Raw genomic sequence first — 121192 nt, 5'->3', positions numbered from 1 at the left:
ACACTTTTTATCCCTCAGAGTGCAAAGGTCAAGATGCAGACTGTCGCACTGAACCAGAGTCTGATGAGAGAGAGAGAGAGAGAGAGAGAGAGAGAGAGAGAGAGAGAGAGAGAGAGAGAGAGAGAGAGAGAGAGAGAGAGAGAGAGAGAGAGAGAGAGAGAGAGAGAGGAAATTGTTTACTGGGCCTATGCTACATTGCCCCTTTGTGCTGTTGTTACATTTGTGTACGTCAAATTCATTCAATCTAAGACTAATATAATTGTCTCTGCTATTTGACAAAATTTACATTTGCATAATTTATTAAATGGGTAATATTTTCGAATTTGAATTCGCATATGAAATGTTAAAAAAATATAAATACACTACGTGAAAGTATTACCGTATTGTAATCATTGAATAAAATAGTTTGGAGTATGGAAATTCACTTCGTCAACTTCAAACCTGACTCACTGTTCTCTCTCTCTCTCTCTCTCTCTCTCTCTCTCTCTCTCTCTCTCTCTCTCTCTCTCTCTCTCTCTCTCTCTCTCTCTCTCTCTCTCTCTCTCTCTCTCTCTCTCTCTCCTCTCTCTCTCTCTCTCTCTCTCTCTCTCCTCTCTTCTCTCTCTCCCTCTCCCTCTCTCTCCTCTCTCTCTCTCTCTCTCTCTCTCTCTCTCTCTCTCTCTCTCTCTCTCTCTCTCTCTCTCTCTCTCTCTCTCTCTTCTATATGCGTTGTCATTTATATCGCTTTCGATTGATTAAATGTCTCATTCACTATACCATATTTATAATGTATTCACTATCACAAAAAACACCATGTTCATTGATAAAATATATACTTCCACATAAACATTTTCAGACCAGTGATTTATTCATGCCTCTATGATTTCAGTTCATGAATAAAATATGTAATACGTCACGTAATGAAAAGATCACGGCGTAGTTAACACCCACATAGTTGGAATATATGGTTGCGTATTGTCATGTAATGCTATGAATGAAATTACAATATGCTATCCTATTCATTGGCTGGGACGAATAGGAATGTATGGCATTTGAGTCTGATTGATTTTACGTAAGAGGTGTGTATCTTTGTTCTTTGTACTCATCATCCAGAGTTATATTTACACTCATTGTGATGTGTGCCACAGCAGATATGTACTGTTCTTGACAGTCATTATGTCCTTTGATTTCCGTTTTCAAGTGGATTGGTATTAAATGTGACACACATATTACGTCATATTCAAGCACATGGAGTACATTTCAAAGATATAAAAATTGTATTTTTTAATATCCTAAGTTGTCTATGTGAGCTTGAAAAATACTTTTTACTGAAAGAAAGTGATGGAATAGTCTAGGGTCGATCGGACTTCTTGAAAAAGCCCAACGAGACTGAGCACGGTGTGAAACTACTGGAATTTTCAAGTCGTTTTCTTGCTAATTTACTGTGGAATCGATTTTTAAAAATTCGTAACTATTATTATAAGGAAAATTATGAAGAGGTTTTATTGAAGCTATTTCTACTGCTCCAGTGATCCATTCGTTGAAAATATCTATGTCGGCTTCCAAAATATACCTTTCCTTTTTTTTCAACTGCGAATAATTACGTACATTTTAAATGTTCAGGGTTAGGTAGTAAGGCTAACACGAAGCTATAGTATCATGTTTATTTTAACATTTGCATGGAATCCACGTTTATAATGGATGAATATTGCATGAACTTTTTTATGCCCTGTAACATTGTGTGTAAGCTTATTGTGTTAACGTTGTCACGGTGTATGACCATGTCAACTTGAACTTCAACATAACTGGGAAACCAATTCCTTTTCAAATTTGCAATGAATTCTGTTGAATAGCTAGTCTAGAGATCTAAACTGGTACAGTATTACGTATTGAAAAAATTATTACTAATATTCTAGACTATCGAATAACTAGTCTAGCTCTAAACTGCCACGGTACATGTATTACGTATTAAAAATATAATTACACTTTTAGTCTAGCTGTAAATTGGTACAGTGTATTACGTATTAAAAACTTTACACTTTTGATATTTTGACACAGTACCAGTTTAGAGCTAGACTATTGAATAACTGAAAAATCGTTTTATCCATCTCGACAAATATCATGTATCCCGATTATTTTTAGTATTGCGTTTGGTCGAAGCGTTTGGAAATTTCTCTACCCAATCGTATGTGGCGTAAGTCCCTTTCTCTTTTCACTCGTCATGTTTATATAGTTCGACTGTAACCGCTACAATTTTTTAATCCAAGGGAGCCTCCAGTAATTGCAAGGATAGCCGACCTGTACGGACTTGAGAACGGCTATCGCTACATTATCCCGCTATCCTAACCACATGGGACTCAGGCTTAGTTAGTTATGTTTACGAAAATAAACAAACAAAATAAATAAACAAACAATAAATAAATAAATGAATAAATAAATAAATACATACATACATAAATAAATAAATAAATAAATAAATAAATAAATAAATAAATAAATAAATAAATAAATAAATAAATAAATAAATACTGACAAACATCATGGATCTCAATAATAGATCCTTGCAAGCATCAACAAGCTAAAGATAGTAATTACGAATCATTATCAACAACAAGAATTGCTATATGTTTTCCTATATGCGAAATGGCCACAAGGGGGTATGTACAGTTGTGACCATTTCGCATATAGGAAAGCATATAGTAATTCTTAGTTGATAATGATTTGTAATTACTCTGTTGTTGAGGATGCTTGCCAGTATTTATTTCATTATTTAATGTGTGTTTATGTGTGTTTGTCTGTCTGTCTGTCTGTCTGTCTGTCTGTTTGTTTGTTTGTTTGTTTGTTTGTTTTCGTAAACATGACTAACTAAGCCTGAGTGCCCTGTGTCCTAAAAGTAATTAAAAAACATGGGTTTAAAATGCAGTCAGAAATGTAAAAGGACACGAGTCCCAGAATTAATGGTAAGGATTTAATCCCACGGCTGCCACATGTTGAAAGTCTAAAAGCCATTAATTGGTTACTTCCCACTACTACCGCCATGTGGATTGTCTGCGAAGGCACTGCATTAAATACCTGTGTTTGGATCTCATTGACTGAGCTCAGCAGGACACAGCTCCCAACGATTAGATTAGCACACCTGTACTCCCGACATTGTTGGGACTGATCTCTGGTCATGATCTCCACAACATATATTGTGTCTTACTCAAATATTGCCATTTTATATACACATATGTGACCCACTCCTCTCCTCACCTCAACTGACAATTAAATCATTACATTGGTTGTCAGCAGCAATTTATATGATTGATATAGGTTGATATCATGGTACCTAAATCTAACTCTAACCGTAATCCTAACTCTAACCCTAACCCGAATGGCAGCGACAGGATTTTTGGGCCGGTGGCAGCGATGGGATGGCAGAAGACAATAATAATGCAATGTTAGACGATACAATGAACCAAAGTAAATGTGACTCTCCCCTAATAACCCCAATTTTCTAAAATATGCCCCCGAGCCGATATGTAACAACCCCCCCCCCCCCCACCTTGTAAATACTGAAGGCTTCCTGAGCTGGCTAGCTAGCTCATTTAGTACAATATATCGAAATGATCAAAATGGAACCAAAAGCCCCAACGAGCGACGTGATTCTAGATCTTGTACATTACGTAGTGTATGTGAAACAACGCACGGACTGTGCTCTCCCTGGATAATACATGTAAGCTTATGAATGCAAAAGCCATTATCTTTTGTTTGAAAATCGAAACTCAACACAATATCGACTTTTCGATTTTTTAACATAAGCATCCATAATGAATTTCAAAGGTCTTTCTGTCAACGTAATTAACCGGTTTTCGTAGTTTTATGTTAATAAACTCTTCAAGTTCCTAAAATAAATTGCAATAACAGGTGGAGCTTTTGACAACAAGGAGACAGTCACACATGTACATATGTACATTGACTACCAAGAAATGGCAATGTCCTATACTGGAACATGTACAGTAAATGAACAAACGGTTCAACATATATCAATATACGTGTACATGAATATCGAAACGTTCTCTTTCATTATGTACCCTATCACAGTTCGCTATATGCTGTAACTGCCTTTTGCCTTAAAATGGACCAGGGTTGTGTTGGAATGTGTTATCACGGTTATCATATTTAAATAATTATGGGAAATTCTAGTTTGATATTCTCTTGCAACTGACGTGGAACGGTCAGTTTTGTTCTCTTACAACCAACCTGGAACCAGGGACGTATAAACATACGTCCATGGTGGAACATTCACATGATCTAGTTTTGTTCTCTTACAACCAACATGGAACCAGGGACGTATGTTTGTAACATTCACATGATCTAGTTTTGCTCTCTTACAACCAACCTGGAACCAGGGACGTATAAACATACGTCCATATCCATGGTGGAACATTCACATGATCTAGTTTTGCTCTCTTACAACCAACTTGGAACATTCAGTTTTAACGTAAACTGATCCATGGACATAGTAATATCATATTGTCTTAGAATAATCCAGGAACATTCAATTTTAACATAACACATATAGGGACCTCGTCTTCCAGCAGTGAATAAGTTGCAATAATATGTACGTAAATGATGTAGAATAAATAATAAAATAAGATAAGATAAGATGACTTAATACCTAGTCTGGGCTCTTTTTTAAGAGATCGAGAATGTGCAACTTTACTAGCTAGATGCATGAAGAAACGTGTGTTCAAATGATTACGCATGTAAATAAGTGCAAAATGGGCTAGCAATTTAATGGATATGATCACATATGATCACATGGAAAGTAAAGTTTCCTTTGGTGATACAATTAAGGATGTGTGCTAGCGTAAATACTTTTTTTTGTAAACTGCTAAATGAATAACACCTAGGGGTTAATCTAAATGGTGAAATCATGAAAGGCTTGTTTGTTGCTGATGATGTTGTAGCCCTAGCTTGTAGCACCAAATGAAAACAAACTGCAAAACATGTTAGCTGTCACAAATAAACATTGGAAACTTTGGAAAATAAATATTAATGGGAAAAAATCAAATGTTCTGGTAATCAATAAGAAAGTAGACTGACACAAGAACTGGTTAATTGGTAATCTAAATGTAAAAGAGACAAATGAATACAAGTATCCAGGGTATTGGATCACTCACAACCTTTCAGATCATACTCATTTTATGAAAGTGTCAAAAAAATTGACAACTTATTCCTCACCATAAAATCTATTCTTCGTAGCCATAGTAACGTCAATAGGGTTGATGTTGGTCTGTCTTTATGGAACCACACACTGCGTCCTACACTTGAATATGCAGGTGAATTACTCATATTGAGTCAAACTCAGATATGGACTGTTTTGAAAACAAAAATGCAACGAACAGTGGGAAAATTCATATTGAAAGCATGTAGATACTATATATACTGCAAATGAAGCAGTTCAGCCTCTGGGTGACTTGTGGTGTTTGGCTGGAACACAATGTCAAGTAGATTTAATCTGTTGAGATTAAAATAAAAGACTTTGCAATTTAGATGAATCACGATGGAAAATGTGTCTTTAACCATTCAATTCCATTACTGACAAATCTGAAAGAAATATGACAAAACTGTCCTGGAATTGGCCGAAAACTGTAAATAATGTATTAATAGACCTTAATATTGATAAAGACCAAATTCAAAATCTTTCAGAAAATAAAATCAAACATGACAAAAAATCTAGTCTTACCCATTACTGTAAATTTAGATTTAAAACAACTTTAGAATCTGGAGTATTTTAAATCATTTACTAATTTTAAAGAGGCACGATCGTAATTTAAGGCGAGATCATATTCCTTCCGTCTTGCATATGAAAAGAGAAATCAAAATGGGAAAATTATAATGATGGTTGTATGTCTTTGTTGTGGAAAAGCTGATGATGAGACACTTGAACATTTTCTTTAAAATTTTCACATGTGAAAGCCATTCTACACAACGACAGATCTTAATGAAAGGAACAGAAGAACTATCACTCAACAGTGGAGAATGGAACTTATATCAAGATTTTAAACAAAGGAAAAAACAACTATTTATAGCACAGGGTCCAGCGAGTATGTAATTGATTTATTATTTGGTTGAACGATTGATCGATTGACTGATTAATTGTTGTGGTTAAATGGTGGTGAAAACATAGTTTGGGTGTGATATTGATCAATTGACTCATTGATTTTTGTGGTGATATAAAACTTTTGTCTTCTTTTCCTGGCTATTTTTCTCTCTTTCAGCGGTATATAATTCTCTCTTTATTAACTAAATAAAGACATCTTGTCCATTCTTCTCCTCTTATTTAAATTAAAACACCCCTAATCTTATAATTGGCAAGAGATCAATTAGTGAAACATTGTTATAAAGTAACAATATTCGTTATCCCTAAATTCACCACAACCATCCTGTCAACTTTTCCGACCTTTTTCGTTAATAGTGCGATTGGAAGTCGCATATCGGTAAATTGATATGTATTCTTATTGATACGTGCATGTATTATTCGCTTTGATATATGTACTTGTCTTTTACATATTACGCCTAGGCTTTTTTTATATATTCGAGAGAAAAATAATAAAATCACGAACACTATGAGGTCTCGCTAGAAATGGTGGATGCGCAAACTGGCAACAACTTAAAAAAGAAAATATCAAACTGTTCTTTCAATCTGTAATGTCATAATGGCTAGTACATACATATATCTGATCAGAAGAAACTAATAACACGGGGACCATATGGAAAACACTGTAAAATACAAATACCTGGACTAGACATATGAAAAATATATATTCATCTATAAAAATAAAATAACAAATCTACCTACCTCACCTTTTCTAAAATTGAGCGTAATCGGAACCACGCTTTTTTGCCTTATCGGCATTATCATCTACGTTTGGACCATAAAGGATATAATGCAGCGTCTTTCCCAATCTAAAATCCGATGTGGTGAAAGCGGCTAGATGTCCTTATTTACCTCTATTCATCGTGTTGTGACGTTTGTTGTGGGAAGGCTGCGACCACTCCGAACAAAACAAACGTGACAACACGATGAATAGAGGTAAGTAAGGACATCTAGCCGCTTTCACCACATCGGATTTTAATCAGATTGCGTCTTTCCTTGCACTCTGTAGTGGTGTTGTCAACATTTTATATTACACTCTTTACTGTTAACTGTGCTGAATAAAACAAAACAAATAAAAAATCACAAAACTAGTATTAAATAAATCCCGGGCAATACTTACGATGATTGTCTGAAACTGCACGGTTGAATATCTTCAAGAATGGTTCATACCCTGGGCTCTCGTAGGATGGTCGGTTAACTTCAGTTCTCACGAAATGGAAGGACACTTCACAGTTTGAACTGTGTATTCATGTTGTTAACTAGACATGCGAACGGGTGACACCTACAGGGCATCGAGTTTTGAAAATATTGTTTCATGTTCACTCTATCATTGCTTACAGTTTATAATAGTCGATTTTCCGGTTCCAAGATGCATTGCGCGAGAACAAGGACGGCTTTTACGTTGCTGCATTTTAATCTTGTTTTGTCTTTATTAAGTTTGAAATAACATTTTATCAGGAAATGATGGAAGGACAAGGACATGTTGACCTCTTGGATTATGAGTGATTTTATAGAACAAAGACTAAATGCCATCAATGATAGAGGGATTTTACGGATGAACCCAGGGTACGGTCAGGCGACAACCATCCTCCTGAGTAGCGCGCGCAAACCCCTCAGCGCGTACACAATATACATGGCGTTGTAAGGAGAGACGCGCAGTGTATCTTGGAACCACCAACAGGTCGCTGTACATGTACGTACGTAGCTCCGCCATTCGAATGGGGGAATAAGTTTATAGAATTATGCGAAATCGTCGTTGGTGGCGTTCTTTATGATAATGTTCATGCTTACACGACGAGGTTTCCCCGAGTCAATGTACCAAGTACGTTTGTAAACAATTATACTCACAAACTAGCAACAGTCAAAGGCTGATCCTACTTGAAATAGTATATAAATCACAAATGTATGAACTAAAAATGTACGCACTTATTTTGCCTGGTCTTAACAGTGACGTTGACAAGAGTTTCATTCCTTGGAGATTTATGTTAGCAGTCGAAATGAATGACTGGAAAATTTGTCAGGGAATGAATACATCACAAATGATAAATATTTCAATTAGTAGCTTTTATTAATTTTGTATTCCATACAGTAGATAAGCTGTGTTACAAAATTAAAACACACCCAGAATCAAGAGAAATCATCAGAGACTCAGCAAAGTTTTCAGAATACAATGTATATACATTATATCTTTGTAAATACAGGACCAATCACGGGGGGGGGGGGGGGGGGGGGGGGGGATGACCTATTCACATGATATTACCATCTTCAACAAAACTTGACTGGTACAAAATGTTACAATACATGAAGGCACCGATATATGAATATATCCGTATGTTATTGATGTGCATTACAAATTTGTCATTGGTGGTGCTATTTGCATTACAAAATTGTTGTTGGTGGTGCTATTTGCATTATGACTATAATAGCCAACAGTTCAACATAATACATATATGAATAACTACATAACAAAAACGTGTATACAATATAGAACATGTACCATTTCAATCATTTAAATATTAGTACTTTGTGATCATTTTCTTACAACAGTTTAGAAGGTTTCATAGGGTGAAACAATATTAGTGATTTTCATAGATAAATAATTTCTTTTTTCTATGTTCTGAACAGTATCTCTTTCATGTGCTAAGGTGACTGTTTTTGTAAAATTATCAGAAATCTAAAAGAAAATCATATAATTATGTAATTATGTATTAATTTGGGAATTATTCTGTGGATTTACTTGTCTAAGTTTAAAATTATTTATTCATTTTTATTAATTACTTTAATTAATAACAAGAAGTGTGAACTATACAGTAGGGTATTGCTATGAATTTGCATAAATTTGGAAGCACGCGACATGACTTGGGTGATTCAATATCAAATCTTTTGATTGTCACAAATGTAGGAAAACAGACATGTGGCAATACTAATTATCTGAAGCAGTGAAATATGGTGGCTGGCCTTTCAGCTCTACATGTATGAAAGTCAGTGTCACCTGAAAATCACATCTCAACTTACACTTTGGAAAAATATTACCATGGAAATGAATACAATAACTTGTTGGGGTATCTGATATCACTTGTAATTGTATTTTTCATGTTGAGAGAATATTATGGAAATAAAAATGACAAAAGAAAGTTTCCTATTGGATAATAGGATAAGACAAAATATAAGAAGTAAAACCAGAATACAAAAGCTATTTGTACTTGTAGACAATCTACATCACAATTCATCAATTCCTGCCTTTGAGTGGACCAATAGTTCTGCTGCTTTCTTCATTGAATCCAAAACTGTAAAAATATAAGAAATTGACTCTATGAGTAGAAATGTTCATTTGATACTAACAACCCCAGTCCATGAACATTCATTCCTGTAATTTTTTTTAGTTGTACATAACGTGACTGCCACTTGTGATACAGAAATATATACATTGTAAACTTCACTCCAGGGATTGATACATTGATAAAATTATCACATAGATGTGAATAAAATAAAACAAATAAATAACAAAGACAGAAAACTATACAAATAAGCACAGAGACAGCATAGATGAACACACAGATAGACAGACACAAACACGGCCAGAGAAACATGTGTACACACACACACACACACATGCATGCACACATATATGAACACACACACACATACATACACAAGCACACAGAGAAGAATGACTATTGATTTACATATACATGTCAAACTGCAAGAAAGAATTTCTTGATAGGGACTGATGGCCATTACTCATGAATGAATAAATTCAGTGTTTGAAAAATAAAAATAAAAATTTTTAAATTTAAAATTTATCCTATCTTAGTAGTACAATTTTCCTAAATTTACATTAATAGACAATTCAAAGACACACCATTGTTTGTCAAAATACTCGCCTCCATAGCAAACAAAACTGATTGTGTATGGGTACATAAACATGGAAATGGAAAAAAAAAAATAATCGTTTACATTTAAATACATTACTTGTCAGGAAACATTACGAAGTGATCTTTCCAAAAATGAATGAAGAAAGAAAGACATAAGAGAAATATTGCGATATATGGAAATAAAAAAAATCGCAGGGGGCACCCGGGATCGAACCGGGGACCTCTCGATCTGCAGTCGAATGCTCTACCACTGAGCTATACCCCCACGAATACTGACACTGTCGTTTTTACCAAATTTCAAAGGGTCACTACATTAAATTCAACCAATGGTATTCAATCCTTGCGGTTTCATCATTTTTACTTCGCTGACGAAAGCGGTTACTTTAACAATCACTGTGCGATGCCTTTTGAAGTTGATAAATAGAGAGAAAGCACCCTGTTTTGCATCACACCGACGTCCTACGATATCACTTCCGGTCTCAGACATTTATTTTCAAACGTGGTTTCGTAGAACCAGTCAGATTTTTTTTTCGAAATATTTCAATACCATCATATCTTTCTAAAATTAACGGCATAACATTGCAACCAAATGGAAAACAACTACTGTACTACAAAATCAATTGATAATATTATATCAATCCATCGCCATTAGTTCCCTTCGGAAAAGTTGAGAAAATGCCTGTGACGCGTATAAGGTATAACATTAACAGCTCATCGAATTGCTCGATATAGCTAAACTCTCGACAGGTCTGTCTCGTCAAGTCTTGGTTTATGCAGAATTGTCGGATAAAATGCAAGTCTGCGCCACCGTAACTGCCACATCATCAGTAGTTGGTGACAACGCCTTTCATTTTTGTTTACCACATAGCAAGGTCGGAGGTTGAAGGTTACTGATTAACATATGAATTGTTTCCATGACCACGGCGCTTACGTCTGACACTTTCAGCATGAGCATATCCATGGCAGCGGCAGACAGTTCATGAACACGTGAATATGAGTCACGTCGAACTCTGTACGCGGTAGTAACTGATACATATAATGTACATTGAACGGGGTTTAAAAAGTGAAGAGATCTGTCGCCAAGATCATTTTACTTGAGAAATTGAAAATTTCCTGTGGTGATATTTTGATTTGAACATTTTCTGTTGCAAGAACAACTCGTCTGTGCTTGCAATTTTTTTGCATGATTTCTGATTTCCGCATAAAATTAAAAACAAGACTTGACGAGATGGATTTAACGAGAGTTTACAATCTCTCATACCTATACGAAGCAAATCCGAACAATGACTGATGTGAACTTAGAGTAACCATACTTCCATGGAGTAACCAAAAAAAATTCTATGCTTTTTTTTAATGCATAAAACTTGGCTTGTATGATGTGGTACAAAACTTGGGTTTGTAAGCCTAATGTCTAACTACATATGATACAGACAAGAATAGAGTGTGAACTACATAATGAATCCAGGTTGATACCCAAATGATCTTTTCTCTAAAGATCTGTCATGAATACTTTCACATAAACCTATTTGTGCTAAATAAGTGTTTGGGTTTTATCACCAAAATGTTACAATAACATAACTAAATTTACAACATTAGCTTGGAGGACATTTCATTCATTTTTAATTACAGACAACTAACAAGTTTTAGTTGTCTGTGTTTTAATTAACCAGTTTCAAGAGCTCTTCCATATTTAGACAACAGATACAAAATGAAAGATGGGTGGGTGGACAAATACACACACACACAAACTAATAGAAATAAACATTAAGCGTGAATCAGTCAGAATATTATACTTCATGCCTTTCACACATGCATACAAACACACAAATACACACACACACACACACACGCACACAATGATACAGTAAATTTCACAATACTGTGCCTCTTTTCTGTTTGATACAATGCCACAGATACCAATAAGAAATTGGACATGCTACACTTTAAGATAGCAAGATTGAATGAGTACAGTTTCTTGCTACATTTTCTCTAAGCTCATTTTTAGTGGTCTGAGGTCTAAGTGAAATGAACTACACATGCTACCATACAGACATCAAATGAACACCCCAAAGGACATTTTACATGCCCTTCATCAGGTGTTTGATACTAAGAAAAAACATCGGCCCCCGAATGTCTCCATGAAGTTGCAATACATTTAAATGGTTTATTTCATTGACACTAAATGTAGCAAAAAATGTGATCTTGCTATTGAAGTGTGGCATATACAGTTTCGTAATGGTTTCTGTGTGGTTAACGGTTGTATCAAACAGAAAAGTTGCATGGTATTGTGAAATTCACTGTAGATAGCTATCTTCCAGCTTCAAGTCACACACATACCTTATTGTATTTATTACACTTTCTTGTATGTAATCTCTCTTGGTGTGTGTGTGTGTGTGTGTGTGTGTGTGTGTGTGTGTGTGTGTGTGTGTGTGTGTGTGTGTGTGTGTGTGTGCGTGTGTGTGACAAATAATCACATGCAAATGCACAAAAATAAAGGTAAATTTATGAAATACCTCCATATCAAACCCGTCTTATTTGGAAACAAAACTTATTTTTGGAATGTCACAAATGCCAATAATATAAGTATGCTATATGTAAGTAATACAGTAACCATACATGCAATAGTGGTACACCACACTAAGTACTTTACAACTGTCATGACAACTACAGTTTACATGCTGATAAGCTAAATTTCTCTACATGCTCGAGAACACTTAATGTTATTTCTCTGAAACAGCTCGCTGGCTGTTTTACTAGTCTGTAAGGTACAACGTGACAGGATGCCCTCACCCATTGGTCAACCCCTTTCACATTTGGTGAAGGCAGAGAGACTGTTTAGCTGTTTTGCTTGTATACCTTATTTTACTGATCTACAAATCAGCATTTTCAACTTCCTGTGTACAACCACAGGGGCTTGGAATTGGCCATATTTATTTACAAATATCTATATTTTGTTTATTGTTTACTTTTACATTTTTATTTTTGTTCTTTAAAAATATCTTCAATAGAAGGTGCCATGTAATAAAGTATTATGATTTGAAAAGCTGGTGTTGTGTCTTTTTCTAAATCAATTTTAACTGTTCTTTCCTTAGTTTTGATAAACCACCTTTTTTGTACAGAAATTGTACAAAAAAAATGTTACAAAAGGGTACATAACATACAGGTAAAAAAAAGAGAGAGAGAGAGATAGAAAACGCAAATAAGTCAATAAGTTGTCATTTCTGACATAATTACTTCCAACAAATAATTACACTAATACTAAAAGAAAGAAAGAAAAAAAGAACAAAGTATTCCTGGTGAGGACCATGGATATAGTCCGCTAGGGACTAATCTAGTCCATAGTCCCGACTTTACCATGACTACCTTATTAATTATTAATGAGATAGTTGTACTGAGCACCTTCAACCAGTGACCCTTCCTGGTCCCCTTTTACCATGAAAAAAGTCTTTTAGCTCTCACCTGATGTAGCCTCTGGGTAGTAATATTTGAACTTTGGGTTTCCCTTTTCATTGATAATTTCATTATGCACTGCAGCAGTATTGTCTAAAAACAGAATTCTTGGAATATATCCACCATCTGGAGAGTACTTGCTATCTGATGGTTCTTCATTGTCCTGAAATGCACAATGCAGGTTTCGGTTCTTTGATATTAAACTACAAAATAACACATCTTTGTTCTACTTTGCATAAAAAAATATATTCTTCACTGTCAGTAACTTTACCTCGAAAAATTTTTATTTTGGAAAGATTTCTAAAATTTTAAAGTGAGTGGTCTTAACGAAATCTTAACATTTATTTAATCTTGTCTTATATATTAAGAATTTATTTTATAATTCTGATTTTAAAATAACTGCATGATGAGACATTTCAATGTAATAATTTACAAAGTTTTTGATAAACAGTGTAAGAGTTCATCAGTACGGTACAACGTATCAAGTCGGCTAACTTCAAAATGGAAACTAACTGAATCATATTACTGAGTATCACAAAATCACAGCCAACCTTAGAAGTACCTATCATCCCTACAGCCCATTCAGTATCATGAACTACTCACCCCTACATTCACCATGACAGCTACTCACTTCTACAACCACCATGACAACTACTCACCCCTACATTCACCATGACAACCACTCACCTCTACATTCACCATGACAAACTTTTCACTCATGTCTTTAATTTCTGTTGACTCGGCAAACTTGGGCTTCAAAGCTGCAAAGGAAATAGATTTGTATAAACATACATGTACGTGGGATAGTCTGGTTATTAATTAGTCTAGAATTACTATACATGTGGCCATGTTTTCTAAGATTTCTCTTCACTGTATAGTGAAATGGCTTTCACTAGCACAATGTTCCATTCAAACAAATTCCAGCAGTAGTTTAATGCTATTGGAGTTTCAATATAAATGTGACGACGTTATCACATTCTCAAGTGAACTTACTTTAAGACTGAAGGTAAAGATTGTATTTTGGTTACCCAAAGAATACTGCCACAATGTGATTTTGTGTCAATTATGAATTGCTCATAAGAACTGTATGCAGTTAGATTCAGCATTTAAGTAGTTGGGATAAGTAACCACTGAAGACCATAAAGTTAGACTGCATTCATTCCAATGATGATAAAATAATTTGAAAATCGAAAAGTATCAAAAGTAGTCATAATAATGAGTATATAGTATTTATGTCATTAGGTAATGTTCAAATGTAATGTCCAGTAGGAACTACTACATAAATATGTTGAAAACATAAAAAGTTCTTTCATAACAAGCATAGATATCCATATAACCATATGAGTTAACTTTTATTATACAATGAACTGGCTCACAGTAATAAATGCATTTTCACAAGTCAGAGGGGGTGTCATAAAGATTTATGATGTAGTAAATGTTGTACCAACCAAAATTGCATAGTTTGACCCCTCCAATATCTGGTAAAGTTCTAATTTAGAGTGGATTTCATATTTCTGATTTACACACAACTGAAAAGGTGCTGGTACTATAACATCATTTTTCTCTATCTGTACAATTGTACAATTCATACCCCTGGCATACATCTGCTAAGCCTTACTTTCTGATTTCCCTATGCAACATAATTTTCTCTAAAAACAATTCCTTTTCTGACAGTGTATTCAAAATCCCTGTAGGGTAAGTTACTGTATTTCCATCTGACATTACACAAGCACACACACTAGCCTGTACATATAATACATGTAGGTTAGGGCTGAACAACATCATGTACAGTACTATAAACCTAGTCATTTTCACCACTAAAATTTTTTGTGATTTTACAATCGTCAACTAGTTCCCAAAGACTAATGTTTACAAATTTCTAAGCCTGGTGCACTTGTGTATATATACAAGAAGGCATTTCACCCACTACTTATTTTCAATTTTTTAAAATGTTTTCCAACAAAATTAGCAAAAATAAGTCTTTAGCGAAAGTTTCAAGGTTTACAGTATTTTACAGTTCACACAAAAAGTACCTACCTTTACATGCTCCACACCAGGACTTATGAATAATAAGCATCAGTGGTTTACCCCTACAAAATGACAGACAGACAGACAGACAGACAGACAGACAGACACATATATCAGCTGTCATCATAGAAAATATGTCAGGAAAAAAGTATGTCTTTGTTGATGTCCACAATAATTTAAATGTAGGTTATAATCAGAATACCTTCACAGATACTTTAATAGCTAACTTAATGTATTCATATAACACATTTTTATGATGCATACTTTCTTTGAACTAATCATTGAAATCCCTGTACATTGTACAAATTCTTAACCCTGACACTGATCCATGATGGCATACAATCCTTGCTACAAGGCAAATTGGAAAAATTTTGATACATATCGATTTGGGGGTTATTTGTTTGTACACACAAAAAAATACGTTCAGAAAAACACATATTTGAGATACAACAATGGTTGGTTCAAATCTACTTCAGACTTCACAAAGAGGCAGCTCGGCCCAAACCAATCATGTGTTAATTATGAGTCAGCCAAATCTGGCTCTTTGACTACCTTCAAGCTCTATGCTAGTTATGACATGTATGACTCATAATAACTTGAGTTACACTAGTTGCAAGTTATGCATTCATGGTGTGTTCTTACAGTAACTGATGTTTTAATCAATCAATATACCCAGGTTACGCTACAAGGTTTATGAACCATGGCAACAGAATGGAGAAAGCTGAAAACAATGGATACATTTCAATTGCTACTAATACAATCATTTTGTTGGAGAACTTCTGTAAAATACATAAGAAACCACACATAGATTTTACTGACTTTAACTGCCCTTAAAAAAGGAAATCTTAACGTCTGCATTATCATCTGAATATAAAGTTAACATACCCTCCATTAGTCATAGGATGATGTGTTCCAAGTAAAGAAAATTGAATTATCACATACTACCTGAGTATTGGGCAGACATCAGTGATTGTCAGGTGTTCATCAGCTACCACTACTTTACAACTAATCAATCTCTCACAACAATATACACATTAACTCATAAAGAAATATGTAATAATATGCTCATAATTTTAAGACAATAAAACTAGATGAATTATTGTGTTCATTTGCACACACATTCTAAGAAAATAACTTAAAACATTTCTGCCACAGCAAAGAATATGTTTTTAAAAGAATACTGGGACAACGTAGTTGGTGGAGCCTAGGGACCAATATGCTACTATGGTTCTAGTTTCACCATTATGTATCATACATGATTGTAAAATCTAAACTAAACTCTGCACTAAAAACAAACCAGTTGAATGCTAACATTGTTTGACAAGGCATTGTGACTCACAACTATGACCCAAATTAATCTTCAGTAAAATTATGAGTCAATACTTTTTCTAAATTTCAAATTTTGCATGCGTATATACCAATATACTCTTTGAACTCTGAAACATGAGGCTTGGAATAGTCATGTCAGTTTTGTAGTACAGGTCTCTATTGCATTTATGAAAATGTTGCTGGTAGAGAGATTTAAACACACGACACAAATGAAAATATGTTACTATTTGTATAAACTATTTTCAGTAAATTACATATCAATTCATACTGCAATATGGTTTTGAAGATTACATATTTTGACAAAAACGTTGAAAACTATATATTTAAATTACTGACTATCCTCATTTGACTTCTGACCTCTGACCTTTTGGAGCTGAGGGTCTATGAATGAACATATAGGTTTTTAGCCAAACAATAATTCAAAGAAATTAATTTTGCTCAGTTAATTATCTTTCTTGACAAAACAATGGCATTGTTTCGTGCAATAATGCAAGATATTCTTTGGAGATATTTGTAATAGTAATAAATGCATATATCTCTATCCAAACCTTTTACTTTAGTTTTTATGGAAATTTTCAATTTAGCAATAACATGATTATATTATCCAAATAAAATTTTAAACAATTTAGAAAAATGTGACATTTCAATATAATTTGCATCCATTGTATTGTATTGTATTGTATTGTATTGTATTGTTATTGTATTGTATTGTATTGTATTATACTGTATTGTACAGAAATAACATATGTTTCTAACTATTTTCTATATGACTAATTCTTTGTTGACTTATTAATTCATAACTAATAACATCTGTTCATCAAGTGTATTCAAAGTACTTCACATCTGGGTCATTTTGATATGTACTTTTGTGATTCAACATACGATCAAAATGAGTTGAATATCATGTTTGTACAAACATGGCCATTTTTTGTATAAACATTATAATAATACTTCATCCTGGTTTTGTTCAACTTGTAGTTGTTTGTATAAAAGCAAATAATTCCACTAACGGGACAGTGTTCAAGAGATGATGTAGTAAACCAGATGGGAAGCCATAATATGGGGAGGGGAGGGGGAAGAGGGGGCAGTGTTCAAGAGAGGGGACACAGTAGACTAGATGTGAGCCATAAGATCAGTGGTCAATGTCATACTTACGTTTCTTTGGATTCCTTTAGCCCATCATCAAGAGTCTTCCAGTTTATGTGGTCACCAAATCCTGTGGTAAATATCAACTTATGTAAATAATTTTATCACTTTGTACATTTGTATCTACCATTTTGACATTGACATTTTGAAGTTTGAAACCAAAACATACCTGTTTTAACACTTAGACAAAGTCTCTCGGACCACATTTTATCATGTGAGCCATGCATACAAATTGAGCTTTATGAGATTATTAACAACACCATTGAAGATTAGGTGATACAAGCCACCTGAGCATTGAAAAAAACAAAATGGACAATGTAAACCAAGTTTGTGTATGATGGGTAAGGGTGACGGGTGTGATGGGTAAGGGTGACGGGTGTGATGGGTAAGGGTGACGGGTGTGATGGGTAAGGGTGAAGGGTGTGATGGGTAAGGGTTACGGGTGTGATGGGTAAGGGTGACGGGTGTGATGGGTAAGGGTGACGGGTGTGATGGGTAAGGGTGACGGGTGTGATGGGTAAGGGTGATGGGTGTGATGGATAAGGGTGACGGGTGTGATGGGTAAGGACGATGGGTGTGATGGGTAAGGGTGATGGGTGTGATGGATAAGGGCTACGGGTGTGATGGGTAAGGGTGACGGGTGTGATGGGTAAGGGTGAAGGGTGTGATGGGTAAGGTTGACGGGTGTGATGGATGAGAGTGACTGACTATGTGTGTGTGTTCTCTTAGCTTGACTTGTCCCACATTAACAAATTACAATCATAATCTCACCTTTTCCTGGACACGTTATTTTCAACCAGTGACACAATTATTATTCACTATTTGAGTCAAGGCATAAGAAATCTTAATAAACTAAATCCACTTGAAAAAGATCGAAATTCATGGTACTCATTAGCTGCAATAATTGTAGCGTCTTGTTGCGGTTTTGTGGGTTTTTTCGTCTGTTTTGGTGACTTTTTAAGTTTTAGTGTTTAACCCGCACCTAACGGGTGCGGGTTAAACACTAAAACTTAAAAAGTCACCAAAACAGACGAAAAAACCCACAAAACCGCAACAAGACGCTACAATTATTGCAGCTAGGTATTCATAGGTGTCATTGTTATTGTATTACATTGTAATGTTATAATTATTATAACAATAATATTTCATGAAAATTGAAAGAAAATACATCATCAGTAAAAAAAAATTAAAAAACGACCGACTCTTATAAGAACTTTGTAGTCAAGTATTTCCATCAAAGGTTGGCAGATATAGATCGATCAATTGTCTTCTCTATATATTAGTCAAGAATGCATGTGTGCAAAGTTGCCCTGACTGGAGTTCAGTTAGTCCTGCTTGCATACGGAGGAATTCGGGACTCGATTCTGACTGTTTAGAGTCAAGTCAGTAATACAGACTCGTGCACCGTCATGTAAGCAGGACTAGAGTTCAGTGTGTGTTTGGACACGTATGTGTAAGAATCCATTCCATTGTTATTGTAATTTGTATCTCGTAGTCCGATAGTTACACTCCGTGCTAGCCGGCCAGACCAGTGTTCATGGTGAGACACCACATTGAGAATCTGTTTCGGTTTGCAAACATTCAAATCACTCACCTCGACCAAGATCCCCATCGCTGAGTACAGCTGGAATGATTGCTGCTACGAAGAATAAAAGTAGTACTGCTTGCTGTGCTGCCATGTTGTTCATTGCTTAGAAATAAAAGAAGAATAAGTTAGGGATTATTAGACTCCCCAACCACCTAAAAATTCACTATCAACATATTTAACAGGAGGAGATTCTGACTTTAAAAGGTGGAAGTAAAACACAGAATATCCAAAACAAAAGTTAAAAATAGTAAATTGCTTTCACCATATTCGAGTTTCGAAAAAATGAATAAAACTCTATAATTATCAGATTTTATTATAAAAACAAATTTACAAGTGGTTAAATAAAGGAAGTAATACTACTTATTAGCCTGTAGAGGTCGCGAGTAGCATGTCATGTGTCCATGTCTAGTATGGCACGTGAAAATCGAAAGGTGAATATGTATTTTGTTTTACCGGCTAGCTTCAAGCCCAACTTTTTAAATATTTTAAATAATAAATGTTAAATTTGAACTTTTTAGTGTTCCGACATCATCTTTCATTGGAAATCTGCATTTACTTTACCCACGAGTTTAAACATGTGTATACCAGTATATTCTAATTTTCGGCGTGTCAGATTTGCATGTTCCACACGTACCGGTACGGTGAAAGCGAAACATGCGAAAGCAAAGGCAATGTATAATTTGCATAACAATAAAGTGACTTACACAACCGTATTAATATTCATGATATTGCATTGTTCGGTCTCACGGTCACATTTATTTTACGAGTCTCGCGACTGGACTAGTGATAAATTTAAAAGCCGTTAACATAGACTTCGCTTCTCTGGGACCAAAAATCAAGCAAGTGCATCTCTCCGCGAGTAACATTATGATCTAATGCATTAGTTTTTCGGGAAACGTCGCGTAACTTACTGAAAACGTCATAGAATAGAAATAAGGATAGGATAGGTGCATCCGCGTTTTAATTTACGTTCACTGAATGACACCCGGTGCTACCACATTGATATTTTATTGTTTAAGCTTAAACTTACTTATAAGTACTTGAGTCTATTTGCTTTTTAATCATGGCTACATCGTCAGAAAAGGAAAGCCTGAACCAGAAGCCGGGTTGTCTGAAGTCGTGTAGTAATGCAATCGTATCGGTTTTAGAAGGAGCGTTTCACAGGTAAGAACGAGATACGTTCATGTTGTACCTATTGAGTATTGTTAAATACAATCTGTCTAAGTAACTGTTTGTTTGTTTGTTTGTTTAAATGACAATTTTTCTGACAGAAACAGGGAGGACATGTAACTCATAAAATGCATGATGTTTTAGACGGTGTTATAATATTTGCATGTCATGGTTTTAACTGTCAATGACATGTCGTTGTTTTTCTATGATGAACTGGGGTCACATTTTAAAAAACCTCAGTGTTATTGGGGGAGGGTCATATTTTGCATTATAATGTTTTGGGGAGGGTCACATTTTACAATCCGTAGGTTTTTTTTTAAATTCAAATTGAAGATTCAGTGATTGTCATTTGTTTTGTGTGTTTTGAGATGTTAAAGTGAGATGAGCACTCAACATTTATTTTTACGAGTACTTTACATGCCAAAGTACAAATACATATATATTGTAGGAAAATTGTTTAATAAAACGATGCATTTTATTGAGTGTACCATCTCACCTTATCACTCACGCTGTCCATGAATGTTGTTGTTAAAATATCTACATATAATAAACAGTTATAGTAACCGGTGCCAAGTTTATCACTCTTTTAATGAAGAAATACATGTATACATATAGTGGGAAGATTGATTAACGTTCAGTATATGCAATTGTCATGGAGCGGGTCATGTTTTACAAAATGGGACAAAGGGGAGGGTCACTTTTTAGAAATGGAGAATGGGGGAGGGTCATGTTTTACTCTACAGACCATGGGTGATTTCCTCTGGCCCTCCCCCTGTAAATACTGAAGGCTCCCTTAGTTATTTCTAAGTCATTCAGACTGTCAATATATGAATTGAAAGTATCAGCAGAATATACACATGTATACACATACTGTTTTGTAATTTCTATTTTGAACCAACTGACCCATCATTTTTAAGTTAATGATGATAAACTTGGAATTAAGTACGACAACCCTAAGTAACTAATTACTTTACCATAGGCAATATAAGATAACGTCATACACAACACATATATTGAAGTTCAAGACAATATATGATAACTAATCATACAAAACACATATATAGACTGAAGTTTGGACACCATGTATTTCACCTAATAACAATCAATTAATTTATTAATTAGTTACTTTATTTATAATTTATAGACACAAAGTAATTACATGGCTACTGAAACTTAATGAATTATTTACAATAATGATCTCTTACTGAAGAAAATAATGACATTTTGTACTTCTAGGGTTTCTTGGAAATATTCCCTCCTTTAGTGTTTTCAGTTTCATTTCATATATGAACATTTTTGTGTGAAAATTAAGGAATGCAACCTAAATGTGTTATTGTGTAATTTAGGTCAGACCAATGTGTAGCTAGGTCAAACCAAGGTGTAGCTAAGGAAGGTCCCTTTTGTATAGTCTATTTTATGACATTCAATCACCTCAGCTGTGACCTTGTCTCTTTTGTAACAAACAATTCCAGAAATGTAAGTACTCAATTTCATTTGCTTCCAGACTTGGTAGACTTGTTGGAAGATATCCATGGAGTACAATTCTACTATCCTTAGTAGTTGCCGGCTGCTTTGGGATTGGAATGCTGAGTTTTACGGAAGAGAATAGAAGAGAAAAGCTATGGATACCCATCGGCGCCAAGTCACTTGAGCATCTCAGTTGGATTGAGGAGAACTTTTCCAGTGATGTGAGGATAGCAGCATTGATTATTGAAGATGGTAATGTTCTAACGCCAAGTGTACTGCAAGGGGTAAGTTCTAATGCCTAGTGTACTGCAAGGGGTATATGTTCTAATGCCAAGGGTACTGCAAGGGGTATATGTTCTAATGCCAAGGGTACTGCAAGGGGTATATGTTCTAATGCCAAGGGCACTGCAAGGGGTAATGTTCTAACACTAAGGATACTGCAAGGGGTAATGTTCTAACGCCAAGGATACTGCAAGGGGTAATGTTCTAACGCCAAGTGTATTGCAAGGGGTAAGTTCTAACGCCAAGTGTACTGCATGGTATAAGTTTGTTATCGACTGCATGATAACACTGGAAAAATAAATAAAAACAGGATCAACATGGCAGTGCAATCAAATTCTTTAATATTGATGTCATTTTGATATTGATCTTTTTCTACAATTAAAGTTGTACATTGACCCAGTACTTTTTCTTTTGATTTTGACTGCGTATAAACAAAGTAACATATATTTTTGAATTGAAGGTGTAAGATTCAGTAGGGAAGATTCTCCTCTTGTAAGTGTTGATAGCTCAATGTGTGAAATAACCTTTGTATTGGTGTGAATTGAGAGTTTTGCCAATAGTACTGGGAGGCGATAATAACCCTTGTATTGGTGTGAATTGAGAGTTTTGCCAATAGTACTGGGAGGCGATAATAACCCTTGTATTGGTGTGAATTGAGAGTTTTGCCAATAGTACTGACTGGGAGGCGATAATAATATCTGAATGTCATTATTTTTTTTATGTTTTGTAAACACATTCCAATTACATTGGAATTACGCATTGTAAAACAGAATTAACTACATGGTCAATTTCTTAGTACCAAAGTAGGCTTTAGAGTTTCAATTAGGTGACATGATATTGTTTATGTCTCACACAACTATTTTTGTACACAGTCAATGTTCAAACAAAATAAATTTTATCTCACTGTGAAGGTGAATCGACAGCAATCAACAGCACTGTCGCTTGAAACACGGAAGATTCAAACACAAAACTGTTTATTTGTGTTCTAAGTGAAATGAAATGTAACATTTTATGTGTGTGCACTATCACTATCAGTGTCTGTATTTTGTTTACATGAATTGTAGCCAAAATGTTTGTCTAAGACATAATTGGGTCATGGTGCCATATAGTCCATTGACTGCAGCGACCTAATTGAAAGTGTGAAGTCTCTCTAGTTTGGTAGTAAATAAATTTAAGGCACAATTTCGTCGTTATGTTTCTTAGTCAAAGAAACTGTGTCTTGTGTACCATTTGTACAGAAATCATGGTGGATTGTAAGGGAAACTATGCAACTCTTATCCCTTTCCCCTTTGTGTTACTGGGGTTCCCCAACCTTAGCAAAAACATGGCTAGGTCAGCAGCTTGACATATTATTTGACATGAAATGTGCTCATTTTCATACGCTAATGTGACATATTTTTTGTCTTTGTATCACATGTTTTTGTATTTACTATACCGTGCTTTCCATAGCCATGATAAAATCTTGAAAACATTCAATTTGCACATTATGTCCTCAAAGGTTAATAATCATAAGTGGGGGGGGGGGGGGGGTTCTCATACATATTTTTAAGAGTATCGGTATACATATGTACTGCGGTTTTGATTACCCTCTTTTTTGACTAATGTAGACTTTTGACTCTTGATTTTTTAATCACTCTGTATCAATGTTCGATCCCTACTTTTAATGCATGTATGATCTGAGAATTGATCATAATGTTTTGACAACAGAGTTTCCAAGTTGCCTATTTGCCCAATTTTATCTGAGATTTTTCAATAACATAGTTTCCATGTTGCCAATTTCCAAATGGATTCCGAGACATTTAACTTCTATGTTCTGGCAGAATGTAGACATTTTACCCTTAGTTTCTAGCTCGAATGTAGACTGTTGACCCCTGGCTTTTTAATTATATAGCATTTGTGCTTGTGATTCATTGCAGTCACCTGTACCCATTACCATGTTACCATGTTACCCAGCCAAGTAATACCCCCCCCCCCCTCCTAGGTGTAAAGCTGATCCAGTCAGAATTGCTACAGAAGATTGCTGAATGTACCTAAGATATTTGTATCTTTTTATTAATATTCAATTTTATGAATTCATGACTGCTGTGATTTCAATTGATTAGTTATGATTATAATCAATATATGCCTGCTATGAAATTTCTCAAACTAAAGTGCTGTGACCTTTGTTTAAATTTAAATTTATGGCAACACCAAATACTGTCACTGCATTAATACTGTCAATACTGTCACTGTGACATAATATGAAAAGAAACAGAAATCAATACTTAGATGTCGACAATCACTCAGTACTGTCTGGTACATTTTAAATTATTGCTAAGTCATTCTAGAGCAGCACGCCTAGGTTGGTGGTGAAAAAATCCAAATCTTTTTATTCAATATTTTTCTTTGTACGACCACAGAAATTTGAGTGACAGTGTTGGGTCTAACAGTCACTATGAGTCAGATAACAAGATCTGTACAATATTCTATTATTATAGATATTATCAAAGTATGCATATGCACCACAAACTGCTGAAAGAGAGGACATATTAAAATCCAATATGGCTGCTAAATTGTGAAAATAAAAATTACCTATCCTTAAAATCTTGACAATGTTAGCCCAAATTTCATCATATTTCACAAGGACCAGGTATACACACTGTCATATGTCAACATTTGGAGAGATTTAAATTTGATTTTCAGTCAAATTGATTCTCAAGGTCAAGGTTAATATTCTCCACCTCGTCTTTAAGATGAATCAATCTGTATAACATCTCTCTCTCTCTCTCTCTCTCTCTCTCTCTCTCTCTCTCTCTCTCTCTCTCTCTCTCTCTCTCTCTCTCTCTCTCTCTCTCTCTCTCTCTCTCTCTCTCTCTCTCTCTCTCTCTCTCTCTCTCTCTCTCTCTCTCTCTCTCTCTCTCTCTCTCTCTCTCTCTCTCTCTCTCTCTCTCTCTCTCTCTCTCTCTGTATAGATGTTGACTATTGATCAAGCCATAAAATCCATCAGTGTGACAGGAGGTGATTGGGAAACCCTTTGTTACAAGTAAGTATACTATAATTCTCATGATATGTATTATTGATTTTATTTGAATATGTTTATTTTGCCTCTCAAGATTTTAGCGAACATACTTTTTGACCTGTTGGCTTTACTTTATTTTAGCATGTGAAATGTTTTAACTATATATGCATTTTTATGAATAGGAACATGGCTTGTGTTATTTTTCTCACCTCATTAAATAAATCATGCCTTTATTACATGTACTACCAAACTAGAAAGACGAAGGTGGCATGCTATGTTTTACAGCGTAAACACAACATTACAATTACGAATTTCACTAACAAAATACAGGCAGTGAAAGCACATACACACATACTTTCATGTTATCAGCATCTGTATTTTGTTTTGTGTAATTTGTGAGAAAAAAAATGTTTGTGATAGCAGTAGTGGTAACATTGTGCTGCCTAATTGAAACTCTATAGTCACTCTAGTCTTATACTAAGTTATAGTAAGTTTCTCAGAATTAACTGTATAAAACAGTCTGAGTGATTTATGTCATTTACAACAGATTTTTGAGTAACAGCTTAAAACAATTGAGGAGGGTGCTAATTCGTTTTATTAGTAGGGCAACACTAGAAGTAATTGGATATGAGATCCTTGTCAATCACAGTGTTGTGACTTACTTGAACTCATTTAAAAATGATTGATTGTATGAAATAGACTTTAGTCATAAAACTTGACTTGGTGTTTTCAAGACAACAGGACTAACAACCAGTGATATCCTTATCAGTGGAGATGTATGGTCTCGTATCCTATTACTTCTTATGTTGCCTTGCTCATAAAACACTAAGTATATGACCCCTGGAGTTGAGTGTTGAAGGTGTCTCAAAATGCATTGTATTTTGGTACAAACGTTATTATCAACTAAAAAATGTTCAAATAAGTGTAGAGCCAAAATACAGAAATTAACAGTATTAAGAATATTGTGAGGTAAACATTCATAGACTCTGGGATCATAGTATTATTATTACTAGAAATGAAAATTTCAACTTACAAAGTCAAAATTTCTTTGGAAACAAATCCTTGACAATACTGACAGTGAACATTTTGAATTGCAAAGAATTTTTGACTGTCAGTGGAAATTTTGATTGTAATTATATTTGACAAATGTTGATGTTAGTATGTAAAGCTTTGATGGTTGGTTAAATACTGACATCACAAATGGGTTTAATGAATTTATCTGATAATTAACAGGATTTACTTTTAATCTTAAATTATAAATAATCTTGATTTTTGTAAAACATAGTAATAGTTGAAACCTGAAATCAATAAAGATTATGCAATCCACTCGTTCAAATATCAAAATGATAAAGTTATTACCATGGCAACATATAAATGCCATTAATGATAAAAATGCCCATCTTGAATCTATAAAAGTATGATATTTACTTGCAGTGTATAGGAGAAACTTGCTATTAGACTAGAGTGACTATAGAGGTTCAATTAGGCAGCACAATGTTACCAGTACTGCTATCACAAACATTTTTTTTTTCACAAATAGTTTCACTTATTAATTAAATATTTTTTTCATTACCATGAGTTCTTCTCTATTTCAGCCTGATATGATGGCATGCATGCCATCTTAATGTATCTTTCAAATCACTCATTCATGTTACATGACACATGGTACACCATGTGATGAATGACAGACAAAGTTTGATGAAATTGACTTAAGGTGTAGGTGAGGATAAACCCTGATTATGTTTAACTCATGATGGAGGGACTGTGCCCAAGTCATAGTCATGATGGAGGGACTGTGCCCAAGTCATAGTCATGATGGAGGGACTGTGCCCAAGTCATAGTCATGATGGAGGGACTGTGCCCAAGTCATAGTCATGATGGAGGGACTGTGCCCAAGTCATAGTCATGATGGAGGGACTGTGCCCAAGTCATAGTCATGATGGAGGGACTGTGCCCAAGTCAAAGTCATGATGGAGGGACTGTGCCCAAGTCACAGTCATGATGGAGGGACTGTGCCCAAGTCACAGTCATGATGGAGGGACTGTGCCCAAGTCATAGTCATGATGGAGGGGCTGTGCCCAAGTCATAGTCATGATGGAGGGACTGTGCCCAAGTCATAGTCATGATGGAGGGACTGTGCCCAAGTCATAGTCATGATGGAGGGACTGTACGCAAGTCATAGTCATGATGGAGGGACTGTGGCCAAGTCATAGTCATGATGGAGGGACTGTGCCCAAGTCATAGTCATGATGGAGGGACTGTGCCCAAGTCATAGTCATGATGGAGGGACTGTGCCCAAGTCATAGTCATGATGGAGGGACTGTGCCCAAGTCATAGTCATGATGGAGGGACTGTGCCCAAGTCATAGTCATGATGGAGGGACTGTAGAAAGTTTTGAAGTTATACTTTCATTGACATTGGAGTCCTATTACATTAATTGTAATCATGTTCATTCCATTTGTATTTATATACGTTGCCATGGAAACTAGTCAAAGTAAATGTATGCATATACGATTATATGTTGAATATCAGGTTTGCATTACGCACAATGCCTGGACTTCTAGATGCAGTGTAGATAAATACGCATTGTAAAACTGAATTTTATCAAGCAAGTTCTGTTTTTTCTCAGAGAAGTAGATGTCAGTGTAGATATATAATGATAAAAAGAATGTTTACTTTGAATGCAAACAGTACAATGTCTTGAGTGTAGCTGTGAAATCATAGCAGAAACGGAAAGGTACCAAACATCATACAAGAGGAGATGATTTACTAAGGACACAGGCTTAAATAAACCAGCAATTAAGGCTACCTTTGTGTGCAGATCAGTTTTCATCTGTCTCTTTCGGTAATTGTTTAGCCCAAAGGCATATGTTTTGTATGATGTAAAGAATGACATACAGTATTTAAAATTCTAGCAATCACTTACATGTTATTGTGTGTACATGCAGTGCTACTTACTATTGGGCTATGTATAAGGATTCCTGATTCTTGTGTGAAAAGGAATTGGGTTACATGGAGGGAGGAGATAGCAATGTAGTGGAGGAAATTGGAATGTAGTACTGTTATAGTATGTGTTTACTGTTTGATGTAAAAATGGTGTTGGAAAAACTTTAAAGATTAATTTCTCACAATTCATGGGGGGGGGGGGGGGGGGTTAAATGTACGGCACACATGCCAACTCAAATAAATTGTCTTCATTTTCATGTGGTGATGCTTGGGCACAACTATGGGGGAATTAAGAGAGAACCGGAAAGGAAATTTACCTATAGTGTTTCAGTTTCATATTAATGTTGAACTGATATATGGCAAAAAATTAAATTCTCATATTTATCAAATCTCATTTATTTCTCTTTGTTATGGAAACACAAAAATACTGTTAGGTCCAGAATTTGTTCGGTGGTCTGAGGTGCTGTCGTTACACAGTTAGTTTTAGGATTATACTGAAATCAGACTCCCCTTTGGAAAGTACTAAGTGAGATTTGCACACTTACATTCTAAATGTTTGTTTGTTTACAGGATTGCTGGTAAATGTTGGGCTAGCAGTTTATTAGAACTGTGGTCATTCAATGAGACCATTATCAACAGTCTAACAGAGAGTGACATATTGGATATGGTGAACCAGGAAAATATTACAAGGTAAGGAGATCGAAACATCTCACACGTACTATCACTCTATCTTGAGGCTGTTATCTCTGGTAGGATGGTCTTGCACTAAAATGGCACAATTAGTCAACACTCACACACAGAAGTCAGTTCAAGACTGCATTTAATAATTCAACAGATCAGTTGTAGGTGTCAGGTTGGCTTTAGAACTTGTTTATCAGATGCATTTGTGTGAAAACCCTCTTCACTCTTACTTTCAGTTAGTGTCTATGGAAACAGAGCAATTATCTCATGATGTTTTTAATACAATATGTATATATGTATCATGTTGTTAAGGGTATTGTTCACAATGGCATTGTCTTGTATTAGTTAGCACTGTGGATGTGTTCATAATTGTGTGGTTTGCATTAGTTGTCGATTCTTTCATATTAATACAACATTCTTGTATGTAATTAGCGCCCCCCCCCCCCCATACTATTGCAATGGGTTCTGTCCATCCATCCATCTGTCTGTCTGTCTGTCTGTCACTAACATGCAATATTCAATTTCATTTAAACTTAGCACAAAGCTGATGTATCATATGGGACGTTATATGGACATCAGTTTGTTTAGCGACATATGCAAATTTGACTGAATGGAGTCCATATTGTCACAAGTCATATACAGCAAATCTCAAAGACTATATGATAGACTCCATCCAAGTCTCTCCATATTATCAAGTGCAAGCTGTATTTTAAGTCTTTGACCTTGACTTCAACGTTCAGGATGATTTACCAAAAAATTATTTACTTAAAAGTCAAACACCGCTGGATATTTGGTGGGCGTATTACCATGGGTGTCTAGTTGGAAAATTGTTCAAATCAAAGGGATCTTACCACCAGTGTGTAATTTAGGTAAAAAAAAATGTGATTTTTGGTAAAAAAAACTACTGGGCAGATCAGTCTGAAATTTGGTCGGAACATTCTTAGGGGTGTTATTTAGATTAAGAAATGTTCATGACATGATGATTCCACCAGTGATATGCAAATTAGGGCTAAAATGTGTCTTTTTGGTCAAAAATCTATAATTCCAAAACTAATGAGCAGATTGGGCTATTATTTTAATGGGAATGCATCTAGGGATGTATGGATGAAGAAATATTAAGCATACAATGATTCCATGAGTGATATGCAAATTAGGTGTACAAATGTTCATTTTTGGTCAAAAAATTATATCTCAAAAAGTACTTGGTCACTGAGTCTGAAACTGGGTGACATGCTTCTGAAAGTTATTCTGCAGATTTTCTTCAAAACATTTTGAGAAAATTGGCCCTAGTGACCATGACCACGCCCTTAGGAACACCAAAATGGCAGTATATTTTGGTCAAATATCAACATCATCTGGTAGGCAAATGAGTAAACATTCGAAAAATGTATGCAACCATGACCACGCCCATAGCAAAAGCCAAACGGTCGTGTATTTCACAAAGATAACAACAGGGATTAATAGACAATTGAATAAACATTCAAAAAATGTATGCAAATGTGCCTAGCAACAAGACCACGCCCAAATGATAGCATATATCGTAAAGATAGCAACAAGGTTGGATAGGCAACTGGATAGTCATTCAACAAATGAACACTTCTTGTTAGCATGGACTACCATATGGATAAACATTTTTAAAAACTCTACAGTTGTCTTACAACACCATTGGCGGTATTTTTTTAATGACATTAGCAGTTTGTCCTTTATTATCAAACCGAACTGATGCATCATTATACGCTGCGATTTCTTGTAGTGAACCAAAATTCCTTGCAACCCCTAGTAATATGTGGTATATACTTACAAGACAACTTACTCTTTGTAATTATGAAAACCTAATAAAATATTGTCATTTAGATTTACCAAATGCCACAGTCATATCTGTGATGTATGTAAAAAGAAACCATAAAGTGTCTATCACAAGATCTGATTCACCACAATTATATTCATTTTAATACTGTGTGGGATTTCTTTCTCTACATACATTGTATTGTCAGTGAGTGAGAAGCAGAGCTGTGCACATACATTTCTGATTGTGAGCTCCATGAAAGAAAATAATAACATATTTAGTAATAATTAATCAACGTGCAACTCAAGATAGAAGACTTAAATGATCTAGCTACTCATAACTTTTTTTGCAGTCCTGTATATTATATACCCATGGATTTGATAGTTGGCATAGCGATATTATAACCACAGTTAACTCTTGATTCTTTTTCATTGCAGTCCTGTATATTATACACCCATAGACATCAACAGTTGGCTTGGTGATATCACATATAGCAGTACTGGTAGCATTATTTCAGCTCAAGCTACTGGCATGAATTACTTTCTAAAAGACAACAGGGTATACAATCCAGAAACTGGCGATGATGTAAGATATACAATTTCAAAAAAGAAAATTATGTTTTTTTTCACATTTTGTTGTTTCATGTATTCGGTCCTCTACTTCAGAATGTACCATCACCAAAGTCGATCAGTTCCCTTTGAATGTTTTACTAAAATATTCAACAAATCTGCATTTACTGAAACCTTCCCAGAAAGTCTGTCGGTATTATGAATAAACATAAAACCTCAAATAGTGTATTAAAAGATTTAGTCTAATTCAGATACAGATTTTAAGAGTTCCAATTTTTTTTCTAAAAATCTTTTGAATAAAAGTATTGTCTAACGATGATGCTTTGTTGTCCTGTTTACATGTTTATTGTTTATTTTCCTTTTCAGGATGACTTGGTGGCTAATGCCTGGGAGGATGAATGTGCGGATTTGGCTTTAGCAGGACATAAAGATATTTCATCAGTATATGTGTTCACTATTTTTAGGTCAGTGTAACTTGTCATAGAGACACAATCCTCAAAGAGCTCATTTTCTTGAAATGATTGTAATAAACATATTAATTTTGTTGCATAAACATAAGGTAACAAGATAAGCACATTTGTTTTAATATGTAATTTCTTTTGTTTATTTTTTTTCTGTAAAGTTTTCGTGAGGAGTCTGGTAAAAGTATACAAGGTGATATCACTTTCTTATCTGCTGGATATATGTTAATTATTGTTTATATTGCTATAATGCTAGGCAAGTTCACCATGATAGAACACAAGGTAAGTGTTAGATTCACTTTGTAGAATTTCACATGTAAGTGCATGAAGTCTACATGCTTATATCCATTTACTTTTGAATCTGAAGATCTCTTCCAACATCTAGGGAAATCCATTTCTTTACAACAACATTCTTGTGTTGAATTTTTAAATTACTACCAAGAGATGTATTTGAATCCATTTAATGCAATGAGTGTGCTAAATATAAACCAATGACGTTGTCATGGCCACGCAAACTGGAAGATATATAGGTTGGACTTAATTGAAAATGAGTCAATTACTAATGCCTGTTAATGTCTGATGGATTACTACTGACATTATGTGTTAAACTTCTTTGCATGATGTCTAGCTAGATTTCCATCTAAACAAATCAAGTTTCCCCAGTTGTTGGAAATGATGGCTGTGGAATGAAGATTTAGTTGATAATTTATGAATTTACAGTCATAAAAATAATGATCAGTTTCTACAGTATCAAATGACTGTAATTTAGACATTAAAGGAGTACAAGATTTGTCAAATTATCAAATTTATTCTGTGTTTATTTTCTCTCCATTCCACAGTTTTACATTGCAGTGGGAGGTGTAATTGTCATTGGTTTATCTATACTTGTAGCCATAGGTTTCTCCTCAGCCTGTGGTTTTTTCTATGGTCCTGTCCATACCGTCTTACCATTTCTACTGCTTGGTAAGTTTTTATCTTTTATTATCTTCTATGTGATGCATTAAAATATTTTCTCACAGTAAGTTATAGTTTTGAAGATATATTATGAATCCCAGTATTGACTTTCAAATTCCAGGATGATTAAAGATAGGTTACACACCTTAATTTGACAACTCTGTTGCACTTTTGGGTGTTAATGAATCAACAACACAACAAGACTACATTTATCCCATCGAACCCTAGTCTTGAGTTTCTGGTCAATATACATTACTACTGTGTAGCACCCTAACTAAAACAAGGGCCCAATACTTTTTGTCGTAGCAATCTTTTCTATACACCCAAGTTCAACCATTGTTTATTTTTATATCAGTTTTGTGGCAGGCATTTACATTTCCCTTTGAAGGACTCAATAAAATTTTACCTTATCTTATCATACATAAATGGTGTGAGTATGGTGTCACTCACTATATTCATCGAGCTATAGTGTCTTGTATGGGAGTTGTTGTGACCTTGATATTGACATGTGAAATAATGTGAAAACCATCATGCAAAAATGTTATACTTTCCTGAAATCTCACTTGAAACTCAAAGTAACACATGCAGTTCAACTTGGCACTCCCTGTTGTCACCTTTTTAAGTTGATCAATGTGGACTTTAATTAAGAGTTGTCATATCAGTTATTATCGCAAGCTTTGTCAGTCAACACAACTGATCAAAATCAACAGTAATGAATCCAGCTGCTGAGTGAATAGTGTCAGAATAGCTGCTATTCACCTGTTATTGGCCGAGTGGCTGGGTGAAAAGTGGCTTTAAAGCTACTATTTGCCACTTGGTGAATAGCCTTTGCATTTGAATAATAGTATCGATGGATCGGTAAGTGTTGGTACATGTATTTCATCAAGATTTGAACAGAAGTGATCATTTATTGAAATCAAATAATATTATATTGTATTCTATGAAGAAAATATCATCTAACTCGAATTTTACTTACACGTCGCATATAAGTATTGGTGTGGATGACATGTTTGTTACTGTACAAGTATAGAATATCCTAACTATCACATTGTCTCATATATATATAGGTATTGGTGTGGATGACATGTTTGTTACTGTACAAGTATAGAATAACCTAACTATCACATTGTCTCATATATATATAGGTATTGGTGTGGATGACATGTTTGTTATTGTACAAGCATGGAATAACCTAACTATCACATTGTCTCATCATACATTTGTATATATAGGTATTGGTGTGGATGACATGTTTGTTATTGTACAAGAATGGAATAACCTATCACATTGTCTCATGTATATATAGGTATTGGTGTGGATGACATGTTTGTTATTGTACAAGCATGGAATAACCTATCACAACAGAAAAGGAAATATGAGCTGCATGAGAGAGTAGGGGAGGCACTTAGACATGCAGTGAGTATTGGTCAACTAGCTTTCTGTGCCAATGTACACTCTAAACCAATTTGATGTACCACTGATGAGTCACACATAATCTCTTGTTACCCACCAAACTTTAAAGTTCCCTATCTCTCACTGTGTGATGACTCACATGAAAACCTAGTATTTATCATTTTGACCAATAACAACAAATGTTGTCTTTCATTAACGGGCACACTGCTCTGTACTTAGCCAATATGATATCTCTAAATTATTGTTATGAGAGTCTGCATTCTAATTATGCATTTCATCTGTTACAGTACCCTAAAGTTTCTATTGCAGGAATAGTTTTACTCATAAAGTAATCATTTTCAGCAAATTGTGTTCAGTTTTGGATATCAGTGTTATGTATCAATAGATAGTTGGGAAATAAGTGAAATTGTGAAATCAATTACTTGAGACATGCAGCATATTATACACATCAGCATGTGTGACAGCATAATACATTTAATAATAATAATAATAATAATAATAATAATAATAATAATAATAATAATAATTTATTGTTTAAAGACCACTACACAAACATGTCTCAGCGGTCTGAACATTACAAAATGAGAAAGACTAGCAAAAGAGCAACAACAATAAAAATCTAGCATGTAGATAGATGCATAGATCGAATCACAAACTAGCAGTGACTTCCATCTTTATCAGGAAGAAATGAATTTGACCAGTGTTGAACAATAAATACAATAACTGGTAGAGAGGGCAAATTGAATAATTATGCAAATTGAGTCAATGTATGCAAGTTGATTGATAAATATGCAAGTCATTAAATATGCAAGTCGAGTCATTAAATATGAAAATTAAGTCAAATATGCAAATCGAGTCATTAAATATACAAGTTGAGTCAAACATGCAAGATGAGTCATTAAACATGCAAAGTTGAGTCTATAAATATGCAAGTTAACACTGCAGCGGTAATTCAGACTGGAATTCAAGAATGTTTCCACATTATCTAGCCATCAGGGCTTGTTATTTTGCTTGATTGGAATTCTAGAAAACTACTTTGGAGAAATTATTCTTTTCCTTAATTTCAAAAATTCCAACATTTTTACTTTTCTGTCTCTTTTTCACAGGGTGTATCAATAACAGTAACCTCCATCACAGATTTTGTGGCCTTTGGTATTGGTGCTACAACCATCCTACCTGCCCTCCGTTCATTCTGTGTTTACTGTGCCATTGGTATCTTTTTCCTCTTCTTCTTCTGTGTCACGTTCTTCACCGCATGTCTGACAATTGACCAGAAGCGCATTGACAACAAGAGAAATGCATGCTGCTGCTGTTATCAACATGGACCTGATTATCAACAGTGCTGCAATAGAACGGATATAATGCAGGAATTCTTTAGACATGTTTACAGCAACTTTTTAATGAAACTACCAGTGAAGGTATTTTACTTAATGGTTTTTATACAAAAAACAATGAACAATAACAACTTTTAAATGGCTGAGATTCAAGTTTGCAATTAACTTTTGACCCAAATTATAATTTGACAGTTTGTAAACATAAGACTTTAAGCCTTTGCAGAACTGTAGAAATATTGGACCAAAAACAAAAAATTGATCCTATCTAATCATTTTGGCTGTACTGCAGAGTATAAGATTAAGTTGACATAAATGCAAGAATTTGGGATGGAGTCCCTGACTTTCAACCATAAATCTATAATAATACTTATAACATATTCCATTTCACATCTGAAATTAAAATTGATATTTTTTCATGTTCTTTCCTCAGATTATAGTGGTCATTGCATCACTGGCTCTGGTTGGAGTCAATATATGGGGTACAATAAACTTGAAACAAGAGTTTCAGTTTGAATGGTTTCTACCAGAGGATTCCTATGTTGTAGAATATCTAGATGCCAGTGATCAGGTACTGTGCAAGTAAACAAAAACTAGCTTGAAGAAAGTTGTACTCTTATAGCAAGACCTAGATCTGCACTTGGAGGGTTGCCGAACGAAAGCTGAGAATGAAAGTACCTCTGATGCATTCGACAGTGCCTTTGGCACTATGTGATTATCACTTATAAATTAGCATAATTGCCCAATTGTCTAGCAACGAGATGAATACAACAGTGAATCCAACCAACTGTACAATAGATACTTATTTGTATTCAAGTTGGCGAGTGAATGCTAGAGTTATGTTTAGGATAGGGATAGGAATTGGTTTAGGGCCCGAGGGTAAATCTGATTTGTACATTTATGTCTGAAATGAGTTGAAACTTGTACACCAACAATTCAGAAGAAAGTGTGTTTCAACTATCTTGTTTCCGAGAGGTTTAAGTAAGAATGCTGAAATGCTAGATTTTATACTATCTAATTTGTAAGAAATAAATTATTCAAAAAAATTATTGTATCCAAGATTACAAGTAAAGAAGAACAACAAGTGATTGACAATAGAATATGTGTATGTTAATTGGATCTAACCAAAACCATTATCACTATCTTAATCTTAATCCCTTAGCATGTTAACAAATAATAGCCAGTGTGTACTGTATTTTCAGACCATTGGCCAAAAAAACCACAAATGTCAAAAATGCTATTTTTAGTTCTCTTTTTAAAAATACCAGCGAAATAGAACTTTTCAGACACACAGACATACTCATGGATCAAATTTCACATACAAATAAAGAAAATTATAGAATTGATTCATGATTTTATTGTAATTTTCTTTTTTTTCTAAAAAATGTTCAAATGAACACTTGAAGTGGGGATGTTATTCTCTGATAAACATCATGTTGTCCATAACTAGATGTGTGTTTTGTTTACAGTATTTCCCATCAGACGGTTTCACAGGAGATGTTTATCTTCGAGATGTTGACTATTACACAGAGTATGACAAGATAGATGATTTATATGATGAACTAGAAAACAATGACTATATACTGACTGTTGATAGTTGGTTTGAAGATTTCAGGGTATGGATGAAGAACAACAAGGATAGTGATCCTAATATGGGACCTGGTAAGTAAGGATATTAATCATGAGAACTAGGTCATATTATGCACTTATTACCTGGCTATGAAGGCAGTAGTAGATTGTCTATTACCATCAGGGCTGTTATGCAACAACTGTTTTCTTAGGGAAATAGTTGCTACATAACAGCACTAGTGCCTGAATAAGGACAAGTGATTTATAACACATCACATTTTTATAACACATCACATTCTCGGGCACATATTCTTTCTATAGGCAAAACAAATCCTTAATAAGACTTCCATGCTACATGAATAGTGCCCTTGGAAAAATGGAATACGAATAGTGTCACTATATGCAAATCAGGGTCACCATTGGTCAATATCATGTGATATGATCTGAGACAATTGCTAAACACAAAGTATTTTATAAAAACTAAATATACACCAGTGTTCTGTCTTCTGTGAAGTTCAATGTCCATATTCAGAAATGAAGAATATGTTGTCTCATCGGTTAGTTCTGAAAAATATTGTAGGTTCTTCCTCGGAGTCATGAATATTCATGATGTTCTCCTACATATACGGTACATGTTTGGTGACTCCCAATGTGCATTCAATGCCTATTGCAAGGACTGACTGAAACAGATCAAATAGTAGGTTTTTATTGGCAACCATATGTAATATGTGATGTAAATATTAAAATCATGAAATGACTACTCAGAATTCATAGCTTGCAAAAATACCTTTATTTCCTGAAGCTTTTAACATGAACTGCAACTTGGAAATGAACTGGTTAAACTGTTGATGTTACTTTATTTCAAAAGGACCAGAAGCAATCTTACATATGCAAAGTTTGGAGACATTTTGAGAACATTGATTTTCAGTGAAATTTTTCCCAATTGTTCTCCCTTAAAATGGAGAGGTCATTGACTTTAGAAGGTGTCAAATGGGGTTCTGTGTACAAACACTGATAGGTGTTTTATTTTTACAGATAATATACCAACTACAGAGACTGTCTTTTATACTTGGGCTGTAGAGTTTTTATCACAGACAAATGAAGGTAGAAGACATTCAGATGATGTCAAAATGTCAGGGGGAAATATCACTGTAAGTAAAATATTGTCATTTGTTTTTTGTGCTGAAGTCAGCAGATTGTTGTGTTAATGTTTGATGTATTATGCTAGATTTTGATAGTACTATGTTATGTTTAGTTTTGCTTGTTATTGATTTATGATTATACAAATATGATTTTCTACCTCTCCAGTCAGAATTTAGTACAAAAACTACTTGAATCTACTACTAGTTTTGCATGATGAGTGAACTTTTTTAAGAAGTTTGAATTAAATTGAATGTCCAGGGCTGATGATTAAGGAAATATAACTGTATACTTTTACACTTGGTACGGATGTTATAAACAATTGTGGCAACAAGGGAAAATGTTTCTTGATGTTACGAGTTATATTTTCTATAATTTATAATTTATGTCTTAATATTAGAGATTTGTTTGATATAGTATTCCAGGTTAAATTTCCAGTTTATTACTTTGGGAGATTCATCAGAGAAGATTGCTGCCAAAGAAAGCCTTTATAAGCTTATTGATGATATTGGGTTTTCATCAGATGAAGCTGCATTTGCGTACGCTGATGTCTTTCCTAATTGGGATGCTGATAAGGTATAAACATTTTACCACGAGTCAAAATCATTTCCTGTACAGTAACAAACTTTTTATATATTTCTTCAGTTTTTTACACATTATTGAGTTACAAACATTGACTTAGGTCTGTGGTGTACATGGTAAAAAAACATAATAAAGTTGACTTATTCATTAAAATGCCAAAATAATTTTTCATCCATATGCCCACTTGAAACAATAATTTTTTAAACACATCAAGTGCCTGTAATAATTAAATAATTATGTTTAATTTTGTTTTCATGTTTTGATATAACAGGTAATTAAGGAGGAATTATACCGTAATTTAGGTCTAGCTATGGCTGCTGTCTTCTTGGTGACTTTGATATTAATTGCCAATCTGTGGACTGCACTACTGGTATTCCTATGTGTCATTGTTTCATTGGTAAGTAAGAATCATAGTGATTGGTTGGAGTTCAAAGGTCATTAGTCACATGATAATACAAACAATGAATATTCATGTTTATTAACCATTACTATTCTCTGGGCAATGAGTCATGTACAAGCCAACATTAGAATAGACCATACAAAGAAAGGTCATGTTGTTCAGCCTTGTCATCTTTCTCAAATCATGTGAAGACTAAGCTGATGTTTTCAATAGCATGTATGACAATTGTTTTATCTTGATATACATGTAAACTTATAATCATTAGAAATGGTGTCAAAGAGGATTTTAGCCAAACGAGCTCATGTAACTTTTATGAGAATAATTAAGATTTGTATGGTCAGATAGATGTCAGTTCTTGTTACCTGAAAAAGAATTTTACCACCTATGCATATGATATAAAGATTAAACTATTATGTAATTTCTTGGTTGACAACTTGATTTTGGCTCCACATACTACAAATGCATTACTTTTATAGGCACAAATGAAAATAAGTCGGCCATATTGCCCTATTTTGACTCTGTAGCATGAGGTAGAATTCTACAATAGATAATATACAGGTGTTCATCTTTTTTTTAATGACGTAATCTTCCATTATAACAATAACCCAGTGGAAATACTACCAAAACATTCTGAGTACCCCTCCTGTAACATGGATGAACATCAAATGCATTTATTTTACTGTGTAGGAAACTATTCATTTTTAAAGGTGAAAATGAAATGTTTTGAAAGATATGTGTTCAGAACAATATTTTCAAATTCTAAAATTGTGATTGAATTTTGATTGGTAGGTGGACGTAGTGGGAATGATGTATTTCTGGGGATTAACTATAGATACAGTGACAACCATTAATCTAATCCTGGCTGTTGGATTAACAGTGGATTATTCAGCTCATATTGGACACACTTTTATGACAATAGTTGGTGACAGAAACCGTAAGTCTTTCTTGTGCAATCTGTTATTTCAAGCCAAATGTCCAAATGTGATAGCAATAAGACATAAATCATGTGTTAGTAAATTTGAATTTTACTCAAGTTAGTATTTTGTAATGTGTATTTGTATGTGTGTGCATACATGTATGCCATGTATTTATGCACATACGTATGTACATAACATGTACGCATGCATGCACACTTATATTCATTCATGTACGTGTGCGGCATGTGTGCGCGTATGTATTTATGCACATACGTACATACATAACATGCACGCATGCATGCACACTTATATTCATGCATGTATGTATGTATGTATGTATGTGTATGTATGTGTAAGTATGTATGTATGTATGTATGTGTGTGTGTGTATGTATGTATGTATGTATGTATGTATGTATGTATGTATGTATGTATGTATGTGTGTGTATGTATGTGTGTGTGTATGTGTGTGTGTGTATGTATGTATGTATGTATGTATGTATGTATGTATGTAAACTATGTATGTATGTTAATATGCATAATGATTTTCATTTGAATCATTTATTAGATGATTTCTTGTACATTCAGCCATAATATCATTTGATGTAATTGTTCTCACATTACAGGTCGTGCTAAATATACATTAGGTGAGATAGGACCTGCAGTGTTCAATGGTGGAGTTAGTACATTCTTAGCCTTTGTACTTCTTATAGCATCCAACTCTTATATATTCAAAACTTTCTTCAAGGTGAGTATAAAGTACTGTGAGATTTTATTTATGTATTCTTTGGTTGTTGGGTACATCAAGCTATAAAATACAGCCCATTTCAAGGTATCATTCACTGGCTTTGTGTGATACAACCATGCATACACAACTTACACCAAAAAGAAAATGCATATAGTACACTTTCAATTAACAAGATTAAATTATACAGTTTCTTGCAACAGTTTGTCTGAATGAAATGAACTAAGTGCCACCATGCAGATATCAAATGTTGATGTCAAAACATTTAATGCATGTGTGTCTAGTTGTTGTATGTTTAAAATGCTTTATTTCATAATAGACCAAATGTAGTAAGAAGTTGCCATCTTGCTGTCTTACTATCCTTAGTGTACAAGATACAGTTTCTTATTGGTTTCTGTGTGGTTGTATAATGGAGTTTAATAGTAAACAGTAACTTGAAACAGGCGGTACACATTTTCAAACTACATGTAGGCAGTAACTGACATCTTAAACATTAATGAAAAGTTTAATCCATGTGCACCAGATTAATTATAACCTTCACAACACTTTACATACAACTGTGAATTTTCATTTTTTCCTGACATTAATTTCTATTAAATTAATTTTCACTGGACCAGTAATATGATATCACACACTGTATTCAAACATTGGAGTTTAAAGACATTATAAATAGCATGAATTATTACCAGTCAGAAAGTAATTAAGTTAGGTTAAAAAAGAGGAAAAAATTATGTAAAAATATATCCTGAATTAAACTTGGATGTGTTTACTTTTTATAGATATTTTTCCTTGTGGTACTATTTGGTCTTTTCCACGGCTTAATGGTTTTACCGGTACTACTAAGTTGGATTGGTCCATCACCTTACATGTCAGCAGAAGAAAGAGGAACAAAGGAGGATGATGCCATTGCCTTGGAGACAAGCAAGAATGGTGCTGCCAAGACCATGGATGGATATGACAATCCCATCATTATCCCAAGACCAAACCATGTTATTGTTGCCAACGGTGATGAGGTACTAGTCATGAACAGTGATGGAACACAGGTACAGTCTGTTGCCACAGCAACAATGGACAATGATGATGCTGAGGTTCACAGAGAGATAAATATTGATGATGCAAGTAATGACACTGTTGATGAGAAACTTTATGAGACAGTTGATGAGAAAATCCCAGAAAATATTGATGATGCACAAGATGATAGTGATGATGAAATATTTATCTAGTAACTTGTTCTTTTCATCTATAAAGCAAGATTGCACTATAAACTATTTTTTTTGCTTGCAGTCTGTTTTACTGTCTCTTTGGAACTCTGCCATGCTTGCGATTATCTTCAAGCCACTGTGCCTAGCATGTTTGAACTCTAGCATCAAATAAATTATTATGTACACCCACCTACAATGCAAACTAACATCAAAATTGACCCAATATTGCAACAGCAGTTATCAAATAAGAAATCTTATTCAAACAGGTATAAGGATCCCAAAAGAAATTGGACATTTCTTTTGAAAAAATGATTTAACCATGATGCCTAACAGAATCCATCATATCTGAGAATATTACTATTTTCATGGATAATTATATCAGTATATTTGACATAAAGAAATATTGGGAATAACTGTTTTTATCACCATTGTGATATTATATACAAATTTCACCGACAGTGGATTTTTAATTTATAAAATAAATTTTTTATTATAGCTTCCTACTTGAAAAATCAATGTGAAACAATATATGCAAAGTCCTTCTTTATACTCAATAAATTGCAAAATATTATTTTAAACTGTTGTTATTGTACATTAAAGTTTTTAAACATTTTTTTAAAGCTTTTTGCAATGTATTGTGTTTCAACCACAGACTTGGTCAATGTTGTTTCATAGTGATTTTTCAAGTAGGATACCATCATAAAATTGTTATATAAACTAAAATTCCAAAATAAATACCTTAATCTCATCCATTTGGTCATTTTAATATTCTTAAATAGAAGCTATATATTTAAAAAATCTTCAGAATAACATGTATAGGTTTTTTTGTGTTCATCACAATTTCTAAATTATTATATTATGTTTACTAAAACTGTAGATGGGTAGGTGATATGTAAAGTGAGTAAAATATATGTAATATATCTTTTAATGATTAAATTAACTGACAGAACAAAGTGATATTTACAAAGTGCAAAGTATTATGGGCTGTATAAAAACGGGATCTGAGATTTGTCTGATAAATAGTATAACTGTTTTACAGAATGGGTCATGTCAGCTAAAAGACTTTACAAATATAAGCAAAATGAAATTATTCTTCGTACCCACCTCATATTTACGAGTATAGTAGTCATAATTTCTGAATTATACCTTTTCAAAATTTTCAAGTATAAATGGTAGAATACTATCACTGGTATTTAGGATATTTAGGCGTTTTTGCATTCTGTCACTTTTCTATTTAGGTGTGTGAGTATTATGGATAATATCAACCCTAACAATAAGGAAAATCATTGACATTTTGAGTAAAAATCACTTTTCTATGTTCTAGTTTTCAAAGACATAAAACATAATTGATTTTGATATTGAAAGTAGCAATACCTCCTTTCAAAGTTTCTTGAAAGAGTAAATTTTCCAATACCACTAAATGAAAAGTTAGCAAAAGTTTGACAGTGATGAGTAAAGTCACATACTAAGTAATCACAAAACTTCAGGGAACTTATACTAGAAAGTATAGCAAGATGATATGATGAGATATTTTACAGTTATAAACATGAACTGAAGTCAACAGTAATCACTTCATGTAGTCATCAACAAGGTAACAGTCACATTATTGACACATAGACATGAAAAAAGTAACTGTGTTGTTTATCACTAAATGTTAATTATGTCAATGAGATCCGTACTACGTCACCTATGTCATCATTTTGTACAAATCACAGTTTTGTGTGTTTACAGGTATTCATTTCTCACTTTAAAGTTACTGATGATGAACTTTATTGCATGCCCAACTCAATGTATTGCCAGTCAATTAGTCTCATTTATTGACAAGTAGTTGTTGTGAAGTATCCTACACTGTATCCTGTACACCTTGCCTCTGATTTCACAATCATTCATTTCTCCCCCTGAGGCCACATCTTTCCAAGTTGTATACAGTATGTTAGAACATAACCATTCAAGAAAATTGTTTGGGGCATGCTAACATATACAATTTTAAAAGCTTGACTTCACCGGGAGAGGGGATTGATAGTGGAATTGAAACCCCTTGATTATTCAATACGTGCAGGCCATATGGTTGTTACAAAATTTATGGCTTCCATATGATCAGCTTTCACATGTATTACAGGCAAGGTTTAGTTTTAGGTCTCATGTTTGACATTAATTATTGGTAAGATACACTGTTTGACTCATTTCCGATGTGTGATTCACATGTTTTTAGTTTTTTTGGATGCTATTTACAAAAACAATTCAACAACGTACCTAAAAAAAAATCAGACAATCTTTTGTTTTGAAAAAGCTTGAAGAGTTGTTCCCACATTTGATAAGTAATTTATAATTTGCTTGTATGTTGTCATTTTTCATGTCATTAGCATCCTAATCCTAAAGTTCAGTGTGGCCCCCAAAAAAGAAAAGAACTGTATCTGGTCAGCACACACATCACTATAAATACCCTCATGTCAGTCTTTTTTTTCATGTTTGTCCAGCCCATGCAGTCTGCAGATCTAAGATGAAACACAAAAATAACCCTCCTTACTTCAGTGAAGACAATCACAGAGTCAATCACGAACAAGCAAATGACATCTGCCCCACAAACACAAAAAGTACTAAGTAAAAAGAACAGTAACTGCCACAAATAGTAGATTGAGTGACATGTTTGTTGAGAATATTAAAAAAGAAGAAAAAGAAATGAATAAATGAATAAATAAATCATGTCACACCACTTTAGACAAAATGTCATGACCAGAAACAATTCTTTTTTCTTTTTTTTTGGCCTTAGAGACATTTTCTTGCCATCCTGTCATATTGCACTTCACAATCATTTGATACATGCTACTTTTTATTTTATTTTTTTTACTGATTATTTTTGTTTGTCATTGAGTCTGAGATGTGGATGCCTACCTACTGGCTAAATTTCCTCAATGTTGATGTATATATTTTCAAGTTTTTATATTTACAGATGTATATATTTATACTTTGTTACTGTTCAGACACAAATTGAGGGGAAGAAGGGTGTGGTGTAATATATTTTGTGGTCACGTGAAAGATACTAAATATAATGACGTGCTTACTTTATCACCGAGATGTTCAATTTGACAATTATTCATTGACAACATTTTTAGGCACAAATATATATGTTAAAATTGTAAAACTTCAAGCAATAATATGAAAGTAAATTGGGCTTTTCTTTTTAAATTTTTAAAATCTGCTTTGTCATTGACAAAGATGTATCATTTAGATTGTTCACCAAAATGGTTTCCCTCTTTTAAATCTGTTTTCATACATATCTGTTACAATTAAAAATTAATAAAATTATAATCCACAGCCCTGCATGGTCTAAAGTTTTCTGTGAAACCATGAAAAGAAAGGGCCAGTCTCCTTAGAATGTAAAAGTTCTATAACTTGTATATATCATGTTTCAACCCAGTGTTTAGGTTATGAATATGTAAATGTGAAACTCAATGTAAATCAAACCAATGCTCCGAATAATTCATGTTTACCTCAAAACACAGACACTATCAAAAGTGGAAAATAGTAAAATTATTTTAAAAAATACTCTTTCAGTCGTTTCAGTCGTTTGAAATATAACATTGGGGTAATTGTAGTAGGTATAACATCCATCTGACTATGACTCATTCAAAATCATGTAATGGAAAAAAGAATAGAAATTAATATATGTCTGACATTTGTAGAACTGAATGAATAAATAAAGCTTTGACAATCTCATAACTATTGGCTTTCACCTCACTGCCTAGCTTGTAAGCATTTTATGTCTCCCTAGCTTGCTGAGTGTGCACAATCATACACTTCATCATGCATGCAGTGCAGATCAGACTCCCTAAGCTAAGGATACCCATCCAACAACAATCAAAGCAACCAGAATTTATAGCTGTTTATACAGTGATAAATGTATGGTTCTCATTGTATAATTTCACAGACATGGAATATGATCCTAACACCTGTGATTTGGACAATGTGGAAAGCTACTGTCCAAAAATTCAGAATCCGTCTTTCCACAGGTCCCATAACCTAAATATGTAATTAGAAGTTTAGAATTGGTTTATTACAGGATGAAGCCAAACAAGTGGGGTTTCACAACAGACAATGTTGTTATACCCGACTTGCTGGCAACCTCTTCATTAAGTTGGGTTTGTAGCAATTGCATGGCTAATGGGTGAAAACTGTCATAATTACCATTTATTTTTGTAATGTGGCAGTAAAAGCTAAAAATGCCATTATACCTAAGATAATAAGTGATTTGTTGTAAAGGAACCTATTACCTTGAAAATTACAGAAAAATTGGACTACAAAACAAGAATGTACAGTTTGGATGCCGATATTTGTGTTTTTGTTTAAAAAGTTTGTATCCTAAAATGAATAACAACAATGGTTAAAGTTTGGTTGTTTGTTTGCTTGTTTGTTTGTTTGTTGCCATGATCTCATTAAAAAGGTGTTAAGTTTTTTTCTTACCATTGATAAAAGAACTTAATAAGAACATAACAATATACAGCACAGATACAGCACTCTTTCGGTTACTTTTCACTCGATACAACCACACAGAAACTAATAAGAAACTGCACATAGCCATATTGAATGAATACAGTTTCTTGCTACTCTTAATCTTAAAGAAATGAACTAAACATGGCACCATTCAGACATCAAATGCTGACACCAAAACATTGGCACCCACGTGTCTGCTCTTAGTTGCAGTATGTTAAATGGTTTATTACATTCACCCTAATGTTTAAGAAACTGTGATATTTCTATTTCTTGCCAGTGAACAGTAACCTGCAACATATTGTAAGTGTGTATGGTTCTTGCAGTGACTTGCACACAGTCATACACCAACCTGTTATGTGCAGTGTTTATTTATTGTACAATATTGCTCTACAATTGCTAAGAAGATCAAATTGATTTTTTTAGCACAACTGAACTGATAAGGTTCAGTAGTGCTACAGGCATGGTGTAGTGTCTGTCCATCTGTCTGTCTGTGTGTTTGTTTGTGTGTGAGTGTGTGTGTGTGTGTGTGTGTGTGTGACTTAAACTCAAAAACCGCCAGACTGATTGCCTTGGTATTTTGGGGGGACATTACTTATGGTGTCTAGTTGGGAAATAGTTCAAAGCAAAATGATCTCATCACAGGTGTGTGATTTGGGTCAAAAATGTTATTTAGGGGTAAAAAACTTAAACTCAAAAATTACTGGCAGATTGGTCTGAAATTTGGTGGAAACGTTCTTATGGATGTGTAGATTAAGATTTGTTCATGACATGATTCCATCAATAATATGCAAATTAGGGCTAAAAATGTGTCTTCGTCAAAAATCTATATTTATAAAATTACCAAGCTCATTTTGCTGAAATCTAATGGGGATGCATTTGGGGGTGTATAGATGAAGAAATATTAAGCATATAATGATCTCATTAGCAATATGCAAATTAGGTGTAAAAATGTGAATTTTGGGTAAAAACTAAAGACCATGCCCATAGCAACAACCATATGATGATGTATATCGCAAAGATAACATCAGGGATTCATAGACAAGTGAATGAACATTAAAAAAATATATGCAAAAACATCTAGCAACATAACCATGCCCATAGCTACAGCAAAATGATTATGTATATTGCAAAGATATCCACAGGGTTGGATAGGCAACTGGATAATCATTCAGCAAATGAACACCTTTACTTGTGGATAAACAATATTAAAAACTGTAGTTGTGCTACAACGCCATTGGCGCTATTTTTTAAAACCTGCTTGGCAACCATATATATATACATACACATGCTTTATCATTTATTATATTATGAGCAACAGCTATCTATATTTACCAAAGACTCCTGGAGTTTTACAAATCATTATTTCTGTTTCCATAGTAACAATTTCCAGACATTCTATTCACATTTCAATATTTGATACAGGCAAACAAACAAACAAATAAAGTAAACAAACTTTGAATTGTTTCTTTAAATTTACAGACAGTTATAGAGAGTCAACCAGCAAGTCGTACTTCATCTCCTGTGAAACAAACTCAGAAAAGGAAATCAAGTGACATCCCAATGTACGGAAGACCTGAAATTCCACCTCCAGATTATGACATTCCCCCTCAAGGTCAAAAGTCAAGGAGGTCATCAGGTTCAGAATCACCAGCAAAGGCACAAAACAGTTTTCAGGCAACAGCTGACGTACCCAATGTGGATGTATGATGCTAGGTGTATATTTGTGCATGAATCAATGTGCCAAAATTTGAATGTATGATGAGTGATGGCATTCAGTCTTAGTGATCTCAGCACAACCATATACCTATATACCTACTATGTTGTCAAAGCAAATTATGGTTTTCAACTTTGCTAACTGGCGTGTTCATACTACTAAACTACTACTACTAATGATGAAGATGATTTATAGAGCACTTAATCTCTGCAAGCAGAGCTTGAGGTGCAGAGGGAAATGCAAAAGCAAATTACTGTATGGTAAGAGGGAAAGTTGATTCACAGACACTGGATACTAGGAGATTGGGAGAAGGCCGACACTAATGTTTAAAGAGATAGGTCTTGAGAGAATGGCAGAAGAATGTATGAGACTTGGGAGTGGTGGAGATCAAAAGGAAGATTATTCCATGATGTAGAGCCAATGTGAGAGAAAGAGTGGAGTGATTTTTTTATCATAAACCACAGCCTCTTTTACAACACCATCCAAGACACACTTGATTTTTCAAAGTTGTATGCGAGAATGGCCAGTAAAGAATTTCTACAATATGATGGACACAAGAATTAACATCATTCATAACAGTATACTTAGGAAGAGTTGGCAATTATCAGTGCAGCATTTTAAGTGATAATAGACAAAAGGCCCAGGACAAAGGAAACATTTACAGTTTAAAGAATGATAACTTGTAACATTTCGACACATGTGATTTAAGAATGATGACTTGTAACATTTTGGCACATGATTTAAGAATGATAACTTGTAACATTTTGATGGGGGGGGGGGGGGCTTACTCCCCATATTTGAGTGTATGTATATGAGCTGCCCTTTGGGGTGCATTTTCCATAGCCCTTTGGTCTAAAATGTTGTTTTTTTGAGCTGAAGAGTCCAAAACGGGGTACACTTTGCATTATTTTTTTGTTTTGCTATAGTCTAAAATGTGGTCCATTGTCATTTACTAAATCATAACTGCCATATAAATTGTTCCAAAATGTTGCCTCCTAAGGAAAATGTTTTTAGGTCTAAACTTTCATCTTTTAAAAACCTGTAATGGTCTAAAATGGGGTATTGTTTTTTTGGTCAAACTGGGTCTAAAATGGGCCTGGGGTTTCAAGCACTGGCCACACAACCCTACCAGAGCTGGCCACTAGTACCGCCCCCGGCTCCGGGGGCCACACACCCCTACCAGAGCTGGCCACTGGTACCGCCCCCCCGGGGGCCACACACCCCTACCAGAGCTGGCCACTGGTACCGCCCCCGGGGGCCACACACCCCTACAAGAGCTGGCCACTGGTACCGCCCACGGGCATTTTGACACATGATTTAAGAATGATATCTTGAAACATTTCAGCACATATGATTTTAGAAGTATGGCTCAATTTAGCTATTTACAACATGGAACTTGTACAAAATCTAATCAGCTCTTGTGGTAACTGTAAGAAAGGCGTGTACCAAATTTTGCGACATTCAGCCGAGTTGTTTGGTTATCATGAATACAGCAGGACAGACAGACATGCAGACAGACACAGAGACAGAATCCAACCATCCCACCACATTACCTCTCAATTCTTATGAGCGTGTAGTAAGATGACATAATCAAAGAGTTTCCTCTCTGATGACAAGTAGTCTTTCCTGCCATGTCGTGTGTATTGTAAAGTGCGCCCTCATGGGCAGGTTTAGTAAAAAATAAAATACTATGCTAATGTTATCATGTACACATTCCATGAGTAACATGAATGCTATCGAAACTCATTGTAAAGTTATATTTTGAGTCATGAGTAATGATATCCAAGCATTTAGGGACATTCTTAGTCTTTTGCATTAATATATTGTGTAAATAATACATATGGAAAACATACTGATACATGAAATATAATGCAAGCATAACATTTACATGTTATGGCATATGTTTGTAAATATTGTGATGAAAAAGATTTTGAAAAAAACAACATATTTTTGATAATATGTTACAGTGGTATTTTTTAAAATATGGAAATTATTTATCATCTTTTAAAGTTCTCTATATGAAGTGTATTTTTACGAGAGATTTCTACAAAATTTAATGTAAGCTTGTACAAAATTGTACAAATTACAAAGGTCATCGTCGTAAACTACAGCCTCTTTTACGGCACCGTCCAAAACACACCGTCAAAAGGAATAACAGCTCTGGTTTGCGAGAATGACAAAGATAGGCTACAGGGGACAGTTTGATTGAATATATGAGAATTATTGGAAAAAAATGAACATCATTTTGATATTTTAATAATTTTTAGCTGCATGTACATCTTATATTTTCATGTAATGTAGATGTTTAACATTGTAATGATGATATGATAATAGACGTTTAACACTGTACTGATGATATGATAATAGACGTTTAACACTGTACTGATGATATGATAATAGACGTTTAACACTGTCATGATGATATGATAATAGACATTTAACACTGTATTGATGATATGATAATAGACGTTTAACACTGTATTGATGGTATGATAATAGACGTTTAACACTGTCATGATGATATGATAATAGACGTTTAACACTGTATTGATGATATGATAATAGACATTTAACACTGTATTGATGATATGATAATAGACATTTAACACTGTAATGATGATATGATAATAGACGTTTAACACTGTTTTCATGATATGATAATAGACGTTTAACACTATTGATGGTATGATAATAGACATTTAACACTGTAATGATGATATGATAATAGACGTTTAACACTGTTTTCATGATATGATAATAGACGTTTAACACTATTGATGGTATGATAATATACATTTAACACTGTAATGATGGTATGATAATAGACGTTTAACACTATTGATGATATGATAATAGACGTTTAACACTGTATTGATGATATGATAATAGACATTTAACACTGTATTTGTGGACCGAATACATCATATTTGTGGACCAAATACATCATTATATTTTGAAAATATGATAGTTTATACGCACATAACATTTACATTTCCTTGGTAACTTGACGTAACATTCTCAAGTGTATGTTTCAGGTTTCTATTGTGCTAACTTGACATAACATTCTCAAGTGTATGTTTCAGGTTTCTATTGTGCAAACTTGACGTAACATTCTCAAGTATATGTTTCAGGTTTTTATTGTGATAACTTGACGTAACATTATCAAGTGTATGTTTCAGTTTCTATTGTGCTAACTTGACGTAACATTCTCAAGTGTATGTTTCAGGTTTCTATTGTGGTAACTTGATGTAACATTCTCAAGTGTATGTTCCAGGTTTTTATTGTGGTAATAAAAAAGAGTATTAAAGCTGATTGTTTATTATTTATTTCAACGATTCAAAAAGTCAAGACGAGTGTAACATATTAAAGACAGACTTTGCGATCATGATCATGCATAGATCTGGTGAGGTCTACAGAAATAATAAAGTTTCATCCGATAAAGTAAATTATTCGGTCTATTGAATATAAACAGTAGCCATGTACAAAAGATGACCATGACAAAATCTTCTTTGCTTGACTTGACTGAACCAAAGTCCAGTAGTGCTATAGTTCTATAGGCATTGTGCAGTGTCTGCCTGTCTGTGTGTATGTATGTATGTATGTATGTGTGTGTGTGACTGAGAGAGTCAAGCCAGAGCTGGGCAGAGACAGACAAGCAGGTAGATGGGAGTACACATAATTATGTATAAAGTGTTAGACCGACCGACAGGCAGGAGAACACATAGGTATACAGTGAGAGAGAGAGAGGGACAGACAGACAGAGTGACGGACAAACAGAGATAAAGAGACACAGACAGGCAGGCAGAAAAATGCAAGCAGGCAGGAGTACATATAGGTATACAATGTGTGTGTGTGTATGTATGTATGAGAGAGCAAGAGACAGAGAGGCAGGCAGGTAGGCAGATGTGAGTACACATATGCAGTGTATGAGACAGACAGACATGCGGGAGTACGTATGCACATAGGTATAGAGTGAGAGAGATGCAGCAGTATGTACACAAATGTGTATACAGAGAGAGAATGAGATGAGATGAGATGAGAAAAAGATAGTATTAACGGGACAGACAATGAGGACACGCAGACCAACATAGAGATAGGGCATAAGGGAGAGAGAAACTTGGTATTACATTATTAATCAGAAGCTCATTATTCCTCAAAAAACAATAACGTGTATACCAATTAGGTAATTGAGTGAAAGGAGAAACATGAGTGATTATATAACTGCTACAACATGTAAACAATTACATCTTATTGTTTAACAAATTGACAAAATCAGCTGTGAAAGTACAATACTTACCTGCATATTGCTGAAAATATTCACTACAACAACTGTCTCCTACAAAGCAGCTTTTCTCACACTACAGTCGTGGTATGTAATCATTGTTTTATATAGACCACAAAACAATTCACAACTAGGAAGACCTATTAAAATGAAAATCAGTTAATTGCTAAAGTCAATTACTTTAAGCTTATATTTCATCTATAAAGTAATGTAGGGGGGGGGGGGTCACTATAAACAAACTCTAGTAATATCTTTTGAAGAAGGATCAACGATAGAGGCCTGTAGTTCTAAATATGCCACATGTAGGTGATCCGTGATCAGCACCCCTCAACATCATTCACATTGGTCTAGTACACCAATATCATACTAGAAACTAAAGCAAGAAATGCGAATGTGATTTTTAGAGGAACAAACTATCATATTGAGAGAGGTTTGTAATTTTTCATTTTCATAAGGGGGCCTTCAGTAATTACAAGGGAGAAGGCCGGGTGAATTGGGAGGGGGGTCACTTTTTACAAATCAGTTACTGGGAGGGCCAATGGGATAAGGGGAGGGTCATATTTTACTCTGTCTAATTGTGCATTTTATGGGGAATTTGGTATCCCACTGCTGTCTCATCAGTTTGGACTAGGGTTAGGGTTAGGGTTAGGGTGTATCGTAATATCAGACCATGTCAATCAAATCACTGCTGACACCCATGTGGTGAATTAATTGTCAGGTGTTATGTGACGAGAGAAGTCACAGTGGGTTTTGCAGATGAAAAACAAGAACAGTTGGGCATATACATGATATCAAAGATCCGGACAATATCAACAGTGTGCCTGTCTAGTGCTTGGGAGTTACACTGCAGTGAATTCACTCCAGTGGTAGTAATTGGGAAATCACCAATATCTTTATAACTTTCAACAGTGGTGGCAGCAGTGGGATTAAATCCTTTAAACCATTGATTCTGGGACTAGTGTCCTTTCCATGTCTGACACTGACAGCATTTAACAGATGTCTTTGAAATATTTTAAGGGGGGGGGGGGGGGTTATGTTCTTGAGAAAGGAAATTGAGGGAGGTTCATTTTTTATCATGACAGAATCGAGGGGGGTCATATTTTAAACAACAACCATAGCCCCCCCCCCCCCCCCCCCCCCGTAATTACTGAAGGCTCCTAAATCAATATATTTGACATGAAATTTCATATGTACCCCCATTTGAACATATAAAAATTGATAAAGGAGGATTATAAACTTACCACTATCAAACAGTCTATTATGAAATCCTATGGCGTTAATTATATAATGATCAGAAGTGAATTGTATCCATACAGATGTACCATCAGAAAGGTAATCCTTGGGAAGTGAAATACCAGAATGTGCGCAAATCACACTCTGGTATTCTGACTGGCATCTTTACCATTTCCAGCATAGTAGAAGTCAAAACCAAATTCAGTATTGAGTCAAATCCCAGTGATGTACGTACTCCAATCCTACTACTTTCCTCCAAATAGATGATTCACTCACGCTTGGCATTATCCAGAAAATTATTTGGATAACTAAGTGACGTCACATCAACTTATCCACCAGTTGGAATGTACAGAATTTCGTGGCATGAACCTACAATAAATAAAATATCCACAACTTAGTCACCAAATTATTTAGTTATGATTATGAATAATCAAAGGATGTGTAAATTAATGTAATTATGCTGAATTTACATTGATTTTAACCAGTTCATTTTTATATCATTCACAGGAGAAGTATACAACCTGTGAAAAACAACAACACTAGTGCGTTTGTTTGCTCGTGGTAAGAAAGAACGAGATAAGTTTCATGCAAAGACATCCAATGTAATGAAGGATGCCACTCTAACATAAATGGAATAAAAGCAATTCCAATGCTTTGAAAAGGAGTGACAACATTTACTAGGTGAAAACAGTGGAATGACACCCTCTACTACATGTACATTTAGTAAGTTGAATGACACCGTCTACACTATTAAACAAGTGGAATGACAGCCACCACTCTATAATAAAAGTGGAATAACAGCTATTCTAATGCTTTGAAAAACACTGACAACATTCACTGTGTGAAAATAGTGGAATGAAACCCTTTTCTACATTTAGTAAGTTGTACTCTACACTATTAAAACAGTGGAGTGACAGCAACCACTCTAAAACCAGGGTCGTAGCCTGGCCAAATTGCCAAGGCGGGCAGCACTTCGTCTTGGTGCAATCATACATTTAAAATTTAGAAAGGTGCTAATTTACATAAATTTGCATTCAATTTACATAATATCTATTTTAGCATACAAAATTGAATTATATCATATGTAAGGCCAGAAAAAAATGCTGGTCAACGGGTAACCTAACCCATCACATTGGGTAGGTTGGTCGATTTCATTTTTTCACAATGTTTATAATACAAACCATATATAACGTTAGCAAAATACTTCAGGTCGAGTTTAGATAGAACTTATTCAGTCATCTTGATACTATCTCTTGCAATTTGTCTGCATAGCTACAGTTAGGAAATTAATGTACACAACTTAAGGTTAAACAAATAGTGTTGTTCCTCTTACTCTCTCTTCTTAAAAAATGTTAAATGAAACTCAAGCATTATTTTAGCCATCCCCTCTGATATTAAAATCATATGGTACAATGATGCATAAGAGATAGCCAACTACAATTATACTCCAAACGAGATTACTTTACACAGGATGTGGATTTCACATTCATAAGGAGATGTCTCTAATTAGCTCTAACCTATACAGGGAGGTACTTAACCAGACACCTTCCATCTTGTTTTTGGAGAAAGGGCCAATTATCACCTTGATTGCTACTGATTGCAAGGAGACAACTCCAAGGATGAAAAAAAATTGAAAAAAAGACAGTGTAGGAGGCCATTTAGAGGCATAAAATATCAAACCATAGACATAATTTAAGTCTTACAATGCTTGAATATGGTAATAAAATACCAGAATTGAAACAATTATGCTATGTATTACATATTATCTGGAAATCTATTTTGTTGTTAGTCTATCAGCTAGCCCTCGGATGTTCTTCCGATAAAATACGACACACAGCCGAACAACGCTATCGAGGATGGATTCGGGCAGGCCCTCACATGAGAACTTCGTTCGCTTATAGTTATAGCATCGAAAGAAAGCCTTTTGATGGCCCAATGACTGCTCAGCCCACTATAATGGTCATAAACTTTTGTTCAATTCGTTTTAGAGCACATTGGATATGCAACAGCTTAATTTAATCTCAATTCATGCTTGTATGCATCATCAGAGCCAAGTAATCACTGTATAAGATATTATATAATTTGGAATAGACTCAAATGTGTGTTGTTAAATGAACTATTGAAATACCCTTAATTTTGAAAAACAAATTCGAAGCCCGCATGAGAATATATTGCCCATCACCAGAAAAATATATGGGTACGTTGAACAGCTTTGTCATTTTTTTTTGGCCTAATGTCGTATCTTTCAAAGTAGTTGCCGAAAAGATATCACATTCAAAGTAAAAAAAATGGATGGTGCTTTCTCAAATAAGTAACACAACAAAATAATCATTTTCTTTACCCAACTCCTAAAACTTTTATGGCCGCGTTTATGTTGGAACCCAAGGTGAACTCAGTGGATTCTCCTTGTCATCATCATTATAATGGAAATGGAAGTTTGGATTTTGATGTCGAAGGTACAGCTCTGTTTACAAATTCAGGGCCATTCTTTCCATAGCAAATTGTCGCTTCAAAATGAATTGCGGAATAACGGTAGTGTCAGTGTGCAATGAGATAATTATATCAAACATTTTAACCAAATACAACGTCGAACACAACTATTGAAAGTGGATCTTCAAAGAGTGGATCTTAAACTGCGTACCTAGTTTAATAGTTTTTCAGGGCCACCAAATATTCCAAAAAGAGATCTGCCGTTTTATCAGTATGGAATGTTTTAATATAAGATCGAGCGCATCTTCGGGGTCACTGCACGCAGCATAGCAGGCGACCTCACGTCGCGTTGAACGACTTTTTCCGTCTTTTTTTGAGTTTCACTCGCTGACATTATAATTGCGACTTGCTATCTTCAAATGAAGGAGACTTCCAAGACTGTACTGTTACTCGAGGAAAATGCACAGTGCATGTGCGCACTTCTTTTAATTTGCTGCAAAAAGTTACAATTTTTAACTGGACACATTTTAGTCAAAGTTAAGCCAGTGAACAATAGAGATATTAGATACATATTAGCGAGGAGTCAGTGTACAGTCAATGGTGAACCATCAATTTAAATCGCTCTGTCGCGCATGCTAGGAATCGTAAATAACGATTTTAAAAACATTGCTATGTATTCAAAAATAGCTTTTTTTTCTTTCTTTTTTTTTCCCAAAATGTCCCCCCCGGCTACGGTACTGAAAACATACGTGAAATGACAGTAAATATAATGCTTTGAAAAACGATTAACACTTACTATCTTACTTACCCTTGACTTGAGTTGACTTTACTCTTTGCCTTTACACTTGACTTGAGTTGACTCTACTCTTTGACTTTACACTTGACGTGAGCTGAGTTGACGACTTTAACTTGATCAATTTATAAGCAAACATATGGATTCTGCGAGACTCATACGACATCTGAAAATATCCCTTCCTCTCGATTCAAACCGTTTCTAATGCCATACTGGTTGCATGAAATCCATTAATACATTTTTATTTTGTATGGTTGCACGAAATACATTCTCGATCAGTGCTGGACCGGGGAGCTGTCACGAAATACATTTAATACATTCTATGGTTGCACAAATGCATTTGATGGCGATGGCATAGCGCCAGTGGCCTAATGATACGAGAGCGAAAAATAAAATTCTTTCATTTGACTTTAGAATGTGCTTATTATATAAATAAGTCTTTGTGTCCCTATCTCCCACACCCCATCTGTATTTTGCCCCACTACTCCTACTATAACCTTGAATATATTTTCCCATGGAAACGTGTCTCCTAGCTATTTATTGACTCGACTCGACTCAACTTTACTCTTTACTTGGTGTGACTTACCTTTATTGGGATTTACCATTACTTGATTTGGCTTGACCTTGACCTACCTTTACTTGACATAGCTTGAGCTTGCCTTACCTTTAGTTGAGTCTTGACTTGACATTACTTGAATTACTTACCTTTGGTTGACTTGACTCTTGACCTGACCTGGCAATTTAGAGGGTGGACAAGGGGTATTTTTGGACTTTGTAATCGGACCATCTTATTTTTTGTTATTTGTAAAATGTTGCAAGTCTGTAAAATCATAAATCAGTGGTCAGCTTACTATGTAATCAAGTAACTGTTTATTTTGACTGTAATAAGTGAAAGCACCACTTCTTTTGTACACATGAAAGAAAAATACATAAACTGTACTGGAATTGTATGATGTTAAAAGGATTCAATACAAACAACATTAAACGTGGTCATGACTGTATACAAGCAATCATTCAAAACAGTTTGTCAAAAATGTAGACACTGACTGCTCATCTCAACATCAATATGTTGTCATAAGTTTTACAAGGAGTGGTAGTGGTAGTGGTAGATACATTAGACTGCCAGTAATTTTAAACGTAAATTCCAGTTTGTTTACTCTGTAATTTGTGAATTGTGTTTTTCCATCATAAATGTAAATATTGAAATTTTATCTTCATAATTTGAATTCAACACATTTTTTCTGTAAATTGTACTGGGGACCCCCTTGCCCACCCTCAATTTAGAATACTGTAGTTCAAACTCATGGAGTTGTACAAAGTACAAATATCAAACATATACAAATAGCTAGCAATAAGGGGTGAGATCATTATTTCAATGTAGGAAATTCTTTTAGTTAGGCCTCAGACCCCCACCCGCATCCCACCCCTTATAACTAAATTGACCAAAATTGAATGATTTTAAGAAACACAATCAATTTCAAATCAGCATGTAGCTAAGTATGTAGTGCTATGAATACAAAGCCGGTATGTATAAGTATGTAGTGCTATGAATACAAAGCCGATATGTAGTTACGAAAAACTATAATCCTTCTCTTGTTGACTCTACTTATTTTAGTGCCATGCATTTACTATAACACAAATTCTTCTATTTCTCAATTTTTTTTATTTCTTTTTTAGAAATGTTTGTATTTAGGGGTACAAACAGATCCATTAAAAGTAAAATCGATTTCGTAGGATGAAAACTTAAATGGTTTTAAGAACCCAATTCCCGCCCCACCCCAACCCCCAAAAGTACAAGAATTTAGTTTTTTTTATCCTAAATTGAACTATTGATCTCACCCCTAATCAATATGCCAAATGAACTCTCACCATTGAAATCATAAATACTAAATAGTAAAGCCTGGATAATGAATTTAATTTGTGCTGACTGAAGCAATTAAACAACAAGTGAAACAAAAATCAGAAAGATGCTAATTATATTTCATACAAGTAACGTTGTACCCAAAATAATATTAGAAGGAAAAAATGTCAGATGAAACCATTTAACAATTTCACACACACACACACACACACACACACACACACACACACACACACACATGTATTGACCATCTCGTATAACATCAACATAGTGCAGGCTAACTTGGAGTATTCAACTCACAGTCACTTGTGATAATATTCTATTCCAGGATGTGATAATATTCTGTTCTAGGATGATCATAATACAAAATAATGACACTATTAGGTATTTATGAATATTAAAAAAATATGTCACCGATGATTTCATCGGAAAATACTATTATTAAAATACCTAGAATAGAATATTACCTCACAAGTGACTGTGATTCATTTCAAAGTATCGACTTCACACATAGACAATGCAAATTAAATACTGCACAACATAATTTGATGCATACAAACTTCTGTTCACTTACAGTTGCTGACGTATTCTGACGACGATCAACCCCAATACTGCAAAAATATGTTCATAAGCCGTGCAGTGCCAAGTCCGAGTATTTTCAGTCAAAATTCAATATTGATATTGTCGAAGACAAGAGTGCACACAGTTCACTCTCCTACTATAGTAAATGCACTAGTTCAAATCCATCAATTAGCAAGTTTACAACCAGCAAGTTCAAAAAAATATTGATGAATGTACTATAATTTTGACACCAAACCATGTTGATGTCAGGCAACGGCAATTTATACGCAGTCTGGGTACGGTAGATATTCCTTTAGTCCGTAGACCCTACGTAGGGTCTATGTTTAATCCAGGAACATGTTACTTTGCACTTCAATTTCAGTCCGAATAAAATGTCCGTTCTCAGAGGAGACTTGGGTCACTCCACATATTAACCACCTGTTACAGCGCACACAGGTGTGACTGTAAATAGTATCCAGTCTCTACTCCAATCATAACAACACGGTGTGCAAACTGCTGGGGTTCCCACACCTGTTATTTACAAAACGTTTGACTCCGAGCAGACGACACAACGAACGTTTATAACATGTGGTCTCAATGTGGGTGAGTCCACTGTTCATGGACGGGTGAACCGTGATGAAGTCTTGGAAAGGTCCGTTTTTACGTGTACATGTACTCCAAGATCTATTATTTTCAAAGTCACTATGTCTATGATTTGCTTCTTTTGAGAAAAAATACGGAAATCAGATTTTCCAGTCAGTATCAAAAGCTAAGTTCTCCCTCTGCCCCTCCCGTCATTTAATAGTTCAGACTTATCGCGTGTGGATGCACGCGTCACGGTACATTGACCTTTCTAAATCTTAGCGAAAGTAGGCCAACAAATTCGTCGTAGCAGAAAGTTTTGTAGGATAACTAGCCATCTTGAAAAATGTGTACTCGCCTTATTTCATTTTCTTATGATTGGTTCATTACCATCCACACAGTGACACTGAGCGGTTTCGTCTCCTTTTAAAAAACGGGCAGTGCGTCACTAAAGCCATGCTCAGCGTGAGTGAGTATCGATAGGGGTATGCGGCCAATACTGCCAATCCCAGACCCATTTTAGACCCATTTTGATCAAAAACCAATACCCTACTTTTAGATCATTACAGGGTTTTAGAAGATCAAATTTTAGACCAAAATATGTTCCGAAATGGTGGATGGCAAAATGTAATATACGTACTACACGCTTGTATTTTTTTCCCACAGAACAGTTTGGGGGCAATTAATAGCACAGTTATGATTTGGTAAATGAAACTGGAGCAAACTTTGGAATGATCAATATTGAAAATAATGTACACTAATTGGACCCCATTTTAGACTCTTCTGCTCGAAAAAACACACCACACTTTAGAGAAAAGGAACACGAAAAGGGGCGACACATATACAAATAATCTAATAAGGGGAGCAGCCCCCCCCCCTCAGGATTGAGTATCGCCCGACTACATTTTTTTTGTGTGATGTTGAATAGAAGAGAACTATGGCTAGACATGTCTTACATTTGGATTTTTTACGTATTAATATGTAAAACATAAAATCAGACTCCATAAATTAGTTTTTCCAAAAAAAATTACCATCATGATAATGAAGATATTTTACGAAGCTAACTTGCCTTCTATATTAGTTAAAACACAATTTCAAAGTAATTTATATGTTTTCCGTCGTTTCATTTTGACAATACATGGCCACACGTACCCGTGGGAGTAAATTGATCGGGGGGGGGGGGGTGCTGGGAACCCCTGGTAACACTTACCAGGAATCTGACGCACCACATCTCTGTGAATTGTGCCAATGGTGGCACACTCCAAGACCCGCTCTGACCAGCATTCTCGCTCAATTCCTCCTTTTCTTTATCGGCAATGATTTTACGTTTCGCGTGGTCTTGAAAAGTAAGGACAGCCTCGCAAGCACTCGTGGACAATCGTCTGAGGAAGCATTTCACATCGTATGAGAAGACCAATTCGTGTATGTGTATGTGTATGTGTATGTGTATGTGTATGTATGTATGTATGTATGTGTGTGTGTGTGTGTGTGTGTGTGTGTGTGTGTGTGTGTGTGTGTGTGTGTGTGTGTGACTTAACGTTAAACTCAAAAACTGCTGGGTCGATTGTTTAGATATTTGGTGGGACATATGTATAGTTGGGAGATTGTCAAAGCAAAATGAGCCGATTAGTAGTATGCAAGTTAGGTCAAATGTGATTACCAGGCAGATTTGGTCTGAAATTTGGTATGTCACTAGTTACCTCTTGATATCGATTAGTTCGAGTCAAAGTGAGCTGGAAAGTGATATGCAAATTAGATGGAAAAATTGTGATTTTCAATTTTAAAAAACCTGAAATTTAGTTAGGATATCACTAGTAAATTGTCTTGTTTATTGTCCTGTTTATAAAATGAGTACTGTTTTCATGATCTTGTAAACACAACGGACAGGTTCATGTATCATCTACCTACTTGCACAGACGGAGTAAGTCTTCCGGTGTTGAGCGAAACGCGTGCACCGTCTGCAAGCAGGACGAGTACTACTACTGTCAACCTGGTACTCCTGGTAAAACTTAAAAGTTGTAATCTTGCTGCTAGACCCCCCGGGCCGCTCACTGTGAAGGCAACCAAAGGTCGCTATGCCCAAGGTCACTACGTGCAAGGTCGCTAGTACTATAGTGGCCGTGAAAATCATTGGAGGGTGAATATGTGTTATCTTAGGGGAGAACCATTTGATTTCTGGGGGTGGGGGTGGGTATGGAGGATTTTGAGAAAAAAAAATTGTTCCAGGTGAACCAGAAAAAAAAATTTGATCCTGTAATGGCTTGAGAAAAAAAAATTGTCATAACAGACAGAAGTGAAAAAAAAAATTGTCACAATGCACCAGAAATGAGCAAATTTGGAAACCTTATTCTCATGTATTCTTTGGCGGCGCGCCTTCATAGGCGGCGCAAATGTTTTTAATACGAGTATAAATTCCTATTTTTTTCCAGCACTTATCATTAAAGCATGCACTATATAGCTCTGCTTTAAACTCAAATGCACACAGTTTTAAGTAGCAGAAGTATGGTTGGTAGACAGACGTCTTTCATACTAACTGATAATTCTTCTTGCACAGAACAAGTTATTTAGAGGTACAGTTGTGAACCATTGTGACGTGGTATAGGTATGAACAACGCATTACAAACTTAATGACTAATTTAAAAAAAATTGCACTGCTACTCCATTTGAAAAAAAAATGATGCAGGACTGACAGTAGAAAAAAAATTGCTCCCATACCTACTTCCTCCACCCCCCCCCCCCGGTAATCAAATGGTTCTCCCCTTACTGTCTAGCTTTGGGTCCAACATTTAATTTTCGATGTGTTTGGTTTGTATGCTCCACTTTCTATGACTACAATGAGTTGTTCATTTACCATTCAAGGCTGGCTGGCGAAAGGCTGCTTTGTTCGGTTTCATGCGTACGCACGTACGATTACACATTGTGTTCATTTACGATCGAGTCTAGCAACAGTGATGAGCGAATGACCCAAACTATCGACTAGTGTGTTAAAAAGATCGTCGACTTCGACTACCTCTGAGATCAAGAATCAAGCCAGCTCACGTGTAGCCCATACCTCCACAAATAATTCTGTAATCGTATTTCGTTGGCAATAACTGAATGTCGTGTAACTTGGTATACACAAGGAGACCTATGTCTTCCTAGTATTTTATATACTCACCTTATACCTCCGTGGTATAAAAACACATAAGCTTATGGATCGGATAGGGATATAAATTATAATATCAACTGTGTTTTACTTACGTGTTCACTCCACGAATGACACCCATGTAGTTTCACATTTTATTGTTTGAACTTATAAGAATAACTTAGCTACTATCGCGCTTTATTCTATTTGGCATTTGCTTTTTATCATGGATACACAGTCAGAAAAGGAAATCCTGAACCAGAAGCCGGGTTGTCTGAAGTCGTGTAGTAATGCAATCGTATCGGTTTTAGAAGGAGTGTTTCACAGGTAAGTGATGAGAGGAGGGTATTGACGTTAATGTTACACCTATCTTACAAACGACTTGTATTGACATTAGGCATAACAACATTATTATTGAAATTGCAAAGCTAGCTGGATATGCGCTCCGACATTAATATTCTCGCAAACCAGAGCTGTTATTTCTTCGGCTACACTTCGAAGTAAAGACGGGCGGCACGTTTGTTTCGACGGTGCCGTAAAAGAGGCCGTGGTTTGCGACGATGGCGCCCCGATAACTCCGATACATTTGTCAGAGTTATCGGAGCCCATTAATATCAAGCTATTAAAGTCTCAAGTGCCCAACACAATCTGGTGTACTTTCAGACTTGGTAGACTTGTTGGAAGATATCCATGGAGTACAATTCTACTATCCTTAGCAGTTGCCGGCTGCTTTGGGATTGGAATGCTGAGTTTTACGGAAGAGAATAGAGAAGAAAAGCTATGGATACCCATCGGAGCCAAGTCACTTGAGCATCTCAGTTGGATTGAGGAGAACTTTTCCAGTGATGTGAGGATAGCAGCGTTGATTATTGAAGACAGTAATGTTCTAACGCCAAGTGTACTGCAAGGGGTAAGTTCTAATGCCTAGTGTACTGCAAGGGGTAAGTTCTAATGCCAAGGGTACTGCAAGGGGTAAGTTCTAATGCCAAGGGTACTGCAAGGGGTATATGTTCTAACGCCAAGTGTACTGCAAGGGGTAAGTTCTAATGCCTAGTGTACTGCAAGGGGTAAGTTCTAATGCCAAGTGTACTGGGAGGGGTATATGTTCTAACGCCAAGTGTACTGCAAGGGGTAAGTTCTAATGCCAAGTGTACTGCAAGGGGTAAGTTCTAATGCCTAGTGTACTGCGAGGGGTATATGTTCTAACGCCAAGTGTACTGCAAGGGATAAGTTCTAATGCCTAGTGTACTGCGAGGTAAAGTTTGTTATCGACTGCATGATAACACTGGAAAAATAAATAAGACATGGCGGTGCATCGATGGCCCTATCAATTGGATTCTAAAATGACTTTAATTGCGATGTCAATTTGACATTGATCTTTTTCTATAATTAAACCTATAGTATATATGTTAAAACTGGTTGTCCAGTTATTGCCTGGCAGAGAAGTGTCCAGAAAGTGTCCGGTTATTACCTTAAACGGGCAAAACCGGATGTCTGGCTTTTGCCTGGGACATAGTGGCCAGCTTTTGAAGGTGGCGCAGATTGTGTCCCAGAAGCCCGGGGGGGGGGGGGTACTCCCATAGAAGGGTATATACGTATGTACCGCGGTATTGACCCCCTCCCCCTTTTCGACTTATGTAGACTTTTGAGTCTTGATTTTTAAAGCATTATGTAGAGGTTTGACCCACCTCTTTGAATGCACGTACGACTTTTGACCCTATATTTTGAACAAGGTTGTTTCCACTGGTTGTTTTCAGTCATCTTTATCGGAAGTAGGAGCCCCCCCGCCCCCGCGGAGCCAGTGAACTAGTGATGGCTGAAGCGTGTCACGTTAAAAGTGTATAAAAAGTGTTCAAAACTCATGACCACTCAGACGATTATGTAGACTTTTGACCCATGTTTCTGTCATACCGGTACAATATGTATTGTCATGCTCAATAATTCGTACAAAAGATCAGGAGACACTAAAGCTTTGATTCAACACTAATTTTATGGTATCGGTTTTGAGAGCACTAATATTGGCGATCACAAAGTTACCTATGTAACAACACGTTAACACTGCCGTAGTTGTCAGTGTTTTCGCTACAGCAAAACTTACGCGGAAATATTACAAAAATCACTTGAATATCATTTCGCTCTTATTTAAATCTACAAATATCTCATTCATAGTTTTCAGTTCAAACTAGATTACATTTTCCATGAAATCTGGGTGTTTTTGAACGAAAATATGAGACGTATCTTGAGCAAAGACGTGTCTCAGATATCGGACAGTAAACTTACAAATTGCGCGGTCAAGACATAAATATATAGACTTGACTGCTAATCACGTCCATGAACTGTGATCGAATCCCGGGGTCGAATTCGGTAGTAGGACAGTGTTCATGATAATTCCTTTGCAAAAACAATCAGTTTTAGTGTAACGGTGATTAAAACACCACTTTACCAATGTTTTTGCCCAATATTTAAATCAAATGGAGTGGCGAAATTCATAACTTACACGACAAATACGTAAATCGGCGTGGAAGTTCGTGTCCGATTACCAATACTGTCGTCCGATATTACTGAGTCATCGATGTAGGGTTATAAATTCGGGGACTATGTCATCAACAAAGTTACTTCTGACTTTTAAACCCCTTTGAACTGACTTCAGGAGCTTGACAAAGTGAAAGACGTCATGTCACATGTACACCAAAATCATGTATATATTCTCCCTTTTACTTTCAGACACTGCGCGTAATTTTTAACAAACACATTGGCAGAATATAGACCAGGGGTAGTCCTTTAAGAAAATGTAAGGGTTAGTTTGTCATGGAAGTTATCACCCACTTCCATGGTAGTGTAAACCCTATTCATTTTGTATTCATTGTAAGTGTTTTACAATAAATATAAGTTAATTTTTGTATGATTCATTTTGTTTAGGTCAAGGCACATAGATTCCACCTTGAGCATGTTGTTGAAGTCTTAGAGGAATCACATTAAGATGTCTGCCATTTAAATTGTATAACATTCAGTTCACTTTGCCTGCCCATCTCTCTCTCTCTCTCTCTCTCTCTCTCTCTCTCTCTCTCTCTCTCTCTCTCTCTCTCTCTCTCTCTCTCTCTCTCTCTCTCTCTCTCTCTCTCTAGATGTTGACTGTTGATCAAGCCATAAAATCAATCAGTGTGACAGGAGGTGATTGGGGAACCCTTTGTTACAAGTAAGTACATTCTCATAAATAATAATTATGTGTCATTTTATTTTTTTATTTGTTGTGATATGTTTATTTGGCACTCACATATTTTAGTGAATATACTTTTTTGACCTGATGTTACTTTTATATTATTTTAGCATATCAAATTTTTTAATTATGTACCGGTATTTTACATAGAGCAACATGACAATTGTGTTATTGTTCTCACCTCATTAAATAAATCATGCCTTTATTACATGTACTATCAAACTAGAAAGACGAAGAGTTTCAATTAGGTGGCATGCTATGTTTTAAAGCTTAAACACAATGTTACCTTACGTCTATTTAAATTTCATGGTTCACTAGCCACAACATCACAGCCAGTGTCTTTTAAAAAGTAACTGAATGACGATCAATGTAATATGTCACAATATGAATAGCTAATAATTGCGAACTACAAAATAAGCCCCGCCACACTTTTCACCCACTCAACACTCTTGGTACGGTTTTCAATTCTCACTCACTCTTAGTATGGTCAGTGTAAATGCTGAGCACAATATTTGTCAAAATGAGTCGTTATATATAATAAAAAGCTTATATTCTCAACATGTTTCTGATTTTAAAAATAACCCAGTGCACTCATTTAAAAAGCAAAATTATAGAAAGTCATAGTAGATGGGCAGGTTGCCCAGTGCTCTGCATATATGCCATTTTGAATTTTATTGTTTGTTTGTATGAAATGTTTATTCATGCATTACTTCAGCAGCTGTAATACAGACTGTTTCAGTGTTTATATTAAATATTGAACTGGTATGGGACAAACACTTACAAAATTATCACGTTTTTGTAAGTTAAAAGTCATAATCTATAAATCAATTTCTTTCTCTTTGTTATGGTAAAGAAATTGTTTGGCAGTCTGAGGTTTTACAAAACACCTTCCATGCTGTGTTTCTGCTAAGGTTTGAGAACCTGGTAACAATAGAGGGAAATCTGGTAAAATGGAACAAAAGTACTAAGTAAATTTGCTGACTTTGACCACCCCTTAAGTGAAAACCCAATGTCAACTGACACAATTAGTTTTAGGATTATAGTGAAATTAAACTCCCAGATAGGACTGAGATTTGAACCACTTACTTCATTTGTTTGTTTACAGGATTGCTGGTCAATGTTGGGCTAGCAGTTTATTAGAACTGTGGTCATTCAATGAGACCATTATCAACAGTCTAACAGAGAGTGAAATATTGGATATGGTGAACCAGGAAAATATTACAAGGTAAGGAGATCGAAACATCTCACACGTACTATCACCCAATCTTGAGGCTGTTATCTCTGGTAGGATGGTCTTGCACTAAAATGGCACAATTAGTCAACACTCACATTCATGCAGAAGTCAGTTCAAGACTGCATTTAATTATTCAACAGATCAGTTGTAGGTGTCAGGTTGGCTTTAGAACTTAATTTAGAAACATTTGTGTGAAAACCCTCTTCACTCCTACTTTCAGTTAGTGTCTATGGCAACAGAGCTATTATCTCATATTTAAAGTGAGATGTGTTTTTAATACAATAAGTATCACCCATTGTTATGGGAATGTTCACAATGGCAAGGTCTTAGCTCTCAGTGGATGCATGTTATGTTCATAATACCTGCCACTATTGCTTGGTTCTGTTAATTTATGAAGGTTTGGGGAAATTAATTATTTCCAAGTGTATATAGTTCTTAAAATTTAGGACAGAATACTTCTAGCTAGGCAGTCCACCATTTCATGAAAAATACCTAACCGAACAAGTCTATACCTTCACCTAAACTACCTCTGCCTAACTAAGCTGTGAACTTTGAATTCATTCCCAATGAGTGTCCTGATTGGCCAAATAACTGACATGGGAAGGTTTTTTGGCTGGCATCCACATATGTACAGTCAGAATATCACTTAATTGATTGGCTTCTTAGGAGCACCAGGCTAGCTGCCATGCCTGCCTCTAACAGCTAGCAGAGACAATAGCTTGTTTATCTGTTTTGGCTTTTATGAGCAACACAATGAAAAGTTGAACTGAAGCAACTGACCAGCCTGACACACTATTCTGAGAAACACTCATCAGGTAGTATTTCCTTTTGAACTGCGAACAGTTAACATAACCAATGGTGGCATGCATGTTCTCAGGAGATGACTTGTCATACAAAAAGCAAGATGGCTGCCGTGTCTGCATAAAGTCATTTCATCAGCGAATGCAACTTTGAGTATATCATAACAAAGTCATTTTTCAACCCATTTAATCAAGAAAGTTTACTTACATTATTGTTTACTTTCAAACTTTGAAAGTACAAAACCATAAAGGCAGACATGTATACTGATTACTGGTAAGATTATTGACAGCGTGTCCTGACGAAACTGTAATGGTATGTTCTAATTGGCCAACTCATCCTCAACAATAAATACCAAAATTATTCAAATGTCTACTCCTGTATTATCAGATGTGAGCTATCTTTTGAGACCTTGACCCTTTGCCCTTTACCTTCAGGATTAATTATCAAAATCAAGCCAATTTCTGCCTATCACAGAAACATTGTAGTGTTTACACATTGCCAGTTTCTTTTAAAATCATTTTTACAAGTAATATAAAGAAAAGAACTGTACACAAGCATTATTTTTGATGCTCACATAATTTTTACTGAATATGGCATTTATTTGTTGCCACCAATTTCTTTTAAGTCATGTCTCCATTCAATCACATAGAAGTAAAGTATTTCGGGGTGGGGTAGGGCTGTGTGTCTTTTATGAAGACTTGTCTGTATATTATACACCCATAGACATTGATAGTTGGCATGGTGATATCACAGTAAACACTTGATTCTTTTTCATTGCAGTCCTGTATATTACACACCCATAGACATTGATAGTTGGCATGGTGATATCACACTAAACTCTTGATTCTTTTTCATTGCAGTCCTGTATATTATACACCCATAGACATTGATAGTTGGCATGGTGATATCACAGTAAACACTTGATTCTTTTTCATTGCAGTCCTGTATATTACACACCCATAGACATCGACAGTTGGTTTGGTGATATCACATATAACAGTACTGGTAGCATTATTTCAGCTAAAGCCACTGGCATGAATTACTTCCTAGAAGACAACAGGGTATACAATCCAGAAACTGCCAATGATGTAAGATATACATACAATTTCAAAATATTTTTTAAATTCATATTTTGTTTGTTATACATATTCAGTTGTCCACCTCTACATCTACCATTATTAATGTTCCCTCTGAGATTTTTGTACTTTTCAGTGAAAAATCCAACAAATCTGCAATTACTTATCCTTCCCAAAAAGTTACATCCTATCTGGTACAGATTATAAGTGATTGCTAATTAACATAAAACCTCAAATAGTAAATTTTTATTTTTGCATTCTAGAGAAAAACATTTTGACTAAAAAAGCATGGTTTAAAGTGTTGCCAATGCATGATTGTCCTGTTTACATGTTTATTGTTTATTTTCCTTTTCAGGATGACTTGGTGGCTAATGCCTGGGAGGAAGAATTTGTGAATTTGGCTTTAGCAGGACATAAAGATATATCCTCTGTATATGTAGTGACCGTTTTTAGGTCAGTAATGTCATGGAGACAAAAATCCTCAAAGAACTATTTTTAATGAAATTATTACATTGTCAGATGTTTTCTTCTTTCTTTTAAATTTTCATACAGAAGAAAGATACTTTGTAAATATGGAAAGTTATAACAATTATTTCTTTAAATTATTGTAATATACACACTACATAACAAATTTGTTTTTAAATTAATAATTTGTGGCATCCTTTGTTTGTTTGTGTTTTTGTAATTTTTAGTTTAGGTGAAGAAACTGATAAAAGCATTCAGGGTGATATCACTTTCTTATCTGCTGGATATATGTTAATTATTGTTTATATTGCTATAATGCTAGGCAAGTTCACCATGATAGAACATAAGGTAAGTGTATAATTGGATTCACTTTGTGGAATTTGAAATGTAAGTGCATGAAGTCTACATGCTTATATCCATTTACTTTTGAATCTGAAGATCTCTTCCAATGTCTAGGGAAGTCCATTTCTTTAGAATATTCTGTGTTGAATTTCAAATTACCACCATTGAGCTGTATTTAAATCCATTTCATGCAATTAGACTGTTAAATATACAAAAAAGACATTATTGCGTCCACACATGACTTTCAAAAGTAGTAGGTATAAGTTGGATGGAAACAGACATGTCTGATGGATTACTCTGAAATGCGAGTATGGTTCAAATTTAATTTCTCTCCACACCCCCCACACCCCCACTCCAAGTTAAAATTTGTCATTCAATATGAGTCATAAATTATTATGGAATCTAAATTGATTTACACTTTCCAGTCCTTAATAGTGTTGAATTTTGACATGCAAGTTTTGAGGCAGAATCAACATGAGTGAAATTTAATTGCCTGCAAATTGTAATTTATTCTTTTGATTTTCTGTCCATTCCACAGTTTTACATTGCAGTGAGTGGTGTAATTGTCATTGGTTTATCTATACTTGTAGCCATAGGTTTCTCCTCAGCCTGTGGTTTTTTCTATGGTCCTGTCCATACCGTCTTACCATTTCTACTGCTTGGTAAGTTTTCATCTTTTTTATCTTCTACGTGATGCAATAAAATATTTGGGCATTAATGAATTAACAACAAAACAAAACTATTCCATCATGATCAAACCACAGTCTTTGAGTATATGGTCATTAAAGTATACATTTACTTACTGTATAACACCCTCACTCAAGCAAGGTCCCAATACTTTTTGTCTTAGCAATCTTTTGTTATACACCCAAGTTTCAACCGATGTTTATTTTTATATCTGTTTTGTGGCAGGCATTTAAATTTCCCTTATAGGACTCAATAAAATATTATCTTTATCTTATCTTATCTTATTGGACGAGTGGCTGGGTGAATAGTATCAGAAAAGCCACTAAATTTGCCTGTTATTGGCCAAGTGGCTGGGCGAAAAGTGGCTTTGAAGCCGCTATTTGCCTGTTATTAGGCGAGTGGCTGGGTGAATAGTGTCAGAAGAGCTGCTATTTGCCACTAGATGAATACCCTTTGCCTTTGAATAATAGTATCAATAGATCATTCTGTAAGAGTTGGTACATGTATTTCAGCAAGATTTGAACAGAAATGATAATTTATTGAAGAAAATATCATGTAATTCAAATTATGCTTACGTGTCACATGTAGGTTTTGGTGCGAATGACATGTTTGTTTTTGTACAGGCATGTAGTAACCTATCACATTGTCTCACATAAATATGTACAGGGGCTTGAAATTGGCCATATTTGTTTACAAATAGTTGTTTTTTGTTTGATTGTTTACTCTCTTTCCTTACAAAAATTTTTTTTTGTTTGTTTACTTTTTTTTTGCTCTTTAAAATATCTTTTCCCTACAAGCTAGGTACCATGTACTAAAGTAATGATTTGAAAATCTGGGTTTTACACCGCAATAATTTACTATACTATGACTACATTATCAATTGTTTATGAGTTAGTTCTACTGAACACCCTAAAACATTGATCCATCCTAGTTCACAATCACATGAAAAAAGACATGTTGAGTGAAGATGGTTGAGGGCACTAACTTGGTGTGGATGACTTGTTCGTTATTATACAAGTATGGAATAACCTTAGCTTTCACATTGTCTCATCATATATATATATATATATATATATATATATATATATATATATATATATATATATATATATATATATATATATATATATATATATATATATATATATATATATATAGGTATTGGTGTGGATGAAATATTTGTTATTGTACAAGAATGGAATAACCTAGCTATCTAATTGTCTCATGTATATATAGGTATTGGTGTGGATGACATGTTTGTTATTGTACAAGCATGGAATAACCTATCACCACAGAAAAGGAAAGCTGAGCTGCATGAGAGAGTAGGGGATGCACTTAGACATGCAGTGAGTATTGGTCAACTAGCTTTCTGTGTATCAGTCTGTTCTAGCCAGTCTAAGCCAATTGGACGTTCCACCAAGGTGTTGCTTATTAATATTTCTTGTTTAACCCACCAAAACTTTGATGATCCCTATCACCTGATTACTCTATGATGACTCACCTTAAAACCTAATATTTATCATTTTGACCTATGACAACTAATGTTGTCTTTCATTAGCAGACACACTGCTCTTTACTAGCCAATGATATCTCTAATTATATATTATGAGAGTTGCGGGGGTAGGGGGATGTTCTGCATTCTAAATATCTATTTCTTCTACGTTACAGTATCCTATTTATTGCAGGAATAGTTTACTATTAATTTAGTAATCATTTCCAGCATGTTAAGTTTTGGATATTACTAGAGACATGCAGCATATTTTATACACATCAGGATGTCTATTAACAGCATACATTACATGTAGATGGATGCATAGATCGAATCACATAAACTACCAGTGACTTCAACCTTTATCTGGAAGGGAAAATTTGACCACTGTAAAGACAGTAAATATAAGTGCTATTAGAGTGGGCAAATTGACTAAATATGCAAGTTGAGTCATTAAATATGCATGTTGAGTTATTAAATATGCAAGTTGAGTAATTAAACATGTCAGTTGAGTCAAATATGCAAGATGAGTCATTACGTTGAGTCAATAAATATGCAAGTTGAGTAATTAAATATGCAGGTTGAGTCATTATATATGCAAGTTGAATATGCAAGTTAAACCCACCTTTGCTGCAGTGTTAATGTTAGCTATCTGGGTGCATTATTTTGCTTGTGATTGGAATTCTGGAAAACTGCTTTGGTGAAATTATTCTTTTGCTTAATTTCAAGAATTCAAACATTTTTACTTTTCTGTCTCTTTTTCACAGGGTGTATCAATAACAGTAACCTCCATCACAGATTTTGTGGCCTTTGGTATTGGTGCTACAACCATCCTACCTGCCCTCCGTTCATTCTGTGTTTACTGTGCCATTGGTATCTTTTTCCTCTTCTTCTTCTGTGTCACGTTCTTCACCGCATGTCTGACAATTGACCAGAAGCGCATTGACAACAAGAGAAATGCATGCTGCTGCTGTTATCAACATGGACCTGATTATCAACAATGCTGCAATAGAACGGATATAATGCAGGAATTCTTTAGACATGTTTACAGCAACTTTTTAATGAAACTACCAGTGAAGGTATTTAACTTAATGGTTTTTATACAAAAAACAATGAACAATAACAAGGCTGAGATTGAAGTTTGCAATTAACTTTTGACCCAAATTATAATTTGGCAGTATAATTTAATAGGAATGTAAACATAACTAATGATAAAACTTAGAACTGCAGAACTTTAGAAATAGTTGGTCCAGAATGTTGGGATTATAGCATATTCATATAATTGCAGTTACTGCCAGGGGATGACTCCCATCAACTGCACAGGTTGCAATCCGAAACCAAACACTGTTCTCCTACTACATTAATATATAAATACCAATTCACATCCTCACTCAGCCTTTCACTGCCAATGTTAGCACAGTGAACATAAGCACCATCTCTCTAACAAAAAATGTTCCCACCCACCCACTCCTAAATACACACCTTACATGTACCATACCCATGTCTACATGTATTACTGAGTCTACTCATACGCAATGCTCTGATCTCACATATGCACCACAGGCTAACTCCAATGGGCACCACGCACTCCATCATCTGGACACCCGCCTAGGGCATGATCCATGATATGGTTGTCTGCTATTAATTGACACCTGCCAATTATGCAGACATGAAAAAAAACACCAAAAAACACACAAAACAGCAACAAAACCACAGAATCAAATAAAAGAGTAAGAATGAGAAAATGTTATCAATAAACACAGTAAGGGGGCTGAGACCACGGGGCTCGAGTATATCACTGGCTGTAACTAGGCATGTCGAGCACAGACCACGGCCGTGCGAGACTCACTCCGCCCTGTTTGCAGTACACGGCCCCGCTGGTGGCTGGCAACACTCGGGTACCACGCCTTCCATGACATGATGTCACTCAAACAGACGAGTGGCTTCACGACATGGCTGTTCGCTACAACACCTGCATGTAGAGCTCATCCCCCCTTCTTTAACGGCATATCTTGTCTCCGAGTCATCATTTATTGGCATTACAAAAGAATAACTCATATGCAATCACTTTGGCTGTACTACTGATTATAAGATTAAGTTGACATAAATGCAGAATGCAGGAACATGGGATGGAATCCCTGACTTTCATCCATAAATTGATGTACTATACTTGCAACATATTCCATTTCACATCTGCAAATAAAACACCAATATTGTTTGCATTCTTTCCTCAGATTATAGTTGTTATTGCATCACTGGCTGTGCTTGGAGTCAATATATGGGGTTTAATAAACCTGAAACAAGAAGTTCAGTTTGAATGGTTTCTACCAGACGATTCCTATGTCATAGAATTCCTAGATGCTAGTGAACAGGTACTGTGCAAGTAAACAAAAACTAGCTTGAAGAAACTTATATACTCTTGTAGCAAAGATCTAAGATCTGCACTTGGAGGGTTGCCGAACAAAAGCTGAGTATGAAAGTACCTCTGATGCAGTTGACAGCACCTTTGGTACTATGTGACCTATTATCACTTTTAAAGTTAGTAGAAATGCCAGACTGTCTAGCAGCTAGATGAAGACAACGGTGAATGCAATCAACTGTACAATTATAGAGACACGTGTATTGAAGTTTAAGAGAGGTGAAGTTATAGGGTTGAGATGGTTTAGACCCCTTGTAGAGAGCTGGTTTGTATTGTGTGTTGTCTGAAAGAAATATCTACATCAATGATTCAGAAGAAAGTATGTTTTAACTATTTTGTCTTCAGAGAGGTCCTTAAGTAAGAATAATTGTACATATCCATATTATATATCAAATACTTCATTGTATAAATTAATTTGAAATTAATAAGATTTCAAGAAATGTAATTATTGTATCCAAGATTACAAGAAAGAACAACAAATGATTGACAATAGAAATTAGGAGTTATTAATTGTATCTAACCCAAATCATTATCACTGTGATAATCTTAACCTAAATCCCTTTAGCATGTTAATAAATAATAGCCAGTGTATTTTCCAGTCCACTGTTCGAAAAAATTAAAATGTTGAAAATGTTTTTTTTAGTTCTCTTTTTAAAAATACCAACAAAACAGAACTTTTCAGACACACTGGGAAACTCATGGATCAAATTCCACATACAAATAAAGAAACTCAGAATAACATCATGATTTTATATTTAATTTGATTGCAATTTTATTCTTATTCTAAAAAAAGTTGAAATCGCTTCTTGAAACAAGAATTTTATTCTCTGATAAGGGCACATGAAATATTATAACTAGATGTGTGTTTTGTTTACAGTATTTCCCATCAGGTGGTTTCACAGGAGATGTTTATCTTCGAGATGTTGACTATTACACAGAGTATGACAAGATAGATGATTTATATGATGAACTAGAAAACAATGACTATATACTGACTGTTGATAGTTGGTTTGAAGATTTCAGGGTATGGATGAAGAACAACAAGGATAGTGATCCTAATATGGGACCTGGTAAGTAAGGATATTAATCATAAGAACTAGGTTGATTTTTAAATAGTAATTAACACATACCAGCAAGTGAAATTTTGATGACTGATTATGTATTTATACATAATCAGGGTTAATGAAGCAGTGACCTTTCTGCTCTTCCTCCACCATCCCTGTCAGCATTTCTCAAGAGGATTGCACAACACTAGCATTCCCAGACCTATGACCTTCTGTTGTCTATCACTTAATATACTGCTACCTCATTCATTCTGTTCTGGCAGCTAGCACGAGCACATCACTTTGCTGACTGTCCGAGCCATAAATCCGCTAACAACCGCCGAACCTCTCACGATATTCCTCCAACCCCAGGCCTGAATACCGACACTATGGGCAAGACTAAATCTACAAGGAAGTCCAACAGGCCAGTCAGAAAACCAACTCGTTTCCAACAACAGTCGGACCTCACACCCGGGGTATTGCAACACCACGGCCATCCTAGAACCAGACAGTCACGGAACGCAATTCAATCAAACCATCTTCCAGAGAACCTTGCAGAAATCGTCCAGGCCGAAGTAGCAACTGCTATCGCTAACTTACGATCAAACGCCATCGACCTGCAGAAAACATCCCAGTCCAAACACGCTCCAGAAGTTATAACCGAATCAAATACTCTACTTTTGTCTCCACTTTCTGCCACACCCGATACCCAAGCTGCAGCTGTTGATATTCTGCTTGGCCAACAGATGGAAAATCAATCACAATCGCGTGGCTACCAACAGGACGTCGCCATCTTAAGTAACCCGGATGAAAACATAAACAAGAACCACACCGTTGGTGGCGCATCACCGAGCAACGCATCCAACATGGCGGCGCCCATAGGCTATCCAGCTCCGGTCACCAACATCACCTCTACGATGCACCACAACGTCGTTACAGCTCCTGTAGTTCCCCCGGCGAGCCTTCACCTACCTTATGTCGACCAATCTCTCCTCCCAATGCTTGCTAACCGGGGTAAGTTCATCGAACTTAGTGATTTACATCCTGACACACTCAAACCCACTGCTACCCAAGGTACCAAAACTCACATCTCATTTGACCCGAGTCAACCTGGCATAGCCACTTTCACAACGCACACAAGGAAGAAAAACATAGACTCCTTCGAATTATGGTCACAATGTTTCGCCACATTCCAGGCATACCGCTCTTTCTTCTTCCCCCAGGAAGCCATTCCACTTGTAAACTACCATCGGTTCATTGCATCTAAAGCCGAGGTTTACCAACTAGAAGCCTGGTTGGGGTATGACAAAATGTTCAGACTGAATGCAGCACGGTATCCAAACCAGACTGACTGGAGCTTGCCTGATCCAACACTTGATTTCACCCATTTCCAGCAGCACCCTCATCTCATCACCCCAAAGTGCTTTACTTGCGGCCAAAAAGGTCACAGGAAATCTGAATGCAAACAGCACAGCAATCCATATGTATGGGTAAACAAACAACACAACCAGGACTCCAGCCAACCCAGATCGTCACAAGTATGCCGTGCCTTTAACCGTGGTCAATGTGCTGATCCGTGTCAAAATGGTCGTTTGCACCAATGTACCTCATGCAACGCTAACGACCATGGCGCTCACCAACACCGTAACCGTAATGGAGGGCAACAAAATCATACCCCGCAGCCCTTTCGTGGGTAGTATTTCCACTGCAGCGTCATTAAGAACTTTGTATCCAACCACCCCACTCAAACTCCAGGCTTTCTCCGCAGCTCTGCACGAACACCCGGACAAGACATTCGTTGCGTCAATACTGCATCTCATCTCACATGGTGCTAGTCTTGGTTTTACTGGCCCACAACATCCCAGATACACTCGCAATGCCAAATCTGCTTTTTCAAATCCAGACACTATCACCAAAGCCATCAATAAGGAAATTGCATTAGGCCACACAATTGGCCCCTTCGTATCACCACCGTTAAAGAACTTCGTACTCAACTCACTTGGTCTGCGTCCCAAAAAAACAGGAGGTCATCGCATTATTATGGACTTATCACAACCAACTTCAGACAGTGTCAACCATTACATAGACAAAGAACAATACTCCTTATCATATGTTCACATAGACGATGCCGTTGCCATGATTAAAAAACATGGCAGAGGAACCCTACTTGCCAAAATCGACATTAAACATGCCTTCCGCCTCTGTCCCGTTCAAAAAGAAGACTGGCACTTGCTTGGTTTCCAATGGAAAGGGTTTTACTTCTTCGATAGGGTACTTCCATTTGGCCTGCGATCCGCACCGTTCCTGTTCAACCAAATTGCAGACGCCATCCAGTGGATAATATGCAACAGGGCAAAATCATCAGACCTGTTACATTACCTGGATGACTACCTAGCTGCAGGGGCGCCCAATACCAACAACTGCCACCACCTGTTGAACTCTATGATTACAACATGTAATGACCTGGGCGTCCCTCTTGCCATTGAAAAGATTGAAGGCCCTACACCTGTCCTCACATTCCTGGGCATTGAGTTGGACACAACCACCATGACACTGAGACTCCCTCTTGACAAGTATAACGAGCTCATGCAATCACTTCCCACCTGGTTCAAGCGTCACGTTTGCACAAAGCGAGAACTGTTATCACTAATCGGTACACTTAGCTTCGCATGCAAATGCATTCCAGCAGGGAGAATCTTCCTCCGCCGAATGATTGACACCAGTACCACCGCCCCTGGACTACAGGACTCAATTCATCTCAACACGGAATTTCGTCTAGACGTACAATGGTGGATTGACTTTCTACCATCATGGAATGGATCCGCCTCATTCCTTAATGCCAACTGGATACCATCTCCTGAGTTTGAGCTATTCACCGATGCATCCGGCACGTTAGGTTGTGGGGGGTATTACAAAGGTCAATGGTTCATGTTACCTTGGCCTAACCAACTTCAGTTCTCAATTGAATGGAAAGAGATGTTCCCTATATTCATTTCATGTTCAATTTGGGGGCACCTTTGGCATGGGCGCCGTATTCTGTTTCACTGTGATAACGATTCAGTTGTTAAGATCTGGAAGAAAGGCTCATCTCGCTGCCCTTACATCATGTCACTCGTTCGTAGAATTTTCTTCATAGCCGCACAAGGCAACTTCCATCTTACTGTTGCTCACATTCCTGGAACTGATAATTCCATTGCTGACTCTCTATCTCGCCTACAGGTACACCGTTTCAAAACATTGGCACCCGGGGCAGAACCAGTTCGGACGACAATTCCAAACCACCTGAATCCTGTGAACTTTATCTCAGACAAGGGTCACTGACTGACTGTCGCACGCAGCAGCTCGTAACCCAAGCCGTTGAATATATTCACAATAGCATTTCCAAATCAACGCGTCGAACATACCAAACAGGTCAGTCAATCTTTCACCAATTCTGTAGTGCTCACGGTCGTACAATGCTACCGCTGACCGCACCTACCGTGATCCTGTTCGCTACGAGTTTGGCACAAAGAGGTCTCTCATACAAAACCATCAAGGTTTACATCTCCGCAATCTGCCACATGCACGAGGAGGCTGGGTTCGCTAATCACATCACTGAAAACGTATTGCTGCACCGAGCACTCCAGGGCATTAAACGTTCATCAGGCGAAGCACGTCGGACTCGACTCCCCATTACTATTAGCATACTTCGACGGCTCAAGGGATCTCTACGAACACACCCAGATCTCCACCCTGTAGATAAACTCATGTTGTGGTCCGCTTTCACAATCGCCTTCTTTGGTTTCTTGCGTGTGAGCGAATTCACAGCTCCAAATCCACACAGCTTTGATGCACAGCAATCACTCCTCACGCGTGACATTACGATTGGTGCCGATCTGCACGTCCACCTAAAGGCGTCAAAGACAGACCCATTCCGACGTGGATGCACCATTATGATTGCCTCGACGTCATCATCAATTTGTGCTGTTCGAGCCTACACCAAGTATCAACGGGCTTCCCCAACGCTCCCTGCGCATCCGGCGTTCAAGTTTCAAAGTGGCCTGCTCCTCACGCGGCACAACCTTACCATACATCTAAGACGGTTACTGTTGCAGGCGGGTATCGAACAAGCCCACTTATATGCTACCCACAGCTTCAGAAGCGGTGCTGCCACAACGGCAGCAGAGGCCAACCTACCCGATTGGCTTATCAAAGCACTTGGGAGATGGAAAAGCGACGCTTATCAAGTTTACATTTCGACGCCTAAATCGCTTATAAAAACAGTCCCGCGCATTCTCAGTGGAGCCCGATAATCGTGGATTGCCAAGAGGAACTTCGCGAAGTCACACTTGCCGCAGACTCTAACGCGGAGGACATTTGAATCTGAACACTCGACTCGCTCATTGTCCGCGTGACTTTACGTTAGGACAGCTTTGTATGCATAGATTATATATTACCCACGTTCCGACTTGAATTAAGACTTTGGGATACATCCATCAGACTTTTAACCCAGTACATTTTACCTGGAACACATATTTGCTTGCTCTTAGGCGCATGATCCAGTCAGTGCAATTTACTCTCATTCACTTAATATTTCACATATACCACCTCAATGCTTACTGCACGATGTAGGGACAAGATATTGCCTCCATTTGTATTCATTTGCAGTCCTACATCTGTTTCATGTCTAGTCCAGGTTTACGGATTCAATTTCTGAATTTATCACTATGTGCATTCTTGTGTGAAACGTAACAACGCGTGGACATTCTGATACATTTGACACCTAGCTGGACCTTTCACAACCGCTTGTGTATTCAGGTTTATTGCATGAACATTCTCAATTGAACTCGTGCCCGGTAACAGTTTCTGTGATTGTTTACGATAGTGAATTTGAACTTGTAGTTTGAACTTGTAGTCATTTTCTTTGCCAGTTACGCTATAGTGACTTCGTAGTATAGTGTGTTGCCATATTTGTGACCGTTACGTTTGGAAACTAGATATTTTGATTGACCGACTGCTTTTTTGCACATACCGCTGTATGACATTGACCTCAAACTTGTAGTGTAGATTATGTTGTATCCAGCTTGACGTTCGAGACTTCACACTCGTGATCTGCATTCATAGTCTGTTTTGCTTTATGTCATGTGTTATTTTAATTTGGGGGTTGTCACTACAGTGCATGTGGGTTCCACAGTGGTACCACGCTGCCCTATCATGTCAGGGTCATAAAGACCTTGACCCTCGGTGGATAGGCCGCCACGACGCCATGTGGGCTTCTGTACGTGACGGCCTCATTCAGGTACCACGCATCCTCCTCCAGATGCTTCTCGATCGTGCGATTGGCATCTGGAGACAGGTTGTTACGACGCCTGTTTGAGGTTACACCCACCTCGTTTATCCCAACCCTGTGTCGGTGTCACTTATTTCATTAATGACTGATTATGTATTTATACATAATCAGGGTTAATGAAGCAGTGACCTTTCTGCTCTTCCTCCACCATCCCTGTCAGCATTTCTCAAGAGGATTGCACAACACTAGCATTCCCAGACCTATGACCTTCTGTTGTCTATCACTTAATATACTGCTACCTCATTCATTCTGTTCTGGCAGCTAGCACGAGCACATCACTTTGCTCCCACCCACCCTCTCCTTTGAGTTCATTCTGTCAATTTTACTATGGCTTGATTATAATAAAGAAAGGGGGTTGTCACTACAGTGCATGTGGGTTCCACAGTGGTACCACGCTGCCCTATCATGTCAGGGTCATAAAGACCTTGACCCTCGGTGGATAGGCCGCCACGACGCCATGTGGGCTTCTGTACGTGACGGCCTCATTCAGGTACCACGCATCCTCCTCCAGATGCTTCTCGATCGTGCGATTGGCATCTGGAGACAGGTTGTTACGACGCCTGTTTGAGGTTACACCCACCTCGTTTATCCCAACCCTGTGTCGGTGTCACTTATTTCATTAACTTGTTGTTAAGTTTATTACTCCATTCACTCATTTGTCCAATCCTTCACATGTCCACTCATTATTCATCACCATTCATCACCGATAGAAAAGTTTTCACTTTCATGGTGCATTTCCAAACTGTATAGAATACAGACATGGCATTTGTAGGAGCTCTAAAGTGTCCCCACAGCTCATTTGTAATATATATATATTCAAATTCATGCAAGAATTAACAAATTAATTAACTTGTGTGTTTCACTGGGTAGGGATGATTAATCTTGACTGCACATGTGCAAAATGCACAGAATAGATACGCAACGGTCGAAATAACTCTGCATGCATGGGCAATAGCTGAGATTATTTAGAGAATATCATGTGATTTGATTCTGACCAATGAAAGCTTGTTTAAGATTGTTGAGGTGTAATAATATACCCTGATTGCCTGGTAGTATTAGTAGTCATCTATTACCACCGCTTGGGCTGTTATGAAGCAACTATTTCACGAGTCTGAAAGCCAAGGGAAATAGTTGCTACATAACATAAGGATACAGCCTATAAATGTATGAATAAGGCAATATGAGTTTTGTAACACAATCACGTTATTAGGCACATATTCTCTGCGTATCAAGCAAGTCCCCAATAACACATGAATATATAGTGCCCTTGTGAAAACAGAATGTGAATAGTGCTTTAATATGCAAATTGAGGTTTACTATATGGTTCATAATCCATTGCAATTACCACATTTCTGATGAAAGATAATCACAGAAGGCTAAAAAAAAACTATATATAAATATAACCCAGTGTTCTGTCTTCTGTGAAGTTCAATGTGCATATTCAGAAATGAAGAATATGTAGTTGCCTCAGTGGATGTTTATAATTTGCCATGGGTTAATTAGTTCTGAAAAAAAATGGGAGGTACTTCCTAGGAGTCATGAATATTCATTATGTTCACATGTTACATATACATGTCTGCTGACTCCCATGGGCATTCAATGTCCATCGCAATGACTGATACAGAGAAATGATTGAGAAACAGCTTAAATGTTAAATTTTTCTTGGCAACCATGCGTAATATGTGATGTAAATCTTAAAATCATAAAATGGTTACTCAGAATTCATAGCTTGCTAAAATGCCTTGAAGCTTTTAATGTGAACTGCGCCTCAGGAATAAACTGTTTAAAGTTTTGATGTTGCTTTGTTCTAGAAAACTCTAATCTTTTCTAAAATTGTAAAAATTAGACATAAATCAGGGGTTCTCATACAAACTTTTGAAATAGATGTCAAAACTTATCAAAATTTGGTCATTTTAGTATCCAATATGGCCATTGAATACTTATTTTACTCAATGGAAAAATAAAAGATTGTCAATTTCCTCAGAAACAAGATGGTGGATCCCTAAATTTCTTCTTTTATTATTTCAAAAGGACCAGAAGCAATCTTCCATGTGCAAAGTTTGGAGACATTTTGAGAACTAGCTTTGACTTTCAGTGAAGTTTTTCCCAAGAGGCGTATTCTGAGAGGTCATTGACTTTAGAGGGTGTCAAATGGGGTTTGTGTTAATAGGTGTTTTATTCTTACAGATAATATACCAACTACAGAGATTGTCTTTTATACTTGGGCTGTAGAGTTTTTATCACAGACAAATGAAGGTAGAAGACATTCAGATGATGTCAAAATGTCAGGGGGAAATATCACTGTAAGTAAAATATTGTCATTTGTTTTCTGTGCCGAAGTCTGAGAACGCCCAAGGGGGAGGCTTACAATATGCCAGGGCTCCGTCCATCTGTGTGTGTGTCCATAATACGTACATCCTTTCTCAGACATGAATATCCAAATTCTTTCAAACCTGACACAAAAGTGACATATCATATGTATGTAACATACACGCACATCAATTTGTTTTTTGATACATGCAAATTTGACAACATGGAAACCATATTTGTAGTTAAAAATTAATATATTTACTGCATATCTCAAAAGTTGTAATACACAGACACTCCATTCAAGTGTGTACCACATATTATCAGATGCAAGCTATCTTTGTAGACTTCGACCTTACAACCTTCAGTGTCAGTTATCAAAATCAAGCCAACTCCTGCCAATCACAGACACATTTATTACCAATTTCTTTTATATCATGCTTACAAGTAATAGTGAGGAAAGGAACTACACACAAGCATTATTTTTGGTGCTCATATCACTTTTCTTGAATGGCAGTCATAGTTATAGTTAAAAATCATTTTTACTGCATAACTCAAAAACTAATACATAGAGACTCCATTCAAGTGTCTACCCTCATATTATCAGATGCAAGCTATGATTGGGGACCTTGAACTTTGACCTTGACTTTGAACTTCAAGGTCAATTATCAAAATCAACCCAGCATTGTAAATTTCTTTTAGATCATGTTTACAAGTAATATGAAGAAAAGAACTATACACAAGCATTTTTGGTGCTCATGTAATTTTTAGTGAATGGCCGGCAGACATATTTGTAGCTAATTTCTTTTTAAATCATATGTCTCCATTCAGTCTCACAGGAGTAAAGTATTTCATGGGTGAGGTGGGGGGGGGGGGGGGGGGGGGGGAAGGGGTTAACTTTTTTTCTAAGAAGACTTGTTTACATTGTTATTGTTTTCTTCTACTAGTTTCACACCATGAGCAAGCTTATTTCAAGAAGTTTGAATTCAATTGAATGGCCAGGGCTGATATTTATATGAAATGTAATATGGTATGCTTTTACACCTGATACAGATTCTATAAATAATTGTGGCACCAAGGGAAAATGCTTCTGATTGTTACGAGTTATATTTACTATTATTTACATAGCAATAATCCTAATATTAGATATTTGTTTGATATAGTATTCCAGGTTAAATTTCCAGTTTATTACTTTGGAAGAGTCATCAGAGAAGATTGCTGCCAAAGAAAGCCTTTATAAGCTTATTGATGATATTGGGTTTTCATCAGATGAAGCTGCATTTGCGTACACTGATGTCTTTCCTCGTTGGGATACAAATAAGGTATAATAAACATTTACCATTACTCCAAATCATTTCTTTACAGTAGCTATCTTTGTATACATTTCTTTAGTTTTTTACACATTGAGTTACAAACATTGACTTAGGTCTGTGGTGTACACAGGAGAAAAACATGGTAAAGTTGACTTATTCTTTAAAATGTCAAAATATTTTCTCATCCATATGCCCATCATTTGAAACAGTTGTCTTTTCTACTCATCAAGTGGTTGTAATGATGAAATAATTGTTTAATTTTGTTTTCATGTTTTGATATAACAGGTAATTAAGGAGGAATTATACCGTAATTTAGGTCTAGCTATGGCTGCTGTCTTCTTGGTGACTTTGATATTAATTGCCAATCTGTGGACTGCACTACTGGTATTCCTATGTGTCATTGTTTCATTGGTAAGTAAGAATCATAGTGATTGGTTGGAGTTCAAAGGTCATTAGTCAGAGTAGAAATACTGCCAATACCTTCTACAATGGAATTCAAATGACCAGGAATAGACAAAACTGTCTCAATTGATAACACCCCTATAGACAAAACTGTCTCAATTGATAACACCCCCAATCGACAAAACTGTCTCAATTGATAACACCCCTAATCGACAAAACTGTCTCAATTGATAAGACCCCTATATACAAAACAATTACACTCTTTGGAAAGTTCAATTCAATTAAACTTAGGCCAATAATGTTGTATCAGATTACAGGAAAGTAAGTATAATAAATATTATAATAAAATCTCTCCTGTATTTAATTCATTTAACTATTAATTTTTAGCACAACTGAACTGATAAGGTTCAGAAGTGCTCTAGGCATGTTGCACCCTGTGTGTGTGCGTGTGTGTGTGTGTGTGTGTGTGTGGACAACTTTAATAAACTCAAAAACCACCAGACTGATTGCCTTGGTATTTGGTGGGGATATTACTTGTGGTGTCTAGTTGGGAAATTGTTCAAAGCAAAATGATCACATTACAGTTGTGTGATTTGGATTTAAAAAATGGTATTTTTGGTCAAAAAACTTTAACTCAAAAACCTACTTGTCAGATTAATATACAAAATGAATTAGCAAATTAGGTCTAAACATGTATCTTTTTGGTCAAAATGGGAATGCATCTGCGGGTGTATAAATGAAGAATTTATTAAGCGCGTAATGATCTCATCAGCGATATGCAAATTAGGTGTAAAAACGTGAGTTTTGATCAAAAAATTATATCTCAAAAAGTACTTGGTCTATGGGGCTGACATTTGGAGACATGTTTCTTGACATGTTCTCCTGCAGATGTTGTTAAAAAACATTTGACACAATTGGCCCTAGCAACCATGACCACACTCTTACCAACAAGCAAATGTCAGTATAGTTTGCTAAAATAACATCATCTGCTAGGCAAGACATTAAACATTCCAAAAATAAATGCAAATGAACATAGCAACAAGACTACACCCATAGCAACAGCCAAATAATGAATTATTCTGTGAAGATATTCACAGACATTCATTAGGCAAGAGAATAAACATTTAAAAAATGTGTGCAAATATGCCTAGCAACAAGACCACGCCCATAGCACCAGTCAAACGATGGTGTATTATACCACAAAGGTAAAAGGGATTAATAGGCAAGTAACTAAACATTCAAAAATTGTATGCAAATATGCCTGGCAAAAAGACCACACCCATAGCAACAGCCAAATGATGATGTATATTGCAAAGGTAACAATAGGAATTAATCGACAATTGAATAAACATTCAAAAAAATGTGTGCAAATATACCATGCCACAAGGCCAAGCCAATAGCAAGAGCCAAACAATGGTGTGTATCACAAAGATATTAACAGCTGTGATTCATAGACAAGTGAATAAACATTCAAAAAATGTAAAAAAAAAATAGGTCTAGCAACAAGACCAAGACCATGCCCATATCAACATCAAAATGATGGTGAATATGGTAAAGATAACAACAGGGCTGGATAGACAACTGGATTTCAGCAAATGAACACCTATACCTAGCACGGATAATAGCATGTGGATAAACTTACAGTTGTCCTACAGTGCCATTGGTGCTATTTTCTGAAGGTAAATATATATGTGTTCAGCACAATATATTCAAATCTAAAAATGTGATTGAATTTTGATTGGTAGGTGGATGTAATGGGAATGATGTATTTCTGGGGATTAACTATAGACATAGTGACAGCCCTTAATCTAATCCTGGCTGTTGGACTAACAGTGGATTATTCAGCTCATATTGGATACACTTTTATGACAATAGTTGGTGACAGAAACCGTAAGTCTTTGAATTAAATTTGCTCAAATTTGTACCGTGGTATATTGTAATGAATGTGTGTACGTATGTATGACTGTGTATGAAGTACGCTGTATACATGTATGTATGTATGTATGTATGTATGTATGTACATGTATGTATGTATGTGTGTATGGAAGCTGAGGGCACTGCATAGTTGCTGGCAGCTAAAATTTTTCAGCTCTCTGCATTATTTCTGAAGTATGTATGTATGTATGTATGTATGTATGCATGTATGTATGTATGTATGTATGTGTGTGTGTGTGTGTGTATGTATGTATGTATGTATGTATGTGTGTGTGTATGTATGTATGTATGTATGTATGTATGTATGTATGTATGTGTGTATGTATGTGTGCATGTATGTATGTATGTATGTTATGCATAATTATTTTCATTTGAATCATTTATTAGATGATTTCTTGTACATTCAGCCATAATATAATTTGATGTAATTGTTCTCACATTACAGGTCGTGCTAAATATACACTAGGTGAGATAGGACCTGCAGTGTTCAATGGTGGAGTTAGTACATTCTTAGCCTTTGTACTTCTTATAGCATCCAACTCTTATATATTTAAAACTTTCTTCAAGGTGAGTATAAAGTACTTTGATGATTTTATTTATTTGTTCTTTGGTTGTTAGGTACATCAAGCTATAAAATACAGCCCATTTCAAGTTACCATTCACTGGCTTTGTGTGATACTACCATACACAAACCAATAAGAAACTCTATATAGTACACTTTTAAAGTACCAAGATGAAATGAATATAGTTTCTGGCAACATTTTGTCTGAATGAAATGAACTAAAATGCCACCATACAGACATCAAATGCAGACATCAAAATATTGATCTCAGTAGTATGTTCAAATAGTTTATTTCATAATAGACAAAATGTAGCAAGAAGTTGCAGTTTTGCTATCTTATCTTTGTGTAGAATATGCAGTTTCTTATTGGTTTCTTCATGGTTGTTTCAAACAGAGCAGTTGAATGGTAACTTGAAATTGGGCTGTACACAATGCAAAATGGAATATTACTGATGTATCGTTAATGAAAACTGGGATATTATACTGATGTATTTTATTGAAAACTTTGTTGAAAAGTTGTATTCAGTTCTTGTGAGTCATTGATTTAGATGGTAATAAATTGCCTGTTATCAACAAATTACATGTGCACCAAGTTAATTATGAACTTGGCAACACTTTACATACAACTGTAAATTTCATTTTTTTCCTGACACAAATTTCTAATTTTATTAATTTCACTGGACCAGTAATATGATAACACACACTATATTTTGATTGGTAGTCAACTTGAAGTGTAAAACTGTTGTCTATCAGAGCTATTATAAAAACTTTGACCTGAAGAAAAGAATGATTCTATTTGAACCTTATAACTTCACTGATTCATTTTTTTATGTTTGTTTATTATTAGAATCGATGTGTTTTGTCCAATCAGAGAGGTGTTTTCTGATGATACTTAACCTGAATATCGTGACGTTTAACGTCCCATTCAGAAGTGATATTTCACGTTAAATGTAATCATAAATGACTGATCTGGGCATAGGTATATCATCATCATCATATTATACATATGTTGTAGGTCAATGACCTGTTCATAGATAAAGGCCAATAATTAATTGGCATGAAAATACAAGTGTGACAACAGTTGTCAGGCAGAGCTTAAAAAAAGTTACTCCTGAGCATAGAGTTGATCCTATTGGTATTTAATCCTTATGACTGATAAGATAGTTAGTAATCCAAGACTGTGGTATTGAAACATTGGGGTTTAAAGACAATATAGATGTTGAAATATGTATAGCAAAAACATGCATGACTTATTTATTACCAGTCAGAAAGATGTAATGGTGTGTTTACTTTTTATAGATATTTTTCCTTGTGGTACTATTTGGTCTTTTCCACGGCTTAATGGTTTTACCGGTACTACTAAGTTGGATTGGTCCGTCACCTTACAAATCAGCAGAAGAAAGAGGAACAAAGAAGGACAATGTCATTCAAGTTGTGGGTGCTGCGGAGACTCTGGATGGATACGACAATCCCTTCTATATCCCAAGACCAAACCATGTTATTGTTGCCAATGGTGACGACGTACTAGTCATGAACAGTGATGGAACACAGGTACAGTCTGTTGCCACAGCAACAATGGACAATGATGATGCTGGGGTTCAAAGAGAGATAAATATTGATGATGCAATTAATGATGCTATTGATGAGAAACTATATGAGACAGTTGATGAGAAAATCCCTGAAAATATTGATGATGCACAAGATATTTATCAACTAACTTGTTCTTTTCATCTCATCACTGCCACCATAAACGTTTCCTATACCTAGCATGTTTGAACACTTGCATCGAATGAATTATTATCTAACTTCCTGGAGTTTTATAAATCATTATTTCAGTTTCCATAGTAATAATTTCCTGCATTCTGTTCACAATTCAATATTTGGTACAGGCAGGCATAAACAAACAAAAAAAATAAAGTAAACAAACTTTGAATTGTTTCTTTAAATTTACAGACAGTTATACAGAGTCAACCAGCAAGTCGTACTTCATCTCCTGTGAAACAAACTCAGAAGAGGAAATCAAGTGACATCCCACCGTACGGACGACCTGAAATTCCACCTCCGGATTATGACATGCCCCCTCAAGGTCAAAGGTTAGGGAGGTCATCAGGTTCATGGTCACCAACAAAGACACACAACAGATTTCAGGCAACAGCTGACTTACCCAATGTGGAGATGTAACACGCTAGGTGTTTATTTGTGCATGAAAATATGTGCCAAAATTTGAATGCTAAAATGGCCATATGGATGTAAGCAAGTTATGATTTGATCCCCTAGTTGCATGTAAACATGGATGTATTATATAATGATTTAAACCTCTAAGTGTATTAAGCACAGACAAGACTAGTCTATCTGCTAGACCTCGGATGTTCTTCCAATGCAATACGACACATGACCGAACATCGCTATCGAGGATGGAACATCCAAAGTCTAGCAAATGTCATTAGGATATAAATAACTGCCAATCAGATAACCGCATTAGCGACAAGCACAAACAGAGGACAATAGCTAATTTTTCATGCATATTCATCTTAGGAGGGGCTTGTAAAAATAACCACCAATGTGTTAACTGAAATGTGTGAATGACAACGTGTACACACTCATCAAACTCACAATTACCATAAACCAATAAGACATAGTAATGACATAAGTGTGTTTGTCAATACCTGGATGCAGAGATTGAATATATTAAAGTATATATATACATACAATCAATCAATCTTTATTGCATAACATCATGCTTTAGCAAGCATGGTAAAGCATACAAAAATAAGTCAATAAAATACAATCATTTAGCCAACTGCTATATTTTTTACATTAACAAGAAAGTTTCCAAGAGAAAGTTTATCATCTGCAGACAAAATATGTAAAAATTTACTTTAGTTATCTAAGGAATGAAAATTGTATACTTAATGAAAAAGAAGAAAAAAGTACATACATACATTGCCCAACATGGCCTATGGCCCATACATGGCCCAACCCACCGCTTAATGTAATCTCAATGGAATGTCCGGTCTGAAAATGACATTTGCTAGACTGTTCGGGCAAGCCCTCAGTGCGAACTTTGTTCACTTATAGTATCGAAAGAAAGCCCGAACGTCTAGCAGCAAGACTAAGACAAGACTTGTCTGTGGTGTAAGCAAGTTTGATTTGACCCTCTACGTGTAAGCAAGTTATGATTTGACCCCCTAGGTGTTAGGAAGTTATGATTTGACCCCCTAGGTGTTAGCAAATTTTCATATCAGGGAGAAAAAGTAGAAATTGTAAACAAAAAGAAGGTTATACATCAGTAAAATTGGTAATACTGCGGAAACCTTTTTCTATCAATCTTCAAATTCATTTATCAGCTTCAAAAAAAACAACTTACATTTTGAAGAGCTGATGTGTTCCAGAACAGAAATTGTGGTTTCTACATTCATACAATAGTAAAGAGTTCTATGAATGGAAGGGAGCTTGTAGTAAGATGAAATGATTAAAGAGTTTCCTCTCTGATGACAAGTAGTCTTTCCTGCCATGCCGTATGTACTGTAAAGTGCACCCTCTTGGGCAGGTTTAGTAAAAAAAAATACTATATTAATGATATTGTACTTGTATCTTAATTGAATGCTATCGAAACTCATTGTAAAGTTATATTTTGAGTCATGAGTAATGATATCCAAGCATTGCGGGACATTCTTAAAGTTATTTGCATTAATATTGTGTAAATAATACATATGGAAAACATACTGATACATGAAATGTAATGCAAGCATAAAATTTACATGTTATGGCATATGTTTGAAAACAAGCACATACTTTTGATAACATGTTACAGTGGCATATTTTAAAATATGGAAAGTATTTATCATCTTTCAAAAAAAGTTCTCTGTTTGAAGAGTATTTTAAAAGAGAGATTTCTACAAAATTTGATGTAAGCAAAATACTTTAAAGTGAAGTTTCATTACAAGAGAAATAACCAAGAACAGTTTTAGTGTTTTGATATGTGCACCTTTAAGAGAATAAAAGTTATTTAAAAGTGGAAAAAGAATTGACTACATGAGAAATCTATATTGTTCACCTACACCTGTATTTCTTGTCCAAAAGTGTTTTCCTCATAATCTCTATTACCACTTTGTGTTACTTTGTTCCTCACCATCTCTATGACTACTTTGTGTTACTGTGTTCCTCATCATCTCTATGACTACTTTGTGATACTGTGTTCCTCAACATCTCTGTGACTACTTTGTGTTACTGTGTTCCTCATCATATCTATCACTACTTTGTGTTACTGTGTTCCTCATCATCTCTGTGACTACTTTGTGTTACTGTGTTCCTCATCTCTATGACTACTTTGTGTTACTGTGTTCCTCATCATCTCTATGACTACTTTGTGTCACTGTGTTTCTCATCATCTCTATGACTACTTTGTGTCACTGTGTTTCTCATCATCTCTGTGACTACTTTGTGTTACTGTGTTCCTCATCTCTATGACTACTTTGTGTTACTGTGTTCCTCATCATCTCTATTACTACTTTGTATTACTGTGTTCCTCATCATCTCTATGACTACTTTGTGTTACTGTGTTCCTCATCATTCCTATGACTACTTTGTGTTACTGTGTTCCTCACCATCTCTATCACTACTCTGTGTTACTGTGTTCCTCATCATCTCTATGACTACTTTGTGTTACTGTGTTCCTCATCATCTCTATGACTACTTTGTGTTACTGTGTTCCTCATCATCTCTATGACTACTTTGTGTTACTGTGTTCCTCATCATCTCTATGACTACTTTGTGTTACTGTGTTCCTCATCATCTCTATGACTACTTTGTGTTACTGTGTTCCTCATCATCTCTATGACTACTTTGTGTTACTGTGTTCCTCATCATCTCTATGACTATGTTGTGTTACTGTGTTCCTCATCATCTCTATGACTACTTTGTGTTACTGTGTTCCTCATCATTTCTATGACTACTTTGTGTTACTGTTTTCCTCATCATCTCTATGACTACTTTGTGTTACTGTGTTTCTCATCATCTCTATGACTACTTTGTGTTACTGTGTTCCTCATCATCTCTATGACTACTTTGTGTTACTGTGTTCCTCATCATCTCTATGACTACTTTGTGTTACTGTGGTTCAGTAGTGCTATTGGCATGGCAAAGTGTCTGTCTGTCTGTCAGTCTCTGTGTGTGTGTGTGTGTGTGTGTGTGTGTGTGTAAACAACTTAAATTCAAAAACTGCTGGACCGATTGCTTTGATATTTCGTGGTCATGTTACTTCTGGTGTCTAGTTGGGAAATTGTTCAAATGAAAAATGATTGCATCAGAGATGTGTGTTTTGGGTCAAAAAATGTGATTTTTGGTCACAAAACTTAAACTCCAAAAGTACTGGGCAGATTGGCATGAAATTGATGGCGACATTCTTAGATGTGAGTAAATTAATATTTGTTCATGACATGATGGTTCCCTTGGTAATATGCAAATTAGGACTAAAAATGTGTCTTTTTGGTCAGAAACCTATAATTCCAAAACTACTCAGCAGATTGGGCTTTTAAGAGGGATGCATCTGTGGATGTATAGATGAACCATATAATGATCTCATCAGTAATATGCAAATTAGGTGTACAAATGTGAAGTTTGGTCAAAAATTCAAAAAGTACTTGGTCAATGAGACTGAAACTTGGTGAGATGTTTCTAGACGTGTTACTCTGCAGATTTTCTTCAAAATGTTTTGACACAATTGGCCCTAGCAACCATGACCACACCCTTAGCAACAACTGAATGGCAGTATATTTTGCTCAAAGAACAACATCATCTGGTAGGCCAGTGAGTAAACATTCAAAAAATGAATGCAACTATCCCTAGCAACATGACCACGCCCATAACAACAGCCAAATGGTCGAGTATTTCACAAAGATAACATGGATTAATAGACAATTGAACAAACATTCAAAAATGTATGAAAATTTGCCTAGCAACAAGACCACGCCCATAGCAACAACCAAATAATCACATATTTCACAAAGATAACAACAGGAATTGAAAGACAAATGAATAAACATTCAATAAATGTATGCAATTGTGTTCCCATGCCCATAGCAACAGCCAAATAATCATCTATATTGCAAGATAATATTAGGAATTCATACTCAAGTGAACAAAAACATTCAAAACCTTCAAAAATGTATGCAAATATATCTAGCAACATGAGCACACCCATAGCAACAGCCAAATGACCGCAAGTGGCTAAAGTCCTTGGGCAAGATTTGAACCACGACTGTGTAGGTTGTGTATGTGTCAAGTGTATGTTTCAGGTTTCTATTTCTATGTTTCAGCCTCATGTTTCTGTTGTAGTAATCACAAGGAGCTCAAGCTCAGTTAGTTTTGTTTACAAATATAAACAAACAAGTAAATAAACAAACAAACAAACAAACAAACAAACAAACAAAACACAAACAAGTAAAAACAAACATACAAACAAACAAACGAGTAAACAAACAAATAAACAAAACAAGTAAACAAACAAATAAACCGACAAATGAGTAGATACATACATGAGTAAACGACAACAAACCAACGAACAAACAAACACACCCCCCCCCCCCCGACACGGTCATATATGGAAGTAACTTGACGTAACAAACATTCTCAAGTGTATGTTTCAGGTTTCTAATACTATTATGTTAACTTGACGGTAACATTCTCAAGTGTATGTTTCAGGTTTCTAATACTATTATGCTAACTTGACGGTAACATTCTCAAGTGTATGTTTCAGGTTTCTAATACTATTATGCTAACTTGACGGTAACATTCTCAAGTGTATGTTTCAGGTTTCTAATACTATTATGCTAACTTGACGGTAACATTCTCAAGTGTATGTTTCAGGTTTCTAATACTATTATGTTAACTTGACGGTAACATTCTCAAGTGTATGTTTCAGGTTTCTAATACTATTATGCTAACTTGACGGTAACATTCTCAAGTGTATGTTTCTATAGTGGTCTGAGGTTTCAGGTTTCTATTGTGGTAACTTGAGGTAACATTCTCAAGTTACGTCAAGTTATTCACCACCTACAAAATAATTGTAATACATTGAATATAATAAAATAGACATCTCCATAAATCTGTCTAATTTCCATACATTTTTTTTCTTTTTCTTTTCACTGAATAGCTTTTGTAGTTCATTAGTTTTATTATGTTATGTAATGCTTCTTTTACATAGTTTATTAGGTTTGTTATTATTTTCCTTTTATGTTACATGTACCATTAACAACTCCCCGGGGTTTTGTTAAGTGTACTCAAATAAACGATATATATTAAACTCAAGTGTATGTTTCAGGTTTCTATTGTGCTAACGTGACCTAATGTATCATCAAGTGTATGTTTCAGGTTTCTAAAACTAACGTAACCTAATATATCATCAAGTGTATGTTTCAGGTTTCTAATACTAACGTGACCTAAAATATCATCAAGTGTATGTTTCAGGTTTCTATTGTGGTAATAAAAAAAGGTATTAAAGCCGATCGTGAGTTTATTATTTATTTCAACGATCGATACAAAAAGACAAGACGAGTGTAAACATATCAAAGACAGACTTTGCAATCATGATCATGCATAGATCTGGTGAGGTCTACAGAAATAATATTAAGTTTGAAAGTAAATTATTCAGTCTAGTGAAAAGAAACAGTAGCCATGTACAAAAGATGACCATGCCAAATTTTCATTACTTGACTTGTTTTAAGTACCACTGAATCGATGTTCAGTAGTGCTATTGTGCATTGTTGCAAACCACGGCCTCTTTACGGCACCGTCCAAAACGCGCCGTCAGAAATAACAACTCTGGTTTGCGAGAATGGAATTGTGCAGTGTCTGTCCGTCTGTCTGTCTGTCTGTCTGTCTGTGTGTGTGTGTGTGTGTGTGTGTGTGTGTGTGTGTGTGTGTGTGTGTGTGTGTGTGTGTGTGTGGTAATGCCCTACTCTATGGCTTACCCAACGATCATATCAAACCACTCCAACATGTTCAAAACGCTGCAGCAAAAATCATCATGCGAGCCAGGGAATATGATCATGTAACACCACTCCTAAAGGAACTACACTGGCTACCAGTTCAGGACAGAATAAAGTTCAAACTTTTGCTCATGACATACAAGTCCCTCAATGGACTCGCTCCAAGATACTTATCAGACCTTCTTCACTGGAAAACAACTACGAGAACACTGCGATCAACAAATAAACATCTCCTATATGTACCTAAGTGCAAGCTGGAATCTTATGGAGGAAGATCGTTTTCTTCTGCTGCGCCTCGTGTGTGGAATGAACTACCAATTGAAATTCGCGAACAAGTTACAATTAGCACATTTAAAAAACACTTAAAGACTTACCTGTTTTCTAAAACATTTTGACTGTACAGCGCCTTTGAACTCTTGTCATAGTGGAATTGGCGCTATATAAATTGCATCGATTGATTGATTGATTGATTGATTGATTGATTGATTGATTGATTGATTGATTGTGTATGTGTGGATGGATGGATGGATGGATGGATGGATGGATGGATGGATGACAAATTAAAAAAAAACTGCTGGGTCGATTGTTTAGATTTTTGGTGGGATGCTACTTATTGGGTATAATTGGAGATTGTCAAAGCAAAATGAGCCGATTAGTGGTATGCAAATTAGGTTAAATGTGATTTTTAGATAAAAAACTTGAACTCATAAATTACCAGGCAGATTGGTTTGAAATGTGGTATGCCACTAGTAACGTCTTGATATCGATTTGTTTGAGTCAAAGTGACCAGCTGGAAAGTGATATGCAAATTAGATGGAAAATTGTGATTTTCAATTTTAAAAAACACTGAAATTTAGTTAGGATATCACTAGTAAATTGTCTTGTTTATTGTCCTGTTTATAAAATGAGTACTGTTTTCATGATCTTGTAAACACAACGGACAGGTACATGTATCATCTACATACTTGCACAGACGGAGTAAGTCGTCCGGTGTTGAGCGAAACGCGTTCACCGTCTGCAAGCAGGACTAGTACTTCTACTGTCAACTCTGCTGTCAACCTGGTACTCCTGGTAAAACTTAAAAGTTGTAATGTTGCTGCTAGACCGCCCGGGCCGCTCACTGTGAAGGCAACCAAAGGTCGCTATGCCCAAGGGCGCTAGTGCTATAGTGGTGTGAAAATCATTGGAGGGTGAATATGTGTTATCTTACTGTCTAGCTTCGGGTCATTTGAAATATATCAACTAATAAACGTTAAGTTATCATTATTTACTAGTAATATATCCGACATCGCCTTTCATCGAAAATCTGTATTTTACTTCCTCAAAAGTGCATATTCTAATTTTCGATGTGTTTGATTTGCATGCTCCACTTTCTATGACTACAATGAGTGGTTCGAGGCACAGGTGCGTGTAATATTTCCTAGATTGTTGTTTTCCAGGTCTACAGACTAAATATAAAAAAGCTCTTTTTTCTGTACAGGTAGGAATATATAGTCAAAATGTTGTTATATTTAGTCTGTGGACCAGGAAAACAACAATCTGAAATATTACACACCCCCATATGGTTCGAGGCTGATGAAACTTGAAAGGCAATGATAATTTACGCTGTAAATATTCATGACAATGCTTTGTTCGGTTTCACGCGGCACGTCACATACATTGTGTTCATTTACTTACGAGTCTGGCGACAGCGATGAGCGAACAACCCGGGCTATCGCCTAGTGTGCTAAAACTATCGTGTTTAACAGGATTGCCGACTTCGACTTCGACTATTAGTACCAGTGAGACCAAGAATCAAGGCAGGTCATGTGTAGCCCGTCTCCGCAAATAATTCTGTATGGCAAATGTAATCGCATTTCGTTGGCAATAACTGAACGTCGTTGGTGTAAACAAAGAGGTCTATTGCCCTCCTGTCGTACTTATACACCTCCTTGGTATAAAACACGTGGATCGGATATGGATATAATATCAACCGTGATTTATTTACAAACTACATGTTCACTCCATGAATGACACCCATGTAGTTTCACATTCTATTGTTTGAACTTAAACTTATCGAGCTTGATTCTATTTGCTTTTTAATCATGGATACATCGTCGGAAAAGGAAAGCCTCAGGCTGAACCAGAAGCCGGGTTGTTTGAATTCGTGTAGTAATGCAATCGTATCGGTTTTAGAAGGGGCGTTTTACAGGTGAGTGGTGAGAAATGGGGGTAACATTAACGTTACCCATCTTAAAACATTTTTTTAAACAATCGGCATAATACAATATTTAACTTGTTAAATAAGTGTTTGACAACACAGGAAGGTACACACCTAGCAATTACATAACCTCTGTTTACAGACCATACCAGTCACACACTTATTGCCTATCACCTCATTCTTTCACAAGAATTCGCTACCATCATAGCTGTAGTACACTTCTCCACATTCCCACCAGTGACCACCACCCCTTTCAACCTCCTCTTGGCAACTGACCTGGTCTATGGCACTTTGGGGGACCGTACTTCGTACTTCTGCCCCCATTCGCCTCCAACTGGCATCACTCGGCCTCCAACAGGCCCCCAACTTGCCTCAGCTGGCACCACAATTCATACTCACCCATCTTGCCATCGACCAGATCAGTAGTGCCCTCTGCCCAAAGTGGTTTTGGTTTATGATAGATTTATTTGACATGTAGTTACCTTTGCCTTTGTTATGCGTGTCTTGTATTATTGCTTTAGTATTATTTTATTTCCATTAAACATTTGTTTTCTAACTTATCCGGATGTGTGTGTCAAACAACTTGTTATTATTGAAATTGTAAAGCGAGCTGGATATGCGCTCCGATAACTCCGACACATTCATTTGTCAGAGTTATCGGAGCGCATAAATACAGAGCTATTAACAATATCTGAGTGCCCAATTTTGGTTTGCTTCCAGACTTGGTAGACTTGTTGGAAGATATCCATGGAGTACAATTCTACTATCCTTAGCAGTTGCCGGCTGCTTTGGGATTGGAATGCTGAGTTTTACGGAAGAGAATAGAAGAGAAAAGCTATGGATACCCATAGGAGCCAAGTCACTTGAGCATCTCAGTTGGATTGAGGAGAACTTTTCCAGTGATTTTAGAATAGCAGCATTGATTGTCGAAGATGGTAATGTTCTAACGCCAAGTGTACTGCAAGGGGTAAGTTCTAACGCCAAGTGTACTGCCACGGGTAAGTTCTAATGCCTATAGTGTACTGCGAGGGGTATATGTTCTAACGCCAAGTGTACTGCAAGGGGTAAGTTCTAACGCCAAGTGTACTGCAAGGGGTAAGTTCTAACGCCAAGTGTACTGCAAGGGGTAAGTTCTAAGGTACTGCAAGGGGTAAGTTCTAATGCCTAGTGTACTGCAAGGGGTAAGTTCTAATGCCTAGTGTACTGCAAGGGGTAAGTTCTAACGCCAAATATATACTGCATGGTATAAGTTTGTTATCGACGGCATGATTACACTGCCATTGAAAAATAAATAAAAGCATGATCAACATTAAAGCATGGCGATGCATTTTGACATCAACCTTTTTGTTGACCCAAGATTCATTTTGAACAAAGTGACATATAACATATAAAAGGTGTAAGATTCGGGCAAAAACCGGACGTCCAGTTATTGCCTGGTGGAGAAGTGTCCAGAAAATGTCTGGTAATTACCTAAGTTACACGGGCAAAACCGGATGTCAGACTTTTCTCCGGGACACATTGGTCAGCTTTTGAGTCCAAGAAGTGTCTTGTTTTGGGCTAAAAAGTATTGTGCTTCCAGTGTAATATCCAAATTCAGCATTGATAAACAATTCTGTCAGATGCAGGTCAGTTTCTCCAGCCTTGAGGGGGGGGGGGGGGCATGGATTCTTAAATCTGGCCGACAAAAAGTCACTGACCCCCCCCCCCCCCATATGTAAAACCAAAAACAGGCTGACCCCCCCATCACTAAATTCTAAAACATGATAACCCCCCCTCCCCCCCCCCCCCATACATAATATTTCAATGACAGGTATTTTTGATCGTGACTCAGTGTGGACTGCTTGACTGTCTTGCATCTACTTAAAAATATCCAGGGTTAGCACTATCATAGATATAATTATTGACCACACTGGGTAAATATATTCCAAAAGGAGCTTAATAGCATCTTGACAGTAAAAGGTAGGGGGAAAGCTTGAGAAGGGAATATGTACATCTCTTATGTGGGTCCTAGGGGTCTCCCCCTAGATGCCCTGGAGTGTTTTAAATCTGAATAGTTAATTTTGAGAGTATTCAGACCCTTTCAGAAAATAATTTCCAGCACCAACATGTAAAAAGCAACTACATGTACATAGGGTTGAAATATTTTTAAATATAGTTTGATAGCAATAGAGGTAATATTTCCAAGCTTTACAAAGCTAACATAAATGTAAGTTTTAATTGAGTTTCCCTTGTCACATAAAAAATGGCCCCGTAACATTGGTATAGGGGCATTAATATTGCATGTATAGTAAAGTCACCGGTATGTTAGAGAACTTTAGGTGGTCATACCTAGTGTATAATAGAAACTGGAATCTGATGAGATGTGGTGATTTGTAGTGTCAGTAACATGTAGTGTCCAAAATAGAAAGTGTTATTAATCCCTTTTGACAAGTTCATACTGACGAGTAGAACAATTTAGATTAACTTCTTTTATAAACTATCTATGAAGATTACCACTACGAAACCTTCAAGTTCACTTTTGCCCCAAAGTACAATATAAGTGAAGCATTGATTGTGAAACAGCCAAGCATTTATATGACATGTTCTGTAACTAGTGTGGTAGCTAGGTAATACATGTATATGTATATGTATAGTTATGTTTGAACTAATAAGTAATATTAAAGAATTCATGTAAGAAACAGGGAAAAGAACAAATATTTACTTGTACCATATTTCAGACAAGGCTGTATGTTATTGTAGAAAAACATTTTTTTCTTCCATCACAATCCAAAACACAATGACCCCCCACTCCACAATTTTCAAAACAGCATGACTCCCCCCTACTGCCAATTTCAAAAACGGTGACATCCCCCTGGCCGAAGAAACTAACCAGTCCCTTAACTGAAATGACCTAGTACTCACAATATCACTCTTTCTTGGGTTGGATCGACCAAAGTGGTGGAATTAAATGATTATTTATTACTCACAATATCACTCTTTCTTGGGTTGGATCGACCAAAGTGGTGGAATTAAATGATTATTTTTGCAAAAACTTAGAAGCCAAGCTTGCATGTATACACTTCAAGTTGTTTATTATGATCCAACTTCAAGGTGGGCTATTGAATTTTTTTTTACCTTGGACAGTGTGATTCTCCCGCCTCTACCATCAAGATGAAAATGTAAACATGTATCATGAAGGTCAATTAAAAAATAAAGAGGTAAAATAACAATGAATGATTACCTGACATCTACATCAAACTTTAATAAGATTGATAGCGACTGAACGAAAACTGAATGTTAAAATTTTGACAAATAAAGTTAATAATGACCGAGCAAAAAACGAATATGAGTATTTCTCAAAGTGTCAGCTACCAGATACATCCCGTACTTTAAAATTGTTTAGGAATTTAAGACAATTACAAACCGGATACATTACCGGACAGTGAAAATTGTGACCATAGTCGCTGACCCATAGTCAACTTTACTAAATATATCACCATGCTAAATGCTGTATATTGGCTACAAACAAAGTGTCTCATTATATGGAAATGTATGCTTCATGCTTGATTAAAGCCCGTTTTAAAATCAGGCACAGTCTCATGATGAAATGACTTAAATGGTCATATATAGGTATACACTTACACAGCTAAATTGTTTTCAGTGTGTACTAGTTTATTTCACTGAATCAACAATGTTGTGAACCCTAGACATAAGACTCAACTGCCACTAACACTGGCATATTCCACTTTAGTAGGTTTAAGATTAAGGTCAAGGTCAAAATATGTTTTGATTGTTTCTCAACAATGAATAAGGTTTACACTTGAATCCTTACATTTTCTTAAAGGACTATCCACATATTCTATTCTGCCGATGTGTTTGTTTATGTGAGTGTCTGAAAGTAAAAGTGAGAATGTGATTTTAAAGTAGTCAAAGTAAAGCTTGTCTCCCTAAACCAATAAAAGAACACTTTAAAAAAAGAAAACACAACACCAGCTTCCCAATTCAATATTTTATTACATGACACCTTATAAGGAATAGATATTTTTTAAAGGAAAAAAAAGTGAAATTAGACAATACAAAAATATTAAATACTTGTAAACAAATAAGGCCTACATGTATTTCAAGTCCCTGTGCTTTAGTTGTCTATTGTAGTAGAACAAAAAGGTGATAGGCAGATTGCTGGACATAGTTTCCGTTGATAGTGTATGAAATGATCTTCTCAGAACACTAAAGAACATGACAATCAAGTTACATCTAGTCTAGCGGGATCCTCTTTTGAACCGACATCAGGAGTTTAACAAAGTCAGAAGACATATTGTCACACCAAAATCGTGTATATTCTCACTTTTACTTTCACACACTGTGCATAATTTTTAACAAACACATTGGCAGAATAGAACAGGGGTAGTCCTTTATGAAAATGTAATGGTTAGTAGTGTCATGGCAGTATCACCCACTTCCATGATAGGGTAAACCCTATTCATTGTTTGTATTCATTGTAAGTGATTTGCAATAAATATAAGTTTAGTTTTGCATGATTCATTTTATCTATGTATTTAAAATATCATTGATAGTTCACCAAGCACAATTAATTTTTTCAAGCAGCCCCCCCCCCCCCCCTTCACAGTTTATTTTAGGCACCCCCTCTTTTGTGCTGGAATATTTCAAGTATTCCACTCAATTCTCCCCCGAGACGTGTAGTGAATGCAGCCCATTAAGTTATTTTAGAGCAGAGATGTCGTGTTTTTCATGTCGAATAAAGTAATTGTTATTATTAATAACTAGATAAGAAATGAGAAAAATCCAGATCTTTTTATTCACAATTTTTTCTTTGTACGACCACAGGAAATTTCATTGGCAGAATAAAGTTTGCAAGTCAGTGTGAGTCAGATATCAGTATTAGCCTTTTGCCAAGATCTGTACAATTTAGTGGGTGCACGGTTTATTATATTCTATAGCTGAAAGGCATGAAATACTTAGATGTTCATATTATCAATTAGTATGCATATGCACCTAAGAAATAAAAACCCCTAAACTTTAACTCATATTTGGGTACAACAATCTCAGGTTAAACTCATTTAAAATCAAGGAAACCACAGCCACAGTACAAATATTTCAAATACAAGTTAATATGGCTGCCTATAAAAGATTGGTTATATTCTTGAAAACAAGATGATGAATCCCAAAAGGTCATTCAAAGAACTATGGTACATATTTCATATGGTAACATTGAGAGAGATCTAAACAATTTGATTTTCAGTCAAATTTGTTGCTAAGGTCAAGGCACATAGATTCCAACTTGAAGAATCAGATCAAAATGTCTGCCAATTACATGTATTAAAAACACATTCATTTCACTAAATTTGCCTCTCTCTCTCTCTCTCTCTCTCTCTCTCTCTCTCTCTCTCTCTCTCTCTCTCTCTCTCTCTCTCTCTCTCTCTCTCTCTCTCTCTCTCTCTCTCTCTCTCTCTCTCTCTCTCTGTCTCTCTCTCTCTCTGTCTCTGTCTCTCTCTCTCTCTGTCTCTCTCTCTGTCTCTCTCTCTCTCTCTCTCTCTCTCTCTCTCTCTCTCTCTCTCTCTCTCTCTCTCTCTCTAGATGTTGACTGTTGATCAAGCCATAAAATCAATCAGTGTGACAGGAGGTGATTGGGGAACCCTTTGTTACAAGTAAGTACATTATCATATTAAGTATGTGTCATTATTTTTTTACTGTGATATGTTTAATTTGGCACTCATAGATTTTAGTGAATATATAGACCTTTTTGACCTGATGTTGGTTTTACCTTATTTTGGCATATCAGATGTTTTAACTTAAGTTTTGTAATTTACATATAGCAACATGGCAATTGTGTTATGGTTCTCACCTCATTAAATAAGTCTGCATTTATTACATGTGCTACCGAAAAGTTTTAATTAGGCAGCATGCTATAATGTTTTACAGCTTATAAACATATGTGACAACATTACCCTAGAGACAGAAGATACCCCATACACAGCAGTCCATTCACATTTCATGGTTCGCTAGCCACAGCAGCACTGCCAATGTCATATATTCAAAAGTATTTGGATGACAATTGATGTAATACATACGTCCCAAGATTATAACCTCCATTCACAGATCAAGGTCCATTCAAATTGCATGGTTTGTTAGCCACAACAGCACAGCCAATGTCTTTTATATTCAAAATTAATTGAAGAATGGCCAATGTAATGACGTACCATCCCAAGATACCTCCATATGGATCAAGGTCCATTCAAATTGCTTGGTTCACTATAATCATGATAGCACGGCATTGTCTTTTATATTCAAAAGTAACTGGATGACAGTTGATGCAATTTGTCACAATATGAAAAGCCAATGATTATGAACTACAAAATAAGCCCCACCACACTCTTCCCCCTCTCAACACTCTTGGTACGGTTTTCAATTCTCACCATGTTTCTGATTCAGAAATAACCCAGTGCACTCATTTGAAAAGCAAAATTATAGAAAGTAATAGTAGAAGGGAGGTTGCCCTTAGCTCTGCATACTTCTATTTTGAACTTTATTGTTAGTTTGAATGTATGTTTATTCATGCATTACTTCAGCAGCTGTAATACAGACTGTTTCAGTGTTTATATTAATATTGAATTGGTATGGGACAAACACTTATAAAATTATCACATTTTTGTAAGTTAACAGTCATAATCTATAAATCAGTGTCTTTCTCTTTGTTATGGAAACCAAAATACCATTTGGTCAATAAATTGTTTGATGGTCTGAGGTTTTACAAAACACCTTCCATGCTGTGTTTCTGCTAAGGTTTGAGAACCTGGTAACAATAGAGGGAAATCTGGTAAAATGGACAACAGTAAATTTGCTGACTCAGACTTTGCTGACACACCTTAAGTGAGAATCAAAGATCATGTGACACAATTAATTTTAGGATTATAGTGAAAATAGTCTCCTCTTTGGGTAGGACTAAGTGAGATTTGAACCACTTACTTACTTTGTTTCTTTGTTTATGTCAATGAGACCATTATCAACAGTTTGTTTGTTTGTTTGTTTGTTTGTTTACAGAATCGCTGGTCAATGTTGGGCTAGCAGTTTATTAGAACTGTGGTCATTCAATGAGACCATTATCAACAGTCTAACAGAGAGTGACATATTGGATATGGTGAACCAGGAAAATATTATAAGGTAAGGAGAGAGATTTCACACGTACTAGCTATCACCCTATCTTGGGGCTGTTATCTCTGGTAGGATGGACTTGCACTATAATGGCACAATTAAGTCGTAGGTGTCAGGTTGGCTTTAGAACTTAATCGTTTAATTCTGTGATTCTGTAATTGTGTGAAAACCCTCTTCACTTCTACTTGCAGTTAGTGTCTATGGCAACTGAGTTATTTCTCATGGTTGGTTAATAAGTGAGATGTGTTTTTAATACAATATTTTTATGTATCATTTTTGGAATTAATGTTCACAATGGCAAGGTCATAGCAATCAGTAGATGCACGTTATGTTCATAATACCTGCCACTATTGCTTGGTTCTGTAAATTTATGAAGGTTTGGGGAAATTAATTATTTCTAAGTGTATATAGTTTCTAAAATTTAGGACAGAATACTTCCAGCTAGGCAGTCCACCATTTCATGAAAAATACCTAACCGAACAAGTCTATACCTTCACCTAAACTACCTCTGCCTAACTAAGCTGTGAACTTTGAATTCATTCCCATTGAGTGTCCTGATTGGCCAAATAACTGACATGGGAAGGTTTTTGGCCAATGGCAGGCATCCACATATGTACAGTCAGAATATCACTTAATTGATTGGCTTCTTGGAGCATCAGACTAGCCGCCATGCCTGCCTCTAACAGCTAGCAGAGACAATAGCTTGTTGATCTGTTTGGCTTTTATGAGCAACAATTACCAGTACAATGAAAAGTTGAACTGCAGCAACTGACCAGCCTGACGCACTATTCTGAGAAAAACTCATTAGGTAGTATTTCCTCTTGAACTGCTAACAGTTAACATAACCAATGGTGGCATGCATGTTCTCAGGATATGACTTGTCATACAAAAAGCAAGATGGCTGCCGTGTCTGCGTAAAGTCATTTCATCAGCGAATGCAATTTTGAGTTTATCATAACAAAGTCATTTTTCAACCCATTTAACCAAGAAAGTTCACTTACATTATTGTTTACTTTCAAACTTTGAAAGTACAAAACCATAAAGGCAGACATGTATACTGATTACTGGTAAGATTATTGACAGCGTGTCCTCACGAAACTGTAATGGTATGTTCTAATTGGCCGACTCATCCTCAACAATAAATACCCAAATTATTCAAGTGTCTACTCCCATATTATCAGATGTGAGCTATCTTTTGAAACCTTGACCTTTAACCTTGACCTTCAGGGTCAAATATCAAAATCAAGCTAATTTCTGCCTATCGCAGACATAGACACGACGACAGTTGGCATGGTGATATCACACTAAACTCTTGATTCTTTTTCATTGCAGTCCTGTATATTATACACCCATAGACATCGACAGTTGGCTTGGCGATATCACATATAACAGTACTGGTAGCATTATTTCAGCTCAAGCTACTGGCATGAATTACTTCCTAGAAGACAACAGGGTATACAATCCAGAAACTGCCAATGATGTAAGATATACAATTTCAAAATATTTTTTAAATTCATATTTTGTTTGTTTCACATATTCAGTCATTCACTTCTAAATCTACAATTATTAAAGTTCCCTCTGAGATTTTTGTACTTTTCAGTGAAAAATCCAACAAATCTGCAATTACTTATCCAAGTTTAAATCCTATCTGGTACAGATTATAAACTATTGCTAATTAACATAAAACTCAAATAATAACGGTTTGTTTTTTTGTATTCTAGAGAACTTTTTGACTAAAAAAAGCATGGTTTAAAGTGTTGCCAACGGTTGTCCTGTTTACATGTTTATTGTTTATTTTCCTTTTCAGGATGACTTGGTGGCTAATGCCTGGGAGGAAGAATGTGTGAATTTGGCTTTAGCAGGACATGAAGACATTTCATCAGTATATGTATTCACCGTTTTTAGGTCAGTCATGTCATGGAGACAAAAATCCTCAAAGAACTACTTTTTATGAAATTATTACAGTCAGATGTTTTCTTCTTTTAAATTTTCATACAGAAGAAAGATACTTTTTAAATATGGAAAGTTATAACAATTATTTCTTTAAATTATTGTACTATAAACACTACATAACAAATTTGTTTTAATAATTTGTGACATCTTTTTTTTTAAAGTTATGGTGAAGAAACTCTTAAAAGTGCTCAGGGTGATGTCACTTTCTTATCTGCTGGATATACATTAATTATTGTTTATATTGCTATAATGCTAGGCAAGTTCACCATGATAGAACACAAGGTAAGTGTTAGATTCACTTTGTAGAATTTCACATGTAAGTGCATGAAGTCTACATGCTTATATCCATTTACTTTTGAATCTGAAGATCTCTTCCAACGTCTAGGGAAATCCATTTCTTTACAACAACATTCTTGTGTTGAATTTTTAAATTACTACCAAGAGATGTATTTGAATCCATTTCATGCAATGAGTGTGCTAAATATAAACCAATGATGTTGTCATGGCCACACAAACTGGAAGATATATAGGTTGGACTTAATTAAAAATGAGTCAATTACAAATGCCTGTTAATGTCTGATGGATTACTACTGACATTATGTGTTAAACTTCTTTGCATGATGTCTAGCTAGATTTCCATCTAAACAAATCAAGTTTCCCCAGTTGTTGGAAATGATGGCTGTGGAATGAAGATTTAGTTGATAATTTATGAATTTACAGTGATACTTATCAGTCATAAAAATAATGATCAGTTTCTACAGTATCAAATGACTGTAATTTAGACATTAAAGGAGTACAAGATTTGTCAAATTATCAAATTTATTCTGTGTGTATTTTCTCTCCATTCCACAGTTTTACATTGCAGTGGGAGGTATAATTGTCATTGGTTTATCTATACTTGTAGCCATAGGTTTCTCCTCAGCCTGTGGTTTTTCTTATGGTCCTGTCCATACCGTCTTACCATTTCTACTGCTTGGTAAGTTTTCATCTTTTTTATCTTCTATGTGCTGTAAGAAAATATTTTCACTCAGTAAGTTATAGTTTTGAAGATATTATGAATCCCAGTGTCAACTTTCAAATTCCATGGAGATTAAAGACAGCTAGACTATGTATTGACAACTATATAATGTACTGCTTTGGGGCTTATGAATCAACAACAAAACAAAGACATATCACTTCTCATCCCAGTCTTGTGGCCATCATATATATACTCTATCACACTCTTTTAGTGCCCTCACTTGAGAAGGACCAGAACTTTTGCTTTAGCAATTTCTGCATGCAACCATTGCGAAGGGGAAGCTTGGGTGTCTCAGGGAGGGCCACCACCCCCCCCCCCCCCACAATGCACATTGCCCACCCCCACTTTGAGACAAAGTTAATGAAACAGTGTAAGGTCACTAACATGGCGATCAGTAATGGTACTATCTTAACATTCAAGTAATGAATTATGTAGGATAAGTCTTTTGTTCAGGACCAGGTTTTTCTATAGCTGTGCCAATTGAAGACAAATATTTTATTTCACAGTTTAATCCAAATTTAATATGAGCACAGCACTATAGCTCTAATAACATAACTGTATGGTTGCCACAGTACTGTGATACATGTGTACAAGAACATCAACAACACAGTTATTGCCTTTATCGATTTAGAATAAAATATTAAAGGGGAACATGATGATCACTGCAGGAACAATAAAGGTATTTTCATAAACTATTGGGTTCTGGAGTCATTTCATAATTTCACAATTTCACGTCACACATGTACATAATTTTAATTTGGTTGTCAAGAAACACCAAATTAACATTCTTTTTCACTGCTATTATTTCCTTGAGATAAAGCCAGATAGTCTGGAGTCAAATAAAGAAATAACTCTTGGAAATCATGAATATGTGCACTGTCATGAATATTCAGTTTGCATGTAATATGAATATTCATGTTCGGTAAGACCCATGATGCAAAAGAGCAGTCGAGGTGAAAAAGAGTTTCAATTTGGTGTTTTTGATTATGTTATGTAAAATCATGAAATGACTCTCCAGAACCCAAAGTTTTAAGAAAATACCTTATCCTGGACTGGCGTTGCCCTTTGCATGTGTTTAATTATGTACACAAGCTTATAAATATTTCTTTCATTTGAACAATAGTATTGATAGATCTGTAAGAGTGGTATTTCCTTATGATTTGAAAGAAATGATCATTTAATATTGAAATCAAATAATTTTATATTGTGTTCTATGAAGAGGAAAAGTCATCTTAGACTAATTTTCAAATTATATTGTCTTAATATATACTGGTATATATATAGGTATTGGTGTTGATGACATGTTTGTTACTGTACAAGCATGGAATAACCTATCATATTGTCTCATATATATGTAGGTATTGGTGTGGATGACATGTTTGTTATTGTACAAGCATGGAATAACCTATCACCACAGAAAAGGAAAGCTGAGCTGCATGAGAGAGTAGGGGAGGCACTTAGACATGCAGTGAGTATTGATCAACTGGCTTTCTGTGCCAATGTACACTCTAAACCAATTTGACGTACCACTGATGAGTCGCATATAATGTCTTGTTACCCACCAAACTTTAAAGTTCCCTATCTCTTTCTTTGTGATGCACTCACATGAAACCTAGTGTTTATCATTTAGTGAAATTGTGAAATAAATTACTTGAGACATGCAGCATATTCTGCACATCAGTATGTGTGACAGTATATACATTTAATACATGTAGATGGATGCATAGATTGAATCACATAAACTACCAGTGACTTACTTCAGGCTTTATCTGGAAGGATAAATTTGACCAGTGTTAAACAGTAAATATAATAGCTGGTAGAGAGGGCAAATTGAGTCAATATATGCAAGTTGATCAAATCATAAATATGCCATTAAGTTAAGTCATAAAATATGCAATTTGAGTAATCAAATTTATGCAAGTTGGGTCAATAAATATGCAATTTGAGTAATCAAATTTATGCAAGTTGGGTCAATAAATATGCAAGTCATTAATGAATAAATATGCAAGTTAAACTCACCTTTGCTGCAGTGGTAATTCTTGCCATCAGGGCTCGTTATTTTGCTTAAGATTGAAATTCTGGAAAACTGCTTTGATTAAATTATTCTTTTGCTTAATTTAAAAAATTCCAACATTTTTACTTTTCTGTCTCTTTTTCACAGGGTGTATCAATAACAGTAACCTCCATCACAGATTTTGTGGCCTTTGGTATTGGTGCTACAACCATCCTACCTGCCCTCCGTTCATTCTGTGTTTACTGTGCCATTGGTATCTTTTTCCTCTTCTTCTTCTGTGTCACGTTCTTCACCGCATGTCTGACAATTGACCAGAAGCGCATTGACAACAAGAGAAATGCATGCTGCTGCTGTTATCAACATGGACCTGATTATCAACAGTGCTGCAATAGAACAGATATAATGCAGGAATTCTTTAGACATGTTTACAGCAACTTTTTAATGAAACTACCAGTGAAGGTATTTAACTTAATGGTTTTTATACAAAAAAACAACTTTTACAAGGCTGAGATTCAAGTTTGCAATTAACTTTTGACCCAAATTATAATTTGACAGTATGTAAACATAACTATTGATAAGACTGTAAACCTCTGCAGAACTTTAAAAATAGTGGGACCAAAAACAAAAGAATGATCCTATGTAATCATTTTGGCTGTACTACTGATTATAAGATTAAGTTGACATAAATGCAAGAATTTGGGATGGAGTCCCTGACTTTCAACCATAAATCTATATAATACTTATAACATATTGCATTTCACATCTGCAAATAAAACACCAATATTGTTTGCATTCTTTCCTCAGATTATAGTTGTTATTGCATCACTGGCTCTGCTTGGAGTCAATATATGGGGTTTAATAAACCTGAAACAAGAAGTTCAGTTTGAATGGTTTCTACCAGACGATTCCTATGTCATAGAATTCCTAGATGCTAGTGAACAGGTACTGTGCAAGTAAACAAAAACTAGCTTGAAGAAACTTGTATACTCCTGTAGCAAAGACCTAAGATCTGCACTTGGAGGGTTGCCGAACAAAAGCTGAGTATGAAAGTACCTCTGATGCAGTTGACAACGCTTTTGGTGCTATGGGACCTATTGTCACTTTTAAATTAGCATAAATGCCCAATTGTCTAGCAGCTAGATGATTACAACAGTGAATGCAATCTACTGTATAATAGAGACACATGTATTGAAGGTAGAGAGTTAAAGTATAGCGTTGGGGTGTGTGTGTGTGTGTGTGTGTATATACATAATGAAAATGCGATATTTCTTTTTCTTTTTAAAAAGGCAAACAAAATAGAACTTTTCAGAGAAACTCATGGATCAAATTCCACATACAAATAAAGAAAATTATAGCATTCATGATTTTATGATTTGTAATTTTCTTTGTATTCTAAAAAGTTCAAATGAACACTTGAAATGGGGATGTTATTCTTTGATAAATATCAGATGGTCCATAACTAGATGTGTGTTTTGTTTACAGTATTTCCCATCAGAAGGTTTCACAGGAGATGTTTATCTTCGAGATGTTGACTATTACACAGAGTATGACAAGATAGATGATTTATATGATGAACTAGAAAACAATGACTATGTACTGACTGTTGATAGTTGGTTTGAAGATTTCAGGGTATGGATGAAGAACAACAAGGATAGTGATCCTAATATGGGACCTGGTAAGTATTAGGATATTAATTATAAGAACTAGGTTGAATTTTAAATAGTAATTAACACATACCAGCAAGTGAAATTTTGACTTGTTGTTAAGTTTATTACTCCATCCACTCATTTGTCCAATCCTTCACATGTTTATTCATTATTCATCGTGACCATTCATCACCGATAGAAAAGTTTTCATTTTCATGGTGCATTTCCAAACTGTATAGAATACAGACATGGCATTTGTAGGAGCCTGAGTGTCCCCACAGCTCATTTGTAATTATATATTCAAATTTGTGCAAGCTTATGTCACTCAGCCTTTCACTATAGTGATGTTTTAATCTGTCATGTGATTTGATTCTGACCAATGAAAGCTTGTTTAAGAATGTTGAGGTGTAATAATATACACTGATTGCCTGGTAGTATTAGTAGTCATCTATTACCACAGCTTGGGCTGTTATGAAGCAACTATTTCACGAGTCTGAAAGCCAAGGGAAATAGTTGCCACAATGTTAACTGCACTATAAGTGCATGAATAAGACAATAAGAGTTTTGTAACACATTCTTTGCAAGTCCCATGCTACATGAATAGTGCCCTTGTGAAAACCGAACGCAAATAGTGCTGTTATATGCAAATTGAGGTCACTACATAGTTCATAGTCCATTGCAATTACCACATATCCGATCTAAGACAATCACTGAAGGCTATATGAACACAATGTGTTTTATAAAAACTAAATATACACCAGTGTTCTGTCTTCTGTGAAGTTCAATGTCCATATTCAGAAATGAAGAATATGTGGTGGCCTTATGGCTGATGTTGTCTCATCGGTTAGCTCTGAAAAATATTGTAGGTTCTTCCTTGGAGTCATGAATATTCATGATGTTCTCCTACATATACATGTTTGGTGACTCCCAATGTGCATTCAATGCCCATTGCAAGGACTGACTGAAAGAGAAAAATGAACGAGAAACAGATCAAATAGTAGGTTTTTATTGGCAACCATATGTAATATGTGATGTAAATATTAAAATCATGAAATGACTTAATCAGAATTCATACCTTGCAAAAATGCCTTTATTTCCTGAAGCTTTTAACATGAACTGCTACTTGGAAATGAACTGTTGAAACATTCGATGTTACTTTGTTCAAGAAAACTCCAATCTATTCTAAAATTGTAAAAATTAGACATAAATCAGGGGTTCTCATACAAACTTTTGAAATAGATGTCAAAATTTATCAAAATTCGGTCATTTTAGTCTGCAATATGGCCATTGATTACTGATTTTACTCTATGGAAAAATAAAAGTTTGTCAATTTCCTCAGAAACAAGATGGTGGATCCCAAAATTTCTTCTTTTATGTATTTGAAAAGGACCAGAAGCAATCTGCAAAGTATGCAAAGTTTAGAGACATTTCAAGAACTTTGCTTTTCAGTGAAGTTGGTCCCAAGAGGCTGAGAGGTGATTGACTTTAAAGGGTTGTCCCAATTATTCTACCTTAAATTGGAGAGGTCATTGACTTTAGAAGGTGTCAAATGGGGTTCTGTGTACAAACACTGATAGGTGTTTTATTCTTACAGATAATATACCAACTACAGAGATTGTCTTTTATACTTGGGCTGTAGAGTTTTTATCAATGACAAATGAAGGTAGAAGACATTCAGATGATGTCAAAATGTCAGGGGGAAATATCACTGTAAGTAAAATATTGTCATTTGTTTTTTTGCTGAAGTCAGCAGATTGTTGTGTTAATGTTTGATGTATTATGCTAGATTTTGATAGTACTATGTTATGTTTAGTTTTGCTTGTTATTGAGTTATGATTATACAAATATGATATTCTACCTCTCCAGTCAGAATTTAGTACAAAAACTACTTGAATCTACTACTAGTTTTGCATGACGAGTGAACTTTTTCAAGAAGTTTGAATTAAATTGAATGTCCAGGGCTGATATTTATATGAAATGTAATGGTATGCTTTTACACCTGATACAGATTCTATAAATAATTGTGGCACCAAGGGAAAATGCTTCTGATAGTTACGAATTATATTTACTATTATTTACATAGCAATAATCCTAATATCAGAGATTTGTTTGATATTAGTATTCCAGGTTAAATTTCCAGTTTATTACTTTGGAAGAGTCATCAGAGAAGATTGCTGCCAAAGAAAGCCTTTATAAGCTTATTGATGATATTGGGTTTTCATCAGATGAAGCTGCATTTGCGTACAATGAATTCTTTCCTAATTGGGATGCAAATAAGGTAAAATATATTTACCAGCTACTCGAAATCATTTCCTTGCAGTAGCAAGTTTAATTTTTGCATACATTTCTTTCCTTTTTTTTTTTTTTTTTTACACATTATTGAGTTACAAACATTGACTTGGGTCTGTGGTGTACACAGTAGAAAAACATGGTAAAGTTGACTTATTCATTAAAATGCCAAAATAATTTTTCATCCATATGCCCATCATTTGAAACAGTTGTCTTTTCTACTCATCAAGTGGTTGTAATGATGAAATAATTGTTTAATTTTGTTTTCATGTTTTGATATAACAGGTAATTAAGGAGGAATTATACCGTAATTTAGGTCTAGCTATGGCTGCTGTCTTCTTGGTGACTTTGATATTAATTGCAAATCTGTGGACTGCACTACTGGTATTCCTATGTGTCATTGTTTCATTGGTAAGTAAGATTTTATACTGATTGGTTGGAGTTCAGCGGTCATTAGTCAGAGGATGAGGATGAGTAGATGAAGAAAATATTAGGCATGTAATGATCTTATCAGCAACATGCAAATTAGGTGTAAAAATGAGAATTTTGGTCAGAAAATCTCAAAAAGTACTTAGTTGATGGGGGCTGACATTTGTTGACATCTAGACATGCTATCCTGCAGATGTTGTTTAAAAAAATATTGACACAATTGGCCCTAGCAGCCGTGACCATACTCGTACCAACAAGCAAATGCCAGTATAGTTTGCTAAAATAACATCATCTGGTAGGCAAGTCATTAAACATTCCAACAATAAATGCAAATGTACCTAGCAACAAGACCACACCCATAGCAATAGCCAAACAATGGTGTAGATCACAAAGATAACAACAAGGATTCATAGACAAGTGAACAAACATTCTAAAAATGTATGCAATAGTGCCTAGCAACAAGACCAAGCTTAATTAGACCATGCCCATAGCAACATCAAAATGATGGTGAATATGGTAAAGATAACATAGGGCTGGATAGGCAACTGGATAATCATTAAGCAAATGAACACCTATACCTAGCATGGATAATAGCATGTGGATAAAAGCTTAACAGTTGTCCTACAGTGCCATTAGTGCCATTTTCTGAAGGTGAAAATGAAATGTTTTGAAAGATATGTGTTCAGCACAATAAATTAAAATCTAAAATTGTGATTGAATTTTGATTGGTAGGTGGATGTTATGGGAATGATGTATTTCTGGGGATTAACTATAGATACAGTGACAACCATTAATCTAATCCTGGCTGTTGGATTAACAGTGGATTATTCAGCTCATATTGGGCACACTTTTATGACAACAGTTGGTGACAGAAACCGTAAGTCTTCCTTGTGCAATTTGTTATTTTAAGCCAAGTACTGTGACAGGAATGTTAATGACATCAACAACTTATTAAGGAAGTTTGAATTAAATTTGCTCATTAGTACTGTGGTATATTGTAATGTATGTGTGTGATGTATGAGTGTGTGTGTGTGTGTGTGTGTGTGTGTGTGTGTGTGTGTGTGTGTGTGTACATTTGTATACAGTACTATATGTATGTATATATGTATGTATGCATGCATGCATGCATGATGTATGTGTGTGTGTGTGTGTGTGTGTGTGTATGTATGTGTGTGTGTATGTATGTATGTATGTATGTATGTATGTATGTATGTATGTATGTATGTATGTATTGCATAATGATTTTCATTTGAATCATTTATTAGATGATTTCTTGTACATTTAGCCATAATATCATTTGATGTAATTGTTCTCACATTACAGGTCGTGCTAAATATACACTAGGTGAGATAGGACCTGCAGTGTTCAATGGTGGAGTTAGTACATTCTTAGCCTTTGTACTTCTTATAGCATCCAACTCTTATATATTTAAAACTTTCTTCAAGGTGAGTATAAAGTACTTTGATGATTTTATTTATTTGTTCTTTGGTTGTTAGGTACATCAAGCTATAAAATACAGCCCATTTCAAGTTACCATTCACTGGCTTTGTGTGATACTACCATACACAAACCAATAAGAAACTCTATATAGTACACTTTTAAAGTACCAAGATGAAATGCATATAGTTTCTGGCAACATTTTGTCTGAATGAAATGAACTAAAATACCACCATACAGACATCAAATGCAGACATCAAAATATTGATCTCAGTAGTATGTTCAAATAGTTTATTTCATAATAGACAAAATGTAGCAAGAAGTTGCAGTTTTGCTATCTTATCTTTGTGTAGAATATGCAGTTTCTTATTGGTTTCTTCATGATTTCGTCAAACAGAGCAGTTGAGAGTGATAACTTGAAATTAGGCTGTACGCAATAATTCAAACTGGGATATTACTGACGTATCATTAATGAAAATTTGGTTGAAAAGTTGTATTCAGTTCTCAGTGAGTCATTGATTTAGATAATAAATTGCCTGTTATCAACAAATTAAATGTACATCAGGTTAATTATGAACTTGGCAACACTTTTGCATACAACTGCGAATTTCATTTTTATCCTGACATTAATATCTAATTTATGTATAGTAAAAACATACATGAATTATTTATTACCAGTCAGAAAGTAATTAAGTTAATAGATGTAAAAAACCAGAGGAAAAAAATGATGCAAATATATATCCTGAATTAAACTTGGATGTAATTGTGTTTACTTTTATAGATATTTTTCCTTGTGGTACTATTTGGTCTTTTCCACGGCTTAATGGTTTTACCGGTACTACTAAGTTGGATTGGTCCGTCACCTTACAAGTCAGCAGAAGAAAGAGGAACAAAGAGGGACAATGTCATTCAAGTTGTGGGTGCTGCGGAGATTGTGGATGGATATGACAATCCCTTCTATATCCCAAGACCAAACCATGTTATTGTTGCCAATGGTGACGCCGTACTAGTCATGAACAGTGATGGAACACAGGTACAGTCTGTTGCCACAGCAACAATGGACAGTGATGATGCTGAGGTTCACAGAGAGATAAATATTGATGATGCAATTAATGATGCTATTCACGAGAAACTTTTATGAGACTGTTGATGAGAAAATCCCTGAAAATATTGATGACGCACAAGATGACAGTGATGATGAAATATTTATCTATAGTAACTTAATTGTTCTTTTCATCTCATCACTGCCATCATAAATGTTTGCTTGCATCAAATGCAGCCTCAGTGTTTCACTGTCTGTGTTACCAAAGTACTCTGTCATGCCTGCAATTGTCCTCAGGGTAACCTAGCATGTTTGAACCTTAGCATCAAATGAATTATTGTCTAACATACACTCAACAATGCAACAAAATTAAAAATTAACATCAAATCGACACCACATTTTACAGCCCCAGTTGCAGCTAATTTCATGCTGTGTATGGTTACTGCAGTGCTTGTATGCACAGTGCATACATGCACCAACCTGTTATGTGCTGTGTGTATGCAGTTACTGCAGAGCTTGTATGCACAGTGCATTATGCACTAACCTGTTATGTGCTGTGTGTATGCGGTTACTGCAGTGCTTGTATACACAGTGCATACATTCACTAACCTGTTGTGTGCTGTGTGTATGTGGTTACTGCAGTGCTTGTATGCACAGTGCAATACACCAACCTGTTGTGTGCTGTGTGTATGTGGTAACTGCAGTGCTTGTATGCACAGTGCATTATGCACTAACCTGTTATGTGCTGTGTGTATGTGGTAACTGCAGTGCTTGTATGCACAGTGCATTATGCACTAACCTGTTGTGTGCTGTGTATATGTGGTTACTGCAGTGCTTGTATGCACAGTGCATTATGCACTAACCTGTTATGTGCTGTGTGTATGCGGTTACTGCAGTGCTTGTATGCACCAACCTGTTGTGTGCTGTTTGTATGTGGGAACTGCAGTGCTTGTATATGCACAGTGCATACACCAACCTGTTATGTGCAGACTAGTGCATGTGTATGGTTATATGCAGTACATACACCAACTTGCAACATGCTGTAAGTGTGCATGGTTATTTATACCATGCTTATATGTGCAGTGCATGTGTGCACAGTGTAAACACCTGTAATATGCTGTGGGTGTGCATGGTTATTGCAGTGCTTGTATGCACAGTGTAAACACCTGTAATATGCTGTGGGTGTGCATGGTTACTGCAGTGCTATATGCACAGTGCATAGGGTAGACCAACCTGTTTTGTGATGTATCAACTTGTATGAAGGCAGTGCTCATTTCCTATAGAATATTGCTCCACAATAGCCAAAAAAGTTCAAAATGATTTTTCAAACTCCCATGACAAGCATATATTCATAGACATGGTTTATCATTATTATACGAGCAACTCCAACTATTGATTTTTCCCAAATATTCCTGGAGTTTTATAAATCCTTATTTCTGTTTCTATAGTAACAATTTTCATCATTCTATTCACAATTTAATATTTGGTACAGGCAGGTAAACAAACAAACAAACAAACAAACAAACAAAATAAATAAATAAATAAAGTAAACAAACTTTGAATTGTTTCTTTAAATTTACAGACAGTTATACAGAGTCAACCAGCAAGTCGTACTTCATCTCCTGTGAAACAAACTCAGAAAAGGAAATCAAGTGACATCCCACTGTACGGACGACCTGAAATTCCACCTCCAGATTATGACATGCCCCCTCAAGGTCAAAGGTCAGGGAGGTCATCAGGTTCATGGTCACCAACAAAGACACACAACAGATTTCAGGCAACAGCTGACTTACCCAATGTGGAGATGTACATTGTAACACACTAGGTGTTTATTTGTGCATGAATTTATGTGCCAAAATTTGAATGTTAACGTCACCATATGGATGAAGAAAAGAGCTAAAAAATGTGTAGAGTAGTATGTACAATAACAAACATTTTACACATATATCAGTATATCACTATTTATTGAGTTGCAAACAAGGACATAATATGTTATTTCACATTGATTGTTCAAGTACAAGAAGCCAATGATAAAATTGGAGTGCACTCCTTAGTTGATGATATTGATGGCGTGTTTATTGACTCTGCTCCAAAGGAGAAATTTTGATTTGTAGTGATCGAGAATCCATGCCATGGACATTATTCTCTTTATAATTCTCAGGGTATTCAAATTTTATAAACAGGAGTTATCATCAATGTTCATATTATATTATAATTCTCAGGGTATTCAAATTTTATAAACAGGAGTTATCATCAATGTTCATATTATATAATTCTCAGGGTATTCAAATTTTATAAACAGGAGTTATCATCAATGTTCATATTATATTATAATTCTCAGGGTATTCAAATTTTATAAACAGGAGTTATCATCAATGTTCATATTATATAATTCTCAGGGTATTCAAATTTTATAAACAGGAGTTATCATCAATGTTCATATTATATTATAATTCTCAGGGTATTCAAATTTTATAAACAGGAGTTATCATCAATGTTCATATTATATTATAATTCTCAGGGTATTCAAATTTTATAAACAGGAGTTATCATCAATGTTCATATTATAGGCCTCAGATTGAGTGATGGTACTCTGTGTTACAGTGAAATAGAACTTAAAGAAGTACCATATCTACAACATTGTCAAAGCAAAATATGTTGTTTGGCAATTATTCTAGTCTATCTGCTAGACCTCGGATGTTCTTCCGATACAATTTACTACACACGACCGAACATTGCTATCGAGGATGGAACATCCAAGGTCTAGCAAATGTCATCTTACAGTTCAGGGATATAAATAACTGCCAATCATAGAACCGCATTAGCGACAAGCACAAACAGAGGACAATAGCTAATTTTTTCATGCATATTCAGCTTAAGGGGGCCGGGCTTGTAAAAATAACCACCAATGCCTTAACTGAAATGTGTGAATGATGTCAACACACTCATCAAACTCGCAATTACCATAAACTGATAACACATAATAGTTAGTAATTTGTTATCATCATGTGATATTGGACATTAGTATTATAGAGCATTACATTATAGAGGTCATGGGTTATTGAATATATTAACATTTTTATATGCATACATGGTCCAACCCACGGCCATATGTCATCTCAATGGAATGTGAAGTCTGAAAATGACATTTGCGAGACAAGTATTTGTCTTACTTCTTGAAAAAGCCCAAAGACATGCAAAAAGTACTCAAAGATTTAAACTGTTATCACATACATTCATTTGTCTAAATGTGATCAAATGAAATAATTAGTACCTGAGGGAAATGTGGATCGTATGTTGATTTATGAATGTTAGTAAGTATATAAAATTATGAGTGAATTTTGTATGGAACTTAGACTGTAAGATAGGTTGTGACGTTTCACCCTCACCGGCCTGTGTTAGGGGTTGTCTGATGTTTGAGGGCACCCTGTCATGGCGTACCTTACAGACTATATGGAACTATAACCATAAGAAAGGTGAAGGTCACTATGTTGTAGTACAATGCCTCGGTTTCTTCATGAAGAAGCCCAGTTGTTTTTGAGTTATCATGTATACACCAGGACAGACACAGACAGACAGACATTAACAGACAGAATCCAACCATTGTGACGGTCCCACCACATTACCTCTCGATTCTTATGAGGTAAAATTGACTCTAAATTAATTATGAGAGATGAAGTACATGTAATTTCATTTCCTATTCACCTCTAAAAATTAGTATGAATATATATTATATATGTATGTGTGTGTGTCACTGTGTGTGTATGTGTGTGTGTGTGTGTGTGTGTGTTACCATTTCTTAAAATATAGAAAAAACATTTTGTTTTGATAATTCAATAATTGCCAGTTCCCATCATGTCATTTTATGAATTAAACCCCTTGTATATAAGTTATCATGATTTTAACCTCTGGGTGTAAGCAAGTTATCCTTATTTGACACTCTAGGTGTAAGTAAGTTATGATTTGACCCCCTAGGTGTAAGCAAGTTATGATTTGACCCTCTAGGTATAAGCAAGTTATGATTTGACCCTCTAGGTGTAAGCAAGTTATGATTTGACCCCCTAGATGTTGAAAGAAAATAGAAATTGCCAAGGAATAGAAGGTTATTTTTGGTAATATTGCTGAACTTTTTTCTATCGATCTTTACATTAATGTATCAGCTTCAAAAAAAGAGCCTTACATT

The 121192-nt window shown here is 35.6% G+C and overlaps 5 protein-coding genes and 1 non-coding gene across 6 annotated transcripts; 4 read left to right on the top strand and 2 right to left on the bottom strand.

Annotated features, from left to right (window-relative positions):
* Positions 1-8188: 8188 nt before the first annotated feature.
* LOC144436529 (thioredoxin domain-containing protein 12-like) lies at positions 8189-19640 on the bottom strand. The gene is made up of 6 exons (XM_078125339.1): positions 19547-19640; positions 17962-18022; positions 15487-15539; positions 14137-14210; positions 13459-13612; positions 8189-9411 (listed from the first exon to the last, which is right to left on the bottom strand). The coding sequence occupies exons 1-6, from the start codon at positions 19638-19640 to the stop codon at positions 9344-9346; spliced, it is 504 nt and encodes a 167-aa protein (XP_077981465.1). The 3' UTR covers positions 8189-9343.
* On the bottom strand, positions 10193-10264 carry Trnac-gca (transfer RNA cysteine (anticodon GCA)). Its single transcript has one exon. It is a non-coding gene; the product is annotated as a tRNA-Cys (tRNA).
* An 803-nt stretch (positions 19641-20443) lies between the features above and the next one.
* LOC144436596 (patched domain-containing protein 3-like) lies at positions 20444-49065 on the top strand. The gene is made up of 19 exons (XM_078125418.1): positions 20444-20704; positions 22215-22461; positions 25411-25481; positions 28974-29093; positions 31308-31455; positions 31806-31903; positions 32062-32182; positions 32740-32863; positions 34161-34270; positions 35374-35685; positions 36032-36169; positions 37068-37260; positions 38203-38318; positions 38725-38883; positions 39161-39286; positions 40079-40223; positions 40832-40953; positions 41730-41993; positions 48123-49065. The coding sequence occupies exons 1-19, from the start codon at positions 20604-20606 to the stop codon at positions 48348-48350; spliced, it is 2943 nt and encodes a 980-aa protein (XP_077981544.1). The 5' UTR covers positions 20444-20603; the 3' UTR covers positions 48351-49065.
* Positions 49066-63449: 14384 nt separating this feature from the next.
* On the top strand, positions 63450-91508 carry LOC144437059 (patched domain-containing protein 3-like). Its single transcript, XM_078125926.1, has 19 exons — positions 63450-63550; positions 63887-64133; positions 66349-66419; positions 67546-67665; positions 69416-69563; positions 69907-70004; positions 70244-70364; positions 70897-71020; positions 72282-72391; positions 73302-73613; positions 74769-74906; positions 75831-76023; positions 83513-83628; positions 84796-84954; positions 85231-85356; positions 87093-87237; positions 87728-87849; positions 89144-89395; positions 89798-91508. Exons 1-19 carry the CDS (start codon positions 63450-63452, stop codon positions 90023-90025), a joined length of 2931 nt encoding a protein of 976 aa, XP_077982052.1. The 3' UTR covers positions 90026-91508.
* Positions 76817-81847, top strand: LOC144436268 (integrase/recombinase xerD homolog). The gene is made up of 2 exons (XM_078125014.1): positions 76817-77010; positions 79216-81847. Exons 1-2 carry the CDS (start codon positions 76863-76865, stop codon positions 80286-80288), a joined length of 1221 nt encoding a protein of 406 aa, XP_077981140.1. The 5' UTR covers positions 76817-76862; the 3' UTR covers positions 80289-81847.
* Positions 91509-97916: 6408 nt separating the features above from the next.
* On the top strand, positions 97917-118834 carry LOC144437057 (patched domain-containing protein 3-like). Its single transcript, XM_078125925.1, has 19 exons — positions 97917-98023; positions 98753-98999; positions 103607-103677; positions 105071-105190; positions 106514-106661; positions 106989-107086; positions 107296-107416; positions 107987-108110; positions 109511-109620; positions 110314-110625; positions 110971-111108; positions 111649-111841; positions 113407-113522; positions 113932-114090; positions 114387-114512; positions 115263-115407; positions 115854-115975; positions 116749-117045; positions 118592-118834. The coding sequence occupies exons 1-19, from the start codon at positions 97917-97919 to the stop codon at positions 118832-118834; spliced, it is 2997 nt and encodes a 998-aa protein (XP_077982051.1).
* Positions 118835-121192: the final 2358 nt, after the last annotated feature.

Source organism: Glandiceps talaboti, chromosome 6 (genome assembly GCF_964340395.1).
Source record: "Glandiceps talaboti chromosome 6, keGlaTala1.1, whole genome shotgun sequence".
Lineage (NCBI taxonomy): Eukaryota > Metazoa > Hemichordata > Enteropneusta > Spengelidae > Glandiceps > Glandiceps talaboti.
The sequence above is the reverse complement of the archived record's forward strand: the minus strand, read 5'-3'. Positions and strand labels throughout refer to the sequence as shown.

Excerpts from the sequence above, each read along its gene's own strand:
- LOC144436529 (XM_078125339.1), bottom strand. The coding sequence starts at position 19,640 with ATGAACAACATGGCAGCACAGCAAGCAGTACTACTTTTATTCTTCGTA. Across the intron at positions 18,023-19,546 it reads CGATGGGGATCTTGGTCGAG|GATTTGGTGACCACATAAAC; the intron begins GTGAGTGATTTG and ends TATTTACCACAG. Across the intron at positions 15,540-17,961 it reads CTAAAGGAATCCAAAGAAAC|GGGTAAACCACTGATGCTTA; the intron begins GTAAGTATGACA and ends GTCATTTTGTAG.
- LOC144436268 (XM_078125014.1), top strand. The coding sequence starts at position 76,863 with ATGGCGGCGCCCATAGGCTATCCAGCTCCGGTCACCAACATCACCTCT. Across the intron at positions 77,011-79,215 it reads CCCAATGCTTGCTAACCGGG|GTACACCGTTTCAAAACATT; the intron begins GTAAGTTCATCG and ends TCTCGCCTACAG.
- LOC144436596 (XM_078125418.1), top strand. The coding sequence starts at position 20,604 with ATGGCTACATCGTCAGAAAAGGAAAGCCTGAACCAGAAGCCGGGTTGT. Across the intron at positions 29,094-31,307 it reads AACCAGGAAAATATTACAAG|TCCTGTATATTATACACCCA; the intron begins GTAAGGAGATCG and ends TTTTCATTGCAG. Across the intron at positions 35,686-36,031 it reads TAATGAAACTACCAGTGAAG|ATTATAGTGGTCATTGCATC; the intron begins GTATTTTACTTA and ends TTCTTTCCTCAG.
- LOC144437057 (XM_078125925.1), top strand. The coding sequence starts at position 97,917 with ATGGATACATCGTCGGAAAAGGAAAGCCTCAGGCTGAACCAGAAGCCG. Across the intron at positions 111,842-113,406 it reads TGATCCTAATATGGGACCTG|ATAATATACCAACTACAGAG; the intron begins GTAAGTATTAGG and ends TTATTCTTACAG. Across the intron at positions 117,046-118,591 it reads TGGACAGTGATGATGCTGAG|ACAGTTATACAGAGTCAACC; the intron begins GTTCACAGAGAG and ends TTAAATTTACAG.
- LOC144437059 (XM_078125926.1), top strand. The coding sequence starts at position 63,450 with ATGGATACACAGTCAGAAAAGGAAATCCTGAACCAGAAGCCGGGTTGT. Across the intron at positions 70,005-70,243 it reads TATGTAGTGACCGTTTTTAG|TTTAGGTGAAGAAACTGATA; the intron begins GTCAGTAATGTC and ends TGTAATTTTTAG. Across the intron at positions 85,357-87,092 it reads TATGTGTCATTGTTTCATTG|GTGGATGTAATGGGAATGAT; the intron begins GTAAGTAAGAAT and ends TTTGATTGGTAG.